Genomic DNA, 120,162 nt, shown 5'->3' on the forward strand with positions numbered 1-120,162 from the left:
CTTTTCAACTTTTAGAACCCAACTATAGACAAACATAAAAAAACTCAATTATGATTACAGAACAGAATTTAACATTATGTTTTGACAATATAAAAGACCAGATGACAGAAGTTGGGAGGTTAATGGTGCGGAAGGGGGCTATAGGAAAGGGTATTCTCTCATCTAACAAAGTTCTAGTTTAGAAATATTGTCTGTAGTTCATGGAACAGGAAATAAGGCATTACTCAATAACCCACAGAAAAACTAAACTATACTAGAAGCAGGACAGAGTTGAACTTGCTGTAAATGATCTAAATCCTCATTTCTCATAGCAGGACATCAACGGGTGATGTCTGAAAGTAATGATTTTTTAAATGCCCACATATTATGTAGGTATGGAGATAAAAATCAGAATAAATAACTAAAAGTGGTGGCGAAAAGTGAGAGTTGGGGTGGGGATGTGTGGGGCAGTAGACTTTTGCTTTTCACGAGTCCGTCTGTAGTGATTTGACTTTACTGATTTGAGTTTTCTAAATAAGGTACATGGATTACTTCTATTTTAAAATGAGAAAAAAATTTTTAAAAAGGACACTCCTGCCCACAACCCTCCTCCCCCCAAATTCCCTTATCCCTCCAGACCTACTGTAGCAGAATATAATAAAGTTTGGGAAACCCTGCAGTCTCTCTTCCTGCTTCTCCCTTAGGTGAAGCCTCTTTGCTTTAGTCAAAATGGAATATTTGTTAGCCCAAACAGGGCATATTTATTCCCACCTTCTTGTTTTTATGTCCCCCAGGCCTGGAAAGCCTTTCCTCCTTATCTCCACCAGTTGGAATCCTCCCTTTTCAAAAGGCTCAGCTCAAATTCCACCTCCTCCAAGTCTTCCTTGTCCCCTGGTAGAACTCTCTCTCCCCTTGGGGGTTCCTACGAGTCTTCATTTATGCCTCTGATTATGACACTTAAATGTACTTTTTTTTTTTTTTTGAGATGGAGCCTTGCTCTGTCGCCCAGGCTGGAGTGCAGTGGTGTGATCTTGGCTCACGGCAACCTCCGCCCCCTGGGCTCAAGCAAGTCTCCTGCCTCAGCCTCCCTAATAACTGGGATTACAGGCATGCGGTACCATGCCTGGCTAATTTTTGTATTTTTAGTAGAGACAGAGTTTCGCCATGTTGGCCAGGCTGGTCTCGAACTCCTGACCTCAGGTGATCCACCCGCCCTGGCCTCCCAAAGTGCTGGGATTATAGGGTGAGCCACTGTGCCTGGCAAATGTACTTTTTTCAAGTACTGTTTTTTTTTTTTTTTGAGATGGAGTCTTACTCTGTTGTCCAGGCTGGAGTGCTGGGTTCAAGCAATTCTCCCACCTCAGCCTCCCGAGTAGCTAGGATTACAGGCGCACGCCACCACACCCAGCTAATTTTTGTTTGTTTTTTTGAGATGAAGTCTCACTCTTGTCCCCCAGGCTGGAGTGCAATGGCGCAATCTTGGTTCACTGCAACCTCTGCCTCTCGGGTTCAAGCGGTTCTCCTGCCTCAGCCTCCCAAGTAGCTGGGATTACAGGCGCCTTCCACCACACCCAGCTAATTTTTGTATTTTTAGTAGAGATGGGGTTTCACCATGCTGGCCACGCTGGTCTCGAACTCCAGACGTCAGGTGATCCACCCACCTCGGCCTCCCAAAGTGCTGGGATTACAGGCGTGAGGCACCGCGGCTGGCCTAATTTTTGTATTTTTAGTAGAGATGGGGTTTCGGTACGTTGGCCAGACTGGTCTCAAACTCCTGACCTCAGGTGATCCTCCCGCCTTGGCCTCCCAAAGTGTTGGGATTACAGGCATGGGCCACTGCACCCAGCCTGAAGTACATTCTTTAGGTCAGTGTTTCATGCCCCCAACCTTCTTTCACCCCAGCTACCAGAGTGGTCCTCCTAAATACCAATCTGGCCCGGTTAGTCCCTTGCTTCAAACCCTTCTACAGCTTCCCATTGCTCAGAGTCAAAGCTAAGCTTGACTGCTTGGATTCCACCACTTCTCCCACTGCATGGGTGATGCCCCATTCCCCCTGAAATCCATGCACTTTCACCCTCTTGATTTAACTGTGCTTAGGCAGCTCCTCTGCTTGGAATGTTTTTTCCTCCCTTTCCAAGTGGTAAGCACTCATTCCTCTTTCAAGACTCAGTTCAAGTGTACCATCCTCTATAAAGGCTTTCCCACCCCAGGGAGAACCATCTAATACTTCCTATATGCTCACTTTGCCTCACCTAGACGTCCATTATATCATCTTCCACACTTAGTGTGCTTAACTACTTACTTATCTGAGTTCCCAATTAAGCCAAGAATTCCTGGAGGGCATGTATATCTAATTCCCAGAACCTAGCACAGGGCCTGACACATGACAGGAATTTAACATATGCCTGCTGAACAAATGGATGGAAAAATGATGCATGAGTGAATACAGGAAAGAGCAAATGAACTGGTAAATGCCTACATTAATGCATTAATGAATAAGTGAGTGAAGTTGTGAGTTAGTGCATATATAAGGTAATGAATAAATGAGTGGATGAATGAATGATAAAAATAAGTCAAGTAAGTGAATGAAAGGTGCCCATGCCAGTGAGGCAGGAAAGGATGAGTGAATTCCCACCTCTGTGTCTTGCTTCAACCCCACCAGGAAGACCTCCTGCCCTGCTTTCCTGTCATCTAAACTGCACACCAGTGTTAACCTTTTAGATTCCAAGGAACAAAGACACACACAGGTTAGTGATGGGGATTTATTAAAGCATTCACAGGGAAATAAAGAAGACAAGAACAGCTACACAGGCAGCCTCACGGAAGAACAGAAACTTGAAAATGGTTCATGATCCAAAGCAGCTCTAGAGCCTGGCTTATCTTGTCACCCCCTCAGCTGCAGGCATCTGTTGCTCCCTTCTCTAGTGCTTCCCAAATTGGTGACTCAACTCCTTTCTGGCTGTATTTATACTCCTCCTACTGCTACTGACTAACTTCTTTCTGCCCCCCTCGATGCTAGCCCATGGCTTTTTCTGCCTCATGGGTCCTGCAGCTTCATGGCTCCCGGCGCTTCAGTTCCTATTAATCCATGGCTTTTCTGCATTGTAGCTCCTGCTGCCTCTTCCATTCCTGTTGCCATGTTGCCACATGGTTCTGGCTACCTTGTGGTTCTTGCAGTCTCATCGCTTCTACTGTCTCATGATCTTATCTATTCAAGCCTTCTGCTGCTTTGTGGATCTCATAGTCAGTGTTGTCTCACGGTTTCTGTTCCTCGTGGTTCCTACTGCTTCATGGCTTCTAGCCCATTGTTGCCTTGCTGCTTCATGGCTTCTGCCACCCTGTGGCTCCGTGATCTCATTATACAAATGTCTCATGACCTCTGTTTACTTATGGTTTCTGCAGCTTTCTCTTTGCTTTTGCTGTTTAGTTTCTGGCCACCCCTCATCCACCACCACTAATGCCTCATTAAATTCTAATTAACGTTCACTTCTTCTGAATAGCTCACATTCTGCCTCCCTGAAAGATCTGGTTGTTTCATACATTTGCCATTTGATACATGCCACCCCTGTAAGGTGAAGTCCTTACGCCAGTCCAGCTAACAGGCCACTGGCCAGCCTAGAGATTGGTTGCCCTTGAACCAGACACTATCCACATCTAGCTATCTGTGGCCAGGATTGTGAGGTCACATGGTACAGAGCATGGCAACTTATGCTAAAGAAACCCCTTAGAAGGGACTGCAAGCATGGCAGGTTTGCTAAGGGTTTCCAGAAGGGGGCAGTGTAATTGGCAACCATCTTGTTTGACCTGTCCAATACATCGACCTTCAAGGTTCAACCTAAGTCCCACCTTCTCCCTGACCACCTCTGCCTGTCCTGATCTACAATGGGATAGATCAAGATCAAGACTCCAGAGATGACATAGAAAGGAAACCTAGGTTCCATTTCTGGCTCCAACACTTCCTAGCAGTGGGACCTTAGGAAGTTAATTCCCCTCTGAGGACCTCAGAAGGGGTTTGGGCAGTCTTCCCTTACAAGTCTGACATTCTGGGTATCTCACTATAAGTTATTGTATAAGAGATGTGACTCTTACCTGGGAAAGCCCTCAAAAACATCTCTTGAGGTAGGAAAGAGGGAGTCAGAGTCCTGGCTTGGAAAAGCCTTACTGCACACTGGAGGTGCTTAGCCAAGATTTATTGAACTGGATGAATGAATCAATGGCTTGTGGAGGGGTGGGGAGTGGGGGGGCAGTGAGAGACCACACAGCACACAGAATGTCTAACTAACTTGAGGAATTCCAGTTGCTGAGGAGGATGTAAGCAGATTGTTTCAGAGATGGATAAGGAAAGAGATGACTGGGACAGGGTAGGAATCATGGCTATTCATGGGTACTCATTCTATCCTCTCAGTCACCCTCCACATCCAATAATCAGTCATTAAGTTATCATCTTCCCTTAACAGTTCACACCTTAACACCTCCAATCTATTCCTACTGGCCTTTGCCCTAGTGCAGGCCTCCTGGTCTTTTTCCAGTCTCCTAGCTAATCTTGTCGTCTCCATTCGCTCTCTCACAAATGGATTCACTCATGCATTCATTCATTCAAAAACTTTACTGGGTGCCTGTTTTGTGTCAGGCACTGTGCTTTTTTGCAGGGGCTATACTGGTAAGCAAAATATCCCCAGGCCCACCCTTGTGGTGCCTAAAGCTTATTCAGAGACAAAATAAGCAAATATAGTAGTGTAAGAAGCTGATTAACAGGGAAACTACAGGCACAGGCACATACAGCATGAACATCTAACCTAATCTGTTTTCCATGCTGGTTGGCTAGCCAGCCAGAAACAGGTTAAGTTCACATCTGATCTGGAGTCCCCCTATTAAAAACCATTTCATGGCTCCCTCACTGCCTTCAAGCTATGGTTTCCAAATCTGGCTGTACCCTAGTCATGTGGTAACCTTTATAAGCATTCAAGATTCCAAATCCTCACCCCAGACTTAATGAATGTTTTAGGGGCCGGGGCCCAGAACGCCGTACCTGTTTGTGGTATACAGCCAGTTTGGGAGCCACACTGTCCTACAAAACAAATCTGAATTCTGAATGCATTTACGACCCTCTTCCAATCTGGTTCCTCTCTACCTTTTCTTGCTGCTTTTCCCCCACCCCAGGAATCTTCATGCTTCAGTATTTGTTTTGCTGTTTCTTGCCTTCATGTCTTCATGCATACTATTTCCAATATCTGGAAATTCCTTCTACTTCAACTGGCTAATTCCTACCAGTCCCTCAAGACTCAGTTCAGGTATCACCACCTAGACTACAGGATGCCTTCTCTGAATCTTCACATAAGCTAGATGTTTTTCCTGTGCTCCTGTCACAGTGTTGATCACACTGTATGGTTAATGGCTGTTTTACAAATTGTTTCCCCAACTAAACAGTGAGCTCCTCAAAGGCAGGATAAAGATTTGACTCATCTTTGTGTTCCTGGTGCACAACACTGTGATTTCCAGAGGGAAGTGCCCAGTTAAACTTAAGATACTGTTGTGGAGTACTCTTCAACTCCCTACAGCAAGGCTACTGCGTCCACAGTATAAGGGAGTCAAACTAGTTCCTCCAACAAGCCCTAGGGAATCTACTCGGATCCAGCTTGCTCTTGGAAACACTGTGGTGCCCGGCCTCCCGTGAGCATAGCCTTGACAACGGTTGCCCTGTGATGCCAGGAGGTGGTGGGGCACGACAGGAGAGAGCAGGGGGCAAGCACTAAATAGATCCGAGTGGAAGTCTAGGCTCTGCCACTAAACCAGTGGAATCTTGGACAAGTCACCTCACCTCCTGGATCCTCAGCACTTAAGTCCCCAAAGCTCCTTTGTAGCACATGTGTTCCTGTGTGCCAGGGCCTTAGCCTAAGGCATCTCATGTAATCCTTTTTATCCTGTGAGGTAGGGGTTAGTTATCTGGGTTATTATCCACGCCTGCTGAATCAGATTTCCAGAGGCGGGACCAGAGCAATTTATTTTTAAAGAGCTCCACATCCTTTGGATGTGGGGGTGCAAGCAGGGAACTGCTGCTTCTCATTATAAGCCCTTCTGTACTATTTTATTTTTTTACCTGTGTATATATTGCTTTACTTTTTAAAAAGGAAAAAGAAAAAGCTTTACAAACGATTCTGATGCGCAGCCTAGGTTGATAACCACCTGTACAGTGGAGAAAGCACTTGAATGACGTGGAAGACCTGGGTTCAAACCTTTTTGGGCCTCAGTTTCCTTATCTGTAAAGTGGGGAGAATAGCAAAGGTGACCTTTAAAGGGCTGTGAATGATCTAGATGCCAGCCAAATTGCTTCATATATATTTAATTTTCTCTTTGCTTCACTACTGCAAGGTAGGTGTTTATTATCTCCTTTTACAGATGTGGAAACTTAGGCTCAGAGGTGAAGTAACTTGCACAAGTTTCTACAGCTAGAATTTGAACCAGGTCTGACCCCCGAATTGTGCTCATCCATAAAGGCCAGCATTTGCCAAATTATGGCACACAATACCACCAGTGGTACGTGACTTCTTTGGTTGAAAACAGACAAATTTATTTTGTTTTGATAGTTATGTCTTTTAATATGTATTAGAAGAATACATAATTAGCACACATCAAACCTGTGATTTCACAGATATCACTACTTGGGATGAAAATGAAATAGGATAACAATGTTAGACCTCAGATCAACCTCAAGAAAAATACTGAGTAAATAGTACAGGAGGGCAATTTGGAAGTATTATTAAAAACCAATATATAAATATCCTATGACTTTGCAATTCCACTTCTAGGAATCAACCCTAGGTAAACTTTCACACATACACTTTCACACAGGCATAGTGATGCTCCTGTGTAGTATTTTGTAATAGCAAAACCTAAAAACAGTCTTAATGTCCATCACAAAAGAAATGCGTAAGTAAAATGTGGTAATCATATGATGACAATCTATACAGCAATTACAGAAGATGGATTGAGCTACATTAAGTAACATGCACAGATCTCAAAAACATCGTTAAGCAAAGAAAACAAATTGCTAAACAATTCAATGTATCATTTGCATTAAACACACAATATTTCCAATGAGTTCACATATGTACGTACAAGCATTAAAACAAAGTCTAAACGGAAGTACAACAAACAGTCACTAAGAAGGGAAGGATCAAGAGGGGGAGTGGTTGGTAGCTGAATGAGACTATCTTTAACAATCTAATTTCTCAAAAGGAGAATGAATTCATGCATATTTGGGTAATTAGAATGGACTTAACTTTTAAAAAGCAATATACAGATTGGAATTAAAGTGTGATGGTGTATGTGAATGAGTAAAGGCTGAGCTCATCGCACCCGGCTTTGCTGCCTCTGCATGATCCTTATAGCTAATGAGGTTAGTTCCTAAAATGAACCTCACACGTGTTAGGCTGGGATGTGGCCCAGGATACCTCTCCCCTATTTCCTCACAACCCAGATTGGGGCTCAGGCACCCGGTTACCAGACATGATTGAAGCTACAGGTTTCCTCAGGCCCTCCGCTTACCAGGTAGACCCCATCAGTGCCCTGAAACTTTCCCAGTCAGCAGGGCATTCAGCACCTTCCAGATTTGGAGGCTTCTTCTGTCCCTAATAGCTGGGATCAGAAGCTCAGGGGTCCAGGCATGAGGGTTATATTCTGAGGGGTCGGCACCTAGTGGGCTCCACGAAGGGATAAGGCTTCCAGTGAGGAGCTTGACATCATTAAATCCTATGAGGTAGGTAATATTGTTAGCCCCATTTTACAGATGAGGAAACTGAGGCACAGAAGGTCAAATGACTTGCCCAAGGTCAAACAACTAGTAAGTGATAAAAAGTGGGACCAGAACCCATAACTGTCTGTCCTCAGAGCTCATGCTCCACTCCTAGTGCCTGACCAAATCCTACCAATTTGTCAAGGTCTAGCTTAAATGTGACCTCCAGGAAGCCTAGAGGGAATCACCCACTTCTCAAATTCAAAGTACATATAACATTCATCTAACTATAGTCATTCATGAACCCACTGTATCTCCTTACTAGGAGGGTAGAGATCATGTCTGATTCAACTCTGTATTCCAAGCACAGAGCCTGACAAATAGAAGGTGTTCGGTATGTGTCTGATGAATACATAAATGAATGAATACACAAATGAGTGAATGAAGGCAGTTTCAGGTAACTGCCTAAGACTCCTATGAGGTCCTGAGTACCTTTGCCCAGCTCAGGGGTGCTGTCATCCTAAGCTCTCTCGGAATCAAATTCAGCCTAGGCTCCTTCTAAAACAGGTCTCCAATATCCTTTATTATTTTGCAAACATACTCACATGCACACATGCGGATACATACATACACACATACATACCCACACACACAGTGGGCAAGAGGCCCAAGGGGCCCACGATTATGGGTGATGAGGGGGATGAAGGGGGTGTGTGTGATGAACAGATGGCCCTGTTCAGCTCAGCACCTCCTTTCAGAGGCCAGAATACTCCCTGTCGTTCAGGAATTTTTGCTCCAGACCTAACATCACCTCTGTTCCTCTTCATGCTTGATTAGCAGTGCCTAAATCCCATGACTACACCAAAAAGGGCCAGGAGGTAGGGGGAAGGTTGGGAGTCAAATATCCAGAGATTGGGAGAGGGACAGCTTAGGGATCCAGACAGGGCGGGAGGGCAGAACTACTGCTACTGCTCATTGGGGTTGGGGTTGGCATCTGGGTACTTGGTGAGGTCGAAGGTCAGGACTTTGCTGATCACACAGTCCCCTTGCTGAAGGAGGAGGGAGAAAAAGAAAAATAAAATTGTAAGGAGAGAATTAAGAGGGGTCTAGTGCCCCAGGACCAGGGCCCTCAAACCCTCCTCCCTACATACCTGCCCAAAGCCCAGTCAATGGTTCTCTCTGGGTGTGAGAGGATATGCTCAGTCCCATGTGCCTTCTCTCCTTGCCTACTTCTGTACTCTCCTCCTTTCTCCACTGTCTGGCTGCCTCTGCCTGCCTTTCCACCTGTCCCCAAATGCAATGGCCCTGCCTGGCTGGGCTGGCTAAGCCTCCAGAGGCAGGGCTCCAACAAGCCCAAATGGCCATTCAGGACCTGATTCCCTATGCTCCCCCACCTCCTTTCCCCTCCACTGCAGCCTTCCTTTCCTGCCCTGGGAAATCAGGCAGGGAGTAGGACTGGCTCCTGAGCCAGGCCCGTCCTACCTCAGGATAGACTCCAATGAGGCTCTCGGCCTTGGTGTAGAACTCCTCCTTGAGAGAGATGACGATGGCCTGGAAGTTGCAAGTCGACTGCTCCTTGATGTAATTTGCCACCTGTGGGAAAGGCCGCCAGGCACTTAGCAAGGCTCAAACCTTAACAGTCCCCAGTATTTTCCAGCCACAACCAGAAGGCAGAAGAGGTAGGGTAGGGAGAGGACGGTGGGGAAAAGAGAGGTTGAGAGAAGGAGACTACTGACTACCACAGCATGGATGACTCTGGGCCCAGCCTCCCAGGCACAGAGAGCAGGCAGCAGGAACGGCTAGGGCACACTCAGGAGTTGCTCCCTGAAACCCAACCCCGACCTGGGGGCATCCCTCCCAGGCCCCACTTTCTTTGCACCCACCTTGCCAATGTTGGTGTTATCCAAGGCAGCATCAATCTCATCCAGGACGAAGAAGGGGGCTGGCTTGTAGCTGGGAGGGAACCAGTAGGTGAGCTGACACTGAGGCGGGGAGGGGGTGGCAAGGCGGGGTGGGACAGCCCCAGGGCCCATCAAACAGGCCAGCTTCCCACTCCACTTCTTCAGAAACTAAAAAACCCAGGTCTCAAAGTTGCCTGAGCCTCTAAAAGCCAAGACATCAACAAAGCCCTCCCCTCTGCACTCAGCCCTGTGTTCCAGGTTCCTACAGAACCACAAGAAGACATGGTCCCCTCAGGAGCTTCCAGGCTGGCTGGGGAGCTAAAGCTGTCCGAGGTTCTAGTTGTAATGACCGAGCTACCTAGAGGTCCACCCCATTCCAACACATGCCATCACAGCATGCTTTGTCATGCCTCCTTGCTTCTGCATATGCTGCACCCTCAGCCTAAAATGCCTGCTGGTCTACCTGGCACACTTCTACTCATCCTTTACATCTCCTGCTCAAGTGGCACTTGTCATTAAAAGTCTTCCCTGGCCTACCCATACCCTCCCCACAGACTGGGTTAAGTGTACCTCCTCTGTGTATCCATCGCACCCATGCTCACCCGGTTACAACACTTAGCACATGTCTGTTTATGCATCTGGCTTCTACTAGACTGTGAGCTCCTCGAGGCCAGAGACCCTGTCTGATACATCTGTGTCCCTAATCCCTCCGCAGGGTCTGGTATAGAGCAGCACTCAAGAAATTGATGCTGTACAATCAAGCAACATAAGCTGCGGGAGTCAGACTCAAGTACTACTGGCATTCAGGAGGGGAAGGTCAGGGTATGCCACAGTGATCAAGGAGGGCTTCCTAAAGGGGAGGAGAATGAGGAAGGGTGAAGGGGTGAAAGGTGATGATCAAGCTAGATTTACATGGAAAGGGATTATTAGCCAGCAACCTTGTGAGCAAAAGCCTGGAGGCGGAACTAAATACATGCAGAGGCCGGTGAGGACATGCTGAGCAGATGAGGGTGGATGGGGAAGACAGGTCCAGAAAAACCAAAGCCAGATATGCTGCAGTAGATAGTGAAACAGGGATGCAATCCAGATTCCACCAAACCATCACCTTCGCAGATCTCTGTGTATCCTTGGGCCCCAGAGCCTCTGGTGGCCTCAGTTCAGTCTCTTCGTCAACTGCCCTAGGGGATCAGCCTCACCTGTGGATGGCAAAGAGCAGGGCCAGAGCGGCCACTGTCTTCTCCCCCCCTGACAAGTTGTCCATAGGCCGGAAGCGTTTCCCAGGAGCCACACAGTTGTAGTTGATGCCATCCAAGTAGGGCTCTTCAGGGTTCTCAGGGCCCAGGAATGCCTAGGGGAAGGCAGATGGGTCAGGATCTGTATCTGAGACTGGATGGAGATAGGGACAGGAAGCCTAGAGGGAAGGACAACTGAGGATGGTAGCAGCTGGTTGGGTAAGGGGCTCCAGCCTACCTGGGCACTGCTATTGCGGGACAGGGCCTTATAGATCTCATCAATGTTGGTAGCCACAGATTCAAAACAAGCATTGAAGCGGTCAAAGCGCTCCTTCTTGATCTGTTCGAATGCCTGCTTGGCCTTCTTTGCTCGCTTTCGGGCTGCTTCAAACTCTGCCAGAAAGAAAGACAGGAGACCCCTCAGTGCCCTGGCAAGAAGGACCTGCAAATGACAATCCAGAGCAGGAACATCCCACTGAGAGAGAGGAATGCCTGAGGAGGGTCCCAGAAGGATCTGTATCCAGTGGACTGGCCACTGGATACAATGCAGAGCAAGAAACAGGGGCCTGGAGCCACACAAATATGGATTCCTCCCTGTGTTCTACCAGCAACCAGCTGTGTGACCTTGAACAGGTCATTTACTCTCCGGGAACCTCAGCAATTTTCCGTTCTATAAAGCAGGTGTAATAACCCCTACTGTTTAGGGCTCCTGAGAGTTTTAAGTAAGAAAACATGTCAGAACAGGAACTGCTGTGATGTACAGCAGGCCCGTGGCATACCTTTAGCCTCTTGTCCTCATCGTAGGCCCAAGTAGAAGGGTAATCTTACCATCTGAGGTCTCCTGGAACTTGTCTCGGACACTTTCCAGCTTTTCCATGGCCTTCATGTTGGGGGCGGCAATACGCTGAAGCACACTCTGCTGCTCATTCAGCTTCTGCTGCAGTGTGTTCATCTCTTGCTTGATCTCTTCCTCAGCCTGGGCATCCTGTAAGCCCCAGGCCCAGCAATGTCAAGAAGGGCCTGGCCCCTGTGCCAAGGCCCCCACCGAAAGATGACTGACTGAGTGTGGCCTGGGCGCCTGCTCCTATACGGAGGGCAAGTTCTTCTTCTCCAGCTCGGTTCCTTCCACCAGATCCTACCCATAGTAACCATTCCCACCATCTCTGGAAATTATAGGCTGAGGCTGCTTTCTAATCTCTAGCCGCTTTCTAATCTCTAGCCCTTCCCCCAGGCCCTGCCAACCTCTTTGTCTCTCAGGAGGAGCAGCTGGTGGTGCCCCTCTCTGGCTCTCAGCCCAGGCCATGAGCCAGTACCAACCCAGGGTGACCTGGAGACTCCCACACTGGCCGCTTTGGACTCCACTTACAGCTCCACAATAAGTAAGGCAATTCACGTTTTCTGCTTAGATCACTACATGTGAGCAAATTCCATTTGAGTTTAGTTTTAGTTCTTATGGATATTGCAATGCATGTCTGGGCTTGTGCCTTTCTGCCACTTTCAGTCAATAAATATTTATTGAATGCCTACCAAGTGCCAGGCACTGGGGCCATCCTCTCCTGTGAGCCCTGGTTTCTGTGCTCACAGAGCTCAGGGGTCTAACAGAGGAATGCACATAAGTAAACAACCAGAATACTGTAGGATGAATGTGAAAACAATGATAAGCAGGCAGTGTTGACTTAGCACACAAGAAAGACACCTAACTCAGACTCAGGAGGACTCAGACTCCTAACTCAGAGACCAGGAGATTGATAGTTCTTGAGTGGTGAATGTTAGTACTATTATGTTTAGTGAGCCTAGGGTATTTTGGGTATAAATAAGTATAATAAGTAGAGGGAGGGATCCCACTAGTGTATAGAATATGTGCCTGCATTGAGGTGTTCTGGATGGTTACCTCATCGGGTGATAAAAATTAAGGTAGGCTTCCAGGAATATGTTTAAGCTAAGGACTACAGGATGAACAAGTGAAGACAGAGAAAAGGAATAGACCTTTTTAGACTTTTTTTTTTTTTTTTTTGAAGACAGAGTCTCGCTCTATTACCCAAGCTGGAGTGCAATGGCATGATCTCTGGTCATTGCAAGCTCCACTTCCCAGGCTCAAGTGATCCTCCCACCTCAGCCTCCCAAGTAGCTGGGACTACGGACACGCACAACCATGCCTGGCTAATTTTTGTATTTTTTGTAGAGACAGAGTTTCGCCATGTTGCCCAGGTTGGCCTCAAATTCCTGAGCTCAACTGATCCACCCATCTCAGCCTCCCTAAGTGCTGGGATTACAAGCGTGAGCCACCATGCCCGGCCAGGAACAGACTTCTGTGCAGTTGGGAGCATCACAAAAAATAGCCAGGGGAGGTTGCTCATGGTCTGTTCATCAAACTGAAAATAATTCAAAAGAGAAAGCAAGCCAGGAATGGTGGCTCATGCCTTTAATCCCAGCATTTTGGGAGCCTGTCAGGAAAATCACTTGAGAATAGGAATTTGAGACCAGCCTGGGCAAAATAGGGAGACTCCGTCTCTACAAAAATAAAAAAATTAGCCAGACGTGGTGGCACATGCCTGTGGTCCCAGCTCCTTGGGAGGCTAACGTGAGAGGACTGTTTAGGCACAGGAGATCAAGGCTGCAGTGAACCATGATGGTGCCACTGCACTCCAACCTGGATGACAGTGCGAGACCTTGTCTCAAAAAAAAAAAAAAAAAAAAGAGTAATCAACTTCAATAAACTTCGAAAGCTAAAAAAAAAATATGTATATATGGCAGTAGTAGCAATTGTGTGTGTATGTGCATGCGTACAAGTGTGTTGGAGGGCACAGAAAGAGAAGATGCTAGATAGACAAGTAGAAGCCAGATTATAAAGGGCCTTATAAGGTTTAGACTTTATCCTGAGAAAGGTGAGGTACCAGTGAATGATTTCAAGGATAAGAAGGACATAAACTTATGTACATTTTAGAAAGCCCTTATGAAGATCTCTATGCACTACTTTGGAGTGGTCTCCAGAATAGGTTTTTTTTGTTTTTTTTTTTAAGTTTTTTTTTTTGAGACGGAGTCCTCCTCTGTCGCCCAAGCTGGAGTGCAGTGGCGCGCTCTTGGCTCACTGCAACCTCCGCCTCCCAGGTTCACGCCATTCTCCTGCCTCAGCCTCCCGAATAGCTGGGACTACAGGAACCCGCCACCATGCCCGGCTAATTTTTTTTTGTATTTTTAGTAGAGACGGGGTTTCACCGTGTTAGCCAGGATGGTCTTGACCTCCTGACCTCGTGATCCGCCCGCCTAGGCCTCCCAAAGTGCCTGGGATTACAGGTGTGAGCCACCGCGCCCGGCCCCAGGATAGATTTTTAAGTAAAATATGAAAGCTACACAATAGTGTATGCTATATTTTATTGAAGTGAAGGTAGAGGGAATATAAATATATTTGTATTTTAAACATATAACGGCAAGAAAAAGAATAATCCAAAAACTAATTAAAGGGTTATCTATCGAGAAAGAGAGGTGAAGGGGACAGGAATGGAAGCAAGAATTCTCTTCATGTACCTTGTTTTATACTTTTGATTTTAGAAACACATAAAGATGTTATATATAACTATTAAAGCAAAATTAAATCAAAATGTGAAAACCACTGGGTAAAAAATTGTTGGGGAACAAGATATTCACAAGATGCCAAAGCATCACTCTAAAGATTACTAATTAATGACAAAGGTAAAAGTGTACATTTAGCGTTGAAAAACCTAGCAACTGACACTTTAACTGAGGGATCAAACTCAGTATCACTAATAGTGGGCACATCCTGACATGATGTACCTCCTGGAGGGATGCCACATCAAGTTCACCAATGAAATGTTCTTGCCAAAAAATACTTAACATGAATCCATTGAGCCTCCAGACTGGATGAAATTTCCAATTTACAGGAGATACAAGGGTTGGAAGAACAGGTTAAATAATATTGTAAAAAAAAAAGAACATATCCATAATGTGGGACATTTTCCAAGAAAACTCTCATAGACTCTTTAAAAGATCAATGCCATGAATAAAAGGTAAAGGGATAGCTCCATATTAAAAGAAACTAAAGAGACATAATAAATAAATTCATAAATTTTGATTGGATACTAGTTTCAAAAAGAAAAAAAAACTACAAAAGACACTTTTAGAACATCTAGAGAAATTCAAATATGGGTTGAAGATTAAATATTATGAAACCTAATTATTCATTTTCTTAGGTATAATATGAAATTATGATTAGGTAAGACAATCCCTTGCTCTTAGCATGCTGAAGTATCTAGGGCTGAAGTATCATGACCACACTTCCTTCAAAAGGTTCAGCAAAAACAAAAAAACTGCAAGTAATGGGAGGCAAGAGGGAAGGAGGAGAAAGATAGGGGAAAGATGAGAGAAAAAGCAAATGTGGTAAAATATTCACTGGTGAATCTAAGGTGAAAGGCATATGAGTGTTCACTATTCTAGTCTTTCAAGTTTTCCATAGGCTTGAAACATCTCAGAATTAAAGCTGGAAAAAAAAATCAAAATGCTAAAAAGAGTAATCCCTAAAAATGAAAAACAAACTAAAACAAAGAAACCTAACTATATATTAAGCTGGTTAAACACTCAGATAATTCTTTCAAATTACTTTAAAACATAGGAACATGACTATACATTCCCAATGAGGCTTTCCTTAGCTTAATAATAAAAAGAATCTCAGAAAATCTTAAACTATTTAAAATTACATTCAATAATCAAATTGTTACTAATATTATATATCTTTTTTGAGACGGAGTCTTGTTCTGTCGCCCAGGCTGGAGTGCAGCGGTGCGACCTCAGCTCACTGCAACCTCTGCCTCCCAGGTTCACACCATTCTTCTGCCTCAGCCTCCCGAGTAGCTAGGACTACAGGCGCCTGCCACCACGCCCGGCTAATTTTTTGTATTCTTAGTAGAGATGGCGTTTCACCATGTTAGCCAGGATGGTCTCCATCTCCTGACCTTGTGATCCACCCGCCTCAGCCTCCCAAAGTGCTGGGATTACAGGCGTGAGCCACTGCGCCTGGCCCTTTTACTAATAATATCTTATTGTGATTTTTCAAACTAGTATATACAGAGTAGGATAAAGTAAATGTGTTATTACGTTAGTGTTGCTAGGAACTGAGATTTTCAGCAACAATAACTGGAAGACTCAAAAAGAAAATCAATGACGTTAAACTAAAAATTACAATTTCAATTCAAAGTATCAATATGAACTCATGATGCATTTTTCCTTCAAAAAAAAAAACAAAAAAACCGCATTTAATAGCCCAATCTACTGAAAAGTTCTAGAAGCACTAATAAACTCAGCAATCATGAACACTCCAATATCCAGATGGTAGTTGCTAAATAATAGCATTTCCCACTAAAGGAAGTCAGAGCTTCCTGGAGAAATAGTGGATTCCAGGTCTGGGTGGAAAATGGGGAGGACGAATCTGGACATATTGGAAAGCAAGGGAGATATCAAAGACTACCAGGGTTGTGTTGAAATGATTCAGAAGCCAAACTGAATGAGTCACCATTGGCCAAAGATGGGACAACCTGAGCACCAAGAAGGATAATAACCACAACAGACTGAAAGACACCAAATATATTTAAATTCATAATGATATGAGAACTCAGTGGACAAATCTTGAGAAAGCCAAGGAAGCAATTCCTTATTTTATAAACTGATAAAGGGGGGGAAAAAAATCAAGCATATATAGCCTGCCTTTCCTATACAAACTGTATCTCAGAATAACCAAATAAATGATGAGAGGAAGTATCTCTTTATAGTATTCCAGCCAGTAAACACAGAAATGATAGAGTAAGGTCACTATTTTGCAACCCCTGACTAATTAATGGATCTATGCAATAAGAAGCATGGCTGCAAACCACACAAAAAGAGCCACTAATGGACATTAAGTACCTTCTGATGGAAGTAACACCACCAGCTGTGAAGGAGCCGTAGCCACAACAAACAAGCGAACCCCAAAATTTGAATCTAACCAAGCCACTGTGCTGTCCAATCCGGTTGCCAGTAGCCACATGTGGCTACTTAGCACGTGATATTTGGCTAGTGCAACTGAGGAGATAAAATCTTAATTTTATGAAATTTTAGTTCATTTAAATTGAAAACCTGATATTCAATTCAGTTACTGGAAAACTTTGATGTATATTTGGAACAACTTGGGTATGTGGGTCTCCTTTTTCAATTGTAAATTTTAGGAAATCTAAATACAGATCAAGTATTTCTGAGGAAATTTTAGCATCTGAATTGAGACGTGCTGTGTTAAAATACATACTAGATTTTGAAGACAGTACAAAAAAGGATCATCAAATATCTCATCAATAATTTTTATATAGTTCACACATTGAAATCATACTCCTGAGGACACTAGGCTAAACATAATATAGTATTAAAATTAATTTCACCTTTGTCTTTTTATTTTTAAAATGTGGCTACTAGAAAATCGAAAATTGGCCAGGCGCGGTGGCTCACACCTGTAATCCGAGCACTCTGGGAGGCCGAGGCGGGTGAATCACAAGGTCAGGAGATCGAGACCATCCTGGCTAACAAGGTGAAACCCCGTCTCTACTAAAAATACAAAAAAAATTAGCCGGGCGTGGTGGCGGGCGCCTGTAGTCCCAGTTACTTGGGAGGCTGAGGCAGGAGAATGGCATGAACCTGGGGGGCGGAGGTTGCAGTGAGCCGAGATCGCGCCACTGCACTCCAGCCTGGGCGACAGAGCAAGACTCCATCTCAAAAAAAAAAAAAAAAATTACATATGTGGATCACATTTTACCTCTTCGGAACAGCACTGATCTACATCTAACTACCCACTTACAAGAACTACAGAGGATAGCAGAACCATTTTTGGTTTTTTTTTTTTGGTGGGGGGGGTGAAGGGAACATTTTAAACACTGCAGGACACAATCAGTAAAGTATAGAATGTGAACAATCCTTCAGAAGAAATGAGTCAATTTCTACAACAACAAAAAAATAGTGCAAAGAAAAATAAAAACAGGTGGAGGGGGATCCTATAAGTTAAATGAGATTCAAGTGACATATCAATTAATGGCTTTATCAATCATCCACTAACTATCGATCAATCATCTTATTTGACTTCCAATTCAAGCAGGTAAACTGTAGAGTGTGTGTTTGCGTGTGACCATCATGGATGTGTAACACTAATTATTAAGAAATTACTGCCAAGCGTGGTGGCTCACGCCTGTAATCCCAACACTTCAGGAGGCCGAGGCGGGCGGATCACAAAGTCAGGAGTTCAAGACCAGCCTGGCCAATATAGTGAAACCCCATCTCTACTAAAAATACAAACAATTAGCCGGGCATGGTGGTGGGCACCTGTAATCCTAGCTACTCAGGAGGCTGAGGCAGGAGAATCGCTTGAACCAGGGAGGCGGAGGTTGCAGAGAGCTGAGATTGTGCCCCTGCACACCAGCCCGTGATAGTACGAGACTCTGTCTCAAAAAAAAAAAAATCATTTTTAGGTATGTAATGGTTCTAATTATTTTTAAGAATTCCTATCTCTTTCAGAGATGTATCCTGCAATATTTGCAAATGAAATATGATGTCCAGAATTTCTTTTTTCTTTTTTTTTTTTTTTGAGACGGAGTCTTGCTCTGTTATCCAGGCTGGAGTGCAATGGCGTGATCTCGGCTCACTGCAACCTCTGACTCCTGGGTTCAAGTGATTCTCCTGCCTCAGCCTCTCAAGTAGCTGGGACTACAGGCACATGCCACCACGGCCGGCTAATTTTTTTGTATTTTTAGTAGAGACGGGGTTTCACCGTGTTAGCCAGGATCAATCTCCTGACCTCATGATCTGCCTGCCTCGGCCTCCCACAGTGCTGAGATTACAGGCGTGAGCCACCGCACCCGGCCCAGAATTTGCTTTAAAATAACCTAGGGATAGGGAGGGATAATAAAGTGTCAGGGGGTGGGGGGGCCGGGCCCCGTGGCTCACACCTGTAATCCCAGCACTTTGGGAGGCCAAGGCGGGCGGATCACGAGGTCAGGAGTTCGAGACCAACTTGGCCAACACAGTGAAATCCCGTCTCTAATAAAAATACAAAAAATCAGCCAGGCGAGGTGGTGGGCGCCTGTAATCCCAGCTACTCGGGGGGCTGAGGCAAGAGAATCGCTTGAACCTGGGAGGCAGAGGTTGCAGTGAGCCGAGCTTGTGCCACTGCACACCAGCCCAGGCCACAGTGTGAGACTCTATCTCAAAAAAAAAAAAAAGAACTGTGTGGGGGTGCACATTAAACAAGTTTGGCCAGCAGCTGACTGTTGTTAAAACTGGTGATGGCTATATGAGGGAGCACTGTAGTATTTTACTTTTGCATATAAAATTTTCCATAATAAAAATCTAAAAATAACAACAAAAAAATAAACTTGAAGTGGTTCCCACTGGCCAAGGATGAACAATGTGAGCATCAAGAAGAAAAATGGGGGCCAGGCGCGGTGGCTCACACCTGTAATCCCAGCACTTTGGGAGGCTGAGGCGGGTGGGTTACGAGGTCAGGAGATCGATACCATCCTGGCTAACACGATGAAACCCCGTCTCTACTAAAAATACAAAAAATTAGCTGGACGGGATGGTGGGTGCCTGTAGTCCCAGCTACTTGGGAGCTTGAGGCAGGAGAATGACGTGAACCCGGGAGGCAGAGCTTGCAGTGAGCTGAGATCACGCCACTGAACTCCAGACTCCGTCTCAAAAAAAAAAAGAAAAAGAAAAAGAAAAAAAAAAAAGAAGAAAAATGGGGCCAGGTGTGGTGGCTCATGCCTGTAATCCTAGCACTTTAGGAGGCCAAGGCAGGGGGATCACATGAGATCAGGAGTTCAAGACCAGCCTGGCCAACATGGCAGAACCCCGTCTCTACTAAAAATAAAAAAAATTATCTGGGCATGGTGGCGCATGCCTGTAATCCCAGCTACTCAGGACGCTGAGATAGGAGAATCACTTGAACCCAGGAGGCAAGAGGCTGCAGTGAGCTGAGATCATGCCCCTAAACTCCAGCCTGGGTGACAGAGTGAGACTCCGTCTCAAACAAAAACAAAGAAAAATGGGCCAGGTGCAGAGGCTCACACCTGTAATTCCAACACTTCAGGAGGCTGAAACAGGAGGATCACTTGAGGCCAGAAGTTCGAGACCAGCCTAGGCAACACAGTGAGACCTTGTCTCCATGTTAAAAAAAAAAGAGAAGAAGAAGAAGAAAAATGACTCCAACAGATTGAAACATAAAAGACATCTAAACATTGAAGTTTCTTTTTTGAGACAGGTTCTCCCTGTCACCCAGGCTACAGCACACTGGTGTGATCTAGGTTCAGTGCAGCCTCAACCTCCCAGGATCAAGTGATCTTCCTGCCTCAGCCTCCTGAGTAGCTGGGACTACAGGTACATGCCATCACACCCAGCTAATTTTTAAAAATTAGCTCTTGGGCTCAAGCAATCCTCCTGCCTTGGACTCCCAAAGTGCTGGGATTACAGGCATGAGTCACCACACCTGGCCAACATTTATTTATTTATTTATTTATTGAGACAGGGTCTTGAACTATTGACATTTTGGGTCAGGTAATTCGTTGCTGTAGGGATTGTCCTGAGCACAGTAGGATGTTTAGCAGCATCCCTGGTGTCTACCCACTAGATGCCAGTAGTAACCCCCCTACCCCAGTTACGACAAGTAGGCATGACAAGAGTATCTCCAGCCATTGTCATATGTCCCCTGAGGGAACAAAATATCTACCCTCTCAATGAGAACCACTCCTATAAAAGATAAGGACTTAAAAAAAAATAGTAATACCACTATTACACTTAAAAATATTAACAATTTCCACAGCTGGGCACAGTGGCTCACGCCTGTAATCCCAGCACTTTGGGAGGCTGAGGTGGGCAGATCATGAGGTCAGGAGATCGAGACCATCCTGAATAACACGGTGAAACCCCGTCTCTACTAAAAATACAAAAAAAATTAGCCGGGCGTGGTGGCAGGTGCCTGTAGTCCCAGCTACGTGGGAGGCTGAGGAAGGAGAATCGAGTGAACCTGGGAGGCAGAGCTTGCAGTGAGCCGAGACCACGCCACTGCACTCCAGCCTGGGTGACAGAGCGAGACTGTCTCAAAACAAAAAACAAAAAACAAAAAAACAAATTTCCCAGTCTGGATTTGGTTAACTACATCCCTGTGCATTTTTTTTTGAGATGGAGTTTTGCTCTTGTCACCCAGGTTGGAGTGCAATGGCACAATCTCGGCTCACTGCAACCTCAGCCTCCTGGGTTCAGGCGATTCTGCCTCAGCCTTCTGAGTAGCTGGGATTACAGGTATGCACCACCATGCCCGGCTAATTTTTGTATTTTTAGTAGAGACGGGGTTTCACCATGTTGGCCAGGCTAGTCTCAAACTCCTGACTTCAGGTGATCCACCTGCCTCAGCCTCTCAAAGTGCTGGGATTACAGGCGTGAGCCACCGCGCCCGACCCTCAAGTGCTTTTTTAACATTCCTCTGGCACCAGTGTTTCTGATAGTGTTCCCAAAGTGCTGAGATTACAGGCATGAGCCACTGTGCCCGGCCCTAAATATCTATTGAATTCTGGTTTTTGTTTCCACTGTCTCTAATGCAGGCCACTTTCATCTCACATAGCCAACTACAGGAGCCTCCTAAATAGTTTATGATGTGTTTCAATCATCATTATATTCAGGAGGATTGGATATAGAAGCTTGATCAGATCCACGTTTGTTTTTTGGCAAGAATACTTCATAGCTAATGTTGAACACCGGTCAATGTTAACATTACAAAGAAAGTGAGAACTGACATCAGTGTCTACTGATGTGATGCAGAAGGAAGTTCACAAGTACACAACACCACCTATGATATATTCTTGCCAAAAAAAGAACTTGAATCCAATCAAACCCTAGATTTACCTACCAGTTTATAGGAAATACAAGGAATAGAAAAAACATGTTCAGTAACATCAAGGGGACATAATCAGCCAAATCTAGAATGCAGACAATTCTATAGTACCAACGACCCAGTTCCTTCCATAGATAAATACGAAGGAAAAAAATAAAATAAAAACGAAGAAGAAAATGTTATAGACTAGCAGAGACCAATTTTAACATATGGACCTTACTGGAATATTGATCTAAACACATAAACTGCAAAAAAAATAAAAAAAAAAATGTTATGGGACTTTCATGGAAATCTAAACATTTACTGATTAGATGATATTGTGGAGTTATTGTTAAATATTTTCAGATATAATATTATGGTTGTTTTTCTTAAAAGTTCTCATATTCTAGAGATACATGCTGAGGTAATTATGGATGGAGTAATGTCTAGTTTTCTTTAAAATACTCCAATGGGGGGTAAAAAAAATAAGATTGCTTAACTGTTGAAGCTGAGTGCCTGAGGTTCATTATTATCATTCTCTTTACTTCCATATGCTTGAAATTTTCCATAAGTTAAAAAAATCAAATCCTCCTGAATATAATGATGATTGAAACACATCATAAACTATTTAGGAGGCTCCTGTAGTTGGCTATGTGAGATGAAAGTGGCCTGCATTAGACAGTGGAAACAAAAACCAGAATTCAATAGATATTTAGGGCCGGGCACAGTGGCTCACACCTGTAATCTCAGCACTTTGGGAGGCCAAGGTAGGCAGATCGCCTGAGGTCAGGAGTTCAAGACCAGCCTGACCAACATGGTGGAACCCCGCCTCTACTAAAAATTAGTTGGGCATGATGGCGGGCATCTGTAATCTCAGCTACTTGGGAGGCTGAGGCAGGAGAATCGCTTGAACCTGGGAGGCAGAGGTTGCAGCAGTGAGTCGAGATCATGCCACTGCACTCCAGCCTGGGCAACAAGAGCGAAACTCCGTCTCAAAAAAAAAAAAAAAAAAAAGAGATATTTAGGAGGCAGAATCCATAGGGCTTGGTGCTTGGTAATTAATTGATTATGTAAAGTGAAAGAGGGAGAAGTCAAGGATGAGGCTCAAATTTCTGGCTGAGCATGTGAGTGGCACTGAGGAGATGGGTAAATATGGGGAGGAAGGCTAGGGTTTGAGGTACCTGTGGGACTTAGCATAGAGATTGCAGCAGAAGCCACGGAAGTAAAGTGATACCCAGGATGAAAGAATGCCAAGTGAGGAGGAAAGAGCCCTGAGGAACACCTGAGGTCAATCTGTTCACTGTACTGAAGTCTCTTCTCTGTGTGGACCTAGGCTTAGCTTAGCTATACTATATACACACATGGAAGGGGAAGACTGATAGCAGGCAAGGGCAGGAGCAACTTGGGGTATGGGGTAGGGAATGTGCATATGTCTGTTTGAATATATGAGGGGGAGATCCTGCCTCACAACTGAATCCTCCCACCCTTGCCAGCTTTCCCCTCTTTCCAGCCATGGTCTCCACAGAGCCCCCAGATGGGCTGACCTCCTCTCTGGACAGCTAGGAAGATGGTCCCACTCCCACCCAACCCCCACCCCCACCACACCCCTGTGGTTGATCCTCACCTTCAGATCCTCACACAGATCACCGTAGTCAATCTCAATGAGGGCCTCTCGTGCATAGATACTGGAAATTCTCTGTGAACCACTCACTGAGTCCTCCCCCTGGGAGCTACCCTGCAATGGCAACGGAGAGTCAAGTGGAGCAGACTGGCCATGAGAGTGCACCTCTATAGGGAGCTCCTTTGCAGCCTTCAATCTTTGAGAAAGCACCTTGCTAGAAAGCACCATGGCAGAAGGAACAGAGGCTTTGTAGGCAGAATGACTCAAGTTCAAAATTGAGCTCTATGGCCAGGTGCAGTGGCTTGCGCCTATAATCCCAGCACTTTGGGAGGCCAAGGCAGGTGAATCACTTCAGGTCAGGAGTTTGAGACCAGCCTGGCCAACACAGTGAAACTCTGTCTCTACTAAAAACACAAAAATTAGCCAGGAGTGGTGGTGCATGCCTGTAATCCCAGCTACGTGGGAGACTGAGGCACAAGAATCACTTGAAACTGGGAGGCGGAGGCTGCAGTGACCCAAGATCACGCCACTGCACTTCAGCCTGGGTGACAAAACAAGACTCTGTCTCAAAAAATAAAAATAAAAATAAAAATAAATAAAAAAAATTTGAGGTCTACACTTACTAACATTGTGATTTTGGGCAAGTCACATTCTCAGATCCTGAGTCTCTTCACCTGTAATGTGGGGATAATGCCTGTCTGGCAGGTCTGTGGTTAGGATTGGGGTAATTATGTCACACGCTACCATGATGCCCAGAACATTTCTGGTATTCAAAATATTTTACTGAATTAAACTGAAATGCCATTTGGAAAGTGAGGAGGGAGAAAGATACATGGGACTGAGATATATAACCAGGTCTAAGACAAGATATTAATATATGCAAACCTCCTCTCAGTTAACGTTTCCCATCCCCTTGCTACAAATCTTTGCTTCCACTGCTCCTCTTTGGCTAGTATCTCTGGTTTTCCTATAACTAAACTTCCTCACCTCTGCATTGTTGATGTCCCTTACCTAACCCTCTCCTGGCCAATCTTCCTCACTGCAGCTAAGCTATCACCCTCAGGTCCCCTAGCTTTCTGTCTTCCTTTGCTCTTGGCTAATGTCCCTCAATTCCCACTCCTACCAAGTTCTGTCACCTGCTGGAGCTAATATAGCTCAGGTCCCTAAGATTAATGAATTACTTCATTCTTTCCTGGCTCAACTCTCTCACCACCCACTCACTGGCTTGCAGCTTTACTCCCAATTCAACTTCTCTCTCACACCAAAGCCATTATTACCTTTCGCCTCACCTGCCTTCACCACTGCACCTTGCCTCATTTCTCCTGCATCCCTTTTCATGTCCCTTCACCATCTGCCCACCATCTTTCTCTCTCTCACTGCCCTTCCTGGTCACTTTCACTCCCCATCCCTGGTTAATGATGTTCATCGCCCACTCCCACCACCAGCCACAATACTCACCTCTTCCTGACTAATATCATCCATGGTGCCTTTTGACAGTGGCAACTTAATGTCCTGCATCTTACAGGCCTGTAGCAAGTTGTGACGGTCACTGCGCTTCTGTTCAAGCTTGGTCTCAATGGCTGTCACCTCCTTCTGTAAATGGGTCATTTCCCTAAAAAAGGTCCAGAGGCTAGGTGAGACCCAAATCTGGCAGGCTGCCTGCTCTATCTACGTCCTCCCACCCCAGGCCTGAACCCACTCACTTGTTGGCGCCCCCGAGTTTCTTACGAATCTCCTCCATCTCATGATTCTTGTCATTCACTTCCGACTTCTTGGCCAGATGCTGATTCTTCAGGTCTTGTAGCTGAGCCATGGTCTCATCTATGATCTTCATGTGTCTTTGTTCCTCCTGGTCCCAGCAGTGGGAACAGGACAATAGGTGATGACTTTCCCCATCTTACCCTGGGATATTCTCCTGCTCCCACCCTTCCTACTAGGCAGTTTATTGGAGTCACTCGTCAATGAGCTTTGCTTTCACACCCCCATCACCCCTCAGCCTCCTATCTTTTTTAAATTTGGTTGTCCTCTCCCACACACCCCAATTTTACAAGTTATCTAATATATGTAGAAAAGTATAGAGAAAGTATTAAGTGGGGAATCACTCACAATCTCATCAGCTAGATAATCAATTAACATTCTAGCACATTTTCAGCATTTGATTTACAGACAGTTTTACATAGTTGAGACTAGATTGTAATTAAAACTGTATTCTGACTTAATGTTATATTTGAGCATTTTTTTCTACATCAAAACTTTGTCATGTGCAGTATGTCATTTGTTGTTGTTGTTGTTGTTTTTTTAAACCCACACAAACAATACTGTGCATTTTCTATGAATACACATATGTAAATGTACAAGTATTTAATAAATCCTTAAAGGGTCTGGAAGAATCACCTCTGGCAAGACGAAGGGGACTAGGATGAAGAGTGGTCAGCCAAAGGGGATTATAGCCTTATGTATAATGTTCTGATTTTTACAAAGGAAAATTTTTGTTTTCATTTCGATCTTAAGTCACATAAAGGGGGCCTGGTGGAGTGGCTTACACTTGTGATTCCAGCACTTTGGGAAGCCAAGGTGGGCAGATTGCTTGAGCCCAGGAGTTCGAGACCAGCCTGGACAATAAGGCAAAACCCCGTCTCTACAAAAAGTACAAAAATTAGCTGGGTGTGGTGGCACACGCCTGTGGTCCCAGCTATTTGAGAGGTTGAGGCGGGAGGATCATTTGAGCCTGGGAGGCGGAGGTTGCAGTCAGCTGAGATTGTGCCTCTGCACTCTAAACTGGGCGACAGGGCGAGACCTTGTCTCAAAAAAAATAATAATAATCACATAAAGGGGACATATCTGCAACTTACTCCCAAATGGCTCATAAAAAATAATAAGCATATATATAGAGAGAAAATGCAAAAGATAATGCGGCAACATGTTGATGACCGATGAATCTTGGTGATGGGTAGATAGGAGTTCTTTGTACTATTCCTTGCAATTTTTTGCAAAGTTGAAAATTATTTCAAAATAAAAAGTAAAAAAATTACAAATATGTAATATCCCAAATCATCTAGGTATCTAACTTGTCTTGCCTCAGGATTTTACTGCCCAAGCTACAACTGCATTTAAGATTTCAGACACCAGGCCGGGCGTGGTGGCTCACACCTGTAATCCCAGCACTTTGGGAGGCAGAGGCGGGCAGATCACTTGAGGCCAGGAGTTCCAGACCAGCCTGGCAAACATTGTGAAACCCCATCTCTACTAAAAATACAAAAAATTAGCCAGGCGTGATGGCGGGTGCCTGTAATTCCAGCTACTCGGGAGGCAGAGGCAGGAGTTATCGCTTGAACCTGGAAGGCAGAGGCTGCAGTGAGCCAAGTACTATTGCACTCTAGCCTAGGAAACAAGATCAAAACTGAGTCTCAAAAAAAAAAAAAAAGATTTCAGACACTAAAGAGGACTACTTTAATCATCAGGGGTTAATGATGAAAACACAGAAACAAGCAACAAACATAGGCAGACATAAGTCAAACAATAAGTTCAAACCAAGAGAAGGCCAAATCACCTCAGGAGGGAATGCTGTAAGGAACAAAGGCTTCATAGTAGTTTAAAGAGAAAGGGTGTGAGAAAATTGAGTCATCACACAATACATGGTGGCACAGGCATGCTAAACTCAAAAGAACTGAGCTGTAGCAGTCAGTAGCACAGTCACACTGTGAAGTGACTAGGTTTCAGCAAAACATCATCATTTGTTGCACTGAATTTACATGGTCAATCTACATTTTGCTCATTTTGTTAGTATTTAATTTTTAACTTTGTCTTAGCATTTGGTTAAGTGTTCTAAGTATATATATTTATATATACTTAAGTAACATCATGGATTTAAGGCAACACTGGCAATCTTAGGGACTATTTTTCCTTTAAAAAGGGTCTGTGTATTACTAAAGTTTGAAGACACTACATAAATAATGTTACAAACGTATCATGATTTGCTAAATTCCCACTTTCCAAGAGGCACTGAGTAGTTTCCAATTTGGAACTATAAATAATGCTTGTTATAAACATCAAAGTGTTTGCATAAAGCTTTGCCAGCATTTTGGATGATCTCCTCAGGTATTACTGAGTTACAGAGTATAAATGCATTGTGAAGCTTCTTGAAGGATGGTGCCACATTACATAAGAATACTGGTCTCCTGGCCAGGCACGGTGGCTCATGCTTGTAATCCCAGCACTTTGGGAGGCCGAGGCAGGTGGATCATGAGGTCAGGAGTTCGAGACCAGCCTGGCCAACATGGTGAAACCCCGTCTCTACTAAAAATACAAAAATTAGCTGGGCGTGGTGGCAGGCACCTGTAGTCCCAGCTGCTTGGGAGGCTGAGGCAGGAGAATGGCATGAACCCGGGAGGCGGAGGTTGCAGTGAGCTAAGATAGTGCCACTGCACTCCAGCCTGGGCAACAGAGCAAGACTCCATCTCAAAAAAAGAAAAAAAGAATACTGGTCTCCTATACCATGGCTGGTATTGAGCATTGTGTCTTCTGTTTTTACATTTTCCACGATGTGCTACAAAATACATTGCATCTAATTGTTGCTTTAACTTGCGTTTCTTTAGTAAGACTAAATTATTTGTATGTGTTTAGGGACTATTTGAAAGTCTTCTTGAACTGTTTGTGACATTTATCCATTTTTCCCGTTTAGGTCTTGGTATTTTTCTTATTGATTTAGATGAGAAATTTCTGTTGTGGACATTATCCTTCTGTCTGTCATATTTCTTCCCATTTTTCCTCCCAGTTATTAGTCTGTCTTTTAATTCTTTCCTTCCTTACCTTTTTGAGCTTTTCTATCTCATTTTCATCTTTTTTCACTGTCTGCTCCCACATGTGTACTTTATCTTGGTCCTCCTTCAGTTGGTTCTTTTCAAAATCCAACTGAATGCCCAAGCGAGTCTTCTGATTCTCAAACTCCAAACTGTGTATAAAGGTGGGGGGAGAATAATCTCATAATCTCATAATCTCATCAGCCAGAGATAACCAATGTACAAAATCCAACTATGGGAAGAAAGGGAAACTAGACCCAGGGCTCAGGAACCCAGAGTTACTGATTTTCAGTCACAACTTGCTTCATCCATCCATATGCACATAAAACGGTCCCCTGAAGCTGAAGAACTAAGTTCCTCAGCCTAGCCCTGTGGACATGGCATAAGGCAGGGAAGATTCTGCCAAACCTTATTTATCCCCCTTTAAACAATGAAGACCCCAGCGCCCTCCAAGTTCCTACAAGGAGGCATAAAAGAGTCCATCTGATTCCACCAGCTATGGTAATTCCTATTAGGCTTCTATGTACTTTACATACATTATCTCTAATCCTCTAATCAACAGCTCTGCAAGTAGGCATTATTATCCTAATTTTACAAATGAGGAAAACTTAGGCCAAGAGGTAAAAGACCTTGCCCAAGGCCACACAGCTAGTAAATGGCACATGTGAGACTGAAACCCAGATTTAACACCAAAACCCGGGCTCTTTCTAGTATACCACCACTGCAACATAATGTAGTGGATTAAGAAGACTGGCATCTCAACTCTGCCACTTACTAGTAATGTGATTCAGGCAAGTTGGTTATACTCTCCAGACCTGTTTCCCCACCTGCAAAATGAACATAATAATAGTACCTACCTCAGGGTTATTGGGAGATTTTTAAATGAATTAATATGTATAAAGTCCTTAGAACCACACCGGGTCCACGATAACTACTCAATCAATTTTAGTTACCATTATCACCAGGTATATTGACTGCACTCAGCTTACTTTTGTCCAAGGGCTTCAACTACAGCATCCCAACTTCTGCCCCAAGGTCCCAGAACCTCTTAAAGGGCAGAACTTGGATAGTACAAAAACATGGAGAAAATACTGGATTCCTGCTATTGTCCTCCTCTCCATCTCTTCAAAAACTCAAGAGTATGCAACCAGCATACACAGGCACTGGCAGGCCAGGCAGGACTAACTTCCAATTGCCCTCTCCAACTCCCAATATGGTGTGACAGATGTTGCCAGATGTCATGCTAGCAGCTTAAACCTATTAGCCACTATAACCCAAATGAAATATAACTAACTCTATAATTTTGAGCTAGGCAATTTTATATCCAATCTCCTAAGTATGACTCATAAAGGCCTCTGTGATCCGGCCCCTGCTGACCTCTCCACCACTCCCCACCTTCTTCCTGACCCTGCTTTTATGCTCCAGACATTAAAAACTACTTAGTATCCAGAACAAGGCATGCTCTCTCACACCTCCAAGCATGCTGTTCTCTCTGCCTGGAATTCACTTTTTCTGTCGCTGCCTGGCTGGCTAAATCCTACTCACTCTTCAGATCTCCAGTCATCACTCCCTGTTTTGTAAAACCTTTCCTGACGGTTCTGAGCAGGTTCCTAGTTTCTATTACACTTTGTTGGGTTCCTCCCTTTTTAGACTTTAGGTACAGAAGCAAGTTAATCATATCCCACAGTTCATAACACACTTATCATCACTGCCTGGGCAAGACCCTTTCCCTTGTCCTCTTTGTTTCAATCCCCAATTTCCATTCCCATTACCTTCCCTACTGTGAACATGCACCACAAAGTGACATACACACATGCATTCCTTAAAAATGCATATCCTTGTAAAATGTCTTAGTTCTAAAATTTACACAAATCTACTGTGTTATAAATTTTATTCTTTTTTCTGGTCAATACCAGGTTTATAAGTTATCCATTACTGCCCACAAATCTAGTTCTTGCTGTGAACTCCCACACAGTATTCCAGTCTATATATTCATTTGACTTATGCTCCCCCAGTAATGGCCATCTACATTGCCACCAATGTCCCACTACTACAAGTTATGCCAAGATGAATGACACTGAATGTGTATCTCTTTGGGACCCTATGGCAAGACTCTCTCAGGGATATATACCCATAGGTTTTATATATGTGTATATATATACATATATATATATACACATATATTTTTTTCACATACTACACAGGACATCTATAGATTTCCACCTAATACTGTCAGACTTTTAAATTTGCATTTCTCTGATTAAAAGGTTAGACCTCAATTCCTATGGTCATTAGCCACTTGAACTTCTCTTTCCATGAAAGCCTATCTATATTCTTTGCCACTTTTTTTTTTTTTTTTTTTTACTTTTTTCATTGCATTGGGTATCATAAGTACTTAACCACATTTCTATTGGGTTTCTTGTCATTGTTTTTTATTTTTCCTGTTGTTGATTTGCAGTTCCTTGAAAATTTCTTCAGTATTTTGTATCTACCTTAATTACACCATTGATCACACTGTCCTCAAATTGATGTTTCCCCCAGTACTCTATATGTTTCCTGAGGAAAGAAATAGAGTCTGATTCAATTCTATATCCCTTGAGACTGGCTTGAAGTAGGACAGCAATGAATATTTACTGTATGGGCAAAGGGCTAAACTGCTAACTGAAGCCCAGGGTACAAGGGATGACCTCCTTCAGCAAAGACTGTGTTGTGTTCATCTGTCTTACCTCCATCTCCCTTGTCTCCCTTCCAATACCTAGCACAAGACAACCTGGCACAAGGTAGGTACTCAACAAAGGTTTGTTGAATGAATGAATCAACTAAAGTGAGGAAAAATGAGAAGATTATTTTCTTCTGACTATTGTTTCAACCAAGAATTTCATCTCCCGCCTCCCTCCACCTCACATTGCCCATTATGATAACAACAAAAGCTACTATTTCTTGCTCTTAGTAGATGATATGTAAGCTGCTAAATACCTTTTAAAAGGTTAAAAAAAAAAAAAAAAAAAGCCAGGCGGGGGTTGGGGCCAGGCGTGGTGGCTCATCCTGTAATCCCGGCACTTTGGGAGGCCAAGGCTGGTGGATCACGAGGTCAGGAGTTCGAGATCAGTCTGGCCAGCATGGTGAAACCCCATCTCTACTAATACGAAAAATTAGCCGGGCATGGTGGCGTGCACTTATAGTCCCAGCTACTCAGGAGGCTAAGGCAGGAGAACTGCATGAACACGGGAGCCCGGAAGGTGGAGAATGCAGTGAGCCGAGATCATGCCACTGCACTCCAGCCTGGGCGACAGAGCAAGACTCTGTCTCAAAAAAAAAAAAAAAAAAAAAAGGGCCGGCAATATGGCTCACACCTATAATCCTAGCACTTTGGGAGGCTGAGGCAGGAGGATCACTTGAGCCCAGGAGATCAAGACGAGCCTGGGCAATGTGGCAAAACCTCATCTCTACAATAACAACAACAACAACAAACAAAAAAAGAAAAATTAGCCGGGCGTGGTGGCAAACATCTGTAGTCCTAGCTACTCAGGAGGCTGAGGTGGGAGGACCACCTGAGCCTGGGAAGGTCAAGATTGACACTGCACTCCAGTCTCGGAAACAGAGTGAGACCCTGTGTCAAAAAAAAAAAAAAAGGTAAAACAGGTAATCTTAAAAAAAAAAAAAAAAAGATTATTTCACCTGATCCTCCCAACAATGCCATGAGATAGGTATCATTATACCATTTTGCAGATATTGCAGCTTACAGAAGTCAAGTCACTGCCAAAGATAACGAGTTGTGGAGCTGGGGTTGTAATCCAGGAATCCAGAAAATCAAGTTTAGAGTTGGCACTCTTAACCACTATAACTATGCCATACTGCCCTCCTGATTTCTGTTCTTTAAGGCCTACCTACATAAACTCACATAGTTTTAAGAGCTGACCCTTGCCTATGACAGCATCTGGTTTTCCAAGGATGTTAAGCTAGAGGTTCAAGGGCATGCCAATCTCTTCTACCAATCCTCCCACCTACCGCTTCTTGGCGATTTCATTCTGCCGTTTCACCTTCTCTTCCTCAAACTCCCGGATGTTGCGCACACCAATCTCCCGACAAAACTCTTCAAACACCTCATCCTCTACCTGAGAAGAGAAGCCAGGGAGGGCATCGGCCCTTTTAGTCTGTCCTGCTTCCAGTCCCACTCCTGCCCTGACACACACGCTGGCATGGCCCACACCCTACCAACCTGGTTCATCTTCTCCTTCAAGTCTTTCATTTCCCTCTCTCGGCTCTGAATGATCCTCTTGATATCATTAATGCGAGGCCCAAAGTTGGCTAGCTCACTCTCCAGCTTGGATTTTTCCTACAGGCAATGGGTTGAGAGGACAAAGCAGACCAGGCTCCTTGGAGAAAAAGCTACCTTGACTGCATTGGCCCCACAGTCAGGAAGGGCTAGCTCTCCACAACTGAGAGAACCTGGCTTAGCACTACTGCCCTAGTCAAGTCTCCATGATGTTGCACTGAAGCCATCACATGACTTCTTCCCTGGCATCCAGTTCAGCCAGCTTCAATCCACAGGGCTGGGCACACAGTAAACATCATTAGGTATAGGTCCCAGTCTTTGATCTACAACCCCTGGGGGCAGAGTTGTTTCAGAATTCAGTTTAGATTTTTTGAGTTTAGAAAAAGATATATAAATACACACACTACATATAAAACCTCTAGGGCGGTCTGGGGAAGTAGTCAGTAAACAAAACAAAACAAAACACATTAATATACCTAGAACAGTCCCCCCCCGCCCCGCCCACTACCACAAGCAGGGACTGAAATGCCCATAGCTCACTTTCAAAAATTCAAATTTGTTGAATGAATAAATTATGCTAACAATAGCACATAACATAAACTGAACACATGGTAGTCTTAAGCACTTTACATGTTAACTCATTCAATAATGACCCTATAAAGTAGGTATCATTTATTTATTTTGAGACAGAGTCTCACTCTGTCACCCAGGCTGGAGTACAATGGCATGATCTCGGCTCACTGCAACCTCCACCTCCCGGGTTCAAGCAATTCTCCTGCCTCAGCCTCCCAAGTAGCTGGGATTACAGGCGCCTGCCACCACGCCCAGCTAATTTTTTGTATTTGTAGTAGAGACAGGTTTGGCCAGGCTGGTCTCCAACTCCTGACCTCAGGTGATCCACAGGTGATCCACCGTGCCCGGCCGAGTAGGTATCATCTTAACTCGCATTTCACAGATAAAGATGTGAAGGTTGACACTGAGAGGTGAAAATACTTGCCTAATGTCATACTCAAGGCAGAGCCAAGCTCTGAACCCCTGGCTGTCTGACTCTATGCTATACCTGACTACCTGCGGCAGGCTGGGAGGAGACGGGGAAGTGAAACAAGTTCCCCACCCCCAGAGAAACCTGGGCTTGGAATGTGTGGATGGCCTTTGGAGAACAGGGCTGAAGGCCAGGCCCCACCTGCAGATTCAGGGCTAGATGTCGTGTCTTGGTCTGTTCTAGGTCACTCTGGGAGTACTTGAGCCGCATCTGCAGTCCATGGGCCTGAGACTGCACCTGACGCAGCTCTGCCTCTTTCCGTTTTGCCTTCATCTGCTCCTGAAGGGAACAAGAAAGAAGGGCTAGGTGGTAAGGTGGTGGCTGACCTAGGCTTAGGACTCCCACTGCTAAAAACAGCACTGCCTGTGGCTTACTTTCAGCTCCTCTGTCAAGCGCTCCTTCTTCTCTTTCAACTTGTCTACTGCTTTCTCATCCCAGCGCCGTGCCTTGGCCTTCAGGTCACTGGCCCCACCAGAGATCACTCCTGACTTCTGGAATAGGGTTCCATCCAGTGCCACTGTCTACACACAGCAGGGGGAAGAGAGAAGAGGGGGAGAAGCTGAACAAATGAATCTCCAGTACTGAGCCTGTCCAGCTCCAACCTGGGCAAGGGAATCCACACCTTGTGGCGCTGGTGGCCTCCAAAGGCAATGCGGCGGGCATCCTCCACGTTGTCACAGACAAGGGCATTGCCACAAGCATACTGCAGGGCCTTTTTGATATGAGGTGGCTCATAGCGAATCACATCAATCACTAGCTTGGCCCCCTTCAGCTCCCGGAGTTTCTCATCTGTAGGCTTCACCTGTGGGGAGACGCTCAGTCAGTGGCAGAACACAAACATGGAGTACTAGAGGAGGGGCCCTTGAACACTGGCCTGACCCAATCCCCAACAAGCCTCACCTCCAGGTAGTCAAGAGGCAAGAAGGTCTCAGGCTCCCCACGCTGCTCCTTGATATACTGAATACAGTCCCGGCCTGTCTTCTCCGAGTCCACAATAATGGCATCCATGTTCTTGCCCAAAACCTTGGTTACAGCAATCTGATACTTCTTTTGTGTGGGCTGGCATAGGTCAATGAGGCGGCCGTACTGAGTAAAGTAGGAAGGGAAAACTGAAGTATGAAGCTTTTGGAAGCTGGCTCAGGAATCCTAATTCCCAGTATGGAAAGGGGGACAGATTAGAATCTATATCAGGAAGTGAATGCAACTGTATTGCCTAGTGGTTAAGATAACCCAATACCAAGCATGGTAGTGCGTGTTTGTAATCCTAGCTACTTGGGAGGTTGCAATGGGAGGACAGCTTAAGCCCAGGAGTTCAAGACCAGCCTGGGCAACATAATGAGACCCTGTCTCAAAACAAACAAAAAAGACAGCCCACTAGTTCTGTACCCATGTAACCCTACCCTATCTGAATGAGACTGTATGGACTGAGGAGGAGGCAATTGCAGACTAGCTTGCTGTGTGCACTCCAGATCAGCACAGTGGCCAATCCTAATGTCCCTCTGAAAGGTGGAAAAGTTTGGGTAAGAGAAGGGAGGTAAAGAAATGAATAAATGAGTTATGTAATGAGGGAAACTCAGTATTACATTAACACCTCAAAAGAGGTTCAGAGCAAGAGATGATATTGTCTCTTAGCACAATTATCCCAGATGCCTGAAAGTATGAAGCTATGTTTGCCGAGAACACTCCTGGGTTTTGGAACCTAACAAGATTGAATAGAAGCCTGCAAACCTGAATGGCCTCACCCTAGGAGACATTTTTACATGACATGATCATGGACTAGACTAATTATTAATTAATGACTCAGTGGGATTCTAGTAATGTGCCAGTATCTTTCTACTTTTTTTTGGAGACGGAGTCTCACTCTGTTGCCCACGCTGAAGTGCAGTGGCGCAATCTTGGCTCACTGCAACCTCCACCTCCCAGGTTCAAGTGATTCTCCTGCCTTAGCCTCCCGAGTAGCTGGGATTACAGGTGCCCGCCACCATGCCCGGCTAATTTTTGCATTTTTAGTAGAGACGGGGTTTCGTTGGCCAGGCTGATCTCAAACTCCTGACCTCCGATGATCTGCCCGCCTCGGCCTCCCAAAGTGCGAGGATTACAGGCGTGAGCCACCGCTCCCAGCATCTTTCTATTTATTACATGATTGTTCTGATGTAAGGGATCTGTGTTTGAAGATCAAAGTGGACTGTGGTTTTATGAAATATATATTTAGTCTTCTACCCGTGAGTTCCTGACACACAACTCCTAAAACCCTTAGAATCTCAGGAATGAGCAGTGTCTTTTGTATGTTAATGAGATGATTATGGCTGGAGGCCCATAGACAGCTTCTGGATAGGGGCTGGTTACCAGAAAGACCAAGGCAGGATTAGATTTGGGACTCTTAGCTCCACCCCCACAACCTTCAGGAGGGGAGAGGGGTTGAAGGTTGAACTGATCACCAATGGCTGATGATCTGATCAATCATGCCTACATAATGAAGCCCCTGTGTGGGGGTACCTGGAGGGTGGCTTGCCCAGATTGGGCATGGAAGCTTCACATCTCTTCTCCCATACCTTGCCTTATGCATCCATCTGGCTGTTCTCTGTATCCTTTGTAATATCCTTCATAATAAATGGGTAAACATAAGTAAAACATTTTCCTGAGTTCTGTGAGCTGCACTAGTAAATTAATCGAACCCAGGGAGGGATTCTCGGGAACTGTAATTTATAGCAGGTCAGTCAGAACCACAAGTCACAACCTGAGACTTGCAATTGGCATCTGAAGTCTTGGACTGAGCCCCTAACCCACAGGATCTGATGCTATCTCCAGATAAATAGTGTCAGAGCTGAAGTGAATTATAGGTCACCCAGCTGGTGTCTGCTGGAGAATTGCTTGGTGTGTGAGGAAAAACCCCCACACTTCTGGTGTCAGAAGTGAAGTGTTGTGCTGGTTGTGAGAGTAGAAAAAACACTTTGGTTTTTTCCTATCTCACAGAAGAACACAGCCCCCATGCTATCAAGGAAAAGCCTATTCTGGCTCCCAAGCAATGACTTCAGGCAGTCGTGTCTGAATCCAGAATCATCTTTCTAAACCTCACATTTACCATTTTACAGACCACCACCACCCAGGCACTATGCCAAGTATCTTATATATATTATTTCAAATTCTCACAAGCACTTAGCAAAATAAATCTGGCTGGGCGTGGTGGCTCACGCCTGTAACCCTACCACTTTGGGAGGCCAAGGCGGGCAGATCACTTGAGGTCAGGAGTTTAAAACCAGCCTGGCCAACATGGTGAAACCCCGTCTATACTAAAAATACAAAAAAATTAGCTAGGCATGGCGGCGGGCACCTGTAATCTCAGCTACTTGGGAGGCTGAGGCAGGAGAATCACTTGAGCCTAGGAGGCAGAGATTGCAGTGAGCCGAGGTTGTGCCACTGCACTCCAGCCTGGGCGACAGAGCGAGACTCCATCTCAAAATCAATCAATCAATCAATCAATCTTTTCTACCAGTTCCCTTCCTGCAGCCTCCAAAACCAAGCCTGGTTCCCTAAGAACTATCAGATTAAGGGGGCAGGGACTGACTCTAGTCATACTTATCTCCCCAGCAGTGTCTAGAGAAGTGATAGGGAAATATTAGTGGAACCAAACTAAGTTGAACCCAGGTATGGGATAATATTCAGGGAACCTGGGAACTCAGGATTTGGTGAAAGAGGCCAAAAGATCAAGAGATCTGATAAAGCTCAGGGTGTCCCTAAAAGCTACTGGGCCAGTTAATACATGCCAAGGGAGCCCATTTAGAAGACTGCACAGAGCTACTTCCTGGGAGAGTAATTCCAGCCCCATGGCCCCACCTGCTTCCAAAATCTTTCCTGGTTTTCCAATTCCCCTCCCAGAGGCATAGACATAGCAAGACAAAACCTTCAGAAAGACGCAATTGGTATGATGAAAAGAACATGATTGCCTAGTATGACAGGTTGAAAAATTAAAAAAAAAAAAAAAAGAACATGAGCTTAGGAGAACAAGTTGGGTTTGAACTGCAGTTCTTCCTCTTAGAAGCGGTGCTTTTTTAAACCTCTCCAAGCCTCATTTCCCCCAACAATAAAAATGGGATTGGCAACCCTGTCCTTACAGGGCTGGTGGGAAAATCGTGTGACAGTGAGTGTAAGTGCTCAGGAAATGAGTTCCCTCTCTGCTCTTACCACAGAGCCAGGGTAAAGGCGCTTGATGCTTTCCATTATCTCTGCCTTTCGCTGCTGGCGGCTGCTCTCCTGGCGGTCGATGCGGGCATCCCCTAGCTGCTCCATCACCTGGTTCAGCTCCTTATTGATTTCATCAATACGCCGCTTGGCCATCTCCACCTCCTCTGTCAGCTCCCCCTCTAGCTTCTTCTGCTCTTCTAGGGACTGCCTACAAAGTGAGGGCACACAGGAGTTACTCCTGCTGGTGAGAAAATACTCCTGGCTCAGAGAGCTCTGGGGGTCCTGCATGAAGAGGGGCATGTAGGTAGGGTCACAAGAACAGGCCTGGAAGTAAGGGGGACAGTTGCAGAGCTACATACTTGCTAGTGGTGATGTATTCCTCCAGTTTCTCAATCCGCTTCTGATTCTCTTCAATTTCCCGCAGCTTTTGCTTGATCTTGGCCTGGGAAACAAACATTCCATCATCAGGGGCTGCACAAGTTTACGCCAAGACCATGCGGGCTCTAGATCACACCCTTTATGTGCCCACTCATCCAAGAGCCGAACAGTCCAGGACAATCTGTCACTAATATAGGAGGCCTACTAAAAAGCAGACATAGATGGTGTTCGGTTTGATCTACTAACTGATGATGGGGGCCTCCCAGAGCTCCAGAACCTCTCATAGGTGTTCTACCCAGCCAAGGCATCTTCTTCACCAACCATGGAGGCTCAAATCAAGATAAAGCTTCACAGGCCTTTCTGTACCTCTGTTTCCTCATCTCCAAAATGTGGGTAATCTCCACTGCACAGAATATACATTAAGTGCTTAATATAGGGTTATTAATATTAATGACTATCACATTCTTTTTAAAAAATTTTTATTATTTTTTAAAATTTGAGACAGGGTCTCACTGTGTTGCTCAGGCTGATCTCAAACTCCTGGCCTCAAGTGATCCACCACGCCTGGCCAACATTCTTTTAAATATTTAAAAGTGCTTAGCAGAATGCCTGGAACACTGTACACTCCTGGGACACTATGACAACTTTCTATCATTGTTGTTATTACAATATTGATATCAGGGAGGCAGTAAGTAAAGTATATTTGGTAAGAGTGTGGGCTTTAGAGCTACACTGCCCAGGGTCTGGTTCTGATACTTAATAGTTATGTGAGTGGCCGGGCGCGGTGGCTCACGCCTATAATCCCAACACTTTGGGAGGCCAAGGCAGGCTGATCGCAGAGGCAGGCAGGAGTTTAAGACCAGCCTGGGCAACAAGCAGAAACCCTGACTCTACAAAAATAAAAAAATCAGGAGGCCGAGGCGGGCGGATCACTTGAGTTCGGAAGTTCAAGACCAGCCTGGTCAACATGGTGAAATCCCATCTCTACTAAAACTACAAAAAATTTAGCCAGGTGTGGTGGCACCCACCTGTCATCCCACCTACACGGGTGGCTGAGACACAAGAATCACTTGAACCGGGCTGGGTGCGTTGGCTCACACCTGTAATCCCAGCACTTTAGGAGGCCAAGGCGGGTGGATCACCTGAGGTCAGGAGTTCGAGACCAGCCTGACCAACAAGGTGAAACCCCGTCTCCACTAAAAATACAAAAATTAGCCGGGAATGGTGGCTGGTGCCTGTAATCTCAGCTACTTGGGAGGCTGAGGCAGGAGAATTGCTTGAACTTGGGAGGCAGAGGTTGTAGTGAGCCGAGATGGCACCATTGCACTCCAGCCTGGGCAACAAGAGAGAAACTGCGTCTCAAAAAACAATAAAAATAAAAATAAAAAAATAAAAAGAATCACTTGAACCCGACAGGCAGAGGTTGCAGTGAGCTGAGATCATGCCACTGCACTCCAGCCTGGGCAACAGAGTGAGGCTTTGTCTCAAAAAAAAAAAAAAAAAAAAAAAAAAAGTAGCCAGGCATGGTGGCAAGCAAAAGTAGTGCTGGATACTCGGGAGGCTCTGGTTGGAAGATTGCTTAAGCCTGGGAAGTCGAGGCTGCAGTGAGCCATGGTCGCACCACTGCACCTCAGCCTGCATGACAGAGAAAGACTCTGTCTCAAAAATAACAATAATCTTGTGACCTTAGGCAAATTACTCTGTGTTGTAATTTCCTCATTCATAAAATAGGGTAATAGTAGCCATTCCATAAAGATAATAATAAATGAAGAATTAAATGAGTGGATACATGTAAAGAACATTGCCTATCATACAGTAAGTGCTCAACAGATGTGAGCTACTGTCATTATCATTGTCATTATCGTTAAGATTATCATGGTCAGGCGCAGTGGCTCAAGCCTGTAATCCCAGCACTTTGGGAGGCCGAAGTGGGTGGATCACAAGGTCAGGAGCTCGAGACCAGCCTGGCCAACATAGTGAAACCCTGTCTCTACTAAAAATACAAAAATTAGTTGGACATGGTGGCGCGCGCCTGTAGTCCCAGCTACTCAGGAGGCTGAGGCAGGAGAATTGCTTGAACCCGGGAGGCAAAGGTTGTGGTGAGCTGAGATCACATCACTGCACTCCAGCCTGGGCAAGAGCGAAACTCTGTCTCAAACAAAAAAACAAAACAAAACAAAAGACTATCATTACAGGTTGGGTAACTCTAATCCAAAATGCTTAGGACCAGAAACGTTTCAGATTTTGGATTATTTTGGATTTGGGATGCTCAACCTATATCCTTTTCTGTGGACCATCATCCCTAATCTTATAACTATAGCCCACCTCTGTCTCTACTTTCTTCCGTTCTTCCAGATCCAGACGGTCCTGGTCAGCTTTCTGGTCTCGATTGAATTTCTCCAGCTCCTGGGCCAGGGTAGCTGCTCTCTTGCTGGCTTCTTCTTTCAACCGGTGGTATTTCTTCACCTGTGTTAGGGACAGGGAAGGAGAACAGGGATGACCAAGTCAGCAGATGTCAGCCCAGGGATCTCCTCCCTGCCAACCCCTTCCAGAGCTTACCTGATTCTCCTCCAAGGTCAAATCTCTGCCCTGACTCTGACTCTCTTCTTCCATCCGTTCTTCAAACTCCTGCCGGGCCTTCTCCACTGACAGCATCTCCTTCTCCAGCTCATCCATATCACCTTTACGCTTCTTGTAGTGCTTCTGAGCATTCTGCAGAGACTTCTTGGCTGCTTCCAGCTTCTTGATTTTGTGGGAGGTGTTCTCCTTGGCTTTGATGTACTGAGGCCGCTTCTGGTTCAATTCTGAGTCCTTCTCCCTTTTGCCAGAGGGGTGGGGGAAACCAGTGAGCACTATGGAAGAAGGGAGGGTTCCCAGGCTTTTCACCCAAAGGAGAGCTTGAGCCCCTGAGCCAACCTCAGGGAATTACTTAAAAGAACATGGGCGTAATGCCCCACAGATCCTGAAAAAAAGGGGCAGTCTGACTACTCCCTGAAAGGTATGACTTCAGCCTGGCATTCCAGCCACTCCATAAGGCAAAGCTACCAACTCTGCCTCAACCCTGGCCAGGAAGCTCATTAACAACTCCCAAGAACATCCTGTATTTACTTAGTTGGCCCCTCAAATTCCTATCCTTTAAACTTCTAGCTGCAGTTTCCTCTTCTAGGAAGGCCTTCTCAGCCACTCCATTGGCTCGGCCTCACATTGGTTCCTCTTTCTTGGCAAGGCCACCACCCCTTTTGAGTTCTCCCTCATCTGAGCACCTGTCTACCCAGGGCCTGAGTGCTTAAATATTCTATTTGTCTAAACTGCAAGTCAAGAAATGTGCCTGGTTCTTACAAAAGCAAGTTAGGAGAATAACAGAGAAATGAGTATAGGTACTGAACTCCGGGCTCAGAGGAACCCTAATAAACAGCACGGCCTCTTGGTTTCCCACAAGTTGCAGGCCCAGGTCTGCCTCTTACTTGATCTCCTTCTCAATCTGCTGCTGCTCCCGCATCATTTTGCCCAGCTCCTTCTTCTTCTCCTTCAGTTCATCCTCCACCTTGTCCATACGCTTCTTGTCCTTCTCAATCTCCTTGTTCTTTGAGGCCAGTTCCTTGTTGAGCTTCTCAATTTCCACTTCATTATGGTAAAGCTTAAAGAGCTGCAGCTGTACCTGAGCCCGTACTACCTCATCCTTCAGGCGCTGGTAGCGGTCAGCCTGTGCAAACAGGGGAATGGTGGCAGGGGTGCATCAATAAGGCACTGGCTCCATCCTGGTCCCTCAGAGCCAAGAGGTAGCTTGGCCACCTACCTCTTCTTTCTCCTGCTTTGCTTCCTTGCGTTCAGCCGCAATATTTTTCTTGCGATGGTAATTAAACTGTGTGTCCTCTTCAGCCTTCACCATTTCCTTCTTTCGCTTGTCATACTCCTGCGCCAGCTCCCCAGAACGACTAATCTCTTCAAATAGAGCTGTCCTCTCTTTGGGGTTCTTCATGGCAATAGATTCCACAGCACCCTAGTAAAGGTCGAAACACTCTTCCACTTCAGACCCCAGCCAACCTAGTTCACCTTACCCATTTCCACTCCTTCACCCAGAAAAAGTTACCAACTTTCTCTCCCATGCCCCTGCTGCCACATTTCACACTGGGCTTTGAGGACAAATTCCTTGCCCTCTGAGGAGCACAGGGAGCCAAAGGGACAAAGACAACAAAGTGTTATGTGCAGTAACAGAAGAAGCATAGGAAAAGGACAAAATGAAGCTTGGGGGTAGGAGACTGACAGGGATATCTATCTCAGAAGGCTTCCCAAAGGTGACATCTGTGCTGAGTTTGGAAGCTGGAGGGAAACTAACCAAGAAAATAAAAGAGAAAAGGTGGCCGGGCGCGGTGGCTCACACCTGTAATCCCAGCACTTTGGGAGGCTGAGGCAGGCAGATCACCTGAGATCAGGAGTTCAATACCAGCCTAGCCAAAATGGTAAAACTCCATCTCTACCAAAAATACAAAAATTAGCCAGGCATGGCGGCGGGCACCTGTAGTCCCAGCTACTTGGGAGGCTGAGGCAGGAGAATCACTTGAACCCTGGAGATGGAGGTTGCAGTGAGCCAAGGTCGTGCCATTGCACTCCAGCCTAGGTGACAAGCGAAACTCTGTCTCAAAAAAAAAAAAAAAAAACAAGAACAAAAAACAAACAAAAAAAACAGAGAAAAAGTTATTCTACGTAGAGGAAAAGTAATATGCAAAGACCTGTAGGCCAAAGAAAGCAGGTGAATTTGCAGAACCATAAATGGTTTAAGTAGGCTGGAGTGCAAGTCTGGAGAAGAACATGCAGATGGTATTTGGATTTTGATGATGGTGTTTCCTAAATGATAGGCTTAGGAGTTTGGATCTCATCCTAAGGCAATAGTTCTCAAATTTCGGCCGACATCATAATAAACTGGAGAGCTTGGTAAAACACAAACTGCTGTGCCCCACCCCACAGTTTCTTCCAAGTCAGAAAGTCTAGGATAGGGCCTGAGAATGTGCATTTTCTAACATGTTACCAGGTAATGCTGATACTGCTGGTCTGGAGACTACAGTTTAAGAACCACCATTGTAAGGCAATACGGAATCACTGAAATGTTTTAAGGAAAAAAGGGAGGGGAAAAAAAACAAATGTGTGTGCTCATAAGATGAACCTGGCTCAGGGGCCAGACTGAAGTTGGGAAGCTCAGTGAACAAGGTGCTACATTAGTTCAAGGGAGAGATGATAAAGCCTGAGATGGAGCAGACAGAGTGGGGATGGGACATGGTCTGGCAAAAACCAGATAGCCAATAACTGTTAAAAACGCCCACCTGGAAAACGAGGAAGTTACGAGCTTTGATGAGAATGCCCAACTTCTCTAATTCCTCACTGTACTCATGTAGTTGGACCACTTTGTTGTTGATCTTGTACTCAGAAGAACCTCCTACAAGACAATGCATGAGTTGGCAAGGGTCAGGCCTCCTTCCTGTCCCAATCAACTAGTCTAGCCACCTCCCAGGACCCAAGGAGAGCTTTCTGGCTAGCCTCACCCACCTACAATGACACGGGCAAAGGTACGGTCCTCAGCACCCTCCTCAGAGTAGACCATGCTGACAAAGGCCCGGTTGGCAGCTGGCTTGCCCACAGGAGCTCCATGGATCAGGTCCCGCAGGGTCTTTACCCGCAGGTTGCTGGTTTTTTCACCTAGCACAAAGCTGATGGCATCCATGAGATTTGACTTACCTAAGGGAAGAGGGACAAGGCAGTAGAGGGAAAGTCAGGATGAAGAGGAGAGGAAAAGGAATAAAGATATTGAGATGAACAAAAATGTCCCCTAATCACTCAGTACTCAGACTAATGGGAAGAGAGACTACTCCTCTGTCCCCATAAAGACTGAGCACAACCAAAGCTCTGGGTCAAAGGCTTAGGAAAAACAGTCCTTTTGCAGTTACTATATAGCAGCCAGAAGCTAGAACCCAGGACAAGCGTAGTGACTCACACCTGTAATCCCAGCACTTTGGGATGCCGAGGCAGGAAGATCGCTTGAGGCCAGGAGTTTGAAACCAGCTTGGACAACAAGGCAAAACCCAGTCTCTACAAAAACTTTAAAAATTAGCTGGGCATGAGCTACTCGGGAGGCTGAGGCAGGAGAATTCCTTGAACCTGGGAGGCGGAGGTTGCAGTGAGCCGAGATCGTGCCACTGCACTCTAGCCTGGGCGACAGAGCGAGACTCCATCTCAAAAAAAAAAAAAAAAAAAAAAAATTAGCTGGGCATGGTGGCATGCGCCTGTAGTCTCAGCTACTCAGAAGGCTGAGGAGGGAGGATCGCTTGAGCTCAAGAGTTCAAAGCTGCATAAGCTATGATGACACCACTGCACTCCAGCCTGGGTGACAGAGCAAGACTCTCTTTAAAAAAATAGTGAAAAAAAAAAAAAAGAGGAAAGAATGGTTTAAAAAAAGACGCTAGAACCCAATCTAAAGAAATGGTATATTCACAGAATGGATAGTTTTACAACCTTTAATGATATGGACAAAAGCCCACAATAAGTGAAACAAACAAGACACAAAACTCAACGATGTTAAAATAATATAAAGTGGGCCGGGCATGGTGGCTCACGCCTGTAATCCCAGCACTTTGGGAGGCTGAGGCAGGTGGATCACCTGAGGTCAGGAGTTCAAGACCAGCCTGACCAATATGGTGAAACCCTGTCTCTACTAAAAAAATACAAAACTTAGCTGGGCGTGGTGGTGGGCGCCTGTAATCCCAGCTACTTGGAAGGCTGAGGCAGGAGAATCGCTTGAACCTGGGAGGTGGAGGCTGCAGTGAGCCAAGATCGTGCCATTGCACTCCAGCCTGGGCAACAGAGTAAGACTCCATCTCAAAAAAATAAATAAATAAAATAATAATAATAATAATAATAATAATAATAATAATAATATAAAGTAAAATTTAAAAATAGGCTGGGAGGAGGGGAAAATGGGAGTTTTTTTTTCTTTTGAGATGGAGTCTTGCTCTGTTGCCAGGCTGGAGTGCAGTGGCGTGATCTCAGCTCACCACAACCTCTGACTCCCTGGTTCAAGGGATTCTCCCACCTCAGCCTCCCGAATAGCTGGGATTACAGGCACACATCACCACACCCAGCTAACTTTTTGTATTTTTAGTAGAGACAGGGTTTCACCATGTTGGCCAGGATGGTCTCGATCTTCTGACCTTGTGATTCACCCACCTCGGCCTCCCAAAGTGCTGGGATTACAGGCATGAGCCACCACGCCTGGCCTGGGAGTTGTTTTTTAATGGGCACAGATTTTCATTTTTGCAAGATGAAAAAGTTCTAGAGATCGTTTGCACAAAAACGTGAATATATTTAACACTACTGAACTGTACACTTAAAAACGGTTAATTTAGGAAATTTTATGTGTATTTTACCACCATCTAAAAAAAGAGCATATTCCTGTTGTGATACAATATGAAACACACAGCATCATTTATGACGTATCTTGCCAAAAATATTTAACCTGAATCTATTTTTTTCCTTTTTTTAATTTTTTTGTTATAATAAAGACAAGGTCTCGCTGTGTTGCCCAGGCTAGTCTTGAACTCCTGGCCTCAAGTGATCCTCCCGCCGTGGCCTCCCAAAGTGCTGGGATTACAGGCATGAGCCACCATATCCAGCCTAATTTGAATCTAAACAAGCCTTCAGACTTTCTTCCAGTTCCTAGGAAATACAGCAATACAATATAGAGGAACATAGTAAGGTTTTCATGAGGAAATCTTAACACAAACACAGAATGTGGGATGTTCTCAAAGACAAATGGCCTGGTCTTTTCAAAAAGTCAGTGTCTAAAAAGAAAGGTTGAGCCGGGCACAGTGGCTCACGCCTGTTATCCCAGCACTTTGGGTGGCTGAGGTGGGCGGATCACCTGAGGTTGGGGAGTTCCAGACCAGCCTGACTAACATGAAGAAACCTCGTCTCTACTAAAAATACAAAATTAGCTGGGCATGGTGGCACATGCCTGTAATCCCAGCTACTCAGGAGGCTGAGGCAGGAGAATCGCTTGAACCTGGGAGGCAGAGGTTGCGGTGAGCCAAGATCGCGCCATTGCACTCCAGCCTGGGCAACAAGAGCAAAACTCCATCTCAAAAAAAAAAAAAAAAAAAAAGTGAGCGAACCATTCCAAAACATGAGAGATTTCTGAGACATAGGTAAACAGTGCACAAACTTTGACTGGACTCTGGTTCCAAAATAACAAAAAGACATTTGGGGAGCAAGTTAAGGAAGCTTAAATATAAACTGGGTAACTGATGACATGAGGAAATTTTCTTAGTTGTGATAACTGAATAGTGGTAGTACAGGAGAATGATGATTTTAAGAGGTGAATGCTGAAGCACTTAGGGGTGAAATGTAATTGAGTCTGTAATTTACTTCCAAATGACTAAGTAATGCACAAATATGCTTGCAAATTTTCATAATAAAACTTGGGAGAAGAGAAGGCATAGGAAACAAATATATGAAAACGTAAACAGTGCAGCAGTGATTGCCTCTCAAAAGGAAACTAAGCAGCTAGGGTCAAGGGAGTCTTCTTTTTACTACTGTATATCTTTAAGGATTTTTAAAATTGCATACCATGTGCATGTACCAGCTATTCAAATAAATAAGGTTTTCAACATTAACAGTGGCTATCTTTTCAGTAGTGGAGTTATAGCTTTTACTTTGTTCATTTTAGAATCCGAAAACAAAAAAGGTTTCATTTATTTATTTTATTTATTTTTTGAGATGGAGTCTCGCTCTATCGCCCACGCTAGAGTGCAGTGGTGCAATCTTGGTAGAGATTGCACCTACCAAGTTCAAGTGATTCTCCTGCCTCAGTCTCCTGAATAGCTGGGACGACAAGCGTGTGCCACCACACCTAGTTAATTTTTGTATTTTTAGTAGAGATGGGGTTTCATCATGTTAGCCAGGCTGGTCTCGAATTCCTGACCTCAAGTGATCCACCCACCTCGGTCTCCTAAAGTGCTGGGATTACAGGCATAAGCTACCACGCCCAGACCTTATTCATTTATTTATTGAGACAGGGTCTGACTCTGTCACCCAGGCTGGAGTGCAGTAGCAGTATCACAGCTCTCTGCAGCCTTGACCTCCTTGGCTCAAGTGATCCTCCTGTCTCAGCCTCCCAAGTAGCTGGAAGGCATGGGCATAAGCCACCATGCCCAGCTAGTTTTTGGATTTTTGCAGAAGCAGGGTCTCCCTATGTTGCCTAGGCTGGTCTCAAACTCCTGAGCTCCAGAGATCCTCCACCTTGGACTCCCAAAGTGCTGGGGTTACAGGCATGAGCCACCGTTTCTGGCCAAAAAAATAGATATTGTTTTAAAAGTTTAGGCCGGGTGCAGTGGCTCATGACTGTAATCCCAGCACTTTGAAAGGCCGAGGCAGGCGGATCACCTGAGGTCAGGAGTTTGAGACCAGCCTGGCCAACATGGTGAAACCCCGTCCCTACTAAAAATACAAAAATTAGCCAGGCACGGTTGTGTGCCTATAATCCCAGCTACTTGGGAGGCTGAGGCACGAGAATCGCTTAAACCCAGGAGGTGGAGGTTAGTTACAGTGAGCTGAGATCGCACCACTGCACCCCAACCTGGGCGACAGAGAGAGACTCTGTCTCAAAAAAAAAAAAAAAAAAAAAAAAAGTTTAGTCGGGCTGGTGGATAAGGAGGAACAGTTTAGTCTCTATAATTTCTATCTCAAGACTGTCCCTAAAGAACTTATATATGACTTTGAACTGAAGATCTGATTTCCAACACCTTTCTACTCAGCCATAAAAACAGCAGCCCAAGTCCTTCCACAGAGACGGTATAAGACTATGATTAGGTTGGGCACGGCATCTCACGCCTGTAATCCCAGCACTCTGGGAAGCAGACGTGGGTGGATCACTTGACCTCGGGAGTTTGAGACCAGCCTGGACAACATGGCAAAATCCCATCTCTACAAAAAATACAAAAATTGGCTCGGCATGGTGGCACACTCCAGTTGTCCTGACTACTGGGAAGGCTGAGATGGGAGGGTTGCTTGAGCCCGAGAAGTTGAGGCTGCAGTGAGCCATGATTGTGCCACTGTATGCCAGCCTTGGTGACAGAGCAAGACCCTGACTCCAAAAAAAAAAAATAGGCCAGGCGCGGTGGCTCACACCTGTAATCGCAGCACTTTGGAAGGCCCAGGTGGGCAGATCACGGGGTCAGGAGTTTGAGACCAGCCTGAACAACGTGGTGAAACCCCGTCTCTACTAAAAATACAAAAACTGGCCGGGCATAGTGGTGCACGCCTGTAATCCCAGCTCCTCAGGAGGCTGAGGCAGGAGAATAGCTTGAACCCGGGAGGCAGAGGTTGCAGTGAGCTGAGATCACGCCACTGCACTCCAGCCTGGGCGACAGAGAAAGACTTCATCTCAAAAAAAAAAAAAAGAAAAAAGAAAAAAGAAAAAAAAGAAAAGAATCACTTGAACCCAGCAGGCAGAAGTTGCAGTGAGCCGAGGTCATGCCACTGCACTCCAGTGTGGGCGTCAGAGTGAGACTCCGTCTAAAAAACCTTGCAAACTTGGGCTTAGAACCAACAGACCAGGTTCTAATCTTACTTTCACTACTACTTAGCTGACCTTCCATTCCCTCACCTGGAAAAAGATGAAAAAAACCACAACTCACGGGTCTAAAAATATGTGCGGCACATACTTCTCTATTGGAGTGGCAGGAGCACAGGCATGGGTTCTGAGAACCACGGACAAGTTATCACACCTCTGTGCCTTAGTCTCCTCATGTATAAAACGAAGCTATTGGCATTTTCCTCCTAGGGTCATTTTGAGAATTTAAATGTAAAGGGTCCCTTGGCTGGGTGCAGTGGCTCATGCCTGTAATCCCAGCACTTTGGGAGGCTGAGGCAGGCAGATCACTTGAGCCCAGGAGTTTGAGACCAGCCTGGCCAACAGGGCGAAACACCAACTCTACTAAAAATACAAGAACTAGCCAGATGGGGTGGCGCACGCCTGTAGTCCCAGCTACTTGGGAGGCTGAGGCACGAGAATCACTTGAACCCAAGAGGCAGAGGTTGCAGTGAGCCAACATCACGCCACTGCACTCCAGCCTGGACAACAGAGCAAGACTGTCTCAAAAAAAAAAAAAGAAAAAGAAAAAGAAAAAGAAAAAACAGGGTCCCAATAAATAAAGTACTTGACACACAGAGTAGGTACTCAATTAATTAGTCCTATCCTAAGTCTGGACTCAGCTGTCTCCCTCATCACAGCAGGACTAGCACATCATGCAGACCAGGAGTCAGCCTTTTAGGAACCAATATCCAACCTTTGGGCTTCTCCCATCATTTCCAGGGAGGACAACATCATCTCACAACCGCAAGCCTCTCTAATCACAATCAATAGGGTAAACATTTTTGTAATATATATTATGGACTGAACACCAGTAAAACGTTTCAAGGAATGTCTGCTTTAGGGTACTCACAGGCCAATGAAGATACAAAAACATGCACCATCAATATAGGACTTAATAAACATTAATGTGTACCAAGTGTCTACGGTATGCCACAGAGGAAGACTCACTCACCAAAGGGACTAAAGGAATGGCTTGTAGAGGTGGGCCTTGAAGAACGGGGGCAAGTGGGGGAGTGCCATGGCCCTTTTCAGAACAGCTGGGAATACAAATCTACTAATGCTGAGGGGACTGAATGCCAAGAGGTACATCCTAGCTCTTCCAACAGGGGCCGCTACACTAAAACCCGAGGAAACTGGGTGGACACCAAGCATTAGCCCTCCAGGCCAGTGGTTCTCAAACAAGTTGGGGGTTTGGGGGAATCACACACACCCTCTGTGACATCTGGCAATGTCTAGAGACAGTTTTGATTGTCATGCCTGGGGAGCAGGGGTGCTACTGTTATCTAGCAGGTAGATGCCAGAGATGCTGTTAAACATCCTACAATGCACAGGGCACATCCCACAGCAAAGGATTATCTCGCTGGAAATGTCAATAGTGCCACTGTTGAGACACTCAGTCTCCAGGAAAGGTACTCAGTATGTGCTACTTCAGCAAGGGCAGCCTCTTAGGCTAGGATATCATTCAGCTAGAACATCTCTGGGGTGGAAGAATACAGCAGGATTCCAAATGGACATCTGAGGTGAGAGGAATCCACGGTGTATCGTTTAGAGTTGGGAAGACACAAAATAGAGGCTTTACCTGACCACCCTTTTGTAAAGACACCACCTAAGTCACTTTATCACATCCACCTGTCTCATTTCCTGTATAGCACTTATGACAGCCTAAAACCATCTTATTTTCTCCTTATCTTCTTTCCCCTCTGGAATATAAGTTCCCTGTGAGCATGGAGTTGGTTTATTCTATTCTCCGCTGTTTCCACAACTTGCAACTGAATAACTCCTGATAAACAATAAGCATTCAACAAATTTGGTAAATTAGTTAATTTCGGCTTTTGACGGTTTCGGTGGTAGCAAAGGGGCGAGTTCGAGGCAACTACCTCTGACATAGCGGTTGGGGGTGGGGATCGACACCTCAAGCATTCTAAAGACTGGAGCGCTGGGTCTGAAATTCAAAAGTGCCGCCTCCAGAGAAGAGTAGAAAGGAGTTGGAGTGTACCAATGCGAGGCGAGAGAGGACGCTGGGCTGAAACAGAAGTGCACCGTTTGGGACCGAAGGCCACGGGAGAGCTACCAGCGTCCCCACATTTTCCGGAGGGAGTCAAGTAAGGCTGAGAAGCCGGCTCCGGCCGGTCCGGCGGGGAGCCGCGCGGCGGAGGACTGAGCTGGCGGGAAGCTGGCTCCAGACGCGACTCCTTTGGCGGGAGGGGGAAGTAGGCGGGGTAACTGGCAGCTCGGCCTGTACCACTGGGCCGGGGCGGGGGCCGCGCAGGAAGCGGCAAGTGACACCTGGAAGGGGTTCGAGTTAGAGCACCCGCGCGGGGAGAGTGGGTTCGAGCAGAACCCCCTCTGGACGGGCAAGGAACCCGTAAGGCTCCGCGACGTTTCAGGTTACATGGGCTGGGTTGTACTACTCCGGCACCGGATAAGGGGTCCAGGCCGGGACGTGCGCAGGGCCGCGGCCAGGTTTATCTCACCAGAGCCATTGGGTCCAATGATGGCGGTGAACCTCTGAAATGGTCCGATAATCTGTCGACCCTTGTACGACTTAAAGTTCTCAATCTCAATCAGTTTCAGGAACCCCATGACGGCCGCGGCGCCGGCGGCAGTAGGACAGGCCGCGCCGTACGCCCGAGAACTGAGGTAGCCCGCGCGGGAAACGCCGCAGTGCAAGCCGGACGACCGGCAAATGTCGCGAGAATACGTCCAGGCCTAACGGGATTTTCGCCTTCCGGCAGGAGTGGGACCAGGGGCGGGGACTGATGTTGCGTATACGAGGAGCGAGCTGACGACTGGCGTGGTGCCTCCGCCCCCCTTTCTTGTTGCATGGCAACAACAAACACTTGCTCCTGTGGACCAGATCCCCGGAGGAGTTGATGCTGGGCGGAGTCAGAGCAGTTCTTGAGGTTCAAGGAGGCGGGGGAGACCTGAGCTCACGCTTGCTGAGACAGAAGTCACAGCAGGATTATGCCCCTCAGGGCAAGAGGAAGGTGGGAGCTCGGCTGTGGCTTTAGCCTGGCCAGCTTTCAAGGCTAGGACAAGGACAGGGTCGGGAATTGGAAGGACCCGGGGGGAGCGGAGAGCTGGACGGGAAGGAGGGGCCAACGGGAGGATTCAGTGTTAGGTGAGCTCAGACTTTGCTAATGGTGGGGTGGGATTGGTAGCGGGACGGGATGCGAAGGCGGATGGGTTGTGAATGGGACTGGGGCTACTCCCAGGCAACAGGGATACAGGCTGGGGAAGGCTACGGCCTGAGATACTACCCCTATCCCCTGCCTCCCTCCTGTTGTACCAAGCAGAGTTCAGAAACTGCCGCCGTAACCCAAGAACAAAGTTGCATGCAGAGCCAACCTAAGAGCTTCAAAATCGGGATTCCTTACTGAGAAAGGTATTTTGTGTGAACCCCCAGGAGTCAGGGTCCCTAAGCTAGCGCTCTCCACCTCCACCTACCTCTGCCTCCATGCCTCTCCCCCATCCCATTCCCACAGCTCTATACCACAATGCCACCTTACCTCTCTTCCCTCTCTGCTCTCTATCATTAATAAGGCAGGGGCCTTAGCAATCCAAGAAGCTTAAAATGTCAGCTGAATCCTCCCCTTCAGTGACCTTATACTGTGATGGCAGGTGAAACCAGTAGGTAAGTTGGTGCCATTCTCAGACTTAAACATGGAAAGGATCTGGTGGTTGCCATAATTATTCCTTTAACTATTTATTAAATTATGTCCGAAGGCTAGAAAGAGTCCTAAAGACTTAGGACAAGTCCAGGAAAGTGAGGAAGTGGCTGGGCATGGTGGCTGACAACTGTAATCCCATCGTGAGGGAGGCAGGCCAAGGCAGGAGGATCACTTGAGACCAGCAGTTCAAGACCAGCCTGGGCAACATAGTGAGACCCTATCTCTACTAAAAATTTAAAAATTAGCTGGGTGTGGCAGCTCTCACCTCTGGTCTACCCAGGATGCCGAAGCAGGAGGATCACTTGAGCCTGGGAGGTTGAGGCTGTAGTGAGTGGTGTCCGCACCACTTCACTCCAGCCTAGGTGACAGAGCAATACCCTGTCTCAAAAATAAATAAAGGGAGGAAGCTTGGTAGATGGAATCTAGTAGGGGAGCCATAAATGAAGTTCAGTTGGGAGAAACAATCAGGCTGAGGGGATAAAATGGCTAAAAGACAGCAATCTCATGTAATCCATGGGGAAATACTGTTCCCTTTTAAAAGATGAGATGGTGAGCCTGGGTAACATAGCAAAACCCAATCTCTACAAAAAAATTTTAAAAATTAGGCAGGCATGGTGGCACACACCTGTAGTCCCAGCTACTCAGGAGGCTGGGGCAGGAAGATCCTTTGAGCCCAGGAGTTTGAGGCTGCAGTGAGCCATGATTGCACCACTACACTCCATCCTGGGCAACAGAGAGAGACCCCATCTAAAACAAATTAAAAATAAAATAAATTTTATTCTCTGCCTCAGCCTTCCAAGTAGCTAGGATTACAGGTGCCCACTGCCACGCCTGGCTAATTTTTTTGTATTTTTAGTAAAGACAGGGTTTCACCATGTTGGCCAGGCTGGTCTTGAACTCCTGACCTCCTGATCCACCTGCCTCGGCCTCCCAAAGTGCTGGGATTACAGGCGTGAGCCACCGCGCCTGGCCAAAAATAAAATAAATTTTTAAATTTAAAAAAGATGAGATGGCACTTGGGGGGAAAATTAAATTGGATCCTTATCTCACACCATACACAAAATGCAACTCCAAGTGGATTAAAAACCTAAGTGAGGCCGGGCACAATGGCTCATGCCTGTAATACCAGCACTTTGGGAGGCCGAGGCAGGAGAATTGCTTGAGTTCAAGACTAGCTTGGGCAATATAGTGAGACCCCATCTATATTAAAAAAAATTAAATGGGGCCAGGTGTGGTGGCTCACGCCTGTAATCCCAGCACTTTGGGAGGCCAAGGAGGGCGGATCACAAGGTCAGGAGATTGAGACTATCCTGGCTAACACTGCGAAACCCCATCTCTACTAAAAATACAAAAAATCAGCCGGGCATATATGTTCAACTACTTCACAGTTACAAAATAGAAAACAAAACAAAACACCAAAAAGATCCAAATAGCTATAGGAGGAATTAAAGAATCACGCTCCAAACAAAGGAACAGCACATACAAAGGCCCTGGGGTGGGAACAGTTACTGTGTTGGAGGACTTGATTAGCTTGCCTGGAGCACTGTAAGCAAGGGAGACAGTGGTTTGAGACAAATTGGAGAGGTGTGCAGGAACTAGATCTTGAAAGCCCACAGTAAGGAGTTTGGATCTGATTCTAAGTATAGTGGGAAGCTAGTGGAGGATTTAAGCAGGTGAGAGACATGATCAGATTTATGTTTGCTAAAGTTTTTTTGGCTGCAGCTTTGGCTGGGTTACATGCCAAAAGTGAGCTTCCCAAAATATGAAGGAACACAGGCAAATTTAAGCTTTCTAGCCTTTCATTTGACCAGAAAATAAGTAATAAAAGTAAAAAAAAAAAAAAAGGGGGGGGGGACATATATTTCAGAAAAGAAAGCTGCTTCTGGTTTCTGTGATTGGGCTATAGGAGTCAATAGAGGAAGCTGGAATACCAACATGGAGACAGTTGTGGTTATTCAGGAAGGTGGCAATGGTGGCTTGGATCAGGGTTATTTTGAAAGAAGAAGGAGTGAGGGAAAGGAAGGATTAAAGGATGTCTCCTAGGTTTTTGGCCGGAGCAACTTGGTGAATGGTGGTGCCACTTACTGAAATAAGGAAAACTGAATAGAGTATAATGAAAAAGGAGTGTTGATGTGTTTGAGGCTTAGAAAGGTGAGCAGGGGTCAGATCATGAAGAACCTTATAAATCTGGCAAAGGGGGTTGGGCCTTATAAGCACTGGGGAGCCATTGCTTTAAAGGTGCTTTCAAAGGCTTTACGCTGAGGAGTGCCATGGTCAGATTTGCTTCCCAAAGATCACTCTGGTAGCCAGTGCAGAGAAATCCAGTGCAGAGAGGGTAACGTTGGAGCAAGAGAACCCAGTGGGGCTCCTGAGATACTGCCTGACACCAGATTGTGAGGCCTGAATTAAGCTGGTGACAGCAGAGATGGAGGGCACAGATACGAAATATATCAGGAAGTAAAATCAGTAGGAATCAATAACTGCTGAAATATTATAGGGAGAAAGGAATGGGGGTGGCGTGTAGTCAAAGACGGTGGTCGGCACTGATGGGCCATTCCACCTCCCTTTTGCTCCAGATGTATAACATAAAACAGTCAACAGATACCAAGGAAGCAGCAGCCATCGAGGCTAGAAGAAATCGAGAAAAAGAGCGACAAAACCGATTCTTCAATGTGCGGAACCGAGTCATGGGGGTGAGTGGGTAGTAGGGACTGTTGCTCAGGATCAGGGCCACCTCACTCTTACACCTGGAGAGGAATGTGTAACAGTGCCCATGATAGCCCTTCCCCTGACAAGCAGGCCCCTAGGGCAGGAAAGGAAAGAGAGGGAGAGAAGGCACCCACCCCTACAGGCCTGGGAAGAGCTTGGGAAGAGGGATAGGTCAGTGCAGGGGAAGAGACTAGGGGAGACGGCTGACCCTTCTCCAGTCAGCTCTGGGCCATGTGACCTGGTTCTTGAGACAGGCAACATGGAGCTAAAAGAGGCCTAAAGAATATTTGGAGTCCGGGCGCAGTGGCTTACACCTGTAATCCCAGCACTTTAGGAGGCTGAGGTGAGCAGATCACACAAGGTCAGGAGTTAAAGACCAGCCTGGCCAACGTGGTGAAACCCTGTCTCTACTGAAAATACAAAAATTAGCTGGGCATGGTTGTGCATGCCTGTAATCCCAGCTACTTGGGAGGCTGAAGCACAAGAATCACTTGAATCCAGGAGGAGCAGGTTACAGTGAGCCGAGATCACACCATTGCACTCCAGCCTGAGCGACAGAGTGAGACCCTGTCTCAAAATTACTGCATATACCTAAACTATCTCTGCAAGGCTATGTTAAGAAACTTAACCAGGCTGAGAGACAGAGATGGAAGGGACACTTACGCCTCACTAAACTGTATTCCTTTTTGTATGATTTTGAAATGTGATAAATGAATTATAATAAAAGTAAAGAGAAAATATTGATAGTTTAAGAAACAAAAGATTGCTAGGTGAGTGGATAGAGGGGGGGATGCAGCATGGTATTCTGGAAAAGACCCCATAAGTATTTAAGGCCAGGTCTGCTGACTGTTATGTGTGTGGCTTTGGATAAATCACCTGTCTTCTCTGAGCCCCAGGCTCCTCTTCTGTAAAATGAGGCTGAAGGAAGTCAGGTGAGTGTTAACACACAGTGGCAGCTTTGAAAACCAGTGCATAGTGCCTGCCGTAAGAAGTTGGCTAGGGTATTAGTGTTCTGATTGAGATCCAGCTGACAAGCTGACAAGCATTTCCTCGGGGCCTGCTCTGTGCCAAGCACTGTGTTGGGCAGTGGGGATACGAAAATGACTAAGGCCCAGTTTCTGCCCTGAAAGGGTTCACAGTCTGGTGGAGGAGAGAATACAGAGAGGCGAACATCAATAATGTAGACAGTGGGTTCTAGATTCTACAGGAGTAGAACCTGCCTGAGGGGTCAGGAAAGTGAAGGCTGAGCTGGTCTCGAAGGATGAATTGGAATTTGTGTAAAGAGGGAAGGAAAGTGTTCCAAGTGGAGGGAGCAGCTTGAGCAAAGGCTATTGGTTCAAAACAGCCTAAGATATTCAGGGAACTGTAAGCACAGCTCATAAGGGTAAGGTGGGACTAAGAGATGAGGCCAGAGAAGGAGGCAGAGGCTAGACCATGGAGAGGCTTACAAACCATGCTCAGGAGCTAGAACTTTATCCAGTAGGTACTGGGGAGCTACAGGATTCTGAAACAGGTAGATTCTAAGAAGTTTGTGGTAGGACATTGAAGGCCCCCTGCTGGGCCCCTACTCTGATTGTGCTCCTTTCTTTGGGATCAGGTGGATGTCCAGGCCCTGAACAACCAGGTGGGAGACCGAAAGCGTCGGGAAGCAGCAGAAAGAAGCAAGGAGGCAGCTTATGGTAAAAGCCAAAAGCCAGGGGCCAGACAAGGGTGTAAAGAAAGAGCTCGAGTGGGCTGAGGTAGGGCAGTTCTGCCTCTGTGGCCTGAGGCCCTGGGGTGGTGGGACAAACTGGATGGACCTTGAGAGTAGAGGACATGCTAAGTGGACTCTGTCCCTCCTGGGGTATCTTCTCCATATCCTTGCTTACCACCCCCAGGTACCAGCCAGGTGCAGTATGATGTGGTAGTCCAGATGTTAGAGAAGGAAGAGGCAGATCGAACATGTCGGCTGGCCAAGAAAGTCCAGGAGTTTCGGGAGCAGAAGCAGCAGCTCAAGAACGGGCGTGAATTTAGTCTTTGGGATCCAGGCCAAGTCTGGAAGGGGCTTCCAACCTATCTTAGTTACAGTAATACCTATCCTGGTCCAGCCAGCCTGCAGTACTTCTCTGGGGAAGACCTAGACAGGGACACACGGCTGAGAATGCAGCAGGGGCAGTTCAGGTACAACTTGGAAAGGCAGCAGCAGGAGCAACAGCAAGCCAAGGTTGATGAGAATTATGCAGGTAAGCAGCCCGGCCCTCCAGACTCAGAGACCTGAGGCCTAGTGGGGATCTGTCCTAAGCTGAGTACAGCACCCAGGGGACCAGAACTGAGTGGGGAGGTCCAATTATCCATAGGGTTGGTGCTGAAATGTTAGGTTGTGCAGACCCCAACCTCCCTGACTTCCTTCAGTAACTGACAGTGTGGCATTGTTCTTGATTAGTTTGGCACTCCATTACGTGGAGGCAGCACAGTGCAGACAGACCTAATGGCTCTGCCACTTACTAGCTGGTTTGGGCAAATGAATTTTCCCTTCTGTGCTTCAGTTTCTTCATCTTTAAAATGAGAATAATAATTTATACCACATAGAGTAGCTACTATTATGATATTGTCTGTGGCCACATCCTTCTCTTCCATTAGAAGAAGCCCTTCAAGGGCAAGGACCATGTCTTATCTACTTGCACTGTTCACCCTTCACATCAACCCTGTTACAGCACTCTGTTCTGTTGGACCACTTATTGTAGTTGTAGCTAATTGTGAAAGTATTTGTTTAATATCTGTCTTCTCCCTAAAATGTCAGCCTACTGAAGATGAACCATCTCTTTCATGTCTACCCATCTCCCAGTTGCATAGTACAGTGTCTGACAGGTCTTAGGAACAGCAAGGAGCTCAGTGTGGCTGGAGCAGAAAAAAATTGTCAGTACCTTTGCTCATGCCATGCCCTCAGCCTGGAATGCCCTTTGCTCTTTTAGCCTGTATACAAAATGTATTTCAAGGATCACCTCTTCCTGGAAGCCTTCCTCTTTTCCACCACCCAAAACCCTCTTAATACCCTGTGTACATCCCTGCCATTGCTCTTGCCAGATTGTGGTCTATCTATGTTTGATCTGTGTCCCCAACTAGACAGGGAGTTCTCTGAGGACAGGATTTAATTCGATGGTATCATTAGAACCCAGCACATGGCCCTTAGACTGAGATTCAGAGATATGAAATGATTTACCCAAAATCACACAGCTCAGCAGCAGCAGAACTGACATTGGGACCCAGGTCCATTGGAGGCATCTTTTAGTTATGCACTTAAGAAATCGTTGTTGCTGCACCTAGTTCCTTCCACATCCCTACAACTCGGACACTAACCCCCTCCTAAATATTTGTACACACACAAACACAAAACTTGCTGAACAAATGGCTGGATGAGTGAAACAGGAATGGAGCAAGCCAGTACAGTACCCCGGCCATATTTCTCTGTGTAGATGCGCTCAGTAACCAGCTGCGCCTCGCCATGGACGCGCAGGCCACCCATCTGGCCAGGCTGGAGGAGTCCTGTCGTGCGGCCATGATGTGTGCCATGGCCAACGCCAACAAAGCGCAGGTATGGCCTGAGCCATGCAGTACCTTGGGTTCTCCCCAACTCCTGAACAAAATCCTGGGGAACCTTAGCCATATTCTTCCTCTTACATCCCCTCTTAAATCAGCATCAGCCCTCTCATCTGAGTACTCCCCCTTCACTGAAGGCCCCTCTTAGGGTACAAGTCACTTCTTCCCACCTCCAGAAGCAGGATGACTTGAGAATAGAACATTGCCCTCTCAACCTCCGCTTCTCAGTCTAAAGGCTTCCTGAAGGCAGAGAAGTTCCCTGCCCATTCTCCCCAACACATATTAGGGGCATTGAAAGGCCATGCAGTATCTGTTCTTTCTCCTTGAGATGGAAGAGTAGGGCCATGTTCCCCCCTCCCCTGTGACAGAGTTCCCTGAGGTTGGGCACCCAAATGTTTGCATTTGGGGGCTTCACCAGGCAGCTGTGCAGGCTGGGCGTCAGCGCTGTGAGCGTCAGCGTGAACAGAAGGCCAACCTTGCGGAGATCCAGCACCAGAGCACGAGTGACCTACTGACTGAAAACCCCCAGGTCGCCCAACACCGTATGGCTCCCTACCGGGTCCTGCCCTATTGCTGGAAGGGCATGACTCCAGAGCAGCAAGCTGCCATCAGGAAAGAGCAGGAAGTACAACGCTCTAAGAAGCAAGCACACCGTCAGGCTGAGAAAACATTGGATACTGAATGGAAAAGCCAGACCATGAGCTCAGCCCAGGCAGTGCTGGAGCTAGAAGAGCAGGAGAGGGAATTGTGTGCTGTATTTCAAAGGGGTCTAGGATCCTTCAACCAGCAGCTGGCTAATGAGCAAAAAGCCCAGTGAGTTCTAGGTGGTAGTGGTGGAGATAAATGCCAAGGGAGGGAGAGGAGGGATGGTGAGGAACCATGGAGAGAGGGAAAGCATGTCAGCTGAGACCTCTGGACTTCTTTCACAGGCAGGATTACCTGAATTCAGTAATCTACACCAATCAACCTACAGCCCAGTATCACCAGCAGTTTAACACCAGCAGCCGCTAAGTTCAGGATGTTTATCTCTCCCTTCTCATCCATCAAGCTCACAGGTGGTTAGGAGTCAAAGAGAAAAATGCTGCATACTTCCACCTTCTAACCTAGGTAATAAAGTTCTGCACTCAAAATCAAGTCCACATGTTGTAACAGGACACAAAGTATTATGAAGGTACTGCCTTTCCCACCCCACCCTGGAGCTCTGAGCATCCAACCCTGTCACAGCCTTCACATTTCTTCCCCATGCCAGGCCCCCTAGCACACAACACTGCCTACACTCTGTGAGAAAAAGAGACTTTATTAGGCGCAGAGGGCGACTGGTAGGCAGTTACAAAATGGCTACTGGGCTTCCTCCCAAGCTGGAGAGTAGTACCCCAGGGAAAGGAAGGGCAGAGGAGCGTGTGTTTTCTCTGCCTTCTCCCTTCAAGGCTGCATACGAATGGCCCCATCCAGCCGGATGACCTCTCCATTGAGGAATGGGTTCTCGATGATGGCCTGTACCAGGTGAGCATACTCAGCAGGGTCACCCAGTCGGCTAGGGAAGGGCACTTGGCTGGCCAAGAAGTTGCGCACTTTCTCGGGGAGGCTGGTCAGCAGTGGGGTGCCAAACAGACCTAAACAATATAGCCAAATTCAGAGACTCACCCTTGCTTTCATGTTTACCTGGTTCTTCCTTACTTTAGCCCTACTTCTTGGTGCTTCTCTGGGGCCCAAAGATAAAAGGCTGCTGCTGCTTAGGTGGTGGATACCTTCCCCTCTCAACTGTCCATGGATCCCACCCAATCCCAGGTATGATGGAGAGAGGGGATATGTCTACCTGGGGCAATGGTCATCACCCGGATGCCTATGGGAGCCAGATCCCGAGCAATGGGCAGTGTCATGCCCACTATTCCCCCCTTGGAAGCAGAGTATGCAGCTTGTCCAACCTGGAGAAAGAGTAGAGGTCATAGGTGGGAGGGCCCCAACAAGTCACTTAGGAGGCATAAGTCTTACCCCTGCCCACACACCTGACCCTCGAAGGCAGCCACACTGGCAGTGTTGATGATGACCCCACGTTGGCCTCCCTGGTCTGGTTCATTCTGGCCCATCTCACCAGCCACCAGGCGGATCACATTGAAGGTGCCCATGAGATTCACCTGTAGGACAGGTGGAGACATGCTATAGGACCTGAGGCAGAAGAAGCCTTTGTCCCCTAAAAACTTTGGGGTCCTCCACAGCCAGATACTTCTTACTACCACTATCCCTGGAGAACTTCCAAGGCCTTACATCAAGAACTCGCTGGAAGTCTTCCAAAGTATGGGTCTGGCCCTTCTTTAAGTTGTACGTCTTGGTAGCCACCGCGATGCCTGCACAGTTGACAGCTACATCCACACGGCCAAACTTTCCTTTTGCTAGAGCCAGAGCTGTTTGCACATCCTTCTCAGAGGTCACCTTCAAAGGGAGAAGTGGAGAAGGTATTCATCTCCCAGCACCCACTCTTCACCACTAAACCTGAGGGAGGGCAGGGCAGGGCATGCCCAGTCCTTGGGTGAGAAGAGATTTGTGAGAAGGGAGAGGCCAAGAGAAAGGTTGTAAAACTTGAGAGATAGGCTGGGTGCAGTGGCTCATGCCTGTAATCTCAGCACTTTGGGAGGCCGAGGCGGGTGGATCACTTAAGATCAGGCGTTTGAGACCAGCCTGGCCAACGTGGTGAAAACCCGTCTCTACTAAAAATACAAAATTAGCCGGCATAGTGACACATGCCTGTAATCCCAGCTACTTGGAAGGCTGAGGCAGAAGAATCGCTTGAACCCAGGAGGCAGAGGTTGCAGTGAGCTGAGATCATGCCATTGCACTGCAGCCTGGGCAACAGTGAGACTCTGTCCCAAAAAAAAAAAATTGAGAGAGTAGGTCAAAGGTGAAAATATTAGGTAATATAGAGCAGTGTTGCAAAACATTTTTCAAATCAATACCCTCTTGATAAATTCACATGCTCCTGAAGATTCTTACTTGCTGTGGATCAGAGCACTAATGCAACCCTGTTGTGAGGCCGGGTGCAGTGGCTCACACCTGTAATCCCAGCACTTTGGGAGGCCGAGGCGGGCGGATCACGTGAGATCAGGAGTTCAAGACCAGCCCGGCCAACATGGTGAAACCCCATCTCTTCTAAAAATACAAAAAAAAAATTAGCTGGGCTTGGTGGCAGGTGCCTGTAATCCCAGCTACTTGGGAGGTTGAGGCAGGAAAATCGCTTGAACCCAGAAGATGGAGGTTGCAAGGAGCTGAGATTGTGCCACTGCACTCCAGCCTGGGCAACAGAGCGAGACTCCATCTCAAAAATAAAAATAAAAAATAACCCTCTTGTGAGAATTATTGATAGGAAGATAAACTAGCTTTTTTGTATCCTTACCTGCTAAGATGATTTCATCAAGTTTCACTTTCTGTAGTTTGTTTCATGAAAACAAGTTTTTTGACTTTGTAAATATAAAATTACAAGGCACAAAATGCATTTTCAAACCATACATAACTCCTCCAGGAGATTGTTATGTCCAATCCCCATCCTCATTGTTGTGAATCCCAGCTTTAGAGAATCCTTATCACAGGTGGTCCCACAGTGCTTGAAGGCTCAGGCCAAAAGAGACAAGGAGATGGGTCTACCGCCCCCATAGAGGAGATCCTTATGGGAGGGATCCCCACAGGTTCCCAGGCCGGTGTTGGTGACCTCATGCACACCCTGGGAGAGGAGAGGTGACCCCACTTACGTCGGCTGGGGCGAAAACGCAGTTGTTTCCTAACTTCTTGGCCTGGGCCTCCCCACCCGAGTTGGGCAGGTCCAGAAGCACAGCAGAGGCTCCCTGCCCCACAAGTCGCTCCGCCGTGGCCAGGCCCAGGCCCGAGGCTCCTCCGGTTATTACCGCCACCAGGCCCTGTCAAAAGGGACATGGTCAGGGTCAGCTGTTACATTGCCCAGACCATCCCCACGCTGTCGCCTGCCTGTTCTCCAGGCTTCTGAGGAGAACGGGGGAGGGGAGAGGTCGTGGTCACCCCTGCGGGTAAACTAGGTGTGCTGCTTCTCTTCACCGTTGGGACCTCGGGGGCAGAAGGGATCTCATCCCCAGACAGCCCGTCCCGTGACGATAGATAGATAGATGATAGATAGATAGAGAGATAGACAGACAGACAGACAGACAGACAGACAGATGCGCCACGGAGTGTTGACTTTCACCTCTTGAGCCCAACGGCCACAATACCAGGCCCACATAAGCATGACCCTTTCCCTCGAAACCGATCTCTTTCTCCTAGTTCCACGGCCGTGCTGTCCCGGCCCGTAAAGGAAGGCAAGCAACAGAGGCAAAGAACCTTCTACCTTCACGCTCCGACACGCTGCTGCCATCTTGTCGCCGGCCACTCCACGGGATGGGGGCGCGGGCGCTCGTTGATTGGCCGAGGCGAAGCGGCGGAAGGGGCGGATGCGACGGGCCGGGGCGTCTGCCGCTGGCGCATGAGACGTGGGGGCGTGGCCTGGTACGCTAGTCCTTTGGCCAGAGGGCAGATTCCGCCTGCTAAGGTATCCCCAGAGTTATTTCAACTGGGGAAAGAGACCAATAGCAGAAGTACAATACCACAACACCCCTCGCCCTACTCTCTAGCTGGCCTTTTGGCAAGTGGCCTGCTCCGCGTGGGGGAAGAGGGGTGGATATTGAGAACGGATGCCTTTCTCCTCTGAAAAAGTCTTAATTCAAGTATGAATGTATTTGAGACTCCTATATGCTAGACGGTGTGCGGGGCACCTGGGATACCCAGCGGAATAATAAAAGATTGATGCCTTCCAGGAGGGCACAGTCCAGGTGGAGAAAGAGAATTACAGTACAGACAGACGAATGGACGGAACCAGATTCTGGGACACTCAGACAAGGAGATCCAAAGATGAGGAGTCTGAGTTAGAGAGAGAGAGCCATGTAAAGAGAAATATGTTGAGGCCGAGATAGGAAGAGAGATGCCAGGTAGGATCACAGAGAGATGAATGTGGAAAGCCGCTAAGAGAGATGCTTGGAGACAGACATTCTAGGACAGCTGCTGAGAAGCACAAACCTAAAGAGGCAAAAACATCTTTCATCAGTTCAGGCTTTGCTACTCTCCTCTATCTTTGTCTAATTTAAGTCCAAAAGCCCAGATCACACACTGCAGATTGGACTTCAACCAGAGACTATTATTTAAGACCCAGGTCTTTGTCATCCTAGAACATCTTTCAGGCAGCTTCCAGAAGCTATGTCATTAGAGTCTTGAGCCCAGATATCTAATCTGTCTTCGTTCTATACTTTTCCTCAAACCAAGGTCTTCAGGCCATAAATCTTAGCCCACCATTTCAGCCTCAGAACTGCTTATTTTTTCTCTATCTGAAATATCTACCCCCACTTGCTTTCTCACCCGGGAAGATTCCCCTCCAGGCCTTCTAGTTGTTGACAGCCACCACACTCATAATCACTACACCGTATTTACCAAAGGATTTAGCACACCGGTCTCACAATTTTCCTATCTACATGAAGTGCTTCCATCAATTTATAGCACTCTTCATCCGGCCCAATATGCTGTAGCCACAGTGGCCTCCTTTGTGTTCATCTTTGCATTAGCTGCTCCCTCTGCTTGGAATGCTCTCCCCTGATCTTTGCATGACTGCTTTTATTTTTTTTTCATTCAGAACTAAGCTTAAATATCACCTTCCCAGAGGGGTCCTCCCTAAATATTCAAACTGTAGCCACCTAGACACTATCCCATTGCATATTTGAATTCTCTTCACAGCACTTGCATGTCCGTAATCCATTTTCCAACCTTAGGGCCAGATGTGCTGTGGAATTCAGAGTTTTTTCAATTTGAGAAAGGAAGACATGTAATTTATATTACATAACTCTTTAAAAAAACTAGTCAAACATAACTTTTTGTATAGTCTATATTATATAACTATTGAGAAAAGCCTGGAGCATCGTAATGAAATATTAATATTTCTGAAGTGAAAGGTATGAAAATTCACACCAAGTGTGAATAAAGACTATAAATAGCCTCACACTACTTCAGGTCAGGTTTTGTCATCTATTGAGTTTGGGCTCCAAAGTATGAAAAAACAACCTTATGCTTTTCAGAAGTTTTGGCATTGCAGGATTGTGCCTACAGGCTTGTGAGCCTGCATGCTCCGCTAACCTGGCCTTGTTTGTGTAGTTCTCCCCCTGCTGGAAGGTAAGCCCCACGGCACCAGGGGCTTGTCCAGCTGGTTCACCCAATGCCGAGAACACTGCTTGGCGTGTACAAGACACTTAAAACAAATGTGTTAAATAAATGAATTAATGAATTAATCTTGGAAGAATTTCCAGGCCCAGTTTCATGATTCTTTCACCTGCCCAACTCCGGGAACCTTCACCTCCTCTCTACTTTAACCACCTGTCCAGGCCACCTTATTGCACTTGTCATTCCCTGGAATAACCTCCTGCCCTCCCCAGCATCTACACACCATCTTTTCTCTCTCTGACATGTTCTCGAGTTGTCTTGGATCTCTTCCCCTCTACCGCTTTTTTTTTTTTTTTTTTTTGAGATGGAGTCTCCCGCTGCCCAGGCTGGAGTGCAGTGGCGCATCTTGGCTCACTGCAACCTCCGCCTCCTGGGTGCAAGCAATTCTCCTGCCTCAGCTTCCAGAGTAGCTGAAATTACAGGCATGGGCCACCACGCCTGGCTAATTTTTGTATTTTTAGTAGAGATGGGATTTTACCATGTTGGCCAGTCTGGTGTTGAACTCCTGACCTCAGGTGATCCGCCCTGCCTCGGCCTCCCAAAGTGTTGGGATTACAGGCATGAGCCATTGCACCCAGCCTCAGCTCTATTATTTACTAGCCGAATGACCCTGGACAAGTTACTTAACTGATGTGCCTCAGTTTCCTCTTCTGTAAAATGAGTATAATCAAATGACTATTCGTAGGGTTGTTAGGAATAAATGAGTTAACAACTATGTATTTAAAAAGGACTTGGAACAGTGCTTGGCCTTTAGCAAGAGCTACATAAGTGTTAGCTATGGTTACTCTTCAAAGCAGTGTTTCTCATCCTTTTCTATGCTACGGACACCTATGGGAGTCTGGTGAAGTCTTAGGAACCCCTTCCCAGAATAATGCATGCGTCCTATAAGTAGGATTACAAAAGAAACCAATTATATTGGGGTACAATTTTCAAAATAAAAAGAAACGCACCTGTAATGTAGTAATATATGTGCTTCTTTATTAACACATTAAATAGCAAGCTCTATCAACAGGTCTAGTGACAACCATGATTTTTGAAATAGTGATGTTATTTTGAGAGATATGCAACAACCGTAATAATGAAAATCTGATCTCTTTTAGTGTCAAAGTCACAGGTGCTAATATTACTGCAGTTTGTTACCCACATCCCCTGGAAGGATATGCTATATTTCTGTTAGTAATAGTGAAAATAATGATGCAATTTCCCCTCTATCCAAGTCCATGGGCTCTTTGAATTCTATTCACTGACTCCTCAGGGGTCTTTTGGATTGTGGGTTAAGAACTGTGTTTAGAGGGAGCTCTCTGAACTTCTTCTGGTTCTGAGGGCTGCACAATTAAAAGAACTGTTTTTAGAGCAAACGGAAGCCATTAGTGAATACTTCTCTCTTGCCACCTCCAAAATTGTCTCTACCCACCCACACCATCCTTTCCTTGGGTCTCAGAGATGTCCTGTTTAGGGCTCACCCTTCCACTGGGTTTTGTGTCCCAGCCCCTCCCACTTTCTTGGGGATTTCTGCTACTGAGCATCCTCTCTCTTGATTGCATGCACCTCTGTCTCAAAACCATTAGAAAATAGGGAATAGGGGCTGAGTGCAGTGGTTCACGCCTGTAATCCTAACATTTTGGGAGACTGAAGCAGCAGGATGTCTTGAGCCCAGGAGTTTGAGACCAGCCTGGGCAACATAGCAAGACCCTGTCTCCACACACACACAAAAATAGGGAATAAAGTGATGTCAACCTTTACACGCACATACTCAACAGTTTGGATGCATGTCTCATGGGAACCTGAGGGCCAGAGGTGCGCAAAGGGGCCCAGCAAGGACACCAAAACAAGCAACACGCAGCATTGTGTCAAATTAGCCCTGCCAGGAAACAGAGAAAAACAAAGGTGGTCTTTACTCCTGGGTGGTCTTCACTCCTGGGAGATAAAAACCACAAGATAACCCATTTAACTCTTGTGGGCACCTGCAGTTACCTCTGCAAAGACAGAGCTGCACTGGTTCCAGCTGGCTCTGAGGTGACATTGACAAATATAAAGAATCCCAATTATATCGTCATCTATGTGAGGGGAAAAGAAGAACCCCAAGTGATGATTATACAGAGCCTGTCATTTCTGAGTGAGCTGGGGCACAATCTGAATGATTGGTTTAAACGGTGAAGGACTGCAGGGGACATGAAAATTACTGTGGCGAGCGTTTGAGAGGATGCTGAGGACGCATGTTGGCTGAGTGTTTGCCACTTGAATAAATGGGGCTGATGTCTGAATGAGCCTGAAGGATGACAGCCTCAGGTTATGATGACTTTACCGTTGCCTAAATCAACTGTCATTTTTCAGGCTTTGTGTAATCAGACCTTTCTGGCTGCATTTGACATATTCATCACTTGCTCTTCCTAGAAACTCCCACTTGGCTTCCAGGAAGCCTGACTCTCCTGGTTTCTTATACTCCCCTGATTGTTCTTTTCTCTCTTCCCTGGGTTCTTTTTCTTCTGCCCCCTCTCTGGGGAGCTTATCCATCTCCTGGTTTCAATACTCCCTCTCTGCTGAGGACTTCCCAGTCTCTACTTTGAGCTCATCTTCTCCACTGAACTTCAGAATCATATAGCAAATAATTTGCTGGCCCTCTACACCAGATGTCCTAAATTAAACTCAATCATTGCCCCCTAAAACTGCTGTATCTCAATTGGTTGCAGTACTAACTTCCCAGACACCCAAGCCAGATCCTGGGACTCACGCCCTCTTCACCCCATCTAAGCAACTGCCAAGTCCTGCTGATTTAACTCCTACATACTTTTTGGATCTGGCACCTCCTCCCACCTACTTTCCTATTATCACCATCCAAAATCTCTTGCCTGTACAATTGCAACTGGTCAGACTCCACTATTGTTGCTCTTAAAAGGATCATCCAAGAAACCAGCAGAAGCCTCTTCCTAAAACCCAATTTTTATTGTTACCCACTTGCTTTCAAACCCCTTCAGTGCCCCCTCTTCACTTTTTTTTTTTTTTTTGGAGGGAGTCTTGCTCTGTCGCCCAGGCTGGAGTGCAGTGGCACAATCTCGGCTTACTGCAGCCTCCACCTCCCAGGTTCAAGCCATTCTCATGCCTCAGCCTCCTGAGTAGCTGGGACTACAGGCGCCCACCACCACACCCGGCTAATTTTTGTATTTTTAGTAGAGACAGGGTTTCACCATGTTGGCCAGGCTGGTTTCGAACTCATGACCTCAGGTGATCTGCCCACCTCGGCCTCCCAAAGTGCTGAGATTACAGGCGTGAGCCACCGCGCCCGGCCCCCACCTCCTCACTTTTAAGGCTTTCCATAATCCGATGGCTGCTGGCTAACTTCGGCCTCTATAACACGACACTTTCCAGTAACAACACACTACCTGATACCCCCACAGTAGTGTTGCCAGATGAGGTATAGGATGCTCAGTAATTAAATTTGAATTTCAGATAAAGATGAATTTTTTCTTTTTGAGACGGAATCTTGCTCCGTCTCTCAGGCTGGAGTGCAGTGGCATGATCTCAGCTCACTGCAACCTCTGCCTCCTGGATTCAAGCAATTCTCCTACCTCAGCCTCCCTAATAGCTGGGACTACAGGCGCCCACCACCACCCTCGGCTAATTTTTGTATTTTTAGTAGAGACGAGGTTTCATCATGTTGGTCAGGCTGGTCTCAAACTCCTGACCTCAGATGATCCACCCACCTCGACCTCCCAAAGTACTAGGTGTGAGTCACTGTGCCCGGCCGAATAATTTTTTCATATAAGTAACCCCATGCAATCTTTGGGACATGCTTATATTGTAAAACTATTTGTTATTTATCTGAAATTCAGACTTGTGGGCACCCTGTATTTTTATTTGCTAAATGTGGCAACCCTACCCCACAGACAACCCCCAGGATGGTGTGATGCCCTTTCTGAGGGTCCCACAGCTCTGAACCAACACTTACCCACCTGAGAGACTGAGGATCTATTCTGATCTCTGTATTCTTGCTACGCAACACAGAGAGCCTGGCATAGAACAGATGGCAGTGTTTGCTAAGTGAATGAATGCATATGTGTGACATAGCAATAAACCTGTATCTTCCGGTGGAATCAGTAAGTGTTGTGATCAGTATACGGTGTCAGTTCCGCTTATATCCACCTTCCTTTCACAGTCTTGGAAAAATCACCTCATGGTTTACACATCCCCCCCAGCAGGTGAGCTAGAAAGCCAGGAGTCATCTGTAGACTTAGGGAAGCCATTATAGGACTAGTTGGGTTTTCTGTTTTTTATTCAGAGTTGGGAGGAACGGGAGGGAGACGACCATCTTCTGGCGATATGAAAGTCGAGAGAGGCAAACAGGAGGGGAGCAAGAGAGGAAAAGAAGAGGATGTGAAAAGCCCGAAGGAAGGCAGGAGAGCAAGCAGGTAGGAATAAAGGCGAGGAAGCGGGAGCCAGCTGGCACCACAGCGAGGAGTGACAGCCGCCGCCAGCAGGGGCCGGGAGCTGGGAGGAGGGAGGCTCAGGCAAGCCGCGCTGAGCCTTTCTTCTCCTTCCCGGACTCCTCACCACCCATCCTGCTAACCAAGGGCCTCCACCTTGCTCGTCGTCAGAGGCAGACAGCCAGGACTTGGCCCTCTTGGGCTTCCTAGCTCTCCAGACCGGGAGTTAGACTAGTTTTCCAACTCCCCCGGCCCCAAATCGGGAGGACAATAATCCCTTCCGCTCCGCGCCCGCCAAGGTCGAGTTAGGAAAGACTTGGAACAGAATTAAACGGCTTTGGGGAAGATGAGTCAGCCGGGCGGGGCTGCAGCTGCCAGTGAAACCCCTGCCAGTGTGATTGGGCAACAACCAGAAGTAGGGGGCCCGCGGGGTGGTGGTGCCATCCCTTAAAGGCAGTTTATGTAATAAGTCTTGATCGCGCACCCACTAAAGGGGCGGCTTTGGGGTCAGCCTCAATTTCCTCCACTGTGAAGTGGGAATATGAATACTTGACTTATCCGAAACGAATCATGTCTGCAAGGTGCCTGGGCTATAAAAAGCGGTCAGTCAGTAGTCAGGGTCGTGCTTAGTGCAGTGCCCTCCACCCTAGGCCACCTTCGCCATGTGAGACTGTCCCAAAGGCGGGGATGTGGGGTGCAGTGGGGAGCCCCTGATCGGGCACGGGCAGAAGACAAGTTCTTTTTTTTCTGCCACTTCCAGGTGAGGAAGAAAAGACGCCAGCTCCGGAACCAAGGGTTGGGTGGCGATGTACTGGCCTCACCTGCTTTAAGCAAAGTCATCTTAGATTTACCATGTTTGCTATTCACTCATTCATTTTCTTTATTAGAGGGACTGCTGATTAAACGGAAGGACTTACACTAAGACTCCAGTACGAGGCTGTACTATAGACCTGACCGAGTGAGCATGAGAAGACGAGACCCGGGAGAAGGAGGGCGACAGCGGGCACCGAGATCCACAGGTCCAGAGTCTAGTCGCCACCCACACCCTGTCTTTTGGGAGCGGTGCGCGCCATCTGCGCATGCGCTCCCCATCCCTGCCAGGTCCCCGGCGGGGTCAGCCGGCTCGCTGGTGGAGGTGCTATCCGCGCATGCGTGTCCTGCTCACAAGGCGCTCCCAGTGCGGTTGGAGTGTCTCCAGTGGAGCTGGCAGTTGGGAGGACGGAGGCCCGGCCCATAGCGGGTGGCTGTTAGGAGGTATGGATAAAGGACCTGTGTATCTTGGTGCCCGCTGTCGCCCTCCTTCTCCCGAGGTCTCGTCTTCTCACACTCACTCGGTGTGTGACAGCGACAGGTCACAGAGGGCGGTAAAGTGCGGTGCCCTTGGGGCGGTTTCGTCTGGCGCGGAGTAGAGGTGGCCGGCAGTTGTGGTTGCTCCTTTCACCTGGACTCACCTGTGTGGTCCCCTGGCAGGGACTAAAAACCAGAAGACGGAGGGGAGTGAATGTGTTTGACTCGGAGGAAACCCCTCTTGAGCCTGCCCTCACATCCTTACAAGGGACCCAGTCTGAGGTCCAGTCGTCCCCAAACCATCTACTCCCCCACCACCCCCTTCCCTGACTAAAGGCTAAATTTGGGCGGTAACCACGCCCTACCCCATCCCCTTGGAGTCCTTCAGTCAGCTCCAAAGGCCCACCCCACATTCTGGGGGCCTCTGAGTCAAAAAGGAGGGCCCATTGGGCAGGGTGGAGTTGAGGGACCTGCTGTGGAGATGTCTCTGGCCTGGGGAAACCACTGCTTCCTCATCTGCCACTGAGACTGAGGAAGACCCGCAGATGGGCCTTGGCAAGCACCCAGAAGAATAACTCCAGACCACCATTCAGGAAGTTAAGACAGTGGGAGATTGGGTTAATGACCTTGACCCCAGACCCCTGTAAGGAAAGGAAAGGGAGCCTCTGGCTCCTCCTTCTGCAGATGGTAAGGTGAGGCTTCAGGGACCTTAAAACCTAATGGTTCTTATGAATGAGAAACATTCATACCCAGTAGTACTGTTTAACTCACATACCATGTCTCAGGATCTGTTGTGAGCATATTAACTCTTATTTACTTTATTTATTTATTTATTTATTTATTTATTTATTTATTATTTTATTTTATTTTTTTGAGACAGAGTCTCACTCTGTCACCCGGGCTGGAGTGCAGTGGCTTGATCTCAGCTCACTGCAACCTCTGCTTCCCAGGTTCAAGCAGTTCTCCTGCCTCAGCCTCCCAAGTAGCTGGAGTTGCAGGTGCGTGCCACCAAGCCTGGCTAATTTTTTTTTTTTTTTTTTGCTATTTTTTTAAGTAGAGATGGGGTTTCGCCATGTTGACCAAGCTGGTCTTGAACTCCTGACCTCAGGTGATCTGCCCCTCTTGGCCTCCCAAAGTGCTGGGATTGCAGGCATGAGCCACTCTGATCAATTTTTGTATTTTTAGTAGAGACGGGGTTTCACTATGTTGGCCAGGCTGGTCTCGAACGCCTGACCTGAGGTGATCCACCTGCCTCAGCCTCCCAAAGTTCTGGGATTACAGGCATGAGCAACCACACCAGGCCCATATTAACTCTTTTTTGTTTTGTTTTGTTTTTTGAGACAGAGTCCCGCTCTGTTGCCAGGCTGGAGTGCAGTGGCACGATCTCAGCTCACTGCAACCTCCACCTCCCGGGTTCAAGCGATTCTCCTGCCTCAGCCTCCTGAGTAGCTGAGATTACAGGCATGTGCCACTATGCCTGGCTAGTTTTTGTGTTTTTAGTAGAGACGGGGTTTCACCATGTTGGCCAGGATGGTCTCGATCTCCTGACCTTGTGATCTGCCCACCTCGGCCTCCCAAAATGCTGGGATTACAGGCCTGAGCCACCGCGCCCGGCCATATTTACCCTTAATCCTCACAACAACCCTATGAGGTAGGCATTACCATCCTCCTCGTTTTACAGATGAAGAAAGTGAGTACTGACAAGTTAAGCCACTTCCCAAGTTCTCACAACTAGTCAGAAGCAAAGCAGGACTTCAAACTCAGGCAGTCTGGCTCCAGAGTCTGCACTCTTTTGAACACAAGTGATACTGCTCTGGGGAAGAGAACAGATAAGAGAGACCCAGTAGAGGTCAAGATTGGAACTCATTTCCTAAGCACCTTCTCTCACACTATTTCAGTCTTCCAAATGACCCTGTGAGGGATGAATCTGAGGCAAAGAGAGGTTACATATTTTTAAAGAAATATATTACTCATGACACTTATTAAAGATGGTAGGGCCAGGCTTTATTCAAGGCCATGGCGACAGGTATGCAGACCACTGCAATGGGGTCTTGCAGTGGGAGAAAGATTGGACTCAACTCTAAGTCCAACAATGACAAGTGGAGATTTGTAACCAAGGAGCAGGGTGGGGTCAGTGGATGAGAAATTACTAAGAGGAAACATCTAGGACAAGGGGTTTCTGGCTAAACTGACTTGATAGGATTATTGCTGAAGGCAGGCCAGGATGATAAGAATCCAGGGTAGTCAGATACCAAGGGTGGGAAATTTCCCCTAAATTGACTTAGCAGGATTCTTGCTCAAACTAGATTCAATAAGGATAGAGAGAGTCCTTATAAGGACCTTTATAAGGACAGGTCAGGCCTAGTCAAGCAGAGTACATGGAGGAGACTGACTAAGGTTTTGGTCAAAGGAGACAGTCTTTGTCAAATATCTTGCCCAGCTGGGCAAGGTGGCACATACCTGTAATCCCAACACTTAGGGAGGCCAAGGTGGGAGGATCGCTTGAAGCTAGGAGTTCAAGACCAGCCTGGGTGACATAGCGAGACCCCATCTCTACCCCAAAAAATGTTTTGGGATTTTTTGAGACAGGGTCTTGATCTGTCACCCAGGCTGGAGTACTATGGCGCAATTTTGCCTCACTTGCAGCCTTGACCTCCTAGGTTCAAGTGATCCTCCTGCCTCAGCCTCCAGAGGAGCTGGGACCACAGGTGTGCACCACCATGCCTCGCTAATTTGTTTTTTTTTTTTTTGTAAAGAAGGGGTCTCACCATGCTGTCCAGGCTGGTCTTGAACTCCTAGGCTCAAGCAATCCTCCCACCTAGGCCTCCCAAAGTGCTGGAATTACAGGAATGAGCCACTGCATCTGGCTACAAATTTTTTTTTTTTTAAATCTTGCCCTAGGTCACACAAGTAGTAGTTGGACCAAGTTGAGGAAGCAGCCTGACTCAGGCAACACATTAGTTAACCAAGACAAAAGATGAGACGAAGATCCAAGGTCTCTTCCAGCCTTGGGCCTTTCACTACATGCATTTTTTGTTTTTGTTTTTTTTTTGAGACGGAGTCTCGCTCTGCTGCCTAGGCTGGAGTGCAGTGGTGTAATCTCAGCTCACTGCAACCTCTGTCTCCCGGGCTCCAGCAATTCTACTGCCTCAGCCTCCTGAGTAGCTGGGATTACAGGTGTGGGCCACCACGCCCAGCTAATTTTTTTTTTTTTAATTTTTAGTACAGACGAGGTTTCACCGTGTTGGCCAAGCTGGTCTCGAACTCCTGACCTCAGGTGATCCACCCACCTAGGCCTCCCAAAGTGCCGGGGTTACAGGTGTGAGCCACCACGCCCGGCCCACTACATGCATTTTAACAAACATTTATTTGTTAATTCAGCAGATGTTTATTATGCTGGGTGTTCTCGGAGGCACTGAGGACTCAGCAGTGAACAAAATACACATGGTCCCTGTCTGCAACTCTCTGAAGGAGGGTGAAGGTAAAGAAACACAGCCAACATTAGTTAGTGGTAAAAACCGATTTTATTCAGCAACTACTGACAGTAGAGGAAAGAGCTGAGCTTCATTCTTATTTGCACAGAGGTGACTAGGAGTTTTGTTTTGTTTTTTGAGATGGAGTCTCACTCTGTTGCCCAGGCTGCAGTGCAGTGGCACGATCTCGGCTCACTGCATCCTCCCAGGTTCAAGTGATTCTCCTGCCTCAGCCTCCCAGGTAGCTGGGATTACAGGCACGCACTTTGGCCTCCCAAAGTGCTGAGATTACAGGCGTAAGCCACTGCACCCGGTCCATGACTAGGAGTTTTATTTTTATTTTTTATTTTTATTTTTTATCTTTTGAGATCTTGCTCCATTGCCCAGGCTGGATTGCTGTGGCGGGATCTCAGCTCACTGCAAACTCCGCCTCCGGGTTCACGCCATTCTCCTGCCTCAGCCTCCCAAGTAGCTGGGATTACAGGTGCCCACCACACACCTGGCTAATTTTTTTTGTATTTTTAGTAGAGACAGGGTTTCGCCGTTTTAGCCAGGACGGTCTCTATCTCCTGACCTTGTGATCCACCCCCCTCGGACTCCCAAAGTGCTCGGATTACAGGCGTGAGCCACCGCGGCCTCATAATGGTAAACTTTTCTTAGAGCTAAGGAAGAAGGTGGTCAGGACCCATCCTTGTCAGGTGTTGGCTAGGACGAATAATAACACTCTTTTGACAGCCCTGAGCTTTCTCAGACTGGAACTCAAAAGGGAGCTGGGCTGCCCCCAAGCGGTAGCCTTAGGCTACTAGAAGCCATGACAAAGTTTGGTCAAGTCTCTTAGTGCAGGGATTTGAATGCAGTGTTTCTGCATAGAGTTTGTGCAGTTTGAGGGGGAGTGTGGAACCAACAATAAACATGTAAATGACTTTCAGGTAGTGATATTTGAAGACAAGGGAGGTTGGGAGAAGGAATTGACTATTTTGGTGAACTGAGAATCCAGAAATACAAAGGCCTGGGAAGAACAAGTGAAAAGCCCCGAGGCAGGACCAGGCCTGTCTTTTGCCAGGGAAGGAGGGAAGTCCCGTTTTCCTGGAGCACGGGTAGCACTCAATGAAAGCAGTGAACAGGGTGAGACTAAGGCAGGAGATGGTGGAACAATTGAACTCTGAGATCTTGGAGATACTCAGGGGCCAGATCACAAGGACTATGTGCCAGTAGGCCCACCCCATAAACTCATGCAAATTTACACTGTATAAGGGCAGCTTGTGCTGAAGGGATGAGGACAGGGACCTAAAATTGCACCTGTACTATGTTCACCAAGTTGAACAGTACATCCTGGTACAGGGCTAAGTCAGCCAGAAGAAAAGGGTGCCTTTTCCCAATAACCACAAGTTAGGCAAACTGTGAGCCAGAGGGGTTGCATCTGCCCAGAGGGGCACTGCTGTGGTCTGAATGTTTGTGCCCCCTCACCACTAAATTCATAAGTTGAAATCCTAACCCCCAAGGTGATGTTATTGGGAGATGGGACCCCTTGGGAGCTGGGCTCCACCTTCATGAGTGGGATTAGTGCTCTTATAAAACAGGCCCAAAGGAGCTCAATTGCCCCTTCCACCAGGTGAGGACACAGTGAGAAGGTCTCATCTATGAACTAGGAAGTGGGTCCTCATCAGACACTGAATCTGCCAGTGCCTTGATCTTGGACTTTACAGCCTCCAGAGCTGTGAGAAATGATTTTCAGTTGTTTATAAACTACCCAGTTTATGGTTTTTTTTTGTTGTTGTTGTTATAGCAGCCCAAATAGACTAAGACAGGCATTTTTGTCTAAATAGCATGAAGGGGGCTGGACACGGTGGCTCACGCTTGTAATCCCAGCACTTTGGGAGACCAAGGCGGGCGGATCACCTGAGGTCAAGGGTTCAAGACCAGTCTGGCCAACATGGTGCAACCCTGTCTCTACTAAAAATACAAAAATTAGCCAGGTGTGGTATGTGTGCCTACAATCCCAGCTACTCCAGGAGCTGAGGCAGGAGAATTGCTTGAACTCGGGAGGCAGAAGTTGCAGTGAGCCAAGATCTTGCCACTGCACTTCAGCCTGGGTGACAGAGTGAGACTCTGTCTAAAAAAAAAACCAATAATAATAATAAATAGTATGAAGGTGTTCTATGGGTTAGCTGTGGCTTGTGGGCCAGGCGCTGAGCTAGCAGTTGCCAGAGTAGCAGACCAGTTATGAGGTTATTGAAAAAGCTGAGGCAGCTGTCTTAAGAAAAGATAGCCATGAAAAATGAGTTTATTTTACATTATTACAATGGCCCATAGTGGCTGTTCAATGGGCATGTTCAGCACCTCCATGGAGAAACTGCTGTGACAGCTGTACAAGGGAAAGGATGATATGTTCAGGTACTCATTGATATTTGAGAGTGACTTCATCCAGATGAATGAACCCCTCTTTCCCCTCTTCCTCCTGCATTCCCTTCTCTCTCCCCACTCGAGACCTTCCTCAGTCTCTCTCACATTCCTTTATTTATTTATTTTTTTGAGACAGTCTTGCTCTGTCACCCAGGCTGGAGAGCAATTGTGCGATCTCAGCTCACTGCAAACCTCTGCCTCCTGGGTTCAAGCGATTCTCATGCCTCAGCCTCCCAAATAGCTGGGATTACAGGCATGCACACCACGCCCAGCTAGTTTTTGTATTTTTAGTAGAGATGGGGTTTCACCATGTTGGCCAGGCTGGTCTCGAACTCCTGAGCTCAAGTGATCCACCCACTTCAGGCTCCCAAAGTGCTAGGATTACAGGCATGAGCCGCCATGCCCGGCCTCCTTTTATTTCTTCAACAGAGCATTTATTAAGCACTAGTATGTACAGCACATGCAAAAATGTCCTCAGTGATGTCTCCAAAATCAGGTAGAGGAAACAGACAAGTTTTAAAAAAAAATTTATTGAGTTATCAATTTATGCATCTCTATCTTACAAAAAGGATTTGGAGCAGCTGTCAATTCCAAGATTTATCTTTTCCTGCCACTATACCAGGATGGACAGCAGACCTAAGCTAGGGCAAGATGATAAGAATTCCTTTTATTTATTTTGCTTTAAAAATGTTTATATTATAGGCCAGGTGTGGTGGCTCACACCTGTAATCTCAGCACTTTGGGAGGCTGTAATCCCAGCTATTTGGGAGCTTGAGGCATGAGAATCGCTTGAACCCAGGAGGCAGAGGTGGGCAGATTGCTTGAGCTCAGGAGTTTGAGACCAGCCTGGACAACATGGCAAAACACCGTCTCTACGAAAAATACAAAAATTAGCTGGGCATGATGGTGTGTGCCTGTAATCTCACCTACTTGGGAGACTGAGGCAGGAGAATCAATTGAACCCAGGAGGCGGAGGTTGCAGTGAGCCGAGATCGCGCAACTGGACTCCAGCCTGGGTGACAGAGCAAGACCCCATCTCAAAAAGAAAAGTTTATATTATTATATTTATGTTGTATATATTTTATCTTCTTTTCAAGTGTGCAGAAGGGAATGATAGAAAATAAAACACTCCCAGTTATATCAGATCTTCACATTTTGCCATGTTTACTTTGGATTTAATTTTTTTTTTTGTTTTTGACATGGAGTTTCACTCTTGTCGCCCAGGTGGGAGTGCAATGGCATGATCTCGGCTCCCTGCAACTTCCGCCTCCCAGGTTCAAGCGATTCTCCTGCCTCAGCCACCCAAGTAGCTAGGATTACAGGTGCCTGCCACCATGCCTGGCTAATTTTTGTAATTTTAGTAGAGATGGGGTTTCACCATGTTGACCAGGTTAGTCTCAAACTCCTGACCTCAGGTGATGTACCCACCTCGGCCTCCCAAAGTGCTGGGTTTACAGGTGTGAGCCACCACGCCCGGCCTAGATTTAATTTTTTTAAAATAAAGCATGAAAGATCCAGTTGACTCTCCCTTGGTTCCCTTCCCTAGGTCCCCAAGGTGCATCCCCTGTAAGCCCTCAGTTTCCCTTGTCCTGAATTTGGAGTTTTTCATTCCCATGCATGTTTTGTCCTTCAATTTTATATGAATGTATTCATAAATATTTTCTAGTAATTTAAAGAACATTATATGGTCTTGTTTTGTGTGTCTTGAAACCTTAGACCCGTATTGACACTGTGGGGCCCCTCCTGCAGGTTGCTTTTTATCATTCAACGTTGTCTATATTTGTACACATAGCTCTAGATATCTCTTAATTGACATGGTGCTCTCCAGCGTCCAAGGACTTCAGGGTCCATTATTTTCTATGATCCTCACAACAAATGTCATGACCCCCTCAGGACTCAAGAAGAATCTGAGACTCAGAGAGTGAAGTGAAGACCACAAAGGGGCAGAGCCCCAGGTTTCTGACTCCTCGCTCATTGTGGCTCCTCTGCTTGGGTGCTATCTGAATAATACCATGAGTCGCATCATTAAGACAAGAAGGGTGAGTAACCAGAGGGCAGGCAAGTGGGAGAGAGAGGAAAGGAGCATGGAGAAGAGGGTAGAAAGGGAGGGTAGACAAGGGAAGGAAAAAAAGGGGGCAGAACCAGCCGAGGGAGCTGTATAGCTTTAAATCTATCAGTGATTCTCATACTCAACCTTGGCCACTCATTGGGATCACCTGGGGAGCTTCGCCAACTAGTGATGCCTAGAATCCACCCCCAGAAATTCTAACATAATTGGCCTAGAGGGAGGACTGAATAGGAGGATGTTTAAAAGCTCCCCAGCTGGTTTGAATGTATAGTTGGGGTTGCAAGTCATTGACTAAACAAAGCAATTTGTCAGGCAGTGAATTGGCTGAGGGGGCGAAACTCAAAGGCTGGCTTGTTAACATTAATAAGATCTTACACCTTGAAGGCTGGCTTGATAATACGATGTAAATAAGGTATTGAGATCTTAGGCCTAGATTCTATCAACAGAAATGGGCTAAAATGAAGGAGGTGATAATCCATTTTCCTTAGGGTTGTTCATACTAGTCTTACACTATTGTGTTCAGTCACTGGGGCTTTGACTTGAAGGAGAGACCAGCAGTTTTCACAATGAATACCAGTAAACCTCTACAGAGTAACAGAATTCAGCAAACACTCTAAGTACTTCCTTTATGCTGGGCCTGTGCTACAGGGAAGGAAGACAGAGATGAGAAAATCATAATCCTTGTCCTCAAGAAGCTCAGACAAACAGGCAACCTGGACATATATACAGACAATTAACTCAATGGGCTAAGTGCTAGAGATAAGTCCAAGGAACAGAAAGCAGAGAACACCTAACTCTACCTTGGGAAGACTGGCAGAGGGGCTAAGGGTAGGCTTCACAGGAGGGCTGCATGAGTGAACCAAGTCTTGAAGGTTGAGTAGGAGTTGGTTAAGGGCATGGTTGAGGCTGGGAGTTAGGAAGAGCATGTGCAAAGGCTTAGGGTGGTAGAAGCACATGGAACACATATGTGGCAGGGGAGAAGCTGGTGATGAGGCTGGAAAGATGGGGGCCTTGTGTGCCATACCCAGAAGTCCTGGCTTGACTCTGTAGGCAGCCAGGCATCATCAAAGAGAGGAATATAGGGAGAGCAGGGAGGGCCTTATGGAGAGGTGGCATCTAAGCTGGGTCTTGGAGGATGAGTAGAATTTCAACAGGCAGGGATGTGGGATGGAGAAGAAGGCTTCCCAAGAAGGGACAGGAGCAGAGAAAAGTGTGAGCAAAGATGTGGAGGCAGGATGAGTTTGACATGTGTCAGACACAGTGAAGGAACCGATCCTCTGGTAGGAGTGATCACAGTCATCTGGGGCACTTTTTTTTTTGAGACGGAGTCTTGCTCTGTCGCCCAGGCTGGAGTGCAGTGGCGCGATCTCGGCTCACTACAAGCTCCGCCTCCTGGGTTCACGCCATTCTGCCTCAGCCTCCCCAGTAGCTGGGACTACAGGCGCCTGCCTCCACGCCTGGCTAATTTTTTTGTATTTTTTTGTGGAGACAGGGTTTCATCGTGTTAGCCAGGATGGTCTCGATCTCCTGACCTCATGATCCACCTGCCTTGGCCTCCCAAAGTGCTGGGATTACAGGCGTGAGCCACCGCGCCCAGCCTATCTGGGGCACTTTTTTAAAAAATCTTTTTTTTTTTTTTTTTTTGAGACAGAGTCTGGCTCTGTCGCCCAGGCTAGAGTGCAGTGGTGTGATCTTGGCTCACTGCAACCTCCACCTCCCGGGTTGATTTGATTCTCCTGCCTCAGCCTCCCAAGTAACTGGGACTACAGGCACATGCCACCACACTTGGCTAATTTTTGTATTTTTAGTAGAGATGAGATTTTGCCATGTTGGCCAGGCTGGTCTTGAACTCCTGGTCTCAAGTGATCCACCTGCTTCGGCCTCCCAAAGTGCTGGGATTACAAGCATGAGCCACTGTGCCTGGCCAAAATATCTTTTTTTATTTCTTTACTTTCTGAATACACTTACTTTAAGAAGAAAAAAAAAAGCCTGGTGCAGTGGCTTATGCCTGTAATCTCAGCACTTTGTGGAGGCCGAGGTGGGAGGATTGCCTGAGCTCAGGAGTTCAAGACCAGCCTGGGCAACACGGTGAGACCCTGTCTCAATAAATAAATAAATAAATTTTAAAAAGAAAAAAGGATAAAATATCAATCCCTGGCCTCTACTCCCCTCCCATCCTCCAAGATGATTCTAATTTATATGGTCTGGTAGTGTAGTCCTGGCATCAGTATATTTTAAAAGTCCCCCAGGTGATCATAATCTGCAGCTGGGCTTGAGAGCCACAGCTGTAGGTGAGCTGTTGAGGACATGGATGGAAAGGTCGGCTAGAGCCAGATACCAGTGACTATAAATTAGCTAATGTTTATTGATTTTTTTTTTCAGACGTGGTCTCTGTTGCCCAGGCTGGAATGCACTGGTGCAATCACGGCTCACTGCAACCTTGACCTGCTGGGCTTAAGTGAGCCTCCCACCTCAGCCTCCTGAGTAGCTGGGACCATAGGCATGTGCCACCTTGCCCAGCTAATTTTTAAAATTTTTTGGTAGAGACAGAGTCCTGCTATGTTGCCTAGGCTGGTCTGGAACTCCTGAGCTCAAGTGATCCTCCTGCCTCAGCCTCCCAAAGTGCTAGGATTATAGGCATGAGCCACCTCGCCTGGCCTATTGAATGTTAACTGTGTACCATTCACTTAGTGTATATTAATCCATTTAATTTTCACAACTCTATGAGGATGGGTACTATTATCATCCTTGTGTTGCAGCTGTGGAAACATAATTTGTGCAACGTCATATGCCAAAGTGGCAGTCTGGCTTTCAAGGCATATCCTAGAAGGGCTTGTATTCCAGGCCAAGAGGTTGGCTTTTCTTCTGTAATCACCTTTGTTAGTTCAATGTGTATTCATCCAGAATTTTTCTTTATGCATCTGCAAGCAAGTACCCATACACATTTCCCCCTTTTTTTCTTTCTTTTTTTTTTGAGATAGAGTCTCACTCTGTCACCCAGGCTGGAGTGGAGTGGCATGATTTGCCTCACTGCAACCTCTGGCCCCCGGGTTCAAGCAATTCTCCTGCCTCAGATTACAGGCATGCACTAAAAAGGTAGCATACTCTTTATACCTTCTGTGCCTTGCTTTTATGAACAATGTATCCTGGAAATCATTACACATCAGTACATAGAGAGCTTCCCCATTCTTTTTTTTTTAACAGCTCATTAGCATTTCTTTGTGTGCATGTACCCTACTTGATTTCATCTTGGATTGGTTTCAGTTTCTGTCTATCAAAATGCTGTAATGAATTATCTTGTTTATGTGCCATTTTGCATATTCCCAGAAATGAAATTGCTGGGTTAAGGGGTAGGTAGATGTGCGTTTGTAATTTAAATAGATGTTGCCAAATTGTCCTCTGTAGATGTTGTACTGTTTTGCATTCCTACCTGCAGTGTATAAGAGTATGTTGGCACTTAAAACATTTTTAGAATGCTGGGCGCGGTGGCTCAAGCCTGTAATCCCAGCACTTTGGGAGGCCGAGGCGGGTGGAACATGAGGTCAGGAGATCGAGACCATCCTGGCTAACATGGTGAAACCCTGTCTCTACTAAAAATACAAAAAATTAGCCGGGCGTGGTGGCGGGCACCTGTAGTCCCAGCTACTCAGGAGGCCGAGGCAGGAAAATGGTGTGAACCCGGGAGGCGGAGCTTGCAGTGAGCCAAGATCACGCCACTGCACTCCAGCCTGGGCAATGGAGTGAGACTCCGTCTCGAAAAAAAAGAAACATTTTTTTAGATTCAGGGGGTACATGTACAGGTTTGTTACATAGGTATATTGCATGATGCTGAGGTTTGGGCTTCTATTGTACCTGTTACCTGAATAATGAATACAGCACCCAATAGGTAGTTTTTCTTTTCTCTTTTTCTTTTCTTTCTTTTTCTTTTTTTCTTTTCTTTCTTTTTTTTTTTTTGACAAGGCCTTGCTCTGTTGCCCAGGCTGGAGTGCAGTGGTGCCATCTCAGCTCACTGTTACCTCCACCTCCTGGGTTCAAGCGATTCTCCTGCCTCAGCCTCCCAAGTAGCTAGGACTACAGGCATGTGCCACCAACCCTGGCTAATTTTTGTATTTTTAGTAGAGACGGGGTTTCGCCTGTTGCCCAGGCTGGTCTCGAACTCCTGACCTCAGGTGATCCACCCGCCTCGGCATCCCAAGGTTCTGGGATTACAGGCGTGAGCCACCGCACCTGGCCACAATAGGTTGTTTTTCAACCTTTGCCCCCCTTCCCTCACTCTCTCCTTTTGGAGACCCCAGTGTCCGTTGTTCCCATCTTTATGTCTGTTTGTATCCAATGTTTAGCTCCCACTTATAAGTGAGAACATGTGGTGTTTCTTTTTTCCCAATTAGATCCTGATATTTTAGGGCCAGGTGTGGTGGCTCATACTTGTAATCCCAGCACTTTGGGAGACCAAGGCGGGTGGATTGCTTGAGCTCAGGAGTTTGAGACCAGCCTGGGCAACAAGTCAAAACCGCATTCTACAAAAAGTATTAGCCAGGCGTGGTGGCATGCGCCTGTAGTCCCAGCTACTCAGGAGGATGAGGTGGGAGGATTGCTTAAGCCCAAGAGGCAGAGGTTGCAGTGAGCTGAGATCACACCACTGCACTCCAGCCTAGGTAACATAGCGAGACTCTGTCTCAAAAAAAAAAAAAAATCCTGATATTTAAATGTGGATTTTTTTTCAACTTTTATTATAGATCAAAGGGTACATGCGCAGATTTGTTACATGGGTAAATTGCATGACACTGAGGCTTGGGGTCCCAATCATCATATTGCCCAGGCAGTAAGCATAGTACCCAACAGGTGGTTTTTCAGCCCACGCCCTTCTCTCTCCCTCTCCATCTAATGGTTCCCAGTGTCTATTTTTCCCATCTTTTTTTGTTTTAGTTTGCAAGATAATTTTTATTTTTACTTCTTTTAAAAATGGACATTAATATTCAATATATATGTATACCTTAAAACTTCACCCAGGTTTACAAAAATTAGTCGGGCGTGGCGGCACATGCCTGTAATCCCAGCTACTCAGGAGGCTGAGGCAGGAGAATCACTTGAACCTGGGAGGCAGAGGTTGCAGTGAGCTGAGATCGCACCACTGCACTCCAGCCTGGGTGACAGAGCAAGACTCCATCTCATAAAAAAACAAAAAACAAACAAACAAACAAAAAAAAAACAACAAAAAAACTTCACCCAGGCTACTCTGGGCACACTGTCCATGGGTTAGTCCTGCTCTGTAAGGAGCAGTAAAAAACAACAACAAAATCTCCCAATTTAGTGAAAACAAGGCATTCAATGGCAGACCAGCAGCAGAAACTGCTTATTACCTAATAATCATTTTATGAAGTCATATCTATATAAAAACAAACACTAAAGAGAATAGACAACTAAAGTGACAGGTATACTTATAAATAAATACCAGATTACCAGATTTTAAATAGTAATCTATAAAAGTTTTACTACCTAAGGATTTTCACTCAAAGAAGAAAAAATACATAGTAACGCCAAGCTTGCAGAATGGGGAGTTAACAGATACATTTTCTCTTAATGGAAACCTATCTAGCTTCAGTAGCATTTCTGGATGAAGCATCAAGTTCCTGTTGCACTTTTTTTTTTATTTTTTTTATTTTTATTGAGACAGAGTCTCTGTCACCAGGCTGGAGTACAGTGGTGCGATCTCAGCTCACTGCAACCTCCGCCTCCTGGGTTCAAGCCATTCTCCTGCCTCAGCCTCCCGAGTAGCTGGGACTACAGGCACATGCCATCACGCCCAGCTAATTTTTGTATTTTTAGTAGAAACGGGGTTTCACCATGTTGGCCAGGATGGTCTCAATCTCTGGACCTCGTGGTCCGCCTGCCTTGGCTGGGATTACAGGCGTGAGACACTGCGCCTAGCCTTTTTTTTTTTTTTTTTTTGAGATGGAGTTTCACTCTTGTTGCCCAGGCTGGAGTGCAATGGTGCAATCTCGGCTCACAGCAACCTCTGCCTCCCGGGTTCAAGAGATTCTCCTGCTTCAGCCTCCCAAGTAGCTGGGATTACAGGCATGTGCCACCATGCCCGGCTAATTTTGTATTTTTAGTAGAGACAAGGTTTCTCCATGTTGGTCAGGCTGGTCTGGAACTCCTGACCTCAGGTGATCTGCCCACCTCGGCCTTCCACAGTGCTGGGATTAAAGGCATGAGCCACCATGCCTGGCCACTGTTGCACATTTTTAAAAGACTGGTCCGGCTGTGTTTCCTCTCATGTTAAATCATTCTCTTCATTCAAAGTATTGGCAGGAGTATCATTACATAGATTGTCTAGAATGTCGTTGTTTAATCCATTTGACTCCTCCTTTTGATCTTCATCAGTATTAACCTCTTCAATTGTCTGTACCCTGGGTGTATTCATTAACATTATCATTTCCTAGGGACTATTACTCAGCAGCTTTGCCTGCCTTCTTTCCAAAGCCGGTTGTTTATTTCTCTCAATCCTTTGTTGTTGCTCATCTGTTAGGCTTCTACTTGACTCAGAAGCAAACATCTCACTTTCAGATGAGTTTGTCAGAAAGGGATCTAATTCAGTAGCAGTTACACAATGTCCATTATTTTCCCCAACTTCCTCATTATTGCTAACAACACATTCATGTAAAATAGGGAGATCAAGTCGAATTCATTTTAAACAGGTCTGAATTTCCTTTTTATTTCTCAGGTATTCAACTCTGTCAATAAAATCCTCAAACTGCAGTTTAGGGAATCGCCTACATGCCCAGTGTTCCATGTGTCTGATTAGCATCTTTAAGTCTTCAGCCTCATGACTTTTACCTTTGAATTTTGCCTTATCAAATACATGCCTTAAGGCTGGAAGCCCTCTCTCTGAAATTAATCTGTGAGCATCCAGCTTGGATATATTTCTTTTAACTGCTCTCTTTGGAGGTACAGGAACAAGTGCTCCACTTCCTGACTATCAGGTTCAGCTCCTTCACCATCTTGTCTCTCTGGAGAGGCTGGAGGTGGGAAAGGAGGAAAAGTTTCACCTTCTACATGCTCATAATCTGGAAGGTCAATCATGCCATTCTCCTGTGGTTCTAGCATCTTTTCCTCTGGCTTTCCTCCCTTTCTGGACGCTCCTGGATTTTCTTTCCAGGTTCATCTAACCTCACAGACAGCAGGGGCCACAGTGCAGAGCTCAGCATGCAAACTAAGCATGCTTCTTCTATGTTTCCCATCTTTACATTCATGTGTATTCAGTGTTTAGCTTCCACTTATAAGTGATAACATGTGGTATTTGTTTTTTCTGTTCCTGTATTAATCTGCTTAGGATAATGGCCTCCAGCTGCATCCATGTTGCTGCAAAGGACATGACTGCATTCTTTTTTATGACTGTGTAGTATTCCATGGTGTATATCTGACACATTTTCTTTATCCAATCTGCTGTTGATGGGCATCTAGGCTAATTCCATGTGTTTGTTATTGTGACTAGTGCTGCAATGTGTCTTTTTGGTAGAACGATTTCTTTTCTTTTGGGTGTATACCCAGTATGTGGGCACATTTTTAAAGACTTACTTAATTTTTGAATATGTGATACGCATATGCTTCAGAAGCAAAGGTGAAAAGGAGTGCAGTGGGCTGGGCATGGTGGCTCATGCCTGTAATCCCAGCACTTTGGGAGGCCGAGGTGGGCAGATCACCTGAGGTCAGGAGTTTGAGACCAGCCTGGCCAACTTGGTGAAACCGTGTCTCTACTAAAAATGCAAAAATTAGCCGGGGGTGGTGGTGGGTGCCTGTAATCCCAGCTACTTGGGAGGCTGAGGCAGGAGAGAATCACTTGAACGGAGGCGGAGGCTGCAGTGAGCCAAGATTGCGCCACTGCACTCCAGCCTGGGCGACAGAGCAAGACTCCATCTCAAAAAAAACCAAAAAAACAAAAAGGGCAGTGGAAAGCTTCCTGCCATCACAGTCCATCTACCCAGTGTCCATCCCACCATTAATCGTTATTAGTCATTTATTATGTAATCTTCTAGTGTTTTCATTCTTTCGCTTTCTGTGTATGTGTGTGTGTCAGATATAGATTTTTATAGCTTATTAATAGAACTTTTAAAACATAAACCAAAATAAAGAATACTTCTGAAAGGGCTGGAACATTCTGGGTCCCATGAACTGTCAAAATAGGCACACTGGAAAAACTGGAAATAGAATCCAGCGTGAGTAGGGGGAACATATAAATCAAGGAAAAACAAAGTTCATATAAAAGTGAGAGACAACAGAACCTGACTATCTCTGAAAGCGAGCTCCCATCATTTTGAGCTTTTCACAGAAACAGAAGAGGGAGCTATAACCGTGAACTTAGAAGAGCTTTCCTTCTAAACATGCCAGAAAATTAATGTCGTATAAAAAGATGGAAGTCAAATCCCGTAAAAAGTTATTGTAAGAAAATAGAAAATACAGAGCAGAATGACCTCACTACAGACAATGGGAGAATGCCAGAAAGATGTGCCTGCAAAACAGATGAAAATTCTATCCTAATATTGCCAAATGAGCTCAGAGATTAAGAAATTATAAAAGATAAGAAAGAACAGCATATATCAGAAAGAGAAAAATTCAGAAATGGGGTAATAGAATTTGAGAAAGAATTAGAAACAAAACAAAAAGTCATTTCAGAAATGCAGACTAAACTAGAAGGAAGCTGGGTGTGGTGGCACATGCCTGTAGTCCCAACTACTTGGGAGGCTGAGGTGGAAGGATCACTTGAGCCCAGGAGTTTGAGGCTGCAGTGAACCATGATTGCGCCACTGCACTCCAGCCTCGGCAGCAGATTGAGACTCTCTCTCTAAAAACAAACAAACTAGAAGTAACATAAGAGCAAATAAAAACAATAGATAATGGCTTGAGAGGAAAAGGAGAAAAGATTTTAAGATCCAAAAGAAATAAAAGGCTTCTGGTTTTAACATGGACATAAAAAGAACTGAAAAGAAACTCCTAACCTCACAAGAAAAAACCTGGGCAGAAAGCAAATGAACAACTGCATGAACTCATCAGAGAACTGAGATCACAGGACAGGTAACCATCCTGAAATCTGGAGAGAGACACAGTACCTGCAGAGAGACACAGGACTGGAGCATTTGCTTACCCCAGGCTGAAGCCACCAGATGCTATATGAGCTGATAGGAAGTTTTAACTTGAAATGTTGATGGATTTCTGGAGGCCGAGTGCAGGCTACGGAAAGAGTGTGAAGCTTTTGGGGACTGCTGTCATAGGGGAGTTCCCACCCTTTTGCAGGTTATTTTAAAAGTATTATTATTTTTATTTATTTATTTTTGAGATGGAGTCTCTCTCTGTTGCCCAGGATGGAGTGCAGTGGCGCGATCTTGGCTCACTGCAACCTCTGCCTCCTGGGTGCAAGCTATTCTCCTGCCTCAGCCTCCTGAGTAGCTGGGATTATAGGCGCTTACCAGCACGCCCAGCTAATTTTTGTATTTTTAGAGAGACGGGGTTTCACTGTGTTGGCCAGGCTGGTCTTGACAGGTGATCCGCCTGCCTTGGCCTCCCAAAGTGCTAGGATTACAGGCATGAGCCACTGTGCCTGGTCTAAAATTGTTATTTATTTATTTATTTATAATAGAGACAAGGTCTCACTATGTTGCTCTGGCTGGTCTTGAACTCCTGGGCTCAAGCAATCCACCTGCCTCGGCCTCCCAAAGTGCTGGAATTATAGGTGTGAGCCACCACGCCTGGCTAACTTTTGCAGGTTTTTACTCCAGAAACCTCACCAGATGAACAGAGAGAATCTGGAGAAAGATTCCTTCTTGCTCCCTGTGGTGCTGGCTGGAGGAGGGAAACAGTTACCACACTTCCTAGACCACGTAGCCTGTTACCCTTACAGAACAAACGGCTTAATCTACAGGGGAAAGTGTAAGGCTTATTTGAGGGACTGTGTCTCAGGTACGAGATCTCTTAATTCTTTGGGGATCTGTGTCTTAGGGTGTGATATCTACAAACTATTTGAGGTTCTGCTTCTCAGGGTTAACCTAAATAACAGAGAGGCTCTCTAAAGAAAAAGATATTTGGCTGGCCGCGGTGGCTTACGCCTGTAATCCCAGCACTTTGGGAGGCCGAGGCAGGCAGATCACAAGGTCAGGAGTTCGAGACCAGCCTGGCCAATATGGTGAAACCCCGTCTCTACTAAAAATACAAAAATTAGCCAGGCGTGGTGGTGGGTGCCTGTAGTCTCAGCTACTCAGGAGGCTGAGGCAGGAGAATCACTTGAACTCGGGAGGCAGAGGTTGCAGTGAACCAAGATTGTGCCATTGCACTCCAGCCTGAGTGACAGAGTGAGACTCTGTCTCAAAAAAAAAAAAAAAAGAAAAATATATTCATTCAGGGATGGGGCGTTGCAATGGGAATATGTGTGCCATAGTAAACTATGTACATACTCAGGGAGATAAAGGAAAGCAAAGGTTTTTAAAGGAAAAATGAGGAGAGTTATGTAATTGTTTTCAAATGATTATCCTTGGCCACAAAGATCAGTAACAAGGGTGATGCCAATCCAGAGTTGGATAGGCAGTTGCTAGGCAGATGTCCTCAAAGTATTTTTTGCTTAAGGTTGTAATGGCCTTTGTGCAAAATTGTGGGGTTTTTTTCTTTTTTAAATATATTTTTTTGGCCAGGAGTGGTGGTGCACTCCTGTAGCCCTATCTACTCAGGAGGCTGAGGTGGAAGGATAAATTGAGCCTCAACCAAGGCTGCAGTGAGCTGTGATCATGCCACTGCACTCTAATCTAGCCTGGGTGACATAGTGATACCCTGCCTCAAAAAAATTTTTTTTCTTTAAAAAATTGTTTTAGAGATGGGGTCTTGCTATGTTGCCCACGCATGTCTTGAACTTCTAGGCCTTTAGCAATCCTCCCACTTCAGCCACACAGAGTGCTGGGATTACAGGCGTGAGCCACTGCACCAGGCCTTTTTTCTTTTTTTTCTTTTGAGATGGGATCTCTCTATGTTACCCAGGCTGGTCTTGAACTCCTGGGCTCAAGCAATCCTCTCACCTCAGCCTCCCAAGTAGTTGAGATTACAGGTGTGCACCACCACACCCAAACAGGATTTTTTTTTTTTTTTTGCAGTCTTTGGTGATACTTTTTGTTATCAGGTATACAAACTTAAGAACCCTCTCTTCCCCAGCTCTATTTGCCAGTTTTTGTTTGTTTGTTTGTTTGTTTGTTTGTTTTTGAGATGGAGTTTCACTCTTGTTGCCCAGGCTGGAGTGCAATGGCACAATCTCCGCTCACTGCAACCTCTACCTCCCAGGTTCTGTTATGCCCAGACCATTTGTTCCCCAAAGAAGACCACCAGAGTCCAGAGTCAAAGCCAAGCGGCAAGGATCTTTACTACAAGTTCAAACCTGGTCCCTCCATTCCACAGCATACAAGAGGGCCCTGAACAATGCGAGTGTTTGCTTTTTATAGCCTGAGAGTTACAGGGGAACAAAGGAATTCTTTTGGTTCCCGCTTTTTCAGTAAAACTTTGAACGGCTGTCTCCTTATCGGAGACTTTCCTGGTGGTGTTTGTACTGGGCTCAGGAAGTTTGAGAGATATATGGCGATATGTGGTGAGATGGGAGGATGGGATGTGTTTGTACTGGGCTTGTTTGTTTTGAGCCCGGGGCTGAGGAATGCGCCCGGCTCCTTTCATTCCCCCCTTTTCTTTTCAGGTATTTTTAGAGCCAATCTTGGGTCTTATAAGTCTGATTCTGTTTCAGCGTTTACAGGTTGGTATTGGGCTCTGAGGACCATGAGTTGTACAGTGTCAAACCTTTCTCTAACGAACCGCAAAATTCTGTTAACAACACAAGGTCCTACGGTAAGCAGAAATAGTAGACTCAGCAGGGGTCCAAGGAAGGGGGCTAACAGAGAAAACATAGATGAGTTCCACCATTGGTCTGCAGCTGAAGCAAACTGCCGTGTTCTTACTTCTGTGCTTAACTTGCGTAACTGTTGGACCCGGTCTTCCACGAGCCCTGATTCATTTATGTAGAAACAACAGTCTTCCTTTAGAAACATACACGTTCCCCCTTTTTCAGCAGTGAGTAGGTCTAAGGCCCTCCGGTTCTGCAAGGTTACCTGTGCTAGGGACGTGAGCTGCCGCTGGAGGGAGGCAAGGGACTCAGCTGACTCCTCCATAGCAACGGCAAATTGTTGGTACAGCTTGTTATTTTCTATAAGGGTGTGACCTAGGGCTCCCCCAGCCAGTCCGGCCGCCATGAAGGATGCGGTGAGGGAGATTCCTGCAATGAGGGGGAGAAATATGGCTCGTGCAGGTCTCGGTCTAGGGTCTGGGTGAATAACAGCACTAGTCCAGTTACCGGTATACCCTAGGAACTCGCCGGCAGTAAGCAGAGTTAACCGGGGAACTAATGTGACAGGAAGACACAGTAGGTTGGTAACAGAGGGGCTTGATAGGTTTTTAGATAATGTTCCATTACACCAGAAGAACATGCCTGACGGAGCCCTTAAGGTGATGTTAGGGGGCGTTGCAGTGATGCTGCAGAGGCTGGAATTAGTTCCTGAGAAACAGTAGGGAAACTTTTCTTGACTGGGGTTTAGGTATAGTGGCACGTTAGGGATAGGGGCATATGAGAGGTTTCGGTGGTTGTTAGCTTGGGCTGAGGTGGAGGATCCCCATGGCAGGGGGACAGCGGTTAGTGGTGGATGCCCTAGAGTGGCACACAGAAAGCAGCCAGACAGGCTGTGAAGTCCTGTAAGGTTGGCAAGTTCTAATCCTTCTTGCAATAATTTTAACCAGGAAAAAGGACGTAAGTCTTGTGTCAGGCGGTTTTCTTGTCGCTGGATATTTCCATGGACCAGGGGCCATACCTGCACTAGACCCCGCCACAGATAGAGGTGACTGCTAGGCCATGTGGAGGCGGAGGAGTAGTATACAGCCCCGTGTTGAGGCGTGGTCCAGTGGGAGTTCCAGGGGTCTCTAACTATCCATGTATATGAAAGGTCTCTATCTCGTCTGCGATGGAAGGGCCATCTGGGATCTATCTGTTCTTTTCCACCCCACCATTGGTATTTATGGCTGTTACAATAGTTATAAGGGCAGCTGGCACTTTGGTGCCACCAATAGTGCTTACAATTGTATTCAGTCTGATCATACTCGAAGCATATTATTGGTGCCACTGGTTTGGCTACTGGGAAATCGGTAAAATTTAGTAAAATTGGGCTATTGCACCCTGAGGAGGGGCAATCTGCACTGGCCACTAATGTCCCGGGCTTATGAGGTTGCCCAGGGTGGGTTTGGTTTTCATAAAGCCAGAATCTCCAGACAAAGGGATTAGGAGCTGGCTTTATGTTTTCCCCAGTGGCCACTAGGGCGACTAATGTTAGAGTTAGACTACCTAACTGCATGTTTGCAGTGAGCTATGCTGCCGGCGCAGGGTGAGTTTTAAGGGGTTGTTCTTAGCTCTGTCCACAGTCCACGTGTCCGGTGCTTCAGCCGCCACCGTGATTGGCCCCAGAAGGTCGGAGGTTGGGTCCACTGGCTTGACGTGGGTGTAGTGGATCCACGACGCAATGCCTTCTACCTTCAGGGCGGTGGGTGTGGTCAGGAGTACTTGGAGTGGTCCTTTCCACCTGGGCTCTAGGGTCTCTTGTCGGTGTCGCTTAACCAGGACCCAGTCTCCCGGCTGGTACGGATGGGGTGTCGGTGGGGGACTGGTCTCATATAGCTCTTTCAGCTTGGGCCAGATTTCTTGGTGAATTTTCTGTAAGGCTTGTAAGGAAAATAAGAATTCAGAGACATTTTCTGTTTCAGACTTAAGCAGGTCATCTTTTAAGCTAGGAACCAGGGGTGGAGGTCTGCCATACATGATTTCGTAAGGGGTAAGGCCCAGTTTGTAAGGGGTATTACGGGCCCGGAACAGAGCATAGGGGAGAAGGACTACCCAATTAGCGCCAGTCTCTATAGTCAATTTAGTTAAGGTCTCTTTTAAGGTCCGATTCATCCTTTCTACCTGTCCTGAACTCTGGGGCCTGTAAGCACAATGTAGTTTCCAATTTGCCCCAAGGATGGAAGCCAAGTCCTGACTTACCTTAGTGACGAAAGCAGGCCCATTATCTGACCCTATCTGGATGGGGAAGCCATACCTGGGAAGGATATCTTCCAGAATTTTCTTTGCTACGACCTGAGCAGTTTCTTTTTTTTGGTTGGGAATGCTTCAGTCCACCCTGAAAAAGTATCTACAAAGACAAGTAAGTACAGGTACCCGTACTTTCCTGGCTTTATTTCAGTAAAATCTACTTCTCAGTAGATACCGGGCCTGGTTCCCCTGAGCCTTGTTCCTGTTGCAGCTTGAGATTGGGGGTATGCGTTGTTAAGCTGGCAGACTTTGCAACTTGTCACGATACTGCTGGCCGTCTCAGCTATATGTCTGATTTTGAGCTTGGAGCGTCTGATCAGGTCTTTCATCCGCCGGGCCCCCAGGTGGGTGGTTCGGTGGATGTATTCTAACACCTGTTGTCCTAATTTTTCTGGTAGGATGGTTTGGTCATTAGTATCAGTCCACCACCCATTCTGGATTTGTTTCAGGGGAAGTTTGTCAATCCACTGGATATCTTGTTCTGAATATTCAGGGAAATATGGCAAGTCCCGGGGGCCCGGGTCAGGGAGCTGGAGTGCAAGGAGTTGGCTGGGAGCCTTCGCCACATTCCTTGCAGTTTGGTCTGCCAGAAAGTTGCCTTGAGCAGTTGGAGTAGTTAGTTTCTGATGCCCTGGGCAATGTACAATGGCTAATTTTTCTGGCCTCCATAGGGCTGTTAGCAGGGCTAGGATCTCTTGCTTGTTTTTTATCTCTTTTCCTTCAGCCGTCAGTAACCCTTGCTCCCTGTAAATGGCCCCATGTATATGCGCCGTTGCAAAAGCATATCGGCTGTCTGTATATACTGTCAGCTTTTTCCCCGCCCCTAAGGTAAGAGCTTGGGTGAGCGCTATCAGTTCGGCCTTCTGGGCCGATGTCCCCGGGTGCAGGGGTTCCATCCAGATTACCTCAGTCTCTGAAGTTACTGCCGCTCCAGCGTACCTCTGGCCTTGATGAATGAAGCTGCTCCCATCAGTGAACCAGACGAGGTCGGCGTCGGGAAGTGGGCGGTCCTGCAGGTCTTTGCTCAGATTATCATGCCGGAGGGGCCGCCTAGGTTGGGTGTACTCTGGCTGTAGATGCTCTTTCTGTACCACTGCTGCCAGGACCTTGGTCATTTTTTCAGTGGCCTTAAATTGCTTTTCCTCTGGAGTATCTCTGTTATTGTAAACCCGCTGGGCTATCTGAAGGAGGTCCTGAATCCGCTTTCCCTCCAAGTCTTCTAATTTCTGGAGTTTTCTCTTAATATCTGGGGCTGCCTGATTTATGAAAGACATTATAACAGCTGCCTGACTTCCTGGAGCCTCTGGATCTATGGGAGTGTACTGTCTAAAAGCTTCCATTAATCTTTCTAAGTAGGTAGCTGGGCTCTCTGTCTTCCCCTGCAGAATAGAATATACTTTAGCCAAATTAGTGGGCTTGCGAGCAGCTGCCCGGAGACCTGCCATTAGAGTCTGGCGATAAAGGTGTAGCCGTCCCCTACCTTCTGCCGTATTGTAGTCCCACGCCGGCCTGGTCAGAGGAAAGGTTGCGTTTATGAGGTCGGGGTTGGCAGTCGGTTGACCGTCGTCCCCCGGGACCAGCTTTCTAGCTTCTATCTGTATTCTCTCTCGCTCCTCCGTGGTGAACAAGATTCGGAGGAGCTGCTGACAATCATCCCAAGTGGGCTGGTGGGTGAACATGACACTATCCAGTAAAGCCAGTAAATCTTTGGGGTTGTCTGAAAACCGAGCACTCTGAGTCTTCCAGTTATACAGATCACTGGTGGAGAATGGCCAGTACTGGAGCCTGGGGATTCCTGTGTCATCTGGGGGTCCTATTTCCCGAAGGGGTAAAGCCACCGTGGAGTCAGGCGGCTGAGGGGGGCTAGTCCGCGAAGTGCGCCCTCGCGTCCGCCCCGTCGGCCCTTCAAAGTTACTTTCCCTTTCAGCGGGCCCGTGTGTGCCGGCCGCCTCCCGTCCGCCTGCTCCCTCCCGCAGCTCAGCCAGGGGGGCTGGGGCCTGGGGCCCGGAGGGGTATGGAGGGGGTTCTGTGAACAGTGGGTCCCCGCTGTCAGGTAGAACAGGATGGGGGGGGCAGTTGGCTGCTTGGATTTTAGTGGTCGAGCAACCAGTGCCTTACAGGGTTCAGAGGCTAATTGGAAAGGGGACAGCCAAGGAGGCGGGTTCTCAACAAGGTCCTGCCATATGAGGATATATGGGATTTGATCTAAGTGGCCCGCACGCCCAGGTAGGAAAATCTTGGACTTTACTCTAGTGATGACAGCAAGTCGGAAGGTCCCTTCGGGTGGCCACCCCACATCAAAGGCAGGCCATTCGGAGTGACACAGAGTAATTAGCTTTCCTTTCCTGATTTCTATACCAAGATCATGGCCCCTTGCTCTAACTTCTTTGAAATTACTCGTAAGGAGAGATAGGGGAGTGCTCTGGGTATTACCCATCCTGTAATAATTTGTAGTCTCTTCCTATAAAGGAATGTGGGTTTGAATCCCTGTAAAGGAAATCTGATTTGACTTCTTAATGATATCTAATCGCAGGTGCACTTTGGCAGCCTTGGTCAGAGTTAGCTGCCTAGATCGTAGTCGCGCTGAGGCAGCCCAGGTCAGAGGCAGCTGCTGCCCGCCAAACCGGGGCAGTTCAGATCGCAAGCGCTCACCGGAAGCCCGGGTCAGAGTTAGCTGCCTGGGTCCCGGTCGTGCTGAGGCAGCCCAGGTCAGAGGCAGCTGCTGCCCGCCAAACCGGGGCAGTTCAGATCACAAGCGCGCACCGGAAGCCCGGGTCAGAGTTAGCTGCCTGGGTCCCGGTCGCGCTGAGGCAGCCCAGGTCAGAGGCAGCTGCTGCCCGCCAAACCGGGGCAGTTCAGATCGCAAGCACGCACCGGAAGCCCGGGTCAGAGTTAGCTGCCTGGGTCCCGGTCGCGCTGAGGCAGCCCAGGTCAGAGGCAGCTGCTGCCCGCCAAACCGGGGCAGTTCAGATCGCAATATAGATCAGATGAGAGCCAGGGGACGTCTCCCACCGGTCTCCGCTGGTCGTCCTATAGCGCGTCCGCCAGGACTGTGCCAGCTCCAGTTTCAGACCTCGCGAGTCACAGATTCGGATTCAGAACAGACAACAGACACAGACAGACAAACGGAGACGAGCCAGCTCACCTATTAGTAGATCGATCCTAGCAGATCCGTTGACCAGGGGTCTGGTGGGCTTGGGGAATCCCGGACGGGCCCCCAGATGTTATGCCCAGACCATTTGTTCCCCAAAGAAGACCACCAGAGTCCAGAGTCAAAGCCAAGCGGCAAGGATCTTTACTACAAGTTCAAACCTGGTCCCTCCATTCCACAGCATACAAGAGGGCCCTGAACAATGCGAGTGTTTGCTTTTTATAGCCTGAGAGTTACAGGGGAACAAAGGAATTCTTTTGGTTCCCGCTTTTTCAGTAAAACTTTGAACGGCTGTCTCCTTATCGGAGACTTTCCTGGTGGTGTTTGTACTGGGCTCAGGAAGTTTGAGAGATATATGGCGATATGTGGTGAGATGGGAGGATGGGATGTGTTTGTACTGGGCTTGTTTGTTTTGAGCCCGGGGCTGAGGAATGTGCCCGGCTCCTTTCAGTTCAAGAGATTCTCCTACCTCAGCCTCCTGAGTAGCTGGGATTACAGGCATGCACCACCACACCCTGCTAATTTTTTGTATTTTCAGTAGAGACGGGGTTTCACTTTGTTGGCCAGGCTGGTCTCGAACTCCTGACCTCAGACGATCCACCCGCCTCGGCCTGCCAAAGTGCTGGGATTACAGGCGTGAGCCACCGTGCCTGGCTCTGTTTTTTGTTGTTGTTGTTGTTGTTTTGTTGTTTTGTTTTTCTGGGTTTTTTTTAAACATAAGTGACTCCATTTAGATTCTGACACCTTTCATAGCAATAATGTGAGGACCTTGAGTACTTTGCATTTTTTTTCCAAGGTGTGAGCTTTCTGAGGTATTTGACCTCAGGATGTTGCTGACCAACAGTATGAGGTCCTGAGGTGTTTAGGAGCCTGTGTCACAAGATGTGAAGTCATTGAAATATTTTTCTTTCAGACTATGAATTTCTTGGGATATTTGGGGGTCTGAGTTTCAGGGTGTGAAGACTGTAGGCTGTTTCCCAGGTCTCTGATCTATAGGCCAGGCTGTGAGGCTTCTGAACCCTTTAGGGTTCTACCTCCCAACATGTGACATCTCACAGTTCCTTGAATGTGAGTTCTATGTGAGGCAGAAATTTTAAAATACTACTAATAGTAATAATAAGTACTGCATTTATTCATTCCAAGAAAAGTAACAGGCAAGGCAAGGGTTAAAAAGAAAAGAACAAGTTTTCCTCTGCCTAGCAAGTTCACTTCAAAGACAGTTTTAATACAATGCTGTCCGAATACCCAAGGCCAAAGGGATGGGCTCCAGACACCCCCACCCCGCCCCGCCAACTTCCAGAGCAAGGTTGAAGGAACAAAAAGAGAAAGACAGATTCTTTTACTGTTATGTTACTCTTTTCCCAGGCTTCTTAAGCATTATTATGTTTTATAAATGTCTCCTTTGCCTCTAGGGGCTGGCTTTAGCTCAGCGGTTACTTCGACAATGCTTTCCATGGTTAGGAAACCAACCTCTCTGGGTGGTTCGAGACCCGTGGGCCCTCTCCAGTCCTTTTGTGGTCGCCAAAAATGTTGCGGTAAACTGAGGAACAGAGAGACCAATATGGAGTACATGAGGATTGTTGTTTATTTTAGGTACGAACCGGCTCAGTGGATTCATATCCAAAAAGCTGAGCCAGTGTGTACCTAAAATAAACAACAATTCTCCTCTACTCCATATTGGTCTCTCTGTTCCTCAGTTTACCGCAACATATGAGCTGGTTTATTTTTATCATGGTGTTAGTTCTCTGAACTCTTTATGGGTCCATTTTCATCATTGTGAGGTGATTACCATTTTTGAGGATTGGTGTCCCTGACTGTGGACATTTCTGAACTTTTAAGGTTCTCTCCTTGAGTTTGAGGCCACATTGTTCTTCCAAGGCATATTTACCCATATGCCAGGTCTCTGAGCCGATTTATTGACTATATTCAAAATGTGAGGTCAATGAGCTTCTTTCTTTCTTCCTTCCTTCCTTCCTTCCTTCCTTCCTTCCTTCCTTCCCTCCCTCCCTCCTTCCTTCCTCCCTCCCTCCCTCCCTCCCTCCCTCTCTTTCTTTCTTTTCTTCTTTCTTCTTTCTTTCTTTTGTTTTTTTTTTTGATGGAGTCTAGCTCTGTCGCCCAGGCTGGAGTGCAGTAGCTCGATCTCGGCTCACTGCAACCTCCGCCTCCCAGGTTCAAGCGATTCTCCTACCTCAGCCTCCTGAGTAGCTGGGATTACAGGCGCCTGCCACCACGCCCAGCTAATTTTTGTATTTTTAGTAGAGACGGTGTTTCACTGTGCTGGCCAGGCTGGTGTTGAACTCCTGACCTCAGGTGATCCACCTACCTCAGCCTCCCAAAGTGCTGGGGTTACAAGCGTGAGCCACCGTGCCTGGCCAATGAGCTCTTCAGTATCTTTTTGTAGGATGTTAAATGTACAAGTAATTTTGGGAGTCTGTATTTCAAGTTGTGAAATCTCAAAGACTGGTGGGAGCATTTTATCATGTGGTGATATTAGCTGTTGGGGGGTTCTGTGTGCTAGAGTGCCAGGTCCCTGAGTAGCTTGAGGGTCTTTGTACAGGCTGTGATATCTTTAATCTGTTTGAGAGTCTCTATTCCATGGTGTATGGTATCTGAGTTACTTGGGTCTTTCTTCCACGGAGTGAAATCTCTGAGCTCTTTTGTGGCTTGTGTCACATAGTGTGAGGTCTCTAAGCTTTTGGGGAAATCTCTGTCCAAGGTGTAAGGCTGGCTTTCTTTCTTTCTTTCTTTCTTTCTTTCTTTCTTTCTTTCCTTCCTTCCTTCTCTGTTTCTCTCTCTCTTTCTTTCTCTGTTTCTCCTTCCTTCCTTCCTTTCTTCCTTCCTTCTTTCTTTCCTTCCTCTGTCTCTCTCTCTCTTTCTCTCTTTCCCTCTCTTTCTTTCTCTTTCTTTTCTTTTCTTTCCTTTTTTTTTTTGAGACAGGGTCTTGCTCTGTCACCCAGGCTGGTGTGCAGTGACACGATCTCAGCTCACTGCAACCTCCACCTCCCGGGTTCAAGGGATCTTCTCACCTCAGCCTCCCAAGTAGTTGGGACTGTAGGTGAGCACCACCACACCCGGCTAATATTTTTGTATTTTTTTGTAGAGACAGGATTTTGCTGTGTTGCCCAGGCTGGTCTCAGACTCCTGGGCTCAAGTGATCCACCCACCTCTGCCTCCCAAAGTGTTGGGACTACAGGCATGAGCCACCGGACCCAGCCAGGTGTGAGGTTTCTAAGCTATTTGGTGCCCTGTTTTCTAGACTGTGAATTCTCCAGGTCAGTTTGTTTATTTTCTACCTGGGTATAAGGCCTCTGGGCTTTTTGTGTTTTTGCTATACAGGAGATGGGGACTCTCAACCTTTGTGGACCTCCTTCCCTGATGGTCAGCTTTTAATATTCTGACAGTGTAATGTCCCTGAGTGTGGAGGCTCTGTCATTTTAAAGGTCTTTTGTTTTTGTTTTTTGATATTTTTTAAGATGGAGTCTCACTGTCACCCAGGCTGGAGTGCAGTGGTGTGATCTCGGCTCACTGCAGCCTCCACCTCCTGGGTTCAAGTGATTCTCCCACCTCAGCCTCCTGAGTAGCTGGGACTACAGGCACACGCCACCACACCTGGCTAATTTTTTTTGTATTTTTAGTAGAGACAGGGTTTCACAATGTTGGGCAGACTGGTCTTGAACTCCTGACCTCAGGTGATCCACCCGCCTCGGCCTCCCAAAGTGCTGGGATTACAGGCGTAAGCCACTGCACTCAGCCTGTTTTTTGTTTTTTGAAACAGAGTTTTGCTCTGTTGCCTAGGCTGGAGTGCAGTGGTGCGATCCCAGGTCCTTGCAACTCCCACCTCCCAGGCTCAGGTGATCCTCCTGCCTCAGCCTCCTGAGTAGCTGGGACCACCACGCCCAGCTAATTTTTTATATTTTTAGTAGAGACGGGGTTTCACCATGTTGGCCAGGCTGGTCTCCAACTTCCAACCTGAAATGACCTGCGTGCCTCTCCCTCCTAAAGTGCTGGGATTATAGCCGTGAGCCACCATGCCTGGTCTGACCTTCTTATTTTTATTTTTTATTTTTTAAATCAATGGGGTCTTGCTTTGTCACCTAGGATGGAGTGCAGTGGTATTATCATAGCTCACTGTAGCCTTGAACTCCTGGGCTCAATCAATCATCCTACTTCAGCCTCCTAAGTAGCTGGGACTACAGGCACATGCTACCACACTTGTCTCGAGTTTCTTATTTGTATTATTTGTTTATTATCTGTCTCTGTCCTGTGAGAAAGTGACATTCATGAAGGCAGAGGCTTTGTCTCATTGCTGTGCTGCTGTGTCCCCAGCAGCTAGAACATAGCCTAGTACAGAGCTAAGCAGTTCATAAACATCCATGGAATAAATGCATGCATGAATGAATGAATGGATCTGGCAGAATATCAGAGGAGTAGCCCCAGCCCAGCTCAGCCCTCGGGATAATTCTATTAACCGGGTACAGTGGCACGTGCCTGCAGTAGCAGCTACTCAGAAGGCTAAGGTGGGAGGATCCCTTGAGTTCAGGAGTTGGAGGCTGCAGTGAACCATGATTGCACCACTGCACTCCAGCTTGAGCAACAGAGCGAGACCCTGTCTCAAAAAAAGATAGGCTGGGCGTGGTGGCTCACACCTGTAATCCCAGCACTTTGGGAGGCTGAGGTGGGAGGACTGCTTGAGCCCAGGAGTTCCCGGGTGTGGTGGCCCATGCCTGTGGTCCCAGCTACCTGGGAGGCTAAGGCAGGACAATAACTTGAGCCCAGGAGGTCGAGGCCGCAGTGAGCTGTGATTACGCCACTGCATTCCAGTGAAACACTGTCTCAAAAAAAAAAAAAAAGGGAGGGAGAGAAATGAAAAAGAAAGATAATTCTCTTATACACTCTATCAGAGGCAGGTGGGCATCTTATTTCCAAGACCCTCCACCCAGGATGTTAAGACAGAAGTGAGGTTCATAGCTCATCTTCAAAGGCTATTTGCACATTTTGGCCCAAAACATACTTCCTCAATCCTAAATATGATTTCTGTTTTCCTTTTTCCTTCCTTCCTTTCTTTTTTTTTTTTTTTTTTGAGACGAAGCCTTGCTCTGTCACCCAGGCTGGAGTGCAGTGGCATGATCTCCACTCGCTGCAACCTCCGCCTCCCAGGTTCAAGCAATTCTCCTGCCTCAGCCTCCTGAGTAGCTGGGATTACAGGCGCCTGCCACCTTGCCCGGCTAATTTTTGTATTTTTGGTAGAGATGGGGTTTCACCACATTGGGCAGGCTGGTCTCGAACTCCTGACCTCAGGTGATCCGGCTGCCTCAGCCTCCTGGAGTGCTGGGATTACAGGCGTGAGCCACGGTGCCCGGCTGATTTCTGTTTTTCTTTTCCTGGAAGTGGGGTGGCATGGGAGGAGGGTGGGAAATAAAATCCTATCAACATTGTCTAGGAAAATTCCCAGTACTTGAGTTGCTGTAAGTCAGTTGGAGAATTTCCCTTTTCACTACTATGCAGCAGTTTATATCATGTTGATAAATTGACACAAAATGATAAAGCATATTATCTAGAGCTGCACTGTCCAGTATAGTAGCCACTAGCTACATGTGGCTATTTACATTTAAATTAATTAAAATTATGGCCAAGTACAGTGTCTCATGCCTGTAATCTCAGCACTTTGAGAGGCTTAGACGAGAGGATTGCTTGAGACCAGGAGGTCAAAACCAGCCTGAGAATAAAAATAAGAGCCTGTCTCCACAAAAAATAAAATTAGCAGAGCATGCCTGTAGTCTTAGCTACTCAGGAGGCTGAGGCAGGAGGATTGCTTGAGTCCAGGAGTTCAAGGCTGCAGTGAGCTGTGATCGTGCCACTGCACTCCAGCCTGGGTGACAGAGTGGGACCCTGTCTCTATTTTTAAAAAATAATTAGATTAAGTAAAGTATTTGACACAAGCTACAACATGGATGAAGCTTGAGGACCATATGCTAAGTGAAATAAGCCAATCACAAAGTGATTTCACTTATATGAGCTACTTAGTCAAATTCCTAAAGACAGAGAGTAGAGTGGTGGTTGCCAGGGGCTGGGAGAAGGAGGGAATGGGGAGTTATGGCTGAACAGGTATGAGTTTCAGGTTGGGTAGAAGAAAAGGTTCTGGAGATGTGTGGTGGTGATGGTTGCATAAAAATACAAATGTTCGGCCAGGCGCAGTGGCTCACGCCTGTAATCCCAGCACTTTGGGAGGCCAAGGCAGGTGGATCACAAGGTCAAGAGATCGAGACCATCCTGGCCAACATGGCGAAACCCTGTCTCTACTGAAAATACAAAAAATTAGCTGGGTGTGGTGGCACGTGCCTGTAGTCCCAGCTACTCAGGAGGCTGAGGCAGGAGAATTGCTTGAACCTGGGAGGTGGAGGTTGCAGTGAGCCAAGACCACACCACTGCACACCAGCCTGGGAGACAGAGTCTCATTCTGTCTCAAAAAAAAAAAAAAAAAAAGCAAATGTTCTTTTTTTGTTGTTGAAACAGAGTCTTGCTCTGTCGCCCAGGGGCTGCAGTATAGTGACATGATCTCTGCTCACTGCAACCTCTGCCTCCTGGATTCAAGCGATTCTCCTGCCTCAGCCTCCCATGTAGCTGGGACTACAGGCATGAGCCAATACGCCTGGCTAATTTTTTTAAATTTAATTTTTATTATTTTTTATTTTTTTGAGACGGAGTTTCATTCTTGTTGCCCAGGCTGGAGTGCAATGGCGTGGTCTCGGCTCACTGCAACCTCTGCCCCCCCGGGTTCAAGTGACTCTCCTGCCTCAGCCTCCCAAGTAGCTGGGATTACAGGCACCTGCCACCACGCTTGGCTAATTTTTTTGTATTTTTGGTAGAGACAGGGTTTCATCATGTTTGCCAGGCTGGTCTCGAACTCCTGACCTCAGGTGATCTGCCTGCCTCGGCCTCCCAAAGTGCTGGGATTACAGGTGTCAGCCACTGCACCCGGCCCATTTGCCACATTTTAAATACTCAATAGACATATGTGGCTAGTGGCTACCATACTGGACAGTGTAGATAGAGAACATTTCCATAATTGCTGAATGTTTTATTGAACGGTGCTGGTCTAGAGTTATGACAGAAAGCTCTGGAAGAACTAAAATCAGAAAGTGGTTGAAAAGGTAGAAACAGTTGTCTCTAGGGCTGGAACTGGGGTTCAGGAAGGACAGGCAGAAACTTTGCTTTTTATCAAAATCCCCTCAGGATATGGGACTTATTCCCATGCTCATGAATTACTGTGATAATCTGAAAGAAAACCCACTCCCCCAGGCTCCACCAGGGAGTTAGATCCTTTTCTTATTTTTTACAAAAAAATCAAGGTGAAATTCCATATAAGATTAACCACTGCAAAATGAACAATTTAGTAGCAATTTGTACATTTACAATATTGTGCAACCACTACTTCTGTCTAGTTACAAAACATTTTCATCACCCCAAAGAAAAACCCTACACTCACTAAGCAGTTGCTCCCCATTTCTTGCACCACCTACCCGAGACCGGCCCCACTCAGCCCCTGGCAATCATTCATCTGTGTTCAGTCTTTATGGATTTACCTATTCAGGGATCATACGATATGTGACTTTTTTTTTTTTTCAGACGGAGTCTTGCCCTTGTCACCCGAGCTGGAGTGCAGTGGAGCAATCTCAGCTCACTGCAACCTCTGCCTCCTGTGTTCAAGCGATTCTCCTACCTCAGCCTCCTGAGTAGCTGGAACAACAAGTGTGCGCTACCATGCCTGGCTAATTTTTGTAGTTTTAGTAGAGACAGGGTTTTGCTATGTTGACTAGGCTGGTCTCAAACTCCTGGCCTCAAGCAATCTGCCCACCTTGGCCTCCCAAAGTGCTGGGATTACAAGCGTGAGCCACTGCGCTGGGCCAGGTTTCACCACTGTTAACTAATATCTGGCTTTGTTGATCTTTGGCATCATGTAGCATACACCTTATTCCTTTTCATGGCTGAATGATATTCCATTGTATGTATATACAAGTTGAGCATCCCTTATCTGAAAATTCAAAATCCAAAATGTTTTCAGATCCGAAATGATGCCACAGTGGAAAATTCCACAAATAAGTACTTAACACAAACTTTGTTTCATGCACAGAATTATTTAAAATATTGTATAAAATTGGCCAGGCGCGATGGCTCATGCCTGTCATCCAGCACTGTTTTTTTTTTTTTTTTTGAGACAGATTCTTGCTGTCACCCAGGCTGGAGTGCCCGATCTCGGCTCATGGCAACCTCTGCCTCCCAGTTTCAAGCAATTCTCCTGCCTCAGCCTCCCAAGTAGCTGGGATCACAGGCATGCACCACCACATCCAGCAAATTTTTGTATTTTTAGTAGAGACAGGGTTTCACCATGTTGGCCAGACTGGTCTTGAACTCCTGACCTCAGGTGATCCACCTGCCTCAGCCTCCCAAAGTGCTGGGATTACAGGCGTGAGCCACTGCACCTGGCCCAGCACTTTGGCAGGCGAAGGTGAGTGGATCACTTGAGCTCAGGAGGTGAAGACCAGCCCGGGCAACATGGCAAAACCCTGTCTCTATAAAAAATACAAAAATTAGCTGAATGTGGTGGTGCATGCCTGTTGTCCCAGCTACTCGGGAGGCTGAGGTGGGAGGATTGCTTGAGCCCGGGAAGTTGAGGCTGCAGTGAGCTGAGAACACGTTACTGCACACCAGCCTGGGTGACAGAGCAAGACCATATCTCAAAAAAGAAATACATACATACACACACACACATACATACATATATATTGTATAAAATTACCTTCAGGCTATGTGTATAAGGTGAATGTAAAACATAAATGAATTTCATATTTAGACTTGGGTTCCACCCCAAGATATCTCATTATGTATGTATAAATATTCCCAAATCAAAAAAAATCCAAAATGTAAAACACTTCTGGTCCCAAGCATTTTGGATAAGGGATACTCAAACTGTACCACAATTTGTTTAGCCATTCATCTGTTGATGGACATTTGGACTGGTTCCACCTTTTGGCTGTTGTGAATGCCGCTGCTATGAACATGTGTTAGATGTGCTTGAGTATCAGTTTTCAGTTCTTTTGGGTATATATTTAGGAGTGGAATTGCTAGATCATATTGGAACGAGACCACCACTTCTCCTGTTGTCCTTCCCATCTTCTCCCCCACCTTCCCTTTTCCCTAGTTTATAAGACATGAGAAAAGAGAGAAAGCAAAAAGTTGGAAAGAAACAGAAGTAAGATAAATAGCTAGACGACCTTGGCGCCACCACCTGGCCCTGGTGGTTAAAATAATAATAATAATAATATTAACCCCTGACCAAAACTACTGGTGTTATCTGTAAATTCCAGACATTGTATGAGAAAGCACTGTAAAACTTTTTGTTCTGTTAGCTGATGTATGTAGCCCCCAGTCACGTTCCTCACGCTTACTTGATCTATCATGACCCTTTTACGTGGACCCCTTAGAGTTGTAAGCCCTTAAAAGGGCTATGAATTTCTTTTTCGGGGAGCTCGGCTCTTAAGACGCGAGTCTGCCGACGCTCCCAGCCGAATAAAAACCTTTTCCTTCTTTAATCCGGTGTCTGAGGAGTTTTGTATGCGGCTCATCCTGCTACAATATGATGATTCTCTTTATCTTTTTTTTTTTTGAGACGGAGTCTCGCTCTGTCGCCCAGGCTGGAGTGCAGTGGTGCGATCTCGGCTCACTGCAACTTCCGCCTCCTGGGTTCAAGCGATTCTCTTGCCTCAGCCTCCCGAGTAGCTGGGACTACAGGCACATGTCACCACGCCCGGCTAGTTTTTTGTATTTTTAGTAGAGACGGGATTTCACCATGTTAGCCAGGATGGTCTTGATCTCCAGACCTCGTGATCCGCCCGCCTCGGCCTCCCAAAGTGCTGGAATTACAGGCGTGAGCCACTGCGCCCGGCCTCTATGGTTACCTTTTAGAGGAACTGCCCAACTGTTTCCACAGTGGCTGAACCATTTTGTATTCCCACCAGCAATGTATGAGGGTCCCAGTTTCTCCACATCCTTGCCAACACTTATTTTCTGTTTTGCTGATTATAGCCATCCAAGTGGTGATGAAGTGGTATTTCACTGTGGTTTTGATTTGCATTGCCCTACTGACTAGTGATGTTGAGCATCTTTTCATGTGCTTCTTAGCCATTTGTATATCTTCTTTGGAGATATACCCATTCAAGTCCTTTGCTCATTAAAAAAATCTGGTTGTTTTTGTTTTTGTCATTGAGTTGTAAGAGTTCGTTATATATTCTGGATACATGACCCTTGTCAGATATATGATTTACAAATACGTCCTCCTATTCTATAGGTTGTCTTTTCACTTTCTTAATACTGTCCTCTGATACACAAAAGTTTTCAATTTTGATGAAGTCCAATTTATCTGGGTTTTTTTTGTTGTTGTTGTTGTCTGTACTTTCGGTGTCATAGCTAGGAATCCATTGTCCAATCCAAGAGCATGAAAATTTACCAGAGCCTTTTCTTGGGGTGGGGTTCAGTTCATGGCTCTCAGTAGCTTGGAAAATGTTTGCTCCACTTTCAGATGGACATTGCCACTGCTCATCTTCACTTCCTGACCTCCAGCCCCACCCTGGCTCTAGGCCACCCTGCTGCCCAGGATCCGCCCCTGGATGCTCAATCATCACAGACCATGTCAACCATGCTGCCTCTGGCTGCCAAACAGCTGTAGTGAATTAACGTAGACTTGGTTGAATGTGTTTTGTACCACCTGGAAAAGAAACTCAAAAATTGAAAGGGAAACTCAACATTTCCTCAAATCCTCAAGAATTCAGCACATTGATTTTGTAGCAAGTTAGCTTTTGTCATTTGGATTCTAGAAGATTTGATAATTTGGTGAATTGGTCATTTAGTCAATTGGGTTTTAAAAAGAAGGTGCTGGGGCAGATCATGAGGTCAGGAGTTCAAGGCCAGCCTGGCCAACACGGTGAAGCCCATCTCTTCTAAAAAATACAAAAATTAGCCTGGCGTGGTAGCGGGTGCCTGTAATCCCAGCTACTCAGGAGGCTGAGGCAGGAGAATCGCTTGAACCCGGGAGGCGGAGGTTGCAGTGAGCCGAGATCGTGCCGTTGCCCTCCAGCCTGGGTGACAGAGCTAGACTCCGTCTCAAAAAAAAAAAAAAAAAAAAAAAGAAAGAAAGAAAGGAATGATAAAAAGGAATAAAAAGAAGATTGAAAAAAAAAGAAAGGGCTAGGCTGGGCACAGTGACTCATGTCTCTAATCCCAGCACTTTGGCAGGCTGAAGCAGGAGGATTGCTTGAGACCAGGAGTTCGAGACCAGCCTGGGCAAATATAGCGAAACCTCATCTCTACAAAAAAACATTAAAAATTAGCCTGGATGGTGGTGCACACCTTATAGTCCCAGCTACTTGCGAGGCTGAGGTGGGGGGATTGCTTGAGCCCAGGAGGTTGAGGCTGTAGTGAGCCATGATCACACCACTCCACTCAGCCAGGGCGACAGAGTGAGATCCTGTGAAAGAGAAGAGAAGAGAAGAGAAGAGAGAAAGTCTGTGGTAGTGAAGAAGAAATGAGAATATAGACATGTATCTGCTTATTTTTGCAAAAAGAAACACAGGAAGGATAAACCATAAGTGAATATGATTGTTTACCCCAGGGCCATGGTGGGCATCTGAAAACTCTGGTGGAAGTCCCTCCATTCCTGCCACTTTCAGGGTCTGTGTTGGGTGGGGGAAGCAGGAGAACCCTCTCTGGAGGGACTCTGGGCCTGGTCCTCACCCCAGGCCAGCAAAGGCTCCTCTCAGCTAAACAGCATCTCCATATTGCTGACCTGAGCAGGCATATTTAGGGCAACATCCCTAACCAGCCCCTCCCTGCCCCGTGTAAGGTCCCTAAGAGCTGGGGGTGGTCGCAGGGAGGGTGCCTGGTGTGGGAACTGCCAGGTGCCGGCTGGCTCGGTGCCCTTGACCTCACCGGTCCTGTGACTTCACCTTCAGTCCAGTCCATTCTACCTTCCTTGGAGCTATGGATGGCGAGATCAACAGCCGGGGATGAGGGGAGATTGGAGTCTGCATCTAATACTGGGAGATCTTTTAACTCATCCAGCCAATTCCTTATTGAGTGTCCTGTCCTGGGTTCTGGGGACACCATGGTGAACAGAACAGACATAAATCTCTGCTCTCAGAGAGGTGTCATTCTGGTGGGGGCAGCGGTGACGGTGTTAGGTAGTGAGTAATGCCCTGAAGAAAATGAAGCAGGGAGGTGAGGTAGAGCAGACCGAGGTGGGTGGGCACTCAGCAGTGGTGAACAGGGAAGGCCTCACTGAGGTGACACATGACCCGAGACTGGAACCCTGAGCTGAAGGAGCCAGCTGTGCATCAGTCTGGGGGATGGGTGTTCTAGGCAGGGACAGTGTAAAGGTCCTGAGATGGGAATGAACTTGGCTAGTAACAAAGTTCCAATAAGGGCAGAAATACTTGGGGCTCAGATTTTGCCAGGCACACACTCCAGTTTGGCCCAATCTGGTAGTGCTGGGGGAGCAGGGTGAAGGGCAAAGGAGGGAGGAGAGAGGCTCTCCTGAAGTGGGGTAGGTGCAGGTGATGGCAGGAAAGGCCTTGAGCAAAGGAGGTAGGTATGGGTTTATGGCATTTGGGTGACTCTGCTGGAGTGGGGCCACTATAGAGTTATGCCTTGAGGGCTGGGAAAGTCAGGGTTGGAACTGGAGAGGGGATGGTGGAAAGGTAGAGTAAGGTCTTCCTGAACCCTTGGGAGAGCCCTAAGGGGCCACCTCACTTATCTCTCTCCCTCCCTCCTCCTTCCTTCCTTCCCTCCCTCCCTGGAAGCCCTGCTTTTGAGGAGAGCCATGGGTGCAGGTGGCAGGTGCCTCTCACCCAGTGGGTCATCTGACTCCAGTGGCACATGCCTGAGGCTGCAAGATGGTAGTCTTGGCTTATGGGAGTAGGTGGGGAGAAGATTCTAGATCAAGGTGTTCTTGCCAGCTCTCTCTCTCTCTCTTCAGTCAGAGGCACAGATGAATAGACAGAAGCCAGCACAGGCACAGCCTCTGTGTCACCCAGATACCTACGTACAGTGACCGTACGATACCCTCTCTCTCTCTCTCTTTCTCTCTCTCTCACACACACACACACACACACACAAACCCATAGCACACAAGCACAGACACAAACACACACACACTTTGACATATGGCAGCAGCAAACAGAGACATATACAGGCACAGTCACTCAGAGATACCCAGTATAGTAACCATCAATCACTCACAAAGAGACACAAGTCACACTGAGACCTACCTGCCATATAGAGACACACAGCCCATTAGCATAGACATGGGCAGAGCCACACACAGGCTGACATACAGTGATACCAAACACAGACCTGTGCAGATGCAGCCTCATAGATACACACACACAAGCAGAGGTATTGAGAAGCAAAGGGGCATGCAGACAGGGCTCACATGCACCCAGACCTGGCTAAATAAGTTATCCCAAAACACTTGTACTGTAGAAGGGAATATAGTCATGCACATCAGTGATACACAGTGTTTCTTTTGGGGCTGTGGCAACCATTGGTGATCACTGCTAGATCCAGGGTTTCTTTAGAAACTAAGTTGGAAGCTGGGCACAGTGGCTCATGCCTGTAATCCCAGCATGTTGGGAGGCCAGGGCAGGAGGATCGCTTGAGGCCAGGACTTCAAGACCATCTTGCGCATCATGGTGAGACCCTGTCTCTAATATATATATATACAGCATATATATATATTAGCATATATATGTTAGCAGGGCATGGTGGTGCATGCCTGTAGTCTCAGCTACTTGGGAGGCTGAGGTGGAGGATCACTTGAGACCAGGAGTTCAAGGTTGTGGTGAGCCATGATTGCACCACTGCGCTCCAGAAAAAGAAGCTAAGCTGTAGTTTTGCCTGTTGGGTTAAATGAAGAGAGGAACAATAAAAAAAGAGGAACCACAATTATGGACTCTAGAATTTAAGCTGGGTAAAGAGGGAAGTGAGGACACGAGAGAGGTGTGAAACACTGAAAAGGTAGTAAGATCAATAAATTGTAGATCCTAATGGGGTCGAAGGGTGTGATGGTTAATTTTATTTGTCATTTTGACTGGGCCACAAGGTGCTTCTTGTTCTTATGACTTTATCCTCTGCTGGCCTAGAGGTGGTAATCCCAGAGGAGGGAAGGCTTCCACCAGGAGACACAACAATGATTCCATTGAACTAGAAGTTAAGTCTGTGGCTACTTTGGGCTCCTTGTGTCTTTGTTTTTCCTTTTCTTTCTTTCTTTCTTTTTCTTTTTCTTTTTTTTTTTTGAGACAGAGTCTCGCTCTGTTGCCCAGGCTGCAGTGTAGTGGCACAGTCTCGGCTCACTGCAACTTCCGCCTCCCAGGTTCAAGCAATTCTCCTGCCTCAGCCTCCCAAGTAGCTGGCACTACAGGCATGCACCACCATGTCCGGCTAATTTTTATATTTTTAGTTGAGACGGGGTTTCACCATGTTGGCCAGGCTGATCTCGAACTCCTGACCTCAGGTGGTCTGCCCACCTCGGCCTCCCAAAGTGTTGGGATTTTAGGTGTGAGCCACTACACCCTGCCTCCTCGTGTCTTTGAATCAACAGGCAAAGAAGGGAGTTATTATGCTGGCTGGGGTGATCAATCCTGCCTACCAAGGGGACATTGGACTACTACTTCATAATGGAGGGAAGGAAGAGTATTCTGGAATGCAGGCGATCCCTTAGGGCATCTCTGAATATTACCATTCCCTGTGATTAAGGTCAATGAAAAACTACAACCCAATCCAGGCAGGACTATAAATGGCCCAGACCCTTCAGGAATGAAGGTTTGGGTCACCCCACCAGGTAAGAACCATAGCCAGCTGAGGTGCTTGCTGAAGGCAAAGGGAGTATGGAATGGCTAGTGGAAGAAGGTAGTTATGAACACCAGCTATGATCACATGACTAGTTACGGAAATGAAGATGGTAATTGGCATGAGTATTTCTTCCTTACTAAAAAATTCTTTTTGGCTGGGCACAGTGGCTCACGCCTATAATCCCAGCACTTAAAGCACTTAGGGAGACTGAGACAGGTGGATCACTTGAGGTCAGGAGTTCAAGACCAGCCTGGCCAACATGGTGAAACCCTGTCTCTACTAAAAATACAAAATTAGCCAGGCATGGTGGTGGGTGCCTGTAATCCCAGCTACTTGGGAGGCTGAGGCAGGAGAATCGCTTGAACCCAAGAGGCAGGTTGACCTCAGGTGATCCATCTGCCTGGACTTCTCAAAGTGCTGGGATTGCAGGCATGAGCCACTGCACCCGGTCCCCTTTCTTATTCTTATATCATGTAATTTAAGATGTATTAACTTTACATCATAGTATTTAAGTTACACACTATCAAGGAAAAGAATAAATGTCACTCAAGGACTTCACATCTTTTGGAGAAGGGGTTAATGCATTTTTCAATTGTGCACAGGATAGTTGCATCATGTCAGGTGGAATTATGACCTTGTTATTGTCTTTATTGGAGATTAAGTATGGTTTAAAGGGATGTGTGTGGGTGTCTCGTTGGCAAGAGATGGATTTGTGATGGTTAATTCTATGTGTTGACTTGTCTAGGCTGCAGGATGCCTAGATACTTGGTCAGACGTGATTCAGAATGTGTCTGTGAGGATGTTTTTGGATGAGATTAACAGTTAAATCAGTAGACTGAGTAAAGAAGATTGCTGGCTCTAATGTGGGGTAGCAACATCCAATCAGTTGAAGGCCTGGATAGAACAAAAAGGCTGACCCCCCACCCCCGCCCGCCAGAAGAAAGACAGAATTCTGCCTGACTGTTTTCTAACTGGGACATTCGCTTTTTCCTGCCTTTGGACTCAAACTGAAACATTGATTCTTCCTGGGTCTCAAGCCTGCTGGCCTTTAAGCTGGAACTACAGCATTGGTTCTCCTGGGTTTCAGGCCTTCAGACTTGGACTGAATACACCATCAGCTCTCTTGGGTTTCCAGTTTGCCAACTCACCCTGCAGATCTTGGGACTTGTCAGCCTTGATGATTGTATGAGCCACTTGCTTATAATAGATCTCCCCCCGTATATGGACATGTCTATATCTTTACAAGTTATTGTTTCTGTTTCTGGAGAATCCTAACTAATACAATGGGGAGGTGAACTGGAAGTTGAAGAGGTAGTGGTCAACAAGTGAAAACTTTGAAACTGAGGTTATGGAGAGGCTGCAGCTATTGTTAACCACAAGGTCAATGGTACAACAGTGGTGTGCGTGGCTGAAGTGGAGTGGGCACAGTATCAGTGGAGTAGAGCTCACAGAACAAAGAGACCAGGGTTAGACTCTGGATTTTTTTTCTGAGACCGAGTCTATCTCTGTTGCCCAGGCTGAAGTGCAGTGGTGCGATTTCAGCTCACTGCAACTTTCACCTCCTGGATTCAAATGATTCTCATGCCTCAGCCTTCCGAGTAGCCAGGATTACAGGTGCATGCCACGACGCCTGGATACTTTTTGTATTTTTAGTACAGACAGGGTTTTGCCATGTTTCCCAGGCTGGTCTCAAACTCCTGGGCTCAAGTGATCCACCTGCCTCAGCCTCCCAAAGTGCTGGGATTATAGGCGTGAACCACCACACCCGCCAGACTGGGGATTTTTAATCCCCTACCTTTTTTTTTTTTTTTAATAACTGCTCCTTGCGAAGCAGGGCTACCCCACAGGCAGTGTGCCCAGAGTAGCCTTTATTCTTTATTTTTTTAAAAAAAATAGAGACAAGGTCTTGCTGTGTTGCCCAGGCTGGTCTTGAACTCCTGGACTCAAGCAATCCTCCTGCCTTAGCCTCCCAAAGTTCTGGGATTACAGGTGTGAGTCACTGTGCCTGGCCTTAATCCACTATCAATGTGTATTTTGAAATCACCAAGAGTTCTGGACAAGAGAGGTATTGGAGAGGGTGACAGTGAGCCAGGGATAAACCAAAGGGGAGTGATGAGGGGCTTGGTAGATGACTGTGATGAAGATGAGTAGAAGGCTGTGGAGTCTAATGCTTGTGCCTCAGAGGAGCTGGGGGTGGGGTGTTCCTGAGGAGAGAGGGACCATGGTCTGGGAGGAGTGCATGAAGTGCATGGAGGACACTTATGCCTCTGGAATCACTGTGATGAGAGCTGGGGAAGAGAAAACTGGCCACTGCTTAAGAGTGATGCAGTATTGTCAAGGAAGACCCACTCATGTTCCCATTGGAGCAAGAAGGTGAGCTCAACCTTCAGAGAAGTATCCTTCAGCTCTAGACTAATGGATTCTGCTGATGACTGACTGTGAGTTCCAGAAGGCAAAGTCTCAGGATATGGGTCAGAAAAGGGCATTTGAAGACTTACATTTCCAACCATGATGGAGTAACAGGGACTGGATTTACTCCCCTGCCTTAAACAACTAAGAAACCAGGTAAAATATGTGAAACAAAGGTTTCCAGACATTAGACAACAGGAAGCATGGGACCATGATCCCATGAGAGAAGAGAAACAACTGAGTGAACCATATGATGGCCTGGAGAGAGTTTCCAGGCGTATGTTGGTTGGGGGGGCGGGGCGGTGAGGAGGACTAAAAAAGAGCCTTGTGGCCTCTCTGAGTTTAGATGACATAGTTAAATGAGTTTCTGGCAGTGACAGCAGCCAGAATACACAGGGCAGCCCAGAGTACCATAGAGGAGAGCGCTGCACACAGAGAGAAAGCTCTGGAGATCTATAGGGGATTCCTTTCAAGCCTTCAGCTGAATTCTGATCAGCACACATATATGAGGAAACTATCTGAAGTCCAGGTGTTACCAGTGGAGGGTGTTGGCATTTTGAAGAAAGAATTGGGCATTTCGAACAAAGTGGAGTCATCCAGGTTCTTGGCATTTTGCACAAAGAATTGGACAAAACGCACAAAGCAACAAAAGAATGAAGCCACAAAAGAATGAAGCAGGCTGGGTGTGGTGGCTCACACCTGTAATCTCAACACTTTGGGAGGTCAAGGCGGGTGGATCACAAGGTCAGGAGTTCGAGACCAGCTTGGCCAACATGGTGAAACCCCATCACTATTAAAAATAGAAAAATTAGCCACGCATGGTGGTGGGCGCCTGTAATCCCAGCTACTCGGGAGGCTGAGGCAGGAGAATTGCTTGAACCTGGGAAGCGGAGGTTGCAGTGAGCCGAGATTGCACCACTGCATTCCAGCCTGGGTGACAGAGCGAGACTCTGTCTCAGGAAAAAAAAGAAAAGAAAAAAAAGAATGAAGCAACAAAAGGAAAGATTTATTGAAACGAAAGTACACTCCAGAGTGGGAGCAAGCTGGAGCAGGCGGCTCAAGAGCACTGGTTACGGAATTTTGGGGGATTTAAATACCCTCTAGAGGTTTCCCATTGGTTACTTGGTTTACACTATGTAAATAGAGTAGTGGCCCATGATCAGTCTGATTGGTCATGGAAGGTGACCAATCAGAAGCTGAAGTGAAGTTACAAAGTTACACCCTATGCAAACATCTGGTTGATTATAGGAGGGGCCCAATCAGAGGCTGAAGTGAAGTTACAAAGTTACACCCCTATGCAAATGAAGACTAGGCCCACAACCAGTCTGATTGGTTGTGGGAGGAGACCAATCAAAGGTACTTTCCTTTCTCATCTGTGATGCAGAAGAAGGGGGTGGGTTGCAAAGGGAGTAGCCTCTGATCTTTTTGTTACTTGGGCCTGGGAAGTTGGGGTTTTCCTTTTGAATTAGTTCTAGGAAGTCAGTGTGAATCGGCCTTAGGTTCCCTGCTTCCAGACCCTAGTCTCCTGCCTCGTAGGGAAAGGCCATTGTAAAGGATCAGGAGGAATAATAATCCTCAGAGCCAGGAATACTTTATCTCCACACTAGCCTGAGTGGAGAAACCTCCTAACACATAAGACATTGAGTAGAAAGCTCAGGATGGTATTGCCTCAGTACCAAACTAGCTTTAGACTAAAGGCTATGCAGGTCCTGCCTAAAAAAAACCTTAAAAGCAGACCAAGTGCGGTGGCTCATGCCTATAATCCCAGCACTTTGGGAGGCCAAGTCAGGTGGATCACTTGAGCCCAGGAGTTTGAGACCAGCCTGGGCAACATAGTGAAACCCTGTCTGTACAAAATTACAAAAATTAGCCAGGTGTGGTAGAACACGCCTGTAGTCCCAGCTACTAAGCTCACAGGGGGCTGAGATGGGAGGATCGCTTGAGCCCCGGAGGTTAAGGCTGCAGTGAGCCATGATCACACTGCTGTACTCCAGCCTGGGTGACAGAGTGAGACCCTGTCTCAAAGAAAACAACAAACAAACAAACAACAAAAAACCTTAAAAACAAGCCTCAAAAAGATCAAATTGATTAACTGTGTCTTAGACCAAAACAAAATTTTTTTTTTTTTAGATAGGGTCTCACTCTGTCGCCCAGGCTGGAGTGGCATGATCTCAGCTCACTGCAACCTCCACCTCCCAGGTTCAAGCTATTCTCCTGCCTCAGCCCCCTTAGTAGCCTCCCAAAGTGCAGGGATTACAGGCATGAACCACCGTGCCCGGCCAAAAACAAAACAAAAAAATTTTTAAGTACAAAAAAGTCAGCACCCAATAAGGTAATATTGATATGGAAGTGGGGCAGGGAAGTGCTGGGTAGAGAAGGGTGGGTCCCTGGCTAGGGGTCCACCCTGGGGTTGTGCCCACGGACCTAGGTAAGAACAGGCATTTCTGTTTTTATGCCCAAATGTTGCATTTCCCAAGACCACCCTGGCCTGTCACGCCCCCATCCTGTGCCTATAAAAACCCCGAGACCCTAGGGGGCACAGACACAAACAGCTGGACATCAAGAAGAGCACACCTGCAGAAGAGCACACCAACAGGCACCGGCAGATGCCGGCAGGCCATCAACTGGTGGAATGACACGGAGTTTGGCCGGGGGTTGGAGGAGAGTCTGGCTGCAGGGCGGCCCAACTCCAGGAGAAAACCACCTTCCCACTGTATCCCCCTTCTGGCCTCCCCATCCACCTTGCTGAGAGCTACCACCACTCAATAAAAAACCTTGCACTCTTTCTCCAAGCCCACATGTGATCCGGTTCTTCCAGTACACCAAGGCAAGAACCCTGGGATACAGAAAGCCCTCTGTCCTTGGGATAAGGCAAAGGGTCTAATTGAGCTGATTAACACAAACTGCCTACAGACAGCAAAACTAAAAGAGCATCTGTAACACATGCCCACTGGGGCTTCAGCTGTAAACATTCACTCCTAGACACTGCCGTGGGGCTGGAGCCCCACAACCTGCCCATCTGCATGCTCCCCCTAGAGGTTTGAGCAGTGGTGCACCAAAGAAGCGAGCCACACCCCGCTCTCACACCCTGCTAGGGGGATAGGGAACTTTTCCCGTTTCAATATTTACATCTGACGCCCAGTAAAAAATTATCAAGCATGCAAAGAAACAGGAAAATACAACCCATAATGAGGGGAAAAATAATCCACAGAACACGACCCAGAAATGATCCAGATGATGGAATGAGTAGAAAAAGGACGTGAAAACAGCTGTTATAAATATATTCCATACATTCAAGAAGGTATAGGAGCGGGGAATGGTGGCATGTGCCTGTAGTCCTAGCTACTCGGGAGGCTGAGGCAGGAGGATCATGTGAGCCCAGGAGTTTGAGGCTGCAGTGAGCTGTGATCACAGCTTTGCTGTACTCCAGCCTGGGTGACAGAGTGAGACCCTGTCTCTCTCTCTAAAAAAAAAAAAAAAAAAAAGGCATAGGAAAGCATGAGTATGACTGAAATCGAGCACCAAAGAAAGACCCTTCCCTGTTGTCCCTGCACCCACCTTAGTTCAGGGTTGAGATCAGTCCTTGTTGGAGAGAATACGGCTGTGACTCTTTGAATGGCAGAATTTGCTGGAAATCTGCTTGCTGGAACTTGCCAGAAATCTACCATCTAGAGTGCCAGTGAAAGCTGTTCATGGGGAGGTGTCTCGCTGGAGGCACTCTGCCACAAAACTACCTGAGGGAGAGTGCCAGGGGATGTTGCTGGCTACTGGGTGCTGTTGGCTGCCCTGCACTACACAAGCTGGAAACTGGAGAAGCTGTGAGTCCTTCAGGAGCCAGAGGCAAACTGCTATTAACCCATCTGATGGGGAATTCCAGAGGGAGGCTGCTGGCTACTGGGTGCTGCTGGTCACCACACACTGTGGGAGCCAGGCACTGGAGAAGTTGTAGGACTCTGTTGCTATAGAAAGCTGCAGACACTGCAGTAACCTGCAAAGTGGGCACTCCAGCACCGGGAAGCAAAACCTTTTTCCTTCTTGAAATGTCTCTCCAGTGCCCTCTACTGGCAAAGCTTCAGTGCCAGGTGGCAAAGGAAACATGTAAAGGGACCAGATCTGTTTTCACAGAGCAGGCAGAAGAGTGAATTTGAAGCTGAGAGGTAAAAATTGGTTAAGTGGTACAGTCCACCCCTTTGACTTCTTGGCTTTCATGTGCACATATTTGAATTCTTGTACAACAAAACAGCCTGGGTGAGGTGGGAGGATCATTCAAGGCCAGGAGTTTGAGGTTATAGTGAGCTATGATCCCGCCATTGCACTCCAGCCTGGGTGACAGCGCAATACTCTGTCTCAAAAAAAAGAGAATAACACAACTTTACTCCTACCCAACAAGATATAGCTATCCTTCTTACAACAGAGGAAGTTGTTACCCTTTCACCCAAATGAGAAGACACATCACTGTCTGTATTAATTACTCCTCAAATTTAGCCATGGTCCCGCTGATATCCTAGTACCTAAAGAGTAAATTGTAAAATTACCTTCCAACTTCTTGTATATAAAATAAAAATGGGAAAAAGAGAAAAAGAACATGGCTAGATTATGCAAATAAACACATACATATAACAAGCAGAAGGCAAATGAGGAAAGGTAATATAGTACTCATTTCTGTAATTGATCTCAAGGCTGTAATTGACATCTATGGCTTCCTTCTTCTGTTATTATCCATTCTGCATTTCCCCTACCTTCATTCAGAACCTCAGATGCTCTTTTCTACCTGAAGGAGTCACCCAAACTTTCATTCTGGAAGGGTCTGAGTACTTGATCATCCTGCCTGTTTTGAGTTACTAGAGTTTAACCTTTCAATGGAGTTTAACCATTAATCTTTACTATGGGGGCCAGGCACGGTGGCTCACACCTGTAATCCCAGCACTTTGGGAGGCCAAGGCAGGCAGATCACCTAAGGTCAAGAGTTTGAGACCAACATGGCAAAACCCCGTTTCTACTAAAAATACAAAAATTAGCCAAGTGTGGTGGCATGCGCCTGTAGTCCCAGCTACTCAGGAGCCTGAGGCAGGATAATCACTTGAACCCGGGAGACGGAAGTTGCAGTGAGCCAAGATCGTGCCACTGTACTCCAGCCTGGGTGACAGAGTAAGGCTCCATCTCAAAACAAAAAACAAAACAAACAACAACAACAACAATAACAAAACTTTACTATTAGGCATGGAAGTACTAAGAGGCACCCCAGATAATTCTCCGGGTTGCAAACATGGTCCTCTTTGCCTCCCTTGTGTAGCAACAGCTCAACTTCCACTTGGTAATTAGGATCAATCACTCGAGCCAGTAAATTAAGTCTTACCTCATCCCCTTTTTTGGCTTGTGGTTTCATTGGCATAAGGAGCCCAAAATGTCCCACATTTTTCACTTTCCAATTCACTGGAATTATTGTTGTGTCCCCTGGAAGAAACAGTCTCCCTTTGAGGACTAAGATCTCCAAACTAGCAAAGCTCAAAATTGCTGAGACAGGAAGCAAAAATTCTGTGAGTAGGTTATTAGTTGTAATAATGAGAGGAGCTACTCCTACTTCTACCCCTTGGTTTCAGGACCCATTTATTCTGGCTATGGGAGAGATAGTGCTGTAGAATAGTCTCTAGCTCAAAGTATATATTACATTCCAAAAAATAGTATACCATTGTTTCAAGATGTTATTTCCCAACTGGCATCAAAACCAAGTTTCAGTAAGCCATTTCACCCTTCAAGTAGGCCAGCTACTCTAACATGATGTGGTATGTGGTAAGACCAGTTAATTCCATAGGCATGAGTCCATTGCTGCACTTACTTTGCTGCGAACCAGAAGCAAAGCTGTGCAGAAGAGTCTACAGATGGTAGTGCTGGCACAAGGATTATGGGCGGAGCAGGGAAAACTATATCCAGAAAATACATCTGTTTCTGTGAGACTGAATCTCTGTCCCCCTCCATGATGGAAGACTTCCAATGTAATCAACCTGTCACCAGGTGGTTGGCTGGTCCCCATAGGGAGTAGTGCCATATCAGGGACTCAATTTTGGTTGATGCTGTTGGCAGATTAGGCACTCAGCAACCATGCCACCCTTGGTAAGGGGAAGTCCATGTTGTTGAGCCCAGGCATAGTCTCTGTCCCTGCCCATGGCCTATTTCTTTATGGGCCCATTGAGCAAATACTGGAGTGGCTGGTGAAAGTGGCTGATGCACATCAACAGACCACATCATTTTGTCCCCTGGATTCATAACAGTCTCCTATGCAATGTATGCCTTTTGGTGGGCATTCACATAGGACTCAAATATCTTCAGTCTGTCCCCACTCAGAGAAGGCTGGTCACATTTCTCTTCCTCAGACTTCCTTGTCGCCAATCTTTCAATCTTGTTCTTTTCAAGTCCCTAACTACATGTCAGTGTAGATCTATACTCCTGACTATCTCTTACTCCACACATAGTGGACAACTAAACATACTGTTCAGTGTTCTGCCCACTGGAGAGGCTCTTCCTTCACCATTGTCATCCAGTCACCCCTGAGTACAGTTGTAGTGCTGCATCTGTCTACTTTTGGATGGTACCAGTATAACATGCAGACCCATATATAAGGTAGGCTTCAGTTTTCCTTCCTCAGTCAAGTGGTCATAGGAACACTCTGTGATATCATAGGCATGGATTGAAGGAGAGGAGGCAAAGCAACAGGAGTTGGTGTCAAAAGAGTCTGAATCACCTGCTCATGCAACTTACTTGTACCTTCTGGACCTGCTCAACTTAGTCTTTTATGTACCATTTTCATCCAATAATAGATTGCTGCTATGCATGCCTAAGCTTATGGCTATGTGGGTCAAAGAAGACACCAGTTCATGATGAGAGTCTCAGGCTGTATGGTCACCTAATATCTCATGGTTAGGTGTTTCAATCTCTGCCAAGGCCCAGCAGTAAGCCAGAGCTGTTTCTTGAAAGGAGAATAGTTTTCTGCGAAAGAGAGTACATACTTGCTCTAAA

The 120,162-nt window shown here is 46.6% G+C and overlaps 3 protein-coding genes and 1 pseudogene across 15 annotated transcripts; 1 reads left to right on the forward strand and 3 right to left on the reverse strand.

Annotated features, from left to right (window-relative positions):
• Nucleotides 1–6,545: 6,545 nt before the first annotated feature.
• On the reverse strand, nt 6,546–51,339 carry SMC1A (structural maintenance of chromosomes 1A). Of its 4 annotated transcripts, XM_055376491.1 has the most exons (26): nt 51,147–51,284; nt 50,550–50,695; nt 43,575–43,763; nt 43,352–43,464; nt 41,830–42,033; nt 41,498–41,736; nt 40,593–40,851; nt 40,359–40,499; nt 38,015–38,097; nt 37,656–37,863; nt 34,374–34,559; nt 34,096–34,275; nt 33,848–33,994; nt 33,615–33,752; nt 32,375–32,491; nt 32,164–32,270; nt 28,166–28,307; nt 25,060–25,205; nt 24,815–24,968; nt 23,360–23,470; nt 11,673–11,829; nt 11,083–11,237; nt 10,809–10,960; nt 9,595–9,664; nt 9,194–9,304; nt 6,546–8,760 (listed from the first exon to the last, which is right to left on the reverse strand). In XM_055376491.1, the coding sequence occupies exons 2-26, from the start codon at nt 50,590–50,592 to the stop codon at nt 8,677–8,679; spliced, it is 3,636 nt and encodes a 1,211-aa protein (XP_055232466.1). In that variant the 5' UTR covers nt 50,593–50,695; nt 51,147–51,284; the 3' UTR covers nt 6,546–8,676. The 4 variants fall into 4 exon arrangements, with proteins under 4 accessions (XP_055232466.1, XP_055232465.1, XP_030861620.1 ...); XM_055376490.2 differs by lacking the exon at nt 50,550–50,695 and having other exon boundaries at nt 32,164–32,266; nt 32,371–32,491; nt 51,147–51,339; XM_031005760.3 differs by lacking the exon at nt 50,550–50,695 and having other exon boundaries at nt 51,147–51,276.
• Nucleotides 51,340–51,440: 101 nt separating this feature from the next.
• On the forward strand, nt 51,441–59,767 carry RIBC1 (RIB43A domain with coiled-coils 1). 9 transcript variants are annotated; one of them, XM_055376494.2, is made up of 10 exons: nt 51,441–51,793; nt 51,969–52,057; nt 52,216–52,306; nt 54,387–54,494; nt 54,920–55,036; nt 56,650–56,731; nt 56,930–57,274; nt 58,505–58,623; nt 59,047–59,441; nt 59,558–59,767. In XM_055376494.2, the coding sequence occupies exons 4-10, from the start codon at nt 54,474–54,476 to the stop codon at nt 59,637–59,639; spliced, it is 1,161 nt and encodes a 386-aa protein (XP_055232469.1). In that variant the 5' UTR covers nt 51,441–51,793; nt 51,969–52,057; nt 52,216–52,306; nt 54,387–54,473; the 3' UTR covers nt 59,640–59,767. The 9 variants fall into 9 exon arrangements, with proteins under 9 accessions (XP_055232469.1, XP_018874824.1, XP_055232468.1 ...); XM_019019279.4 differs by lacking the exon at nt 54,387–54,494 and adding an exon at nt 52,399–52,552 and having other exon boundaries at nt 51,441–51,659; XM_055376493.2 differs by having other exon boundaries at nt 51,441–51,659.
• A 140-nt stretch (nt 59,768–59,907) lies between these two features.
• Nucleotides 59,908–63,107, reverse strand: HSD17B10 (hydroxysteroid 17-beta dehydrogenase 10). 2 transcript variants are annotated; one of them, XM_004064211.4, is made up of 6 exons: nt 62,974–63,107; nt 62,369–62,533; nt 60,894–61,058; nt 60,635–60,763; nt 60,445–60,553; nt 59,908–60,241 (listed from the first exon to the last, which is right to left on the reverse strand). In XM_004064211.4, exons 1-6 carry the CDS (start codon nt 62,998–63,000, stop codon nt 60,051–60,053), a joined length of 786 nt encoding a protein of 261 aa, XP_004064259.1. In that variant the 5' UTR covers nt 63,001–63,107; the 3' UTR covers nt 59,908–60,050. The 2 variants fall into 2 exon arrangements, with proteins under 2 accessions (XP_004064259.1, XP_018874835.1); XM_019019290.2 differs by having other exon boundaries at nt 62,833–63,035.
• A 21,019-nt stretch (nt 63,108–84,126) lies between these two features.
• Nucleotides 84,127–85,648, reverse strand: LOC101132078 (TIMELESS-interacting protein-like; annotated as a pseudogene).
• Nucleotides 85,649–120,162: the final 34,514 nt, after the last annotated feature.

The sequence above is a fragment of the Gorilla gorilla genome, chromosome X (genome assembly GCF_029281585.2).
Source record: "Gorilla gorilla gorilla isolate KB3781 chromosome X, NHGRI_mGorGor1-v2.1_pri, whole genome shotgun sequence".
NCBI classification, from domain to species: domain Eukaryota; kingdom Metazoa; phylum Chordata; class Mammalia; order Primates; family Hominidae; genus Gorilla; species Gorilla gorilla.

Coding starts and splice junctions, on each gene's coding strand:
- SMC1A (XM_055376490.2), bottom strand. CDS start 51,255: ATGGGGTTCCTGAAACTGATTGAGATTGAGAACTTTAAGTCGTACAAG. Junction 34,276..34,373: donor TGCCTCTTGACTACCTGGAG/GTGAGGCTTGTT, acceptor GTCTCCCCACAG/GTGAAGCCTACAGATGAGAA. Junction 32,492..33,614: donor ATCTAGCCCTGAATCTGCAG/GTGGGGCCTGGC, acceptor CATTGCCTGTAG/GAAAAATCCAAGCTGGAGAG.
- RIBC1 (XM_055376494.2), top strand. CDS start 54,474: ATGTGTTTGAGGCTTAGAAAG. Junction 58,624..59,046: donor CCAACGCCAACAAAGCGCAG/GTATGGCCTGAG, acceptor GGGCTTCACCAG/GCAGCTGTGCAGGCTGGGCG. Junction 59,442..59,557: donor GCTAATGAGCAAAAAGCCCA/GTGAGTTCTAGG, acceptor CTTCTTTCACAG/GCAGGATTACCTGAATTCAG.
- HSD17B10 (XM_019019290.2), bottom strand. CDS start 63,000: ATGGCAGCAGCGTGTCGGAGCGTGAAGGTAGAAGGTTCTTTGCCTCTG. Junction 60,764..60,893: donor ACTTCCAGCGAGTTCTTGAT/GTAAGGCCTTGG, acceptor CCTGTCCTACAG/GTGAATCTCATGGGCACCTT. Junction 60,242..60,444: donor GGTGATGACCATTGCCCCAG/GTAGACATATCC, acceptor TATATTGTTTAG/GTCTGTTTGGCACCCCACTG.